The 144,179-nt window shown below is 42.4% G+C and overlaps 2 protein-coding genes and 1 non-coding gene across 8 annotated transcripts in view; 1 reads left to right on the forward strand and 2 right to left on the reverse strand.

The window, feature by feature from the left end:
• Positions 1 to 22,027: 22,027 nt before the first annotated feature.
• On the forward strand, positions 22,028 to 106,090 carry LOC114899129 (phosphatidylinositol 3-kinase regulatory subunit gamma). 2 transcript variants are annotated; one of them, XM_029229580.1, is made up of 10 exons: positions 22,028 to 22,812; positions 68,452 to 68,560; positions 70,707 to 70,805; positions 78,793 to 78,973; positions 79,365 to 79,490; positions 87,367 to 87,509; positions 90,042 to 90,218; positions 95,363 to 95,437; positions 95,875 to 96,045; positions 102,461 to 106,090. In XM_029229580.1, the coding sequence occupies exons 1-10, from the start codon at positions 22,707 to 22,709 to the stop codon at positions 102,657 to 102,659; spliced, it is 1,386 nt and encodes a 461-aa protein (XP_029085413.1). In that variant the 5' UTR covers positions 22,028 to 22,706; the 3' UTR covers positions 102,660 to 106,090. The 2 variants fall into 2 exon arrangements, with proteins under 2 accessions (XP_029085413.1, XP_029085414.1); XM_029229581.1 differs by lacking the exon at positions 22,028 to 22,812 and adding an exon at positions 52,269 to 52,323.
• Positions 56,931 to 57,003, reverse strand: TRNAG-CCC. Its single transcript has one exon. It is a non-coding gene; the product is annotated as a tRNA-Gly (tRNA).
• A 4,452-nt stretch (positions 106,091 to 110,542) lies between the features above and the next one.
• Positions 110,543 to 144,179, reverse strand: part of MAST2 (microtubule associated serine/threonine kinase 2) — a 192,540-nt gene continuing 158,903 nt past the window's right edge. Inside the window, exons 6-29 of one of the 5 annotated variants that reach the window (XM_029229653.1) lie at positions 142,368 to 142,443; positions 137,162 to 137,240; positions 134,650 to 134,804; positions 132,668 to 132,743; positions 129,962 to 130,171; positions 125,557 to 125,658; positions 123,144 to 123,276; positions 122,247 to 122,308; positions 121,894 to 121,979; positions 121,249 to 121,457; positions 120,129 to 120,267; positions 118,116 to 118,248; positions 117,194 to 117,359; positions 116,521 to 116,622; positions 116,139 to 116,261; positions 115,859 to 115,968; positions 115,347 to 115,501; positions 114,860 to 115,143; positions 114,557 to 114,754; positions 113,691 to 113,917; positions 113,356 to 113,478; positions 112,767 to 112,903; positions 112,437 to 112,627; positions 110,543 to 112,129 (exon numbers count right to left, since the gene is read on the reverse strand). In XM_029229653.1, coding sequence (XP_029085486.1) covers positions 110,601 to 112,129; positions 112,437 to 112,627; positions 112,767 to 112,903; positions 113,356 to 113,478; positions 113,691 to 113,917; positions 114,557 to 114,754; positions 114,860 to 115,143; positions 115,347 to 115,501; positions 115,859 to 115,968; positions 116,139 to 116,261; positions 116,521 to 116,622; positions 117,194 to 117,359; positions 118,116 to 118,248; positions 120,129 to 120,267; positions 121,249 to 121,457; positions 121,894 to 121,979; positions 122,247 to 122,308; positions 123,144 to 123,276; positions 125,557 to 125,658; positions 129,962 to 130,171; positions 132,668 to 132,743; positions 134,650 to 134,804; positions 137,162 to 137,240; positions 142,368 to 142,443 — 4,805 coding nt within the window. In that variant the 3' untranslated portion in view covers positions 110,543 to 110,600. Of the gene's footprint in view, positions 112,130 to 112,436; positions 112,631 to 112,766; positions 112,904 to 113,355; positions 113,479 to 113,690; positions 113,918 to 114,556; positions 114,755 to 114,859; positions 115,144 to 115,346; positions 115,574 to 115,858; positions 115,969 to 116,138; positions 116,262 to 116,520; positions 116,623 to 117,193; positions 117,360 to 118,115; positions 118,249 to 120,128; positions 120,268 to 121,248; positions 121,458 to 121,893; positions 121,980 to 122,246; positions 122,309 to 123,143; positions 123,277 to 125,556; positions 125,659 to 129,961; positions 130,172 to 132,667; positions 132,744 to 132,858; positions 133,481 to 134,649; positions 134,805 to 137,161; positions 137,241 to 142,367; positions 142,444 to 144,179 lie in introns of those variants that run through there. The other 4 variants (XM_029229652.1, XM_029229651.1, XM_029229650.1 and 1 more) reach the window with 4 other exon arrangements.

A 144,179-nucleotide genomic window follows, 5' to 3' on the forward strand; every position in this document is an offset into this window, starting at 1 on the left:
TTTCTGCTGCAGTTGGTCCATCAGCCACTAATAATTAAGAGCACCTACTATATGCTGCACACTTGGTTACAGGATTTTCTTAAGATGCCTACTGTCCCATGGGGGATAGGACACGGGTTCAATCCTTGGTGGGGGAACTAAGATCCTGCATGCCTTGAGGGGCAGCCAAAATAAAATAAAATTCACCTTAAAATTTTTATGTAAGTAAAGTACACTATTTTTTGTGTACATTTCTATGGGTTTAGATTTAACTATAAAGAGCTGGTTAGGAAATATTTTAGGCTTTGTGGACAGTCTGTCATAAATACTCAGCTCTGCCTTTGGAGCACCAGAACATCTACAGATAATACATAATGTACAGAGGGTGCATTTGTACATTAATAGCCATCATAAAAAGCAGGCCCGGGGCTTCCCTGGTGGCGCAGTGGTTGAGAGTCCGCCTTCCGATGCAGGAGATACGGGTTCGTGCCCCGTTCCGGGAAGATCCCACATGCCGCGGAGCGGCTGGGCCCGTGAGCCATGGCCGCTGAACCTGCGCGTCCGGAGCCTGTGCTCCGCAACGGGAGAGGCCACAACAGTGAGAGGCCCATGTACCGCAAAAAAAAAAAAAAAAACCAGGCCCAAGAGAATAACTAGCAAAGTGCTCTGGGAGTTCAAAGGTAAGCTCCCTGGAGAGGGAGCATTTAGGCTGATTTTGAGGAAAGACTTTTCAGGAATGGAGATGGGGTGGAGAGGCCATTCCATGAGGAAAAAAAAAAAGGTGTGAGAATGGGCAAAGAGACTGGCATGCTCAAGTCTCAGGTGGGGGAGGGGAAATTGCCTGATATGGGACAAGCATAATGTGTTGGAAGTGGGGACAAGATTTTGAAGGGACTTGATTGTCGAGTTGCGGATTTTGGACTTACTCTGTAAATTGTAGAGAGCCATCAAATACTTTTAGGGAATGATATAGTCACAATTGTGTTTTTGAATGATCTGTCTGGCTGCAGAGGAGGAGGGCTGAGGGTCAGCAGGGACAAAGCGGGTGATGGGAATACCAAACGAGGAGGCTGTAACAACTGCACTCATGAGTACCGATGAGGCCTTTGGAATGGAGAGGAAGGATGATAGAAATTCAGGGTGAGACAAGATGCTCTAACTCCTCTCTTAGGGTCATCAGGGAACATATAGGAATTGCCCAGATATGACTACAATGAAACTGTGCTCTCAACTCTTCTGAAATTGTGCTTTGGGAGATTGAGGTCAACTATTTTCAGTCCCACTCCACGGAAATACCTTTCAGGAAAGGGAGATGGACAGGAGTAACATGTGTCTGCCCTGGGAACCTTCCTGTTTTGGCATTTGAAAACTGCACGAAACTTCAGCAGCTTGGGGGTACTCTAGCCATCACTCTGTCCTGTAGGGATCAACTTTCTGAACAGGGATTTCTCCTGGCTCCCAGAGCGGCTTGAACTGAGAGATGGAGAATTGAGTTTTGGCCCTGGAAATGTCAGGTATAAAGCTCTGTAATCTTGGAGCAAATAATGCTGTGATTTCCACATCATCTTTTCAAAGGCTGTTTTGACTTTCTAAATGGTCTATCTAGCTGAAGAAAGAAATCAAAGATAACTAAAATTTGATAATTTGGGGAAACCCAGATCTGCCATGCTGCCAGTTCCTCTAAAAGAAGAAAGCCAATCCAGTCCCTGAGCTTCAGGATTTATGATACTAGTTGGCTGAATCCATAGCATCAATATTAGGAGACTGGGGAGGCTGTGTCCTTGAACATGAATGACCACTCAGCCACCCCCTGTGGAGCTTTCCCATTGACGGGCAGCAAGGAGTCCTGTGGGCTGACTTTGGGGTGGAGGGAATTGAGGGAGGGGGCCCAACAGATGATTATCATAATAGCCCAGCTGAGCATTTCTTAAGTTTTTTTTTTTTATTTTTATTTAAAAAAATTTTTTTTGCGGTATGCGGGCCCCTCACTGTTGCGGAGCACAGGCTCCGGACGCGCAGGCTCAGCGGCCAAGCTCACGGGTCTAGCCGCTCTGCGGCATGTGGGATCTTCCCGGACCGGGGCACGAACCCGTGTCCCCTGCATCGGCAGGCGGACTCTCAACCACTGCGCCACCAGGGAAGCCCCCAGCTGAGCATTTTTAAGCTTCAAGCATTTTTACCCACATTAGCTAATTAACTGACAGCTTGTCCAAGTAGAAATGAGGGATGGTAGGAGACAGGGAGCTCGTGCCTGATCACGCTTTCAGGGTCTGGAGGGGACTGATAACATGACTGCAGTAATAGGGCCAGGGCGTTTGAGTGTTTGGACAGGGACTAATGGACAGGAGCTAATTGACAGGCTCTTGGGCCCATGCGAGTGATGGTCAGCTGGTTTATCCGGGACAGTGTGCTAAAGGCCCCATTCAGTCCAGGGGCAGTCACAGTCAGAGAAACCCAGTCAGACCCTGTTACTGATCTGATGACAAGCATATTAGCTGCTTCACCACAGATGACTGCTCTGGAGAACTGTCTCTGTGTCCAGGAGACTGAATGAAATTCTTCGCGGTCAGAGATGTCGCGTATGATTTTTTAAATAGGAAACTTTCACATCAGAGCCCAGCAGTGATAGTTCCTATTATTTACTATTTATTTTCTATAAGGAAAACCAGAAAAGACAAGCACATTTACAGAAATGAGTGTGTTTTAGCACAGCTTATGGTAATTCAGTGTAGACATCTATAATTTCACATTTTAAAATTCACCTTAGGGGCTTCCCTGGTGGTTCAGTGGTTAAGACTCTGTGCTTCCACTGCAGGGGACATGGGTTTGATCCTTGGTGAGGGAACTAAGATCCTGCATGCCTTGAGGGGCGGCCAAAATAAAATAAAATAAAATTCACCTTAACATTTTTATGTAAGTAAAATATACTGTTTTTTGTGTACATTTCTATGGGTTTAGACTTAACTGTAAAGAGCTGCATAGGAAATATTTTAGGCTTTGTGGACATACAGTCTGTCATAAATACTCAACTCTGCCTTGGGAGCACCAGAACATCTACAGATAATACATAAATGAATGAGCATGACTTTATTTATGAACACTGAAATTTGATTTATGTAATTTTCATGAAATATTCTTTTTCTTTTGATGTTTTTCTGCAATCGTGAAAAAAATCTAAAGAAAAATCTTAGCTTGTGGGCAATACAAAGATAGGTGATGAGCTGAATTTGGCCCTTGGGCTGTAGTTTTCTGACCTCTGGTTCAGACCAGGATTTCTCAACCTTGGCAATATTGACATTTCAGGGCAGATAATTCTTTGCTGTGGATACTGTCCTGCTGCACTGTAAAATGTTTAGCAGCATCCTTGGTCTCTACCCACTAGATGCCAATGGCACCCCCTCCTCTACGTTGTGACAACCAAAAATGTCTCCAGACATTGTCTAATATCCTCTAGGGAGCAGAATCGCCTCCTGTTGAGCACCACTGGTTTAGACAAATGCATACAGTCAGTTCACTACCACAACCATCAAGAGACAGAATAGTTCTATTATCCTAAAAAAGTCCCTCATACTGCACCTCTGTAGTCAACACCCCACTCCATCCCAATCCCTGGCAGTCACTGTTTTCTGTTTCTATAATTTTGTCTTTTCCGGAATAATACACACATAGAATCACAAGGCATGAGTTTGACTTCTTTTGCTTAGCATAATGCATTTGAGATTCATTCATGTTGTTGAGTGTATCAGTAATTCATTCCTTCTTATTGCTGAGTAATATTCAAATTTATGGACATATCATAGTTTATCTGTTCACCAGTTAAAAGATATTTGTGTTGTTTCCAGTTTTTTGTGATTATGGATGAAATTGCTTTGAACATTTGTGTGCAGGTTTTTGTCTGAATGTAAATCTTCATTTTTCTGGGACTTCCCTGGTGGTCCAGTGGGTAAGACTCCGGGCTCCCAATACAGGGGGCCTGGGTTCGATCCCTGGTCGAGGAATTAGATCCCGCACACATGCCGCAACTAAGAAGTCTGATGCCACAACTAAAGATCATGCATGCCACAACGAAGATCCTGTGTGCCACAACTAAGACCCAGTGCAGCCAAAGTAAAATAAATAAATACTTTTTAAAAAACCTTCAATTTTCTTAGGTAAATACCTAGGAGTGGAATTTAGGGATCATATGGTAATTGTATGTTTAATTTTATAATAAACTGCCAAATTGTTTTCCAAAGTGGCCGTACGATTTTAAATTCCCACCAGCTATGTATGAGCATTCCATTTGTTCCACATTCTCACTAGCACTTGGTATTGTCAGGGTATGTTTTTTTAAGCCATTCTAATAGGTGCATAGTGGTGTTTCATTGTGGTTTTAATTTGCATTTCCCTACTGATTAGTGGTGTTAAGCACATTTTAATGTGCTATCTGTATATCTTTGTTGCTGAAGTGTTCATATCTCTTGCCCATTTTTTATTAGGTGATTTGTTACTAAGTTCTTTGTATATTCTGGATACAAGTCCTTTGTTGGCTCTGTGATTTGCAAATATTTTCTCTCAGTCTGTACCTTTCTTTTATTCTCTTAACAGGATCTTTTGCAAGCAGATGTTTTTAATTTTGAGGAAGTCCAGTTTATCAATTTTTTTCTTTTATGGATTGCTCTGTTATGTCATATCTAAGAAATCTTTGCCTAACCCAAGCTCACAAAGATTTTTTCCTGTGTTTTCTTTTAGAAGTTTTATAGTTTTAGATTTTACATTTAGGTCTATGATCCATTTTGAATTAATTTTTGTATAAGATGTGAGGTATGTTGTGTGTTTTTGTTTTTGTTTTTTTTTTTGCATGTTGGGTATCTAATTGTTTCAGCACTATTTGTTGAAAAGACTATCCTTTCTCCATTGAACTGCCTTTGCACTTTTGTCAAAAGTCAGCTGAGGATATATGTGTGGGACTGTTTCTGGGCTCTCTGTTCTGTTCCATTGATCTATGTGTCTACCTTTTTGCTAACATCACACTGTTCAATCTCACATTTTAAATAAAATTCCTAAAGGTGAATTCTTTTGAAACAGTTATGTGTCTAATGAGTGTTCTGTCATGTTGAACACATTCAGAATTGTGAAATATTTAAAACCCAAAGCTAATATTTTGGTGAAAATCTTGGATGAAAGTTGGAGGGTGACAGAGTTGACAACTCAGATAGTGTGAAGGTGCTGAAAGAACACTGAAACATCTGTGGTTTTGGGCAAATCCCATAGCCCAATTAAAGCCCCTGGGAGTCATCTGACACAAGCTGAAAGAGTAGTATGGTGGCAAGATGACCAGCCATTGAAGAACTTATTCTTGAGGACTCAAGAGGCCCTGGAGAGAGTCTCCGAAATAGCTGACATGGGGTTAATTCCTACAAATAGGGAAGTGTGTGTTCATGCTAGAATAACTTAGGTATAAAAGGTTATTAAATAATATAATCTCATTTGGCAGTTGGAGGCAAATGAGGCTGAGGATATGTGGGTTATATTTTGGAGGGGGTTCTACCTGGAATTTTTATGAATCTTATTGAAGTCTATATCTGTACCAAAAGTTTATATCTGTACCATGAACTCACCACTACTTCTAGAAATAAAGCCAATAAATGTTTAGGATAATGGCCAAGAAAACATTAGAAAATTTGTGCATGGTGGTAGGTTTAGACTTCCAGAAATCTCTATGACTTGTGGGATTCAAAATAACTATGGAAAACCTGAAATTGAACAGGTGTGCAAACTTCTGTTAGGTCCCTGGGCCCAGCAAGGTCTTCAGGAGAGGAGAGAACAACACAGTCTTACTCAAGTTTCTAAAGATGTTAACTAGTCTGCAGTCCCAGGGAGATACCAGGGAACAGAGTTTCAGTGTTGGATATGGTTAGAAGTTCTCCTACATGAAAATAGATCGTTTCAACTGCCACCAGAATCATTGGCCTAGTTACTGGGGACAGGGGGAAGGAAAGGCCTTCCAGTTAGAGATTTATGAGATCCAAAGTTGAGAGTATTTGGGGGGAAGGCCACCCCTGGTATGAGGAAAGTGTGCTTTTGGTTGGGCATTCTACTGAGATACTACAAGTGGATACCAGTAGTGGAGAAGTGAGAGCAGAGCCTCTGAGTCTCACAAAGGGAGTTTTCAAGGCTATCAAGGTCTCAGCTTCAGTTGCCTGAGTGCCAAATACTCTGACCACTTTAGCAGTTGGGAGGATTTATAACATAGGGTTGTTCAGATATTTTTCTCTGCTCTATTGGAGGGTGTGAGAAAAGATGCCTACTTTATTTTTTAAAGATGCCTACTTCTTGTTTGTTTGTTTTAAATTTGTATTGGAGTATAGTTGCTTTACAATGTTGTGTTAGTTTCTGCTGTACAGCAAAGTGAATCAGTTATACATATACATATATCCCCTCTTTTTTAGATTTTCTTCCCATTTAGGTCACCACAGAGCACTGAGCAGAGGTCCCTGTGCTCTACAGTAGGTTTTCATTAGTTATCTATTTTATACATAGGAGTGTATATATGTCAATCCCAAACTCCCAGTTAATCCCATCCCCCCACCCCCCTTGGTATCCATAAGTTTGTTCTCTACATCTGTGTCTCTATTTCTGCTTTGCAAATAAATTCATATGTACTATTTTTCTAGATTCTACATACAAGCAATGTTATACAATATCTGTTTTTCTCCTTCTGACTGACTTCACTCTGTATGACAGACTCTAGGTCTATCCATGTCTCTGCAAATGGCACTATTTTGTTCCCTTTTATGGCTGAGTAATGTTCCATTGTATATATGTACCACATCTTCTTTATCCATTTCTCTATCGATGGACATTTAGGTTGCTTCCATGTCCTGGCTATTATAAATCATGCTACAATGAACATTGGGGTGCATGTATCTTTTTGAATTATGGTTTTCTCTGGGTATATGGCCAGGAGTGGGAGTGCTGGGTCATATGGTAGTTCTATTTTTAGTTTTTTGAGGAACTTCCATACTGTTCTCCATAGTGGCTGTACCAATTTACATTCTCACCAACAGTGTAGGAGGGTTCCCTTTTCTCCACATCCTTTCCAGCATTTATTGTTTGTAGATTTTTTTTTTTTTTGGCTGCATTGGGTCTTTCTCTAGTTGTGGTGAGCGGGGTCTACTCTTCACTGCAGTGCGCAGGCTTCTCATTGAAGTGGCTTCTCTTGTTGAGGAGCACGGGCTCTAGGCACGCAGGCTTAAGTAGTTGTGGCACACGGGCTTAGCTGCTCCGCAGCATGTGGGATCTTCCCAGACCAGGGATCGAACCTGTGTCCCCTGCACTGGCAGGTGGATTCTTGACCACTACGCCACCAGGGAAGTCCCTGTTTGTAGATTTTTTGATGATGGCCATTCTGACCCGTGTGAGGTGATACCTCATTGTAGTTTTGATTCGCATTTCTCTAATAATTAGTGATGTTGAAAAGATGCCTACTTTTGAATTGGGCCTGGAGACACACTTATAGGAGGCAGAGGAAACAGGAGCCAAAGTTCTAAACAGTGTGAATCAAGTCCCCTGTGTAACAGGCAAGGACTAGGGCTATCCTAAATTAAGGCTTTGGGGAAAATTTCAGCTGCCAGACCCATAGTAGTCTTTTAGGTTCTTCCAATTATTGAAATTAACACAGGAAAAGGAGGAAGGGAGGCAGCTCAAGTCATGGAATGAAGGAAACTCCATCAATTTAGGTGATTGTAGATATGCAGCAAGGACTCCAATGACTACTATACAGAAGGACTTCACAGTACAGATGAGAGCCCTAATGGCCTTCTAGGTTTGGGGAAAGAGCTATGATGGTGGACACTTCAGAGCCCCTAAAAGGCAAAACACTGGAGGGGTGAGACACTATAGCATTCCTAAGGTTGAAGAGCATCAGGGAAAGGGAGTGGAGATGGGCCTGGAGTTTGAGCTGTCTTCAACCCTCACAAGAGGATCCTCTGCTAGTGAAGAGCCCATTTTTGTCTTGTGGAGGGAAAAATACTAGGAAGAGGAGCAGCCAAGAAAAGCACCAAGTACTAAGCACAGCTTGATGGTGAATTCACAAGTAGCAAGCACGCAAGCCATTCCCCATGATGAAAATAGAATGGGTGTGGGCTTCCCTTGTGGTACAGTGGTTAAGAATCCGCCTGCCAATGCAGGGGACACGGGTTCGACCCCTGGTCTGGGAAGATCCTACATGCCGCGGAGAAACTAAGTCCATGCGCCACAACTACTGAGCCTGCGTGCCACAACTACTGAGCCCATGTGCCTAGAGCCTGTGCTCCACAACAACAGAAGCCACCACAATGAGAAGTCTGTGCACTCACTGCAACTAGAGAATGCCTGAATGCAGCAACGAAGACCCAATGCAGCCAAAAATAAAACAAATAAAATAACTCATTAAAATCTATTTAAAAAAAAAAAGAATGGGTCAGATGTGGTTTTGTTTTAGTACTGATTGTGAAGCTTGAGTTTCCTGCAGGACTTGTGGAGATGATGGAAGGAGTGAAAAATCTGTGGTTATATGTTGGACCCTGGAAGTGCTCAAGGAAGGTAGGTGCCTCATAGGGATCAAGTCCAGACTCTTTAAAGTGTCTACCGAAAGCTTGCAGTGGTGTTCAACCCGCATGCAGGAATGGAAGCCACAGCAAAATCAAAAGGAAGAGCCCCAAATTCCCATCCTCCCTTTTTCCATTCTGGGTCCTCTATGTTAAGCTTTAATTTGGGGGATTCCTAAAATTCAAAAGGAGGAAATAGAAGGTGTCATGGAAGGCCCAAACCAAGAATAGTTTTCTCTCTTTAAGAATGGACTGTGACTGGGCTTAGGGGAAGTAGCATAAGCTTGAAGTTGGAAACCCAGACTCTTTAGAAAATAGTGCAGGAAGTCTATATTGTCTGAAAGGGATGATCTTTTAGATCACCTTAAAGACCTACTGATTAACTGCATCACCTCTGGGTTCCATATCCCACAGATTCCCTTTTGTGATAGTGAAGAGAAAAAAATCAAGTAAATTCTGGGTTTGTCTGCATTTCCTGGCTCTGAATAGACAGTCTGAAATAGTCCAGCATACTGTGTTCCTTATACGGTGGCTTAGCCACTTCCTATGGAGTCAGTTGTTTCCAGAATTGGATGTCAGAGCAAGTATTATAAAATCCCTATGACTGCAGAGGCCGTTAACAGGGTAGATTTTATCTGTCTTGTGTAGGTCTACCAATATGAAGGGATTGGGGTTTCAGGAACCCCCGTTACTGTTCAGAGGTTACTGGAGAAAGTGATTGGCCATTTGAATTTATCTGGAAGTGTTTATTTATGCATTTATATGTAATATTTATATATTCACTATTTATATATATATACACATATATTCATGTTCTCCAAAACCTTGGAAAAGCATGAAGAATGGCTCTTCAAGAGTAGTGAACATGGGGACTTCCCTGGTGGTCCAGTGGTTGGGAGTCCACCTTCCAATGCAGGAGATGCAGGTTTGATCCCTGGTCAGGGAACTAGGATCTCACATGCTGCAGGGCAACTGGGCCCACGTGCCACAACTACTGAGCTCGGGCACTCTAGAGCCCGAGCACCACAACTAGAGAGAAGCCCGCGCGCCTCAATGAAAGATTCTGCATGCCACAACAAAGATCCCGTGTGCCGCAAATAAGACCCAACACAGCCAAAAAAAAAAAGAGTAGTAAACATTTTTTTTTTTGGTCTGCCCAGATTTTCTTTGAGAAACTGCTCTCCCCAATTCTCAATCCATGTATGGTGGGTGCAGCTGACCCCATACTCTGCTTCCAGGAGTGCCACATGACCTAGAACTGTCCAATTAGAACATTCCATCTAACTAGGCTCAGTGATTGGTTCAGGGGTGAGCATGTGATCCAAGGTAGGCCAATGAAACTCAACCCTCAGAATTTTTCTGTAACTATATGGAGAAACGCACTTTGCAAGATGGAGTTGCTAAGCATGTGGAATGTAGGCCTAGGGCTGCTGGAAGCTTTCCTTGTCACCATTTGGGGGAACATCAGAGGGAAGGAGAACTGAGAATGAATCTAGTTCCTGCTAGCATTATTTGAGCACCTCTACTTAGGTATATTTATTTGGATTAAGCTAGTTTTCTGTCATTTACATCCGAAAAAGTCATACTAATACAATAGTGATACTAGACCACTTGGGAGACTTTACAACTCAAGTAATTTTGCTTGATCTCAGTAAAAGAGGATGACATGTAATGTCACACGGGGGTAAGAACAGGTCACAAGAAGATCTCTATTAACAACTAGCTCTGCCCCATCAACTATGAAAAACTAGAAATATTCATAATGTTTATGAAAAGCTCTTCCAAGATTGCAGAATTCACCTGTATTCTAACGTGGCATTATCAGGACAGACCCAGCTCACCAATTCATAAGTCAGCTTAAAATCCAGAAGGAAATCAAATCCCTCACTCCCTTATGAGAGTTCAAGGCCTTGGTAAGTTTGCTGAGCTCCTTAGCTCAGGATTGTCCTAACAATTGCTGACCCACGCTGATGTCAGTTTTGAGGGCATCTAAGTAAGTATTATGTTAAAAAAATGAAGAAGAGAGAAGGTTTATAATTTTTTTTATCAAGTCTGTCTGAGAGTGAGGTGCAACACTATTTAAAAAATAGAGTTCCTGGATCAAAAGTGGGAAATCACAGGTAAATTCCGAGAGAGAGAGCGGATGTGTCAGGTGCTAGACTATATCTCATTTGCCCATGTGTTTCCCAGTGCTAAGTTGGCTTCTTCTGGTACCTGACTATTATCGATCTGTAAGCATGCTGGTGGTTTTTCTTCACTGTCTATACTCACAGGCCACTGAGAATCAGGCTTTGACACAGGCCTTGGATACCGTGATCACAGTGGCATTTGACTGTGTGGTCCAGGGCAGACCATTACTATCTTCAATGTGAGTGTAGAGTTGGAGAGAGGAATGATAGGCAGAACCCAAGCCGAGTGTGTGTGGGGGTTCTCTCCAAAGAAAATACTCAAAACTTCCCAAGGAATAGGACCAGAGCATCCTCCAATAGAGATGGCTTCTAGACCTGATTAATAGCATAGTGCCGAACATTTGACATTTTTGGCCGCCTGGCATCTGAACGCCCTTCCGTTTTGGAGGACTCCCAAATCAGGTGGGAGGCGGGGTCCATAAACTCTGATATGATGTTGAGTATGGTGCCAAAAGATGCAAGAAAGAAATAAAATGCTATTTTAGGATGTGGGGCTGCCCATTAAGCTCAAAATAGCTAATTGGAGGTATAACATAGCCTGAGAGTGGGAGAGGACAGTCACAGTGCTTGACCAAAATAACTTACCACTGATGGGGGAACCCTCCTTTTTTCTGGCCCACTTGGTAGGCATTAGGGTTCATGAGGAAACCCTCCCCCAGGCACTACTAGAGGCCCCATAGGGAACAGAGAGAGAAAATTGGACAGTGGTTGAGAGGGTAAAGACATCAGTCTTATTTAGGATTCTTGGGTTGCAAATAAAAGAATCTAGTTGGAGCCTACTTAAATAAACAAAGAATTCATATAAGCAGCCCCTGTTAGATCTGAGAAAGAGGGGCCCAGGACAGGGTCTAGAGGGTCCCGAGCCCACCTCTCCTCATAGGATGAGAAATCAGTAGAGCCAAGGGAACTTAGCGACCCAGAGGCTTCGGTTCCTTCTTCTAGACCATGCTTTTGGAGTTCTTCACCCAAATGGCCCCAAGCCTGTTTCCAGGACTGCACTGGGCCTTTTCCCTGGATCTGTTCTCCTAAGGACAGACAACATTGTCAATGCCAGTGCCTTTAGACCCAAGGGGTGGTCAAGCGACCGCTATTTGTAGCGGAATGGATGGAACGGGCTTGGACATGTGCACAAGGATCCCCTTCACAGTTCAGGATGAAGCCAGGGGTGAAAAGAGATGGGAGTCAGAATTCTAAGAATCCATGAATTCTAGATTTGAACCTAGTCTTCCAGGTTTACATGAAGGTATATTTGGCAAGATAGGAGGATTGAATATATTTTACTTAATGGTTTGTTCCTTTGATTTATAACTTTTAAGTATTTTGACATACGGTATGTGTGCTTCTATTTATATTATCATCCTGGGCTCTGCAAATGTTAGAGGTGGGCCTGACCTTAGAACAGGGACAAAGCTGGGCATTAGGAGACTATAGACTGAAGAAATTGACTACTGGGGGACTTCTCTGGCAGTTCAGTGGTTAAGACTCTGCACTTCCACTGCAGGGGGCACAAGTTCGATCCCTGGTCAGGGAACTAAGATCCTGTATACCATGCTGAGTGGCCAAAAAAAAAAGAAGTTGACTACTGCTTAGGTCCTTTCCATTCTTCATCCCTGCTCCTTTCAGAGCATTTTCTTCATCCTTCTTTGGCTTTCTGAACACTGGCCAGCTCCAGAGATTCCATGCTACACGTCCAAACCCCTGGAGAGACCAGTTCTTGTGCTGGCTACTGTTTGCAAATATTTGACAGAAAATGTAACTCAGTCTGTGTCCCATCAACTATGGCCAGCAGCAAGGTCATGTACAAACTGAGGAGAGAAATGTCATGGTGAACTGGCCAGAGGTATCAAAAGGTGTCTACTACAATGGGGCAACTGACCAACCAGTCTGGGTCATCAATCCACTCACACCCTCAAGCCTTAACCCATAAACAGTATTCTCGGGGCTAGTTAATCCACCCAGTGAGGTCCCAGAAGTGAGTGCATCACCTAGAAAAGCAGAGGAGGAAAATACTACCAATAAAGAGAAAGATTCTCAACCAGAAAAGCTGTAATCTCATTTTGCAGTGAGCCATTTTTTAGGTTGGGGATGTGCTGGTTACCTAATACCACCAAGTGTTGCCTTTCCTACCTCTTAAACATTTCTCAAATCTACCCAGGACTCTCCATCTTTTGCCTACATTGTTTTAACAATGTTTTGTCTTCAGTTTGTCCCTTCAGTTCACTCTGCAATATGTAATGATTCTCAAATACAGACCTGCCCTCATTGCTCTGAGCAAAAAGAATGCATTCCTGGGAATTCCCCGGCGGTCCAGTGGTTAGTACTCTGCGCTTTCACTGCTGAGGGCCCAGGTTCAATCCCTGGTCGGGGAACTAAGATCCTGCAAGCCGAGCGGTGCGGCCAAAAAAAAAAAAAAAGAGAATGCATTCCTTATCTTGGTTTACAAGGCTCTTCGCCCTGCAGCTTCATCCCTCACCATCCTCTACATCCTTTATGGCACTATTTCCAGTGCTCCCAAGAGACACATGCTCTCCTCTGGGCATCTGCACATGCTCTTTTCCTTGTGGGCCTGTATTCCCATCTGGCCCTGTCACCCAACTAGAAAAGGAACCAGCTTAGATATGATGATTTTGAGGTGTTTTGGGGCTATCTAGTAGGCATTTGGGTAGACAGGAGAAGGGATGCTTTAGGAGGTTGATGAGGGTGCTACCAGAGGTCAGAATGGGTGATCGGCTTTCAGTTGGAGGAAAGGCATGCTGCCTCAGAGGGAGGAAAGGAAGCAAGGATGGTAGAAGTTTATAGGCTCTGGAGGGGATGTAAGCAGGGGGGCCATTATGCCTGATGGTCTCTGTGAAGTAAAAGGCCAGGTTATATTTACTGATCTGAGGGTGGGGTGTAGTCATTTGAGATAAGTGGTGAAGGTTTGGAACGTCGGAGAGAGCACATTGAGGATTAAGTAAAAGGAAGCCCAATTATGACCAGAGACCAGCCCAGAGCGAACTTGGTAAACTTGGTTTTTCTTTCTCTAAGCCCCAGCTGCCTGAGTGTAAAAGCAGAAGCAGGACTCTTGTTTTGGTCTCGGATTTGGCTTCAGCAGGGTGACTTTTTTGGAAGGACACAGGGGAGACAAAGTTGAAGGTATTGTGAGAAAATTGTTAAAAAGATACACCTTGGGTTAGGCCTGAGGTTCCAATACTGGGGCTAGTCTGTAACAACGTTTCATCAGTTTGAACACTATATTTAAAGTGACTTAAGGTCATTTCTTGGGAAGGATGATCCTTTAGTTTGAAGTTATATTCTTTCTATATCTTTTTTCTTTCTTTCTTTCTATGTCTTGATATTAAAATGTCTTTAATTATCAAATTATCAGGCAATGTATTAGTTTTGTAGGGCTAGCATAATGAACTACCACAAACTGGGTGAATTAAAACAACAAAAATTTATTCTCTCACAATTTTGGAGGTTAGACGTCTGAGATCAAGTTGTTGGCAGGACTGATTCTTTCTAAAGACTCCAAAGGAGAATCTGTTCTATGCCTCTCCTCTAGCTTTTTGTGGTTGTAGGCAATTCTTGGTGTTCCTTGGCTTGGACATGCATTACTCCAATTTCTGCGTCTGCTTCACATTGCCTTCCCCTCTGTCTGTGTCTCAAATCCCCTCTGCCTTTTTCCATAGGGACACCTGCCTTTGGATCTAGGACTCACCCTAAATCCAGGATGATCTCATTTTAAGATCTTTATAACTGCAAAGACCCTTTTTCCAAATAAGATCACATTCAGAGCTTCTGAAGGGTTAGGACTTAGACAGATCTTTTTGGGGGACCACTATTTACTACAGTGGTATGAGATGGTAATCATTTTCCTCCAATGCCTATGCTTGGCAAAAAAAAAAAAAAGGTCAGGGAGGGTTGGAGAGAGTTATCTGTCTGAGTTGAGATTTCAGAGAAGGAGCAATTCATGGGTATAATATTGCCTGGTTCTTGTTTGCAGGGTCCTGGGAAAACTCAGGAGAAACACCAACCACAAGGCCCTATATCAGGGTAGGATACAGAACTATATTCCTCCATTGCCCTGAAAAAGAAGGCAAGGGACACATTTGAGCTGTGGTTAGGGAACACAGCCAGAAGTCAGTGCTGCAAGAACAGAATCAGTGAGGAGTGTGACATTAAGATAACAGTCGAGGAGATGAGAAAGAGGCTAAGGAACAGTAGAGCTATTGGAGAAGAAGATGGAGAGGGTAAACAGAGGCTGTCTTGCCCCCTGATCTTTTGGTCTCAAGAGAGTTAGCCAGTTTAAAAGCACAAGGGCTGTGGGGGAGGGATAAATTGGGTGTTTGGGATTAACAGATACACACTACTGTATATAAAATAGGTAAACAACAAGGACCTACTGTATGGCACAGGGGACTATACTCAATATCCTGTAATAACCTATGGTAGAAAAGAATCTGAAAAAGAATGTATAACTGAATCACTTTGCAGTACAGCTGAAACATTGTAAATCAACTATACTTCAATTTAAAAAAAAAAAAAGCACAAAGGTCAGTGAAACTCTTATTGCTTGTTCACGTGAGTCTCCCTTACTAGATGATGGGCTCAACAAGGACAGAAATGGCATCTTACTGAGTACTCAGCATAAACTGTAGATCGTGAAAGGGGTTCAGTTGAACCGAAAGAGCTTGTCATTTTGGATTGTTCTTCCCTTCCACCTTTAACATTTAATAAATCTACTTTAGGTGCAATTATCATATTACATTTTTGATATATGTGATGACCAGTTAAATTTTTTTTGTTCACTATATGAAAATATATTGCTTTAGAACTCCCAGTTCCTTATGCTAGGAGTACCTAAGGTGTTTTACTTCTACTATCAGGACCTTAGGTGCCTTTACTTAGCCCTAACATTGCATAATTTAGAATTTCACATATTGGTACTGAGAGGGAAGCAACAGGATCCTGGATGAAGTTTGGGGAATAATAGTGATCTTTGCAGAGCGTTTCCTTTACAAGAAGCGTGAGATGAGCAGAACACAAGGTAGTCTCTACCTTTGAATTAAAAAAAAAGTCACTGTGGGTGTATCACTTTTTTCAATCAAATTCTCAGATCTGAAGATCAAGCCTTTTACATTCCATGCCTGTAGTTTTCTTACTCAAATGGTGATCTTTAAGCCCTAGAGGTTGGATCATTTTCCCAGATTTCAAGGATGCCCATGCAGAGGTGTCTGGGGAGGCTGCAAGAGGCTCGCCCTCTCTCCCTCCCTCCCTCCCTTCCTTCCTTCTTTCCTTCCCTCCTTCCCTCCTTCCCTGCACCCTGCAGGATCTTAGTTCCCCCACCAGGGATCGAACCCCGTGCCCCCTGTAGTGGAAGCGCAGGGAGTCTTAACCGCTGGACCACCAGGGAAGTCCCGACTTTTCTTTTAATGCATAGATTTTATAGAATATTTCTAAAGGATGTTTGTGATTTTATTATTCATAGAAGCAATGAAAAATGCTATTAGTTTTTTTTTTTAAACCAAAATTGTCCAATATGGGAACTGGACTGATTTTGCCCTCTACAATGAAACATATAAGACAGTTTTTAGATTTGAGACCCTGGAATTACAGGGAGATTATTGTACATTCCAGAAAGCAGGCATGAACTACAAATTGTTCCAAACTATTGAAATAATGACCACAGGAAGTAAGCGTACTTTAAAGCTCTATATGGTGTTACATTTCAGAAATGAGCTGGCCTGGAAAATGAAACCAGCTTCTCTTCTCACTGCTGAGTTTTTCTGAATTTTCTACAAGCTGCTTGGAATTTTGCTAACAATTCACAGCTGATAAAATAAAAGGGTAGTGGAACTGAGTGTCTGCGGTGAAGACCCTAGAGGCACCCAGCAGGAGAGAAATGTCACTGTCTGCCCCTCGCACTTCTGTAACCAAAAACTGTACAGTTAAAAATTTTTCTTTTTGTCCTTTTAAATAAATGGGAATCAGCTGAGGAACTACAGAAAGGATTATCAGGGTAACCTGAACTTAGACTGCCCCAGAACTTTCTTGGAGAGTCATTTCTTCTTGTGACTTTTGTTTATTCACTCAAAGAATATTCATCGGCTACCCACTGTGCACCAGGCCTGATGCTGGGCACTGATGGTCTGAGGACATGCTTTCCACCCATGAAGAGCTCCAAGAGCAGGAGGGGACAGTTAGACCTGGAAACAGACACTTTGAACACGGTGTGCTAAGGGCTGTACAGAGGCCAGTGCAGGGGGCTGGGTGAGCACAATCTTCGAAATAGGATGCACATAAGTGAGAGTTTGCAAGTTTCTAGTGGAGGGTATTGGCGTGGAGGAGAAATTTTCTGAGAAATGCAGTACTTCAGTATAACTAGTTCTTAGGAGTGACAGGAAGAAATGTGTGAGAAAAGACTGGAGAGGGAGGCAAGGGTTAGACCATCAAAGCCTTGAATGCCAGGCTAAGAGACTGAAACCTTATCCTGAGGGCAAATGGGATTACCGTGCAGTTTCTGCAAGGGAGTGACATGCCCAGATTTTTTATTTAGAGCCATCACTCTAACTTTGTAGAGTATGAACTGGAAGAAACAAGGCAGGGAGATTATGAGGAGGCTGTTGCAGCCTGATTAAAGATAATGAAAGACTCTGGTGATCTGATCTTTGGGTCAGATTTCAGTGAAACTTTTTCAGGCTTGGAGCTAATCATATGGATTGGACAAACTGAGAAGTAAAGAGACCACATGTTTAAAGCAGGTGCATATAAGTTTGGGGCCGGCCAAATATCACCTCCTCAAGGAAGCCTTTACTCAGCTGCACCATGGGCAGAGATCATTACTGTTTTGGGGGTTCATATAGCACTCTGTCAGTTTCTCTATTATAGCATACTTCTATAAATACAGGCATATAATTGGACTCCTTCTCTATGGACTCTGGACTCAATGTTAGGCACTTTGTCATATTCATTTTTGTATCCCCAGTGTTTGGAAGCATCAATAAACATTTGCTAAGTGAATGAAGGGGTGGGAAGCTGTGTGGTGTAGTGGGAAAGACATCAGGACCTGGGGCTGTAATGCTGGCTGTGCTACTGAGTGGCTGCGTGACTTTGAACAAGTCTCCTCACTGCTCTGGGTCTCAATTTCCTCATCTGTAAAAGGAGAATAAAAATACAAACGTCCTCAGGGTTATGGAGATTAAATGAGGTAGCAGAGCTCACCAGCTGCCCTGTTTGTGCCCTGCCCTTGTGAAACAGCCTGGACTATTGTTCCTGTCATTTGGATCTCATTTGTTCCCTCTCTCTCTCCCGGTGAGAGCTGAGTTGAAAGCTGTTGCCTTGATGGAGGGGAAGTTTGCATGACATACCATCCAGGTGGCCCTTGTGTTGCTAAAAGGGCAGACACCAAAAAGAGGGGAACATGTTAGGCTAGAGAGAGAGAGACCTGCTTTTTTGGTCATCTCCAAAGCTGAAGGAGGACCCAAAGTGGGGAGAAGATCTATATCATCTGCTGAAGGGTCTGAGGAAGCCCTCAAACAGAGCCCTATAAGCCCAGGAATTTAGCAGCATCTGGAGAAATGCCACTCCTATGAAAACTGCTCATTCATCTCATGTCATAATTTCTCAGTGCCTTGGGCTGATAGGATTAACCCTACCATGGTTTTCCAAGTTTCAAGAAAGATGTAGAGGAGAAATAAAAAATTACAAATGCCAAATAAAAGGGGTATCATTCGGAAAAAATGGAAAACCAAGATGTTAGACACTGGTATCTCAAGAGATGACTATCCATCCCCAGGGGAGATGTCTTTCTAGAAGATCTACTAGCATTGCTTTTTTTACATTGTAAAGGCAAACTTTTCCATAAAAACTTGATATACCTCCAATTTATAAGGCATGTGGCTGGGGAGGTCCTAAAATCTGCAACTGATAATTTGTAGAGTTTTCTTGGAATCCCATTTATTAAATGGGATTATTTATGATATAACTCATATTAAATGAGTTTATTTAGCTGCACGGACTTGGCCTTATCACAAGACAAGTGGCGAAGGGAAGATAATGAGAAAGGAAAAAAAGAGGGGGATTGAGTCCAGTGATCCTCCCCAAAGCCTAAAGCCAGTTCTGTGTTAAAGCCAGTGACCTTAAAAAAATAATAAAAGTATGTTTCCATTTTGCAAGGCTTTAAAAAAAATATCTTGTGCTCAGATGGCACCTTTAATCACGAAGAACTTTTGGCTGAGTTCCAGGCTGATTCTGCTGGCACAGAGAGGTCTGAGATCATACCCTATATTCAGTGCACAGAAGAAATATTTCACCCATCTCTGAAATAAAGAGGGGGAAACGGAGCATATTTGAACTGTTTCATAGCAAGACAAGAGCAGGGTGAAAAGTGAAGGACACTCTGTCTGTTTGGAGTTACAGAAAGGTACTATTAATTCTAAGTACTTAAGTGGCATTTTTTTTCATTCTCAGAGTGTTTCACAATAAACTAAGTAGCTTGCATAAATCTGAAGGTAATCTCCAATTTCACAGATATATAAATGAAGGCAGATTTTGTGATTTACCTAAGACTACTTTAAATTTTAAAAAGGCAGGAGGCAAAGGGGAAAAAACAACTCCCAAAGTAGCAGGTTGTGACCCAGGAGTTTGAGCTCTTACAGCTGAATTTACTCCACACCCAGGCCAAATATAATTCTCCAGGATGGAAATGATCCAGGGCACCAGAGCTAACATTGTCTACCTTTGCCAAAGAGCCTGAGGCGGTTTGGTGACAAGTAGTCAGAACCTCACTTCTATTTCTCAACTGAAAGAAAGTAAAGCCAACATCATATGACAGGCACTTCCCACCATGGCAGGGCACTGGTTCAAGCCCATCTGAAGGAAGTGTGCTTCCCCTTGATTCATCGTTGCCTCTTGCATCACTGTTATTCTTTGGAGGCCTCCTTTATTTGTTGGACAGTTGGGTCATATGATTTTAGGTGGCAAGGTTGAATCACACAGCTTTACTCAATGTGTCAGTATTGAGCACACATTATATACTGTGCTGTTTCTTCACTACATTTCCCAAAGCCTTAGCTATGGGGAAGGCCTGGGTGATTGCTCTGTGCATTGGAAATTGAATCCCCGCCACTAAATCATGAGAAGTGGTCCAGGCAAAAGCTGCTATGGAAATCTGAAAGCTATTATCTTTTCCACACTTCCTCTCTTCACCTTCATTTTGTTTGGGAATGCACAGGGACACCCGTGAACAAAAATAAACCAACCTGCCCTTGACTGATTGTTCTGCTTTTTGAGTTATCAAATGTGAGTACTTCTGGCTCCCAGATACAGTGAAGTAAAGAGCCTGCTGGGAAACCAGCCACAAATTAGGGTTGATCTTCCAGTATCTTCTACCTGGAGGAATGGTTCAGGACATTCAAATTAATGTGACCTGTCCCAGGTTGATTTGGCTCCAGAATCACATTTGGATTTCAGAAATGTAAGCAAGCAAGCATATAAGAATACTGGTATGTTTTCTCAGCTCAACCCTGTCCATTCATTCTTCCTGGCTCTTTTTAACCCATGACTTTATACGCAGTCCATACACATTTTGACTGCTCCCAGGAACTGTCTCAACTCAGAGCACCTTTAAGGAAGGCAGAACCACTTTAGGAGGTTGAGGATGAAACGTGGCAACTTTTCCACAGGCATGTCAATACAGCAGAGCCACTCATGGTAGGAGGTTTTGCTAGGGCTTTAATCAGGTTGTCAACCCAAACACAATGGGCTTCGTTACTCCTGTGTAAAGAGGAAAGAGAGCAGTTTTTGGCCTCCCCAGACTGTATTGCAGGGTATGTAGAATGGCAATTCCAGGCACAAGCTTCACGAGACACAAATCTGCTTTTGGCTATTGCGTGTCCCCCCAGCAAGTGAATTAGCAGTTTCTGAAATGCGTGGAAATATTCAGCATTTTAAGAATGGGTGTAGGGATTGGGTGTATGTGGAAAGGCATCTGTCGGGGACACAGAATAGAGCCCTTTTGGCGAGGGATTCCAACACCTGTGATTTATCTCAAAAATCACACACGCGCTGTAATTGCAAGGCATTTTTTTTCGGCTTGAGCACTAGAGCCGAGGGGCCTGCTGTGGCGCTCCACCATTTATTTCAGGTGTGGGCAGTTCCCTCTGGGTTCAAAAATCCTGGGGTGGAAAGCGCAGGGTAACCGCGAAATACCTGCTTAAGAAATGCCTCACTGCTCAAGGGGAGAAGTCGCGGCTGGGCTCAGGTAGCGGCCGCGGACGGCTGCACGGGGCCCATGGGAACAACCTCTCACTTAGCAGCACGGTCCTGCAAGTGGGTTTGTGGACCTTTGCTTTATTTGACAACTTATCATGGGGGGTGGGGCGGACTGTCTCAGCTCGGATAAGAGGTCCGTGGGGAGGGACTCTAACCGGGGACCTCCTAAGGACCAGAAGAGCGCGCGTCCCGCCAAGTGACAGCACGCGCCCTCTCTGTCCGCTCCCCTCCCCCGCGGCCAGTCTCCGGGCAGAGGTGTCTCACGCCAGCCCGTCCTCCCCCTCTCCTACTCGTCCGGGCGGACCGAGCCTCAGCGGGAGCCCCGCCTGTCTCCGGGCAGCTTGGGCCCCTGAGCGCTCGCCGAGCCTGTCAGTAACCGCCGTTTGCGCTTTCTTTCTTTCTTCTTTTTTTTTTCCTCCTCTTTTCTTTCCCCCTTCTGCCTTTGTCCCGCTTAGTAACTGAGCTGCGACCAATCGCCGCCTCACCGGCCGGCGCCGGCTGGCTCCTGATTGGCTCGCTTGGGGCGCGCAGCCGTCTCCCGCTCCTCAGCTGGAGCAAGGCAGACAAAAGACGCAGGCTCCGGGCTCCGGCAACCAGGCTCAGCCAATCACCAGCCACTTCATCCTCTCATTTCCCCCCCCCCTCTCGCCTCTCCCTCCCTGCGCGGCTCGCGTGCTCCCGGCACTGACTCCTGGCGAGTGGCCAGCGCCCGGGCCCTACCATTCTGATTGAGGCTGCGGGGAGAAAGGATGGAGGGTTAAGGAGCCGAGGCCTAGGGAGCGGTGGGGAGAGTTGATAGCCGAGGCGGAGGACAGCTTCTTAAAGAGTCTCTCAGGCACCTGACAGAAGCCCCAACACTTCGAGGCGGAATAGAGTGGAAGGGGCAGTAGCGATGCTGGCCATCCCCCCTGCTCGGCGCGGTTAGGTGGCGCCTCAGCGGGAGAGCGTGGGGGCGGGGGAGGGTGTCCCCCCTCCGCGCCGTTAAAATGAAACTCTAGTGGCTTGAGTCAGGGCAGAGCGTGAGGGGAGCCGGCGCTGGCGAGCTTGCATGCAGCCGGGCGGGAGCGCACGGCCAAGCAGAGATAACTGGACACTCGGACGGGCCCCCAACCCCAGGCTGCAGCAGCTTCGGTTCCGAGCCCGACCGGAACGGAGCCCGAGTCCTGGCCCCTGAGGGGATTTCTCCCCGCAGACCAGTGGGACCCCGAAACTTGAACGCAATACCCAACCTCCTTTTTATGCCTTCCTTTGTCACTTACCCACCTTTCTCCCAGCGCGTTCTTTTTCCCCCCCTCTCTATTCTCCCTCTCTCGAAGGACACAAAAGTGGCTTCCGCGGAAAGATTTGAAGGCGGTGGGAGCTTTTCTCTTTGGAGAACGACTGTGTAGGAGGGATTTGGGGGAAGCCGTTTTTTAACACTTCTGCCCTCCGCCCCCCAAGCCTTTCTGTACCCCTTCGAGGAGAAGAGCCCGTAGATTGAACGTTCGGGGGGCATTTTGCTGGCTGCCAAAGCAGGAGAGGGGAAGAGGACCCCGTCCTTGTCCTGGTAGTTGGCTGGACTTGTACCGGCCGTTGCTTGTACCGGCCGTTGGAAACCCCGAAGTACATTTCCGAGTGGGACTTTTACAGATATATATTTTTAGATTTTTAAATAGCAGATAAAAAAAATATATGCTTTCTATATATTTCCTGACGACCTGCCCCTGACAGCGCGATGTACAATACGGTGTGGAGTATGGACCGCGATGACGCAGACTGGAGGGAGGTGATGATGCCCTATTCGACAGAACTGATATTTTATATTGAAATGGATCCTCCAGGTACTTGGGAGAAAAAAGAGAGAATCTTGTGATGGGTCTGATTTGTGTTTAACAAAACCTTGGTGATGTTTTCAGGGCAGAAGTATTCTTGGGTGAACTAGGTTCGGGATGAGGGGCAGATTTGCAGTTAGAGCTGCAGTAAAACTGCTTCTGGTTTACACGTTTAAAGTTTTCAGTTAGGACCCCGATCCTATTGTCCTGTGAGAGTGGGGGTGGGGGCTGGGGTGGGGGATGGGAGGAGAGACCCGTTTCTTTTACTTCTTTGCCTTTGCTTGTCGTTCGGTTTTTTGTCGTACCCTTCACCACCGCCACCCCCCTTTTTTTTTCTTTTTCAATTAAAGATTCTTCTACCTGCAAAGGATGCTTTATATCTCAGTCTTGAAGTCAGTCTTTCCCTTTGGGGAAATTCTTTAAAGCTTGTCATTTCGTACGTTTGTCTTCTTTGGTTCGCTGTGTTTTACGTTCGTTAACTTCTGAAACTGGGTTACCTATGTGATGATTCGTTTTAAGACCCCCTTTTTCTCTCACGGAAACCGAATGCCGGTTAGTGATTTTCAGGGATTGGGCGTTTTTATTCAGTCAAGGCCTTAGTCTGAGCTTTTTCTTTTCAGAATATAGTCACTCAGATCTACGTGCCCTATTTTATTACTCTTTAATTTATGGTGATTTAACTTCATTTATGGGATAGAATTTAACGTAACTTCAATTCTTAGCGTAAAAAAAGGAGAAACCTTTTTTGTGTGAATATATGTGATGTGTACATATATGAGATAGGTTTGAGTATACATAATGTAAAGTATACATACACTGTATTTTTACTTTAGAGCTTTGTCTGAGATCCTTACAGACATTTTGTGTATCTGGTAGGAAAGGAAAAGGAAGGAAAAATGGAAAAGTTGGGTAATTTTTTTTTCTTTAAAGTCTACCCCATTTTATGATTATTAGCTGTCAGATTTTCAAACCCTGTTTGCAGTTATAGACAGCGCTTTATGTAATGATTTTTGAATAAGTAGAGGGCCTTTGTGACTATTTTTGTTGAGGATGAATTCGTTATGTCTTTAAAAAATGTGTTATAGCTAAGCCTATAGAATAAATTGTGTGTCATTGGGGAATCTCAGTTATCATCAGACTGTGTGTTTTTGGAAGCCTTTGAAAGGATTTGAGCCCATGAAAGTGTAATGAAGTATAACTGTCTTATAGGATGTATGTAGAAATTATTTCCTGCGTCCTTGTGAACAGTGAATTATCCTCTTTGTGGTTTTTTTTGAGAGATAGAGTGTTAAATGATGTTACATTAAAAACTAGTACTAATATTGAATCAACCTTTTTCACTCTTAATGATCACTTAGAATTTTTTCTTTTCCCTTCATTTTGGAGCCTTCTTTATTTGCTTTTATAATTGTGACTGCAATCCAGATGCAGCTTTTTTTGTATTTTGCAAAGTTTGTGAGATTTGCCACCCATCTATTGTGTGTATTTCCCCCTTTGTTTCCCCCTAATGGTAAAGCATCATTTCTATTAGATGCATTTATCATTCACATAAATGGAAATTTAGTACATCATTGGTTCCTCTCCTGTAAAAAGTAAGGTTAATAATTCTAGATTTCTGTTACTATAAGAATTATATATTCGAACTGCCTTAGAATCATACTGTATCACATAGTATCTTGCCTTGTAGACATACAAAGGGAATTTGTTAGGCGGAGAGGTGAGTGGGGAGGAGGGGAGAAAATGAAGAAGGCACTAATATTTGAAAAATATGGGCCTGGTAGAAGTGTAGACCGAGTTGAGTTGAGTTGTCCAGAAATGATTTTAAGAAAAGTGAACTATTATAATTATGTAGTAGTGTGGGTCTTACAAGATTGTATAGAAAATTCTGATCCAAACTTTTTGTATTCCATGGAAATAAACTTTTGAGTTTAAAATGTTCATCGTTAAAAGAAATTTTGCATACTGTGATTCTAGTCAGAATTTTGAAAATATGGTTATGCTGCTCTTTATTACCCATTTTATAGTCTTAATGTAGAATACAGTTAGTTATTCCTAACAGCTTTTTAAAAAGGAAGCACACTTGAGTATGCTGAAGTATTGCCTATGAAGTGAAGTAAAAGTGTAATGTAAATAATGTGAACAACCTTGTTTTGTGTGGTAAATTAAGTTTCGAAACATTTAAAACTAAGTTGATTTTTAGTGAAGAGGTTGCAGCATGTCTTGTATCTGCCTTTTTCCTAGTTCCTGTCCCAGATCAAGCTCTTATTTCCTGCCTGGACTGGTGTGATAGTGCACTGACTGTTCTCCCCGTTTCTACTCTGTCCAATCCACAGTATTATTAAAATATCATCTGATGATTTACCTTCCAATGGTAAATCTTCCGATGACTTTAAAAACCGCCCAATGGCTTCCCTTTGCCTACTGAAAAAAAGCCCTTTCTTGCTTATCCTGTCATGTAAGTCCCTTTATTTTTGCTTCCAGCCTAATATTCCAGTCTTTTCTCCTCCTGGAGTCCATCACAAGTTCTGTGGAAGCTATTTTATACTTGCTGTTCCTTACTGTGTGTGCTTTCCTCTTCCTCGGATGCCTTTCACTTTGGGTTGGAATCTTATATATGTTAAGGGCCCTGGTGAGATGCCTTCTATGCCAGAATGTATGTTCCATGATCCCTTCTGTTAGGAGACATCCTTCCCTCCCTCTTCTAGCACTTCTCAGATAGAACTTCTTCCATTCTGTCTAGAGTAGCTTCTGCATTTATTTATGTATACTTCCCCCTTTGGAATTATCTTCCCACCAGCTTATGAGCTTCTTAGCTTGCTCAAGGTCTTGCAAGTAGTAGACAATTTAATAAATATGTGAATTAATGAATACCTAAGGAGCATCATTTCTTTCTAGCCTTTAAGTGCTTTTCTACTTAAGGTCTTTGGTCACCTCATTTCTTGGCTATTGCAATAGCCTAGGGTTAAGTAACTTTCAAATTAAACAGTTGTTGACTTAGGTTCCTTAACTATAATATTAATATTACAGTTTTCAAAGTATGGCTTTCATTTTAATTTTAGACTGAAGCATAAATGTGAAGTTTTTATCTGTTATTGCTTCCAGCAGCCTCAAAAACTAGTATTGAAAGGTGTTTCCCTCCAGCCTGTATTTTCAAAAACTACCATTACCATGCATCCTGAAGGTTTCTAATAACTGCACGGATTGCTACATCTATTACAATTTATTGACAACGTAAGGATTGGATCCAGATGGGACTTTGATGTCTTAATGTTTATGTATTTCCCAGAAATACTGGGAAATACTGAACTGTTTAGATGAAACAAAACTTTTTATTTTGGAGATGTTAAGATTATGGTACAGAGAATTGCTTTTAAGCATCTCAGTTAGTCCTGTTGTGATTTGGGAATCAGGATTATTCCATAACAGAACAGTTGCTGGATAGGCCTCTCAGAGAGCCCTGTTTTTGGTATAGGAGCTATTGGAGGATTACCAGTACATAACTGATCATAAACTCATGCCCAGAGCTTATAGATAGTGGTCTATTAGCTTGCACTTTAGTTTTGACATTGTTATTGTATTTATTTTGAGGAGATGTAATAAATGATTTATTTTTTAAACTAATGGATACAATTCTTTTTAAGATTGTCTGTAGACTTTTTTGTTCTTATCAAGACAAATTTCTGAAATAATCTGTACGGCAGCAACATCTCCTCAGTGGTCACTAGAAAATTAAAAATTTAATTGTTTGGCAAAACATAAATACAGGAAGGTCTAGAAAAGTGGTTCTCATTTTTTTTTTTTTTAATCTCAGTACCCTATTTTTTTTTTTTTTTTTTCCGGTATGCGGACCTCTCACTGTTGTGGCCTCTCCCACTGCGGAGCACAGGCTCCGGCCGCGCAGACTCAGCGGCCATGGCTCACGGGCCCAGCCGCTCCGCGGTATGTGGGATCTTCCCGGACCGGGGCACGAACCCGTGTCCCCTGCATCGGCAGGCGTACTCTCAACCACTGCGCCACCAGGGAAGCCCTCAGTACCCCTTTTATACTCTTAAAAATTATTGAGGATCCCAAAGAGTTTCTGTTTAAGTGGGTTGTATCTATTGAAATTTACTATATTAGAATAAAACTGAGAAGTTAAAAATATTTAATTCATTTAGAAATAATAAAGCATTACATGTTAACATAACTTTAAAATGAGAAAATAGCTATATTTCCCAAAAAACAAACAAAAAAAATGGGAAGAGTGGCATCATTTTATGTTTTTGCAAATAACTTTAATGTCTGGCTTAAATGGAAGACATGTAAATTCCTAAGTCTGCTCCTCTATTCAGTCTGTTGAGATACCACAGGACATAGCCTCTGGAAAACTCCACTACACAGTTGTGAATGAATGAGAGTACAGAAGGCAAGTAATGTCTTAGTGACATTCTGAAAGTATTTTTGATCTGTTGGACCCTCTGAAAAGGTCTTGGGGACTCTCATTGGTCTCTGGACTACACTTTGAGAAGTACTGGTTTAGTAGTTACTTGACTACATAGTTTGATGGCCAACCCAGTAAAGTATCTTCTGACTTTTTTGAAGCCAAATGAAAAGGTTGTTTCAGGAAACTTTCTTGCTTTGGCATACTTGGTATTTTCATCCTGGTAAAATTTAGATTAAGTAACATTCTGGTGGAGAACTAGCATACTGGCCCTGTGGTTGAAGGAAATATCTGCTGAGAAGCAACACTGAAGAAATAGGTCACCTGCCACCATGTGGTCCTTACTATTAGCAGACTGAGCATTCTGCTTCTGTGTAATTTTTCTTTATAACTCTGAACATTTGATGGATTCATCTTATGTAAAATGCTTCTCCTATGTGTAGTAAGGTATTTCTTTTATGAGCTACATGTCACTTTTTAATGATGCTGTAGTATGGGACAAATGTTAATATCATCAAATGATGTAAAAAGCCATGCCAACTTTTCCTGCATGTTCTTATTGAAAAAGATTAGCCATTGCTTTCATTTAATATATTATAGTTTATAGTATATCCAACTATGTTTCATTAGAAATATGGTAAGTCTTCATTTTATAATGCTTTTAAAATTTATTCTCATTTTTTATATTTATCTTAGAATGTAGAAAAGATTGGACATGTTTATGGTCACCATATTTAACAAAGTAGATAGAAAAATAATTACAGATATGTCTGTGTGATATGATATAATTTTTATTGATATTAAAGGGGGATGTAGCCTGAATGTAGTAGGAAGAACACAGGCTTTGGAAACAGATGGTATGGGTCCCATACCTAGCTTTGCTTCTTACTCTGCCCAAGGTTACGTGCCTAACCTCTGTGAGCATCCATTTTCTCTTTTGTAAAATTGAACTAATACGTAACTTTCACAGTTGTTCTGGGAATTAGAAGTACTATGTCATAATCTAGCACAGTGTTTGGCACATGTTATATACTCAGTTCATTGTAGCTTATATTTTAAAGCATATTTTTGTTTAAAGATAATATTTAATTATCTTAACTCTACTGCTTTGGACACTCTTGCAGTCAAAACCTCTTGAGCTATCTTGCCCCATTCTTGTCTCATCCTTGACATTTAAACTGGGGCCGTTTTGTTTTTGGAAGAATTCTCTAGGGTCTTTTCTAGTTATAACATCTCATGAGTCTATGGAAATACGACTCAAGTCATCCTTTCTTTTTAGTTTCTATTGCCCTTGTTCCTCATCACCTAGCATTTGAAATGGTTTGTAATACGGTAATTGTTGCCAACATTTGTTGAGTAGTTATTACAGAACAAGCACTATGTAAATGCTTTCATATGTAGTATTTCCTTTAGCCATACCACAACCTTATAGAATAAGCACTATTAGTATCCCACTTTACAGACAGGAAACTGAGGCATAAATGTGTTTAGTAAATTATTCAGTGCCTCACAGCCAGCAAGTAGCAGAGCAGGTCTGTCTGCCTGACTCTAATGCCCAAGTTCTTAATCAGTGCCTCCTAAGTGATTGCTTTTTTTCTAATTTTTTTCCCCTCCCCCATAAATTCATCCTGAATTCTTCAGCCAGGTTAATCCTACAGAAATGTTATTTTCATCGTCTTACTGCTCTATTTAGAAAAAATCAGCAGCTCTCCATTTCCTTTAAGCAGAGGCTATATTCTTAAACTTGGCTTACATAGTCTTTAGTAATATGATACCAATTTACATTTCCAGCTTAATTACTAATCCTCTATTCTCATTTCTCATCTTGCCCAATTCCTTGCTTATCCCCTCAATATACCTTGCTTATCCCCTCAATATACCTTGCTTATTTCCACCTCCAGCCTTTTGGTTATGCCGCTTCTTGTGTTAGATTATGCCCATCCCACCCCATCTTCAAATCAGGATCCTTTGCAAGTCCTTCTTCCTTTTTTTCTTCCTCTGAAAATTCTAGCACTGAACCCCTTAATTATCTAGGGCTAAGGTCTGTTATTTTGACACAAAATCATGTTATATTATGGCATTAATTATTTTGTGAATATAATTTATCTCCCCAACAAGGTAAGCTGCTTGAGGTCAAGCTGTCATATTTCTTTTGTATCTATTTTTTTTCTCTAAATACCCAGTGTCCAAATATTTTGTTAAATCTTAGACCTGTGGACCCAACCAGCTTCATTTGTGACTTGTTTCAAAATATTGATATTATTTATTATCAACATGTGACCTTTAAACTTATAAAGGTAATTTATTCTAACAAAAGAAATAATGAAAAATTCCAATACTTAATGTTATCAGCAAAATTTTATGGTTTCATGTAAAAGTCACATTTGAAATTTGGAACAATTAAAGTGAGTAGTAAGTTTCTGAAAGTTTGTTAGGCTAGTTTTAACACAGTATTGGGTTAAATGTAGATTTAATTTACTTAATGTGTTACTATCCCAATTAAATTTAGATTGTGTAGGACCTGACTTGGGATAGCAAGGTAAGGTCAAGCATAGAGCCTTATAAATCAGTTTGCAAATTGTTTGCCCATATATGGTATATTTTTTGTTTCTTGTGTATTATTTGTAAGTTCATATAAAGTAAGAGGGTTATCTAATTTTTTTAATAAAAGAGTCAGTAGGCTAGGTCCAGCCTGCCAGATCATACCATTTTGCATGTCCCACGTCAATATAAAAACTGCCCTGTGCCCTGTGAATATGAGCCAACACAAAGCCAAAGTCAACACCATGATGTCATACCATCCGCCATTATCCAGCCTTGGATTTCCTGTCTGATGTTCTGTTTGTGGACCAGATTAGTTGTCTACCCGTGTGTAAGGGTATAGGGCAACAAATCCAGAGCATGTAGCTTTGTAATCTTAAATACTTATTGTTATAGTTTCTTTTTTTTTTTTTGGCTATGCCACGTGGCTTGCAGGATTTTAGTTCCCCGACCAGGGATTGAACCCGGGCCATGGCAGTGAAAGCGCCGAGTACTAATCACTGGACCACCAGGGAATTCCCTAGTTTCTTTTTTTTAAAACTTAAGAAAAAATAAATTCAATCATGAGTCAAAATTTAAAATTTGTGTATAAATTGTTTTGGAGAAGGCCTTATTGAAATGATTGTGCTAGAAGAATACTGCTTTAGAGTTCGTTCTTTCACATGTATCCTTTTTAACTTTCTAACTCTACAGCTGAGTCACTCAGTATGGTATAATTCCTGTTGAACTTCTAATATGCATTTGTAGAATTAGCTACAAACCTTTTTTTAAAGATAGTTTAAGATAAATTTTATTTTTCTTATTAAAAGCACTACAAAAATACTACATAGTCATTGTGGAAAAGATAAAAAATACAGATAAGTAAAAAGAAGAAAGTAGGAGCTCCCGATCCTACCACACAGAATAACCACTGTGATCACCTTTAGATATATTCTTTCACGTGTGTATTTCTCATTTCAAATTCAACTGAGACAGTACTGTAAATATCTGCTTTTTAAGGTATTTATACAAACTTTTACATTTGAGAATAGTTTTAGATTTACAGAAAAGTTGCACAGAGAATTCCCATATACCTTTCACCCAGTTAAATACCTGCTTTTTAAAAAAAATTTATTTAATTTATTTTTATTTTTGACTGTATTGGGTCTTCATTGCTGCGCACGGGCTTTCTCTAGTTGCGGTGAGCTGGGGCTTCTCTTCGTTGCGGTACAAGGGCTTCTCATTGTGGTGACCTCTCCTGTTGCAGAGCATGGGCTCTAGGCGCGTGGGCTTCAGTAGCTGTGGTGCATGGGCTCAGTGGTTGTGGCTCATGGACTCTAGAGCGCAGGCCAGTAGTGTGGCACACGGGCTTAGTTGCTCTGCGGCATGTGGGATCTTCCCGGGCCAGGGATTGAACCTGTGTCCCCTGCATTGGCAGGTGGGTGCTTCACCACTGCACCACCCGGGAAGCCCAACACCTGCTTTTTTTTCATTTAATTTGTCATGAACACTTTCCCATGACAATAACTATTCATGTCAATATCATTTTAAATAATAGGATTGTATTCAATTGTAGGGATATAGCATATTTATTGAACTAATTCTATTTAACCACAAACTTTTTTTTCTGAGGTTAGTCCTGGGATATGTTTCATAAAAAAGTATGTAGTTAGTATGTTTTCAGCTGTAAGCAGCAGAACCTAATTCAACATGGCTTAAGAAATAAGAAATTTTATCTTCTCATAGAATAGCTTCAGCATTGGTTGATTACAGAAATTCAACAATGTCAGTAAAAACCCATATTCTTTCCATTGCTCAGTTCTGCTGCTCTCCATGGGATAGGCTTACAGGCATCACATCCATACACACAACTTCTAAAAGAAGGAAGATGTCTCTTCCTGTGCCTCTGTTTACAGAGAGAGGAAACTTTCTCCAAAAGCCTCTAGCAGGCTTCTTTCAGACCTTTTTTGGCCAGAATTGGGTAGTATGTCCATTCCTCAACCCATCAGGAATGGTTCAATAGTGATTACTATCAAACTAACTGAGTTTGCGCCTGAATCTGGAGTGGTGTTGACTTCCCCTGAGGCATTATACTGGGGAAGGATTCTATTAGGAAGGAAGAAGGAGGGGATGAATTCTAGGTAGGCAAACAACAGTGGCCAATCTGGAAAGTAATTTGGAGAACCATAGCTCTTTCAAAGTTCTCGTCTCTGTGTTTGGAAATGAAAAGAATTAGCGAGTTAATGTGTTTTTCTTTTTCAAAACTAAAATCTAATTAGTATAGTGATGTATTATGAAACCCATTTTCATTTTATAAATTGGAATTCACAGGGTCACATAGTACTGAGAGTTAAATATAAGACAGGCCTTTTCCTATCTTACCAGTTGCTTTCTAGAAGATGAGGAAGCTAACTTCTCTGGTTAACAGTTTCCTTACTTGAGTCATGTAGGTGTTGGAATAGAGTATATTAGTATATTAAGTAAATGAGTGTGAAGAGAGAATTTTGTAAAACTGTAAACTCCAAATTTCAAAGTTTAGTAAATTAAGTAAGTTTGGTATATGAAGCCTTGGACTTGTAGAATGATTTATGATTTGAATGACTGATGTTAAAAATTAGGACACTTAAAGTAACCCATAGATCAACCCATACATTTCAATTAAAATGTATTAACTAGTTAGAAATTTAGAGGCAATATAGTGGGGCTGTTAAGAGAGAGGGTTCTGGAGTCAGATTGCCTGAGTTCAGATTGTGCCTCTGCCACTTCGTAGCATATGTCATTGAGCAATTTACTTATGTTTTCTGTGTTTTGGTTTCCTCACCTAAAAAATGGGGATGATGATGGTCCCTACTTCAGTAGGATTGTTGTGAGAATTAACAACTGTAAAGCAGCTAACATGCCCAGACCATATTAAGCATCCAAAAATGTTTTTGTTCATGTGTATTGATTAATTCATGTTTTTCAACAAATATTTGATTGCCAGATAGTGTTCTAGGTATAGCAGTGAACAGAACAGCAAAGCTCCCTGTATTCATGGAGTATACATTTTTTTTTTTTTGGAGTATACGTTTTTAAGGGAGGGGAGAGAGCAAAGAATAAACAAATTCATAAGTGAAATACATAGTGATGGTGATAAATGATATGGAGAAAAAGCAGAGAACAAAAAGAGAGTGCTGGGTGGGGGACCTGCTATTTTAAATAATAGGACAGGGAGGGCCTGACCTAAAGGAAATGAGGGGGCTAGCCAGGTAGATATATGGGAGCTGAGAGGGCGGGGGAGTGTGCCTGGTAGAGGGGATACCATATGACTTACTCTGAGGCAGGAGCGTGTGTGTCATGTATTCAGGGATCGTCTACGAGGCTAGTGTGGTTGGAGTGGAATGAGGGGAAAGTAGTAAGATTTAAAGACAAGTAATGGTGTGGATGGTGGGGAAGACCATGTAGGACATTGTAAGAACTTTGGCTTTTAAAACTTGACTGAGGAATATAGCCAATATTTTATAGCTATAAATGGAATATAACCTTTAAAAATTGTGAATCACTATTCTGTACACCTGTAACTTGTACATCAACTTATACTTCAATAAAAAAAAACTTAACTGTGATGAGAAGCCATCCAAGGTATTGAACAGTGATGTATTATGATTCCTGGCTTAAAAGGATGATTCTGGCTGTTGGTGGAAGTGGAGAAACTGGTTAGGAAGCTACTGCAATAAACAAGCTGAGGGATGGTGGTGGCTTGGATAAGGGTGGACGCTGAGGAGATGGTGAAAGTAGTTGGATTCTGAATATTATGACCAGTTATGTAGCTTGTCATTTCTAAACTGACTTAATTATTTTCTAATTTCTTAGCTTTAAGTATGCTTTAGTAGTGAAAAGATTTAGCTTTTAAAATTATGTCAAAACTATATATTTTGGATGGATTTTTCTCTTTTTTGAAGTGTTATAATTTCTAATCTCTGCCATCTGAGTGCAAAGCAGCATAATATGTGGCCTTAGTTATTTGATGAAGGCTTACTCATAAGTTGCTTTGATAAACATTACTGTATAAATCTAGACTGTACTATAATTTACTTTCAAAAGTAACTTTGAAAAGAAAATTATCTTAAAGTTCTAAGTTTCTATGGTGGGCTTTGAAGGGGAGAAGAAATTAAAGAGAAGGAAGCCATGCCATATATGTGTCATTTTACTTTATGTGGTAAAGTTGTTAGTGTTTTAGAATAATTAAACTATATTTATGTGTTTTTGCTTATTAGTGGAATGCTTAAGTGCTTGAGTATAGACATTGCTTTGAAATAGGGAAGTGTTGCTCAGTGTTTAGGAGCTCTGAACTCGGGCTGCTTGGATTTCCAGCTCTAGCCCTGTCTACTTCTGGTTTGTGACCCTGGACAGTTTCCTAATCTATATAGCAGGGAGAAGAATATTAACCCCATTGTAGGGTTGTTGTGAGAATTACATGAATCAGTACATGTTAGACACCTAGAGCAGGTATCTGTTGTTGTTATTATTTTTATTATTAAGCTGGGATGCTTTGTGACATATCTCCTCTGTTCCATTCAGATGAAGCACCAGCCTAACATTTAAATTGAATTGAAAAGTAATTTAAATCTTTATTCCAGCTTCTCAAAAATGCCAAAGGGGATTACATTCATACCATATTGCATTACCACTTAAAATCTGATTTCTCCATTTTTTTTAAGAGTATCTTTTTAAAAATAATTAATTAATTAATTTTGTCTGCACTGGGTCTTCATCGTGGCACATGGGCTTCTCTAGTTGCAGCACATGGGCTTCTCTAGTTGTGGTGCGCAGGCTCAGTAGTTGCAGCGCGTGGGCTTCTCTAGGTGTAATGCACGGGCTCTCTAGTTGCAGCATATGGACTTTGCTAGTTGCAGCATGTGGGTTCTAGAGTGCATGGGCCCAGTAGTTGTGGCGTGTGGGCTCTCTAGTTGCGGTGCATGGGCTCAGTAGTTGTGGCACATGGGCTTAGTTGTGGTATGTGGGATCCTAGTTCCCCAACCAGGGATCGAACCCAGGCCCCCTGCATTGGGAGCTTGGAGCCTCAACCACTGGACCACCAGGGAAGTCCCTGATTTCTCTATTTTTGATCAGTATCTTTGCACGGTTAATCCCAAACTTCCTTCTCTCTTTTAAAACTTGACAAACTCTATAGCAACTTGAACAGTCTCATTGTTTTTGTTTCTTTCCTCCCTTTCTCAAACTTATTAGTTTCTCTTCCAGGAGTACCTGTTTCCCTTTCAGCTCTCTCCTTTGCCTATTTCATTACTCTGATCTGTATAATAAGGGCCAGGAACCAAGGGAGTAAAGAAAAGAAGCTATGAATACTCATATAGCAACATATTTCATTTTGTCACACTTCTCTGCCATAGAGGGTATAACATGTTTGACTTTTAGAAAGAAGTTTGCTTAAGACAATCAGGTAGTTCAGACCTGTTTTAGGATGTTAGCTCAGGACTTGGGAGTTTAGTCTTTTTCCTAGTAGTCATGAACTATGTAAGAGAAATTATCACTTCTGTCTGACTGAGATTGATGTGGGCCTCTCTTTTGATTCCTAGGGATCAAAAATGGGCATTTAGAGTAGAGTTGCCAGATAAAATACATTCAGTATGTCCCGTGCAATATTTGGGACATATTTATACTAGAAAGTTATTCATTGTTTATCTGGAATTCAAATTTAACTGGGTGTCTTGTGTTTTTATTTGCTAAATTTGCCAAGCCTAATTTAGAGAGAGGCTAGACAGTTGAATAGACACTATTTCCTAGTACATTCTCCCCATGGAGATAGGTGTGTAGGGATAGACATGTAACTTGTTGTAATGGATATCAGGATTTTTTAGTTTCAGTAGCAAAAAGTCCAACTCAAATTGGTGTAAGCAAAGAGAATTTATGGGTTTGTGTAGTTGAAAAGTTGAAAGGGGATGAGGGAATAAACAGGGTTGTACTGTATCGCACAGGGAACTATATCCAATCTCCTGGGATAAACCATAATGGAAAAGAATATAAAAAAAGAATGTATATATGTGTATAACTGAGTCACTTTGCTGTACAGCAGAAATTAGCACAACATTGTAAATCAACTATACTTCAGTTAAAAAAAAAAAAAAAGGGAATGGGGGTCCCTGGCTGGGTTTGATTAAGACTGTCAGGCTTTGGCCCTGTTTTTCTGCATTTCTCTTGGCTCTCCCCTATATCAGTTTTTTTCTCAGGCTGGCTTCCCTGGTAGTACAAGATGATTGCCTGTGGCTCCTGGGACTACATGTTTCCTCAATTCTGGGTGGGAAAAAAGGATGCTTCCCACAAATATAACACAGAAATCCTGAGTTTGTCACTATTTAGACTATTCCTGTGTCTCAAAGGATCACTGTCTTAAAATCTGGATTCCTTGAACTATTAATTGTAGCTTTCTCTGTCTGGTAAACTTGAGAGTGCATCAGAACCACCTGGAGGACTTGTAAAAACACAGATTGCTAGGCCTTACCCCCAGAGTTTCTGATTCAGTAGGTTTGGGTTCTAAAAATTTGTATTTGTAACAAGTTTCCAGATGTTACTGATTTGGCTGGTCTGCAGACCACACTTTGAGAACTACTGCTGTGTGTAATCAGGGCCTACTCCTGGAGCTGGGGAAGGGGTCAGTCCCACATAAACTCCTTACCAGTGTGGGGAAGGAACAAGACAGGTTTTGAGGAGTTAATTACAATGTCTACTAAAGAGAGGACTGCTGGCTGTTTTTTGCCTGTCCAGCTTCCTTTCCCTCTTTTTTTTTCTTGTTTTTCCTTCCCTCTTATTTGGGTAACAGCTTCCTGATTTTTGTCTTGGAACCATTCCTCCCCTATTTGCAATCAGTGTGGCTTAGGTAGAATTGATCTAAGCCATTGGCTTTAAGGGTGGGCACATGACCCAGGCCTGGCCAATAAGATCACTGCATTTGCCTGGCCAGGGGGATTAGCCTAGGAGTTAACAGGGCAGTGATCTTTGTAATATAGTCAATGCACATTACTATACGTTACTATTTACTGTCCTGACTAGTGATATAAAGATGGCATCATCCTTGTCCTTAAGGAGCTCAGACTGTAATTAAGGAGTACCCACATGTAAACAAATGCATGTAGTACTTCTCTTTATAACTTCCTCCCTTTCTCATGTGTATCATCTAACATACATTTCCATTGTATACTGTATTACCCACTTTATAATCCTTAACCACAGTTATAATTAGTTGTTTAGCATCTTTAGTCCTTATTAGATTATCAGTTCCATCAGGATAAGGGCTGAGTCCTTAATTAACTGCTGGGTTTCCAGTACTTAGCACTGTCTCTGGCACATAGAGGTACTCAGTAAATACTGATTGAATGAATGTTTTAAGTATAGTAATAGAAAAATGTATAAAAAGAAGAGGGAATGATTGGTTTACTGGTGGGGTAGTAGAGCGATAGCAGCCTGAGTAAATGCACACAACTTGGTGTATTTGGGAACTGTAACTAATTCAGTTTTGTTGAAACAAGTGTGAGGTAGGAAGTGGTGGTAAATGAACCTGGAGAGATAGGTGAGGGCCAATTGATGAAAGGCCCTGAATGCTACACTTAGAGGCTGGATTTTTTCCTATGGGCAGTTGGGGAGCCACTGACTGATTGGTTTCAAGTAGGGAAAAGAATATATTGGCTGCAAAGTGAAAAACAGATTGGAGGAAAGCCAGATTGAAGAAAGTAAACTCTCTAGGAGGCTATTTCAGTACAGATGAAAGATGTTATGAAAGCCTAAGGTAAATGGAAAAAAAAAAAAAAGAACAATATGGAGGTTGGGGGGAGACCCTGTGCATAAGAACTCATGTGGACTCATGGAGATTTTTACTATAATTTAATTTTGTTTTAGCAACAGAGACTGCCTTAGCCAATCTTAACTACTGACACATAGTTCTACATACATACCCACTTTATATTTGTAACTAGAGATTATGTTTCTGTTTTATCTTCTAATCATTTAAAAAAAATAAGTGGAAATTACCTGCCCCCCACCCCCCCAAAAAAAAACCCCTAAAGTAAGGTAGTAGCAGAGAGAATGAATACGAGTGTTATTTAAAAAGTAGAATTGATGGGACTTAGAGACTATTTTGAGAAAAATCAAAGACTCTAGAATGATTTTTAGTTTTCTGGCTTGGGAGATGGTGGTACCATAAACTAAGAGACACAATTTAAAGAGGAAGGACAGCTTTGGATCATATGGAGAGAAGTGTAAATGTGTATTTTATTCTAGGTACTCTTCTAATGGCTGGGAATATAACAATGAACAAAACAAAGTGCTTGTTTATGCAGGAGGAGATACGACAGTAAACAAATTAAGAAGTAAATACATAGTTATGTTAGGTGAAGACAAAGGCTATAGAGGAAAAACAACTACTGGCTTAGGAATTCCCTCGTGGTCCAGTGGTTGTAACTACACACTGTCACTGTGGAGGGCTCGGGTTCAATCCCTGGTCGGGGAACTAAAATCCCACAAGCCATGTGACACATCCAAAAAAAAAGGAAAAAACAAAACAAAAAAAAGCTACTGGCTCAGGGAGATGGAAGTCAGAGAAGGAATTACTGTTTTATTTTGGGTAATCAGAGAAGGCCTCACTGATATGGTGATTTAACCTTATTGTGACATAAAATACATATTAATAAGTATATAAAACATAAATGTACAGTTTACTGACTTCATATAAAGTGAACAACCTTGTAACCACCACTTAGATAAGGATGTTGAAGATAGCTTCCCGGAAGCCAAAAGCATGCCCCTTTCCAATTAATATCCCCCTTCTCTTCTTCCCACCAGAGGTAACCATTGACTTGACATTTTTTTTTTTTTTTTTTTTTTGGTCTGCACTGCGTGGCTTGCGAGATTTTATTTCCCTGACCAGGGATCGAACCCAGGCCCCTGGCAGTGAGAACACCAAGTCCTAACCACTGGACCTCCAGGGGAGTTCCCTGTTCTTAAATGATATATTTTAGTTTTGCCTTTCTTTTGAGTTTCAGATATCTGGAATTATACCATATGTATTCTCTTGTGGTTTTTGTTCAGAATTGTCATCTATATTGTTTTGACCTAGCTGTAGTTTCTTCTTTTTTTATTATATGGTATTTCATTGTGTATCACAGTTTATTCCTACTGTTGATAGATATTTGGGCAGTTTCTATTTTGTCTGTTATGGACAGTGCTGCTATGAACATTTTTGCACACATGCCTTGTTTTACATCAATGCATTTTTGTAGGATATATCTAGGATTCAGAATTCTGGTTTATAGAATATGTGTATCTCAGCCCTTCTAGAGAATGCCGAACTATTTCCTTTTGTAACAGTATATGTTACTCTAACCCTCGGTATTGTCAGACATTTACATTTTTGTAAATCTCATAAGTGTGTAGTGGTATCTCATTGTGGTTTAAATTCATTTGCATTTTCCTTATTCCTAATGAGGTTGGTAATCTTTTCGTATGTAGGCCATTTGGTTATCTTCTTATAAAATGCCTTTTCATGTCTTTTGCCTGTTTTTCTGTTGGATTGTCTATTTTTAAAAATATTTACTTATTTATTTGGTTGCACTGGGTCTTAGTTGCAGCAGGTGGGCTCCTTAGTTGTGACTGTAGGGCTTCTTAGTTGTGGCATGCATGTGGGATCTAGTTCCCTGACCAGGGATTGAACCCGGGCCCCCTGCATCGGGAGCATGGGGTCTTATCCACTGCGTCACCAGGGAAGTCCCCTATTTTTTCTTTTTCTTAGATTTGTAGGAATTATAGGTATGGGTGTCAGTCCTTGTTTATTATTGTACATGTATTGCAGATATTTTCTCTTAAGGTGACATTCTGAGCAGAGACCTAAAGGAAATGAATGAGTGAGCCATGGGGTTAGCTGAATGAAGAGTATTACAGGTAGAGTGAGCAACAATAACATACAAAGACCTTGAGGCAGGAGTATTTTTGAAATGTAGGAGCAGCAAAGGATGCTTACCTGAGGTTGGAAGAGAGAGGGGTAGGAGGATCTCAGAAAAAAAATGAAGCAAAATGAAAAGAAAAAAAAAAAATCATGGGGCTTCCCTGGTGGCACAGTGGTTAAGAATCCACCTGCCAATGCAAGGGACACAGGTTCAAGCCCTGACCCGGGAAGATCCCACATGCCGCAGAGCAACTAAGCCCATGCACTACAACTACTGAGCCTGAGCTCTAGAGCCCGCGATCCACAACTACTGAGCCCACAAGCCACAACTACTGAATCCCATGTGTCTAGAGCCCGTGCTCCGCAACAAGAGAAGCCACTGCAGTGAGAAGCCTGTGCACCACAACGAAGAGTAGCCCCCGCTCGCCGCAACTAGAGAAACCCCGTGCAGCAACAAAGACCCAACACAGCCAAAATAAATAAATTAATTAATTAAAACAAAAAACCAAAAAAACCCCCCAAAACTCATGGAGTGTTCCTAGTAAAAATGTAGACTATAAAATCCACTCCTTGCTATTACTACAAATATGTAAAAATGGAGTATGGTGAAGGAAGAGAACTAGAATACGATAGAATGAAAAGAATAATTTAATGATGGGATTGTGGATAATTTTTGTCCTAGATTTGTTATTATATATCAAAAACAATGTTAAAAGTACATTTAAAAAGAGAAAAGATTTGCAAGTGGATACTACAGTTAAGTTAAAAAAATTAGTCTTCAGAAAGATAATCTCGGAGCTGCCTCTTACTCTCAGGCATTAATACATAGAAACTCTGTATTAGTTTCCTGTTGCTACCATAACCAGTTACCATAAACTTAGTGGCTTAAAATATTATTATCTTGCAGTTCCGGAAATCAAAAGTTCTAAAATCAAGGTGTTGGCAGGCTGTATTCCTTTTGGAGGCACTAGAGAAGGATTCATTTTCTTGCTTTTTCCACCTTCTAGAAGCTGCCTGCATTCCTTGACTCCTGGCCCCTTACTCTATTTCAAAGCCAGTAGCATTGCATCTTCAAAACTCTCTCTCTCTCTGACCTCTGCTTCTGTTGTCATATCGCCTTCTCTGACTGATATTCTTGCCTTCCTCTTATGAGGATGTTTGTGATTTCTTTAGCTCGCTTGGATAATCCAAGATGATCTTCCCATCGCAATATTCTTAACAGAATCACATCTACAAAGTCCCTTTTGCCATGTAATGTAACATATTCACAGGTTCCAGGAACGTTCTAGGGATGTCTACATCCTTGGAGGGCTGTTATTCTATCTACTGCAGACTCTAAATTTGAGAATAAAAATTTCACTTAATCCTGTTTCTTAGGGTTTGATGAATGAGGAATTAGAAGTTTAGATAAAAGAGAGAGGGCCCTCATTAGCAGAGAAGGAGCTTGGTGAATGTCTTATCTTAATTTTGAGTATTCTACAACATCTGCCATAGAGGGATAGTTTAGAGTTAGCCTTACGCATGATGTGAGGAGTACCTGAAAGATTGCTAGGAACTTTTAAGTCACATTTCATGTAGTTGATGCCTTGAGAGAAAGAGGATTGTGCTTTGTTAGAAGACTGGTTTGAATTTGGTCTGCTTAACAACTGTGTGACATTGAACGGTCTTCATCTGTGAAATGGGAGTAGTCGTACTTAATTCACAAAGAATTTTATAAGAATTATAATATATATATACAAACATACACATATAATGAAATAATACTTAGCTTGGTATCTGGCATATAGCAGGTACTCACTTTTCTTGAAGGTCAGTGCTTTTGTGATATACTGATAGGGAAATATTAGAGAGGTTAAGGTGAGCGGCTTGTGCTGGAAGCTTTGCTAGAGGCAGCTGCACATCTCAGTTGCTAGAAGCTGCCTGACTCTAGCGTGTGCTTGGCTCTAAGGTCAGGATGGGTAAACTTTTGAGACAAGAGAAACAGTGGGTTCATATTTGTAGCAAGTGTCACTGATCATGATTCTTTTTTTATGGCTCATTTTACCTTTTTCTTTTTTTTTTTTTCATTTTACCTTTTTCTATGGGAAATTTCAAAAATGTTTTTCTGTCTTCAGGCTGACCTTTTTTTCTTTTTCTGCCTGCAATAAAAGTCTACTGCTGTTTTTTCGGCATAATTATTCTTGGATCTTCTCTTTTTCTCTATGGTAAGCCTAAATGCTGATCATCTCATACATTAATTCAACAAATATTTATCAAGTGCCTTCTGTCAGTGAGACACTCAGCACTGGAGACACGAAGATAAATAAGAAAAGGTGTGTCCTGAAGGAGCTCCAGTTTCAGTACAAAGACAGGTAAATAGCTATACGATAATGGATAAGCTTTATATTAGAATGTTAGCAAAGCTCTATGGAATCAAAGAGGAGATAGTGCTTACCTAGGCCTAAAAATGTGAGGGAAGGTTTCATGGATACAACTATGTATGACCTGAGTCTTAAAAAAGTAAGTGGAGGGCTTCCCTGGTGGCGCAGTGGTTGAGGGTCCGCCTGCCGATACAGGGCGCGCGGGTTCGTGCCCCGGTCTGGGAAGATCCCGCATGCTGCGGAGCGGCTGGGCCCGTGAGCCATGGCCGCTGGGCCTGCGTGTCCGTAGCCTGTGCTCCGCAACGGGAGAGGCCGCAGCGGTGAGAGGCCTATGTACCTCAAAAATAAATAAATAAATAAATAAAAATAAATAAAAAAGTAAGTGGAAGGAGAGTGTGGTGAAAGAGAAGGAGAGAGAAAGGAAGAGGGAGAGAGAAGAAGGAGAAGAAGAGCGGGGAGGAGGAGAGAGAGAGAGAGGGAGAAAGAAAAAGAGAGGAATGGGCATTCTTTGCGGTACAGGGAACCATATGTACAAAAGCATGAGAGGGTGTTGTATGTTTGGATGAACTGTGGGTGTTTGGGTGTGGCTAGGGTGAAAGGTGCCTGTGGGAAAATAATAAGAAAATGAGCTTAGAAAAGTAAGCAGGGGGCTTCCCTGGTGGCGCAGTGGTTGAGAGTACGCCTGCCGATGCGGGGGACGTGGGTTCGTGCCCCGGTCTGGGAGGATCCCCACGTGCCGCGGAGCGGCTGGGCCCGTGAGCCATGGCCGCTGAGCCTGCGTGTCCGGAGCCTGTGCTCCGCAGCGGGAGAGGCCGCAGCAGTGAGAGGCCCGTGTACCGCAAAAAAAAAAAAAAAAAAAAGGAGGAAAGTAAGCAGGGCCAGGCCCTGAAGGGCCTTATATTCCACACTGAAGAATTTGGACTTTATCTTACAGGTAGTACAGAACTCCTGAAGCATAGTATGCTAAAGCAATATGATTAGATTCAAGGCTCAAAAGTAGCAGGGCAGGTAGGAAAAGAAGATTGGTCTCTGGGAAGCTCAGGGGCAGATTTTCAAGAAGGACAAAATGGCTTACAGGGACTTCCCTGGTGGCGCAGTGGTTGAGAATCCGCCTGTCAGTGCAGGGGATACGGGTTCAAGTCCTGCTCCGGGAAGATCCCACATGCTGCAGAGCAACTAAGCCCCTGCGCCACAACTACTAAGCCTGTGCTCTAGAGCCCACGAGCCACAACTACCGAGCCTGCGTGCCACAACTACCGAAGCCTGCGCCCCTAGAGCCTGTGCTCTGCAACAAGAGAAGCCACCGCAATGAGAAGTCCGCGCACCGCTACGAGGAGTAGCCCCCACTTGCCGCAACTAGAGAAAGCCCGCGCACAGCAATGAAGACCCAACGCAGCCAAAAATAAATAAATAAAATTTAGAAATGGCTTACATTGTAAAACCTGAAGTGATTTTGTGAAATAAAGATAGAAAAGTTTCTGCTGGACCTTGTTATTGAGAAGAAATCAAATTACAGTAAGTTGAAGAGTGGATGAGAGGTGAGAGTATAGACTATAAATATATAGACCACTCTTAGAAAACTTGCTGTGAAGGAAAAGTGAGAGGTAACAAAAGAGAGACATAGACCTGAGAAACAGAATTTTTTTTTTTTAAAGACAGAAAAATTGAACAACTTATATTTTGGTGGAGATAATAAAGCAGAGATAAGGTTGAATATATGGGTGGGGGGTGTGATTTGATGGAACAGGAAAGTGATGTGTTTGGAGGTGAGAGGAATTATTATCCCAGGGAAGGAGGAAAGATACCTTTGTCTAACACTTAGAAGGGAGGAGATGGATTTGAAGAACAATGTAGGTTGGAAAATTGGGTGAGGTCAGACTTCTTTTTTCTGGTAGAGGGCAATTGTGAAAGAGGTGTGTAGAGTGATTGCTGTGTGGGATGGAAAGGGCCACTGATATATAAATGAATTACTAATAAGATAGTTAATGTCAGTGAAGATTAGAGACTTGCAAATTTGCAGTGGCACAAATTCCATGCTTGTTGTGCTTTTCTTCAGCAGCACTCAGCACTTGTGGTATGGAAACAGGAAGCAGGTGGTTGGATAATTCCCCATGATTGAGAGATGTACTGGGCTGGTGTGGCAAAAGAACAACAAGGAGCTGGGTAGATATATCAATAAGAGAGTGGTTGATGCTCAACACTGAGGGCATAGTTAAGTGAATTATGACACATTCATATAAAAAACTCTTGCAGCTATTAAAATTTATGTTTATAAAATGCTTATTTTATAGTATTAAGGTAATAAGAGTGCTGTATGTTGTACAAAGGTTTAGTAATGATCAACTGTAATACTCTAGGGGTTGTCTTAGGCTTAATGATGAATAAATACTCTCAAAACCAAAAGAGTATTGGTTGTCCCTGTTCACACACAGACAATCATTCGACAGGGATTATTATGTCTACTTTACAGGTGAAGAAAATGAGATTTAGCAAAGGTGACTATTCAGAGTCATAGATTTGATAAATGGCAGAGTAATAACTATTATAGTACTTATTGGGTAGTTAAGCATTGTTCTACTTAAGTAGTCTTATTTAATATTTTCCTCACATATTGCTCTAATTTTCATTTCTCAGTTAAAGAAACAGACTCAGCAGAGAGTAATAATATGAGCAATAGATAACTATAAAAATGTGATACCAACAAGTGCTTTTAGAAATTCAAGAGAAGGGGGGGATTGTGGGCTAGAGTGGAAGGAAGGACTTTGGAAATGATGGTGTTTGAACTTGGACTATGAAGGATAGGTAGGATAGTATTTTTTTTTGCAGTGGGTCTCTTTGATTTACATTTTCCACGTTAAAAAAAGGTTCTCTATAATAGTCTACTATATCATGTTTCTGGAGCCTTTTGCTCAGCTAAAAAAAAATATTATTCTTGCTTATTTTTAATGAAGAGACCAAGGCTATCTATAGATGTCATAAGGGACTCAACATAATATCCAGATCTTGAGTGCATCACATTTGAGACTCCTTTGGAAGGAATGGAAGAAATAATGGCTTCCAATCAGCTTTGCTAGTTGATTCATGAATTCCTTGGTAGGCCTTCTAGAATAGGTTTCAAATATAAATCAATCTATTTATCTGTATATTGATCTTAAGTTATTTTTCTCTTTACACAGTCATTTATATTTGGGTATTATTTTTACTATGGTTAACAGAAGAAAACACTTCATTTGAAACAACAATGAAAAGGCCACTGAAAATTAGTTCTTTCATGCTGAATTGAAACGGGCAAAAATAAGGACTCTTTAAGGATAGTAGTTTAAATTTCCTTTTTCCCCAGTCTTGGCACTTTCCTCTGTGGTTTTAGTGGAAGAAACATTTGAATGTAGAATATTTTACCTTAAGGAATCTTCAAGAACATATCAGAAGGAATTTAGGAAGTATGATCTCACATTACTCATAAAGTAGGGTTTGCTCTGTGTGGATTTGTTATTTATCAGGTTTTATGTTTGGAGATGTCTATAATTGCCATCTGTAAATTTCTACAAGAAGTAGTCACCATTGTAATCTGTCTCATTTGTAGATCAAGTCCGTATGTAATAGATTATGGCTTCAAATGAGTACTTGATACTTTTTAATAGGGCTCATCTGGTAACTACAAAAAGTAAGGATAAAACAGACAATTTAATGAGCTGTGAAAACGTAGCTTCAATAGGGAAAGCACAGTTTAAAAACAACTAAGAATGACTTACCAATACTGACTTGAGAAGAAATTAAAAATCTTTATATAGTCTTTTAACCATAAAAGAAATTGAATTAGTGATTAAAAAAATCTACCTACCAAAACGATTCCAGGTTCATATAGTTTTAAAAATCATGATTAAAAAAAAAATTTACCAGCTTAACCCTTTTTAAATGTGTAATTCAGTAGAGTTAAACATACTCACATTGTTATAGAACATATCTCCAGAACATTTTCATCTTGCAAATCTGAAATGCTGTACCAGTTAAACAACTCCCTTTTCCTCCTCCCCTTAGCACCCGGTGACCGCCATTCTACTTTGTGTTTCTATGAATTTGACTACTTTAGATACCTCATATAAGAAAAATCATATAGTCTCTGTATTTTTGTGACTGCTTATTTCACTTCATGTAATATCCTTAAGATTCATCTATATTGTAGCCTGTGACAGGTTTTCCTTCCTTTTTAAGGCTGAGTAATATTCCACTGTATGTATATGCCACATTTTGTTTATCCATTCATCTGTCAGGGGACATCTGGGTTGTTTTCACTGGTGGCTACTGTGAATAATGCTGCTGTGGACATAGGTATCCAGTGTCTCTTTGAGACCCTGCTTTCAATTCTTTTGGATATATGAGTATATATCCAAATTGGGATTGTTGGATCAAATGGTATTTCTTTTTTTTATTTTAATTTTTTTTGGCCGCATTGTGTGTCATGCAGGATCTTAGTTCCCTAACCAGGGATCGAACCCGTGCCCCCTGCAGTGGAAGCACAGAATCTTAACCACTGGACTGCCAGGGAAGTCCCTCAAATGATATTTCTATTTTTAATTTTTTTTCATAAATTTATTTATTTTATTATTTATTTATTTATTCATTTTGGCTGCGTTGGGTCTTTTGTTGCTGTGCACGGGCTTTCTGTAGTTGCGGTGAGTGGGGGCTACTCTTTGTTGCAGTGCGTGGGCTTCTCATTGCGATGTCTTCTCTTGTTGTGGAGCACGGGCTCTAGGCATGCGGGCTTCAGTAGTTGTGGCATGCGGGCTCAGTAGTTGTGGCTCACGGGCTCTAGAGCACAGGCTCAGTAGTTGCGCAAGGGCTTAGTTGCTCCGCCACATGTGGGATCTTCCCAGACCAGGGCTTGAACCCGTGTCCCCTGCATTGGCAGGTGGATTCTTAACTACTGCGCCACCAGGGAAGCGCTATTTTTAATTTTTTGAGGTACCTCCATACTGTTTTCCATAGTGGTTGGACCATTTTACATTCCCCCAACAGTGCACTGGGGTTCCAAAATTGTGGTACTGGGTTGAAGGTAAACCTTGAACTGAAACACATTATTCTTTCTGTGATTGGTCTCTATGTGTATGTATTTTTATACCTTCTTTGTTATGAGGTTACAAAACGTCTATTGAAAAGGTCTGATAAAAGTCTGTTTTAAATTGGAATTTTTTTTTTTTTTTTTTTGGCGGTACGGGGCCTCTCACCGCTGCGGCCTCTCACCGCTGCGGCCTCCCCCGTCGCAGAGCACAGACTCCGGACGCACAGGCCCAGCGGCCACGGCCCACGGGCCCAGCCGCTCCGCGGCACGCGGGACCCTCCCGGACCGGGTCACGAACCCGCGTCCCCTGCACCGGCAGGCAGACCTCCAACCACTGCGTCACCAGGGAAGCCCCTAAACTGGAATTTTAAAAGTACCTTGGTTTGCCTTCTTTCTCTCTTTTATATTGAGATATAATTCACATGCTGTTATATTCATCCTTTTAAAACATACAATTCAGTGGTTTTTAGTATATTCATAAAGTTGTGCAGCCATCTAATTCCAGAACATTAAAAAATGTTGTAAACCTTGTAGCTGTTAGCAGTCACTCCCCATTCTGCTTACCCCAGCCCATGGCAACAACTAACCTACTCCCATCTCTATGGATTTGCCTGGTTAGGACATTTCATGTAAATGGAATGATACAGTTTATGGCCTTTTGTGTTTGGCTTCTTTCACATAGCAAAATGTTTTCAAGGTTCATCTATTTATAGCATCTATCAGTATTTCTTCTTATGGCTGAATAATATTCCACTTTATGTATATACTACATTTGTTTATCCATTCATCAGTTGATAAATATTTGGGTTGTTTCTACTTTTCAGCTATTATGAAGAATGCTGCTATGAACATTCACGTGCAGAATTTTCAATTTTCAATTCTCATGGGTATATACCTTGGAGTGGAATTGCTGGGTCATATGATACCTTTATATTAAACTTTTTGAGAAACTGCCAAACTGTTTCCCACAGTGGCTGCTGCATGATTTTACATCCTTGCCAGCAGTGTATGAGGGTTCCACTTTTTCTACGTTCTCATCAACACTTGTTATCTGTCATTTTTATTATAGGCATCCTAGCAGATGTGAAGTAGTATCTCATTATGGTTTTGATTTGTATTTCCTTAATGACTAATGAAGTTGAGCATTTTTCATGTGCTTATTGGACATTTGTATACTTTCTTTGCTGAAATGTCTATTCAATATTTTATTCTCTTCAGGGGCTATTGTAAGTAGAATTGTTTTCTTAATTTCATTTTTGATTGTGAATTGCTAGTGTATAGGAATTCAGTTGACTTTTTTTTAAACAAAGGTTTATTAGCTAAATCGTTAATAGTGGGTTTTTTGGGGATATGATTATAGAGGCTTACAAGTTTTTTTTTTTCTTTCTTTTTTGGCCGTACCATGCGGCATGTGGGATCTTAGTTCCCCGATGAGAGATCGAACCTGCTCCTTCTGCAGTGGAAGCACGGAGTCTTAACCACTGGACCACCAGGGAGGTCCCTCAATAGATTTTCTTAAAGAAATAAGTTTATTTATTTATGGCTGCATTAGGTCTTTGTTGCTACACACGGGCTTTCTCTAGTTGCGGCTAGTGGGGGCTACTCTTTATTGCGGTGTGTGGGCTTCTCATTGCGGTGGCTTCTCGTTGCAGAGCGTGGGCTCTAGGCACATGGGCTTCAGTAGTTGTGGCACGCGGGCTCAGTAGTTGTGGCTCGTGGGCTCTAGAACGCAGGCTCAGTAGTTGTGGCACATGGGCTTAGTTGCTCCGCGGCATGTGGGATTTTCCCGGACCAGGGCTCGAACCTGTGTCCCTGCATTGGCAGGCGGATTCCTAACCACTGCGCCACCAGGGAAGTCCCCTCAATTGATTTTTGTATGTTGATCTTGTGTCCTGCAATCTTGCTGAGCTTGTTTGTTAGCTCTAATAGTGTTTTTTTTTGGTGTGTGTATTTCTTGTAATTTTCTGTATGCAAATAGACATAGTTTTACTTCTTCCTTTCCAATCTGGATGCCTTTTATATATTTTATTTCCCTAATTGCTCTGGTGAGAACCTCCAGTAGTATTACATAGAAATGGCAAGATAAAACATCCTTGTATTGTTCCTGATTTAGGGGAAAGCATTCAGTCTTTCACCATTAAGTATCATGTTAGCTGTGCGTTTTTTCATAGATGCCCTTTATCAGGTTGAGGAAAATCCCGTCTACTCCTAGTTTGTTGAGTGTTTTTATCTTGAAAGGGTGTTTGATATTGTCAAATGCTTTTTCTGCATCTACTGTGATGACCAAACCTTTATTCTTATTCTGTTAATATGGTGTATTACATTGATTGATTTTTGTTTGTTGAACCAACCTTGCATTCCTGGAACTAATCTCACTTGGTCATGGTATATAATCCTTTTTATGTGTTGCTGGATTTGGTTTGCTAGTATTTAGTAGAGGATTTTTGATTCTGTGTTCCTAAGGGATATTGTGTCTATAGTTTTCTTCTCTTGTGTTGTCTTTTTCTGGTATTGGTATCAGAGTTATACTGGCATCATACAATGAGTTGGAAGGAGTTCCCTCCTCTGTTTTGCTAATCCCTCTCTCCCCCTAAAGTCTAATCCTAGTTTTCTTCAGTTCCGTTGTTCACTTTAAAAAATATTAATGCTATTTTTTTGGTTCTGGTTGTTCTTTTTATGAACACCTAGAAATATAGTCTTCATAATTGCATTTAGCTTACCAGTTGGGAATATGACTCATGGTACACAGCAAACTTTAAATGAAATCTGCCTAAGATACTGTCTCTTTTGGATAGCCAAATATAAGGACAGGAGGAACTATTTAGACGTAATGAAACATTTTATAGATAAGAAGACGAGAGTTTAAGAGGATTGTTCAAAGTTACATTGCTGGATTATGGCCAAGTCTGGAGATTTTATTTTAGACCAGTAGTTTTCTGTGTGTTTGTGAGCAATACTAAGGAACAGTATTCTATTTATTTGAATGAAATATGTCTAAAACTTATCATATTGTAATCATCGTATTTTCCGGTTGGAGAAGTCTTTGAAAATATAATGAATTCATTGCTATCAGGAAGATGATATTATTATTATTAGAATCTTCAAAACAGTTAACTAACTGAAGAAACTGTTGTTTACCTAAATTATATCATGTGAGTGGACAAAAAAAGGCAGTGTCAAAATAAATTGAGGGACTTCCCTGGTGGTCCAGTGGTAAAGCATCTGCCTTCCAATGCAGGGGACGTGGGTTCGATCCCTGGTCAGGGAACTAAGATCCCACATGCCACGGGGCAACTAAGCCCACACACCACAACTGTTGAGCTCGCGCCACAACTAGAGCCCGCGTGCCGCAAACTACGTAGCCCACGTGCTCTGGAGCCCGCGCTACAACTAGAGGGAGAAAACCCACACGCCACAACTAGAGAGAAGCCCGCACGCCGCAATGAAAGATCCTGCATGCCACAACTAAGACCCAAAGCAGCCTAAAATAAATAAATAAATAAATAAATCTTAAAAAAAAAATTGAAATCAGAAGGAACTCTGTCTCTAGCTTGGGGAAAGGCACAAAGGGAGGGGAAATCACATTACTATTTCAATCTAAGTGTTTTAACCTTGAATTATTAATTAAATGTTACTTCTATCAATTGTTAAAATCATTTTTTTAGTTGTGAGACAGTCTTTTAGAAACATATATTTTCAAAGAAAAAATCAGCAATATAATTTTAAGAAAATAACATATATGTTTCTAAAGATAAGATCATAGCTTCAGTTTTGCTGAGCCAAGAAGCTCAACTAAAAATACCTGCTGGAAATTGCAGTTTTCTGTCTCAATGTCAGTAACATACAAACCAAATTCTGTGTTGTGACTGGCTTATGTACTGTTTTCATTCGGAGATTAGTTTTGCCAGCAACATCTGATTTGGAATTGGGATTTAGCTCACAAAGCAGGTTGGTTATTGGGACATAGGAAAGGGTCAGTGTTACTAATGAGCATACTACAGAGAAATAATTTCAGTGGAGAAAAATAGCATTTGTCCATACGTGAGCAAAATTGTTCTGTAATTCATTGTTGTATGCCAAATAGTCTGTGAAGTCTGGATTTGAATGTGGCAGCTCACTGGTGCTGGGGGCGAAATTTTGTTTTAATCATTATCCTTGAAAAAGAGGTTGGTTAAAGGTGTCAGTTGTTTTTCTTTTAGAAGGATGAAATGTTGTTTTTGTTTCTTTCTCTCCTCATGTTCCCATAATTTTATTTTTAGGTTTTCAAAAAGCTGAAGATTTAATTTAAGTAAAAGTTTTCCTTCCCTCTGAATATAGTTGTTTTTTTCCTCTGGATAGCCTGATCAACCAGTCGTTCTTTTCTAAGCATTTTTCTATATCTAAGATTATATCAACATCCAGAGTAGTTCTAATTCTTTTTAAAAAATTTCTCTAAAATGAAATAGGTTCATGAGTTTAGAACTGTATTTTAATAGAATTATTTCGTTTTATAACTTTTGTGTTTAAAACCTTGTATAATTTTAGATTATTCACAAATATATGTACTGGGAATTTTTCTCTTGTTCCCTGATTCCTTAGCAGTGGTTAGTAACAGCTAGTTTGATGTTTCTAGAAATTCAGAGTACTTTTTTAATAAAATGGTCATTTAAAGTACCATGGATAACACTTTCTATTCAGGTAGTCAGAATTTATCATCTGATGAAATATTTCAGGTTTGTTATGTGTACTTGATAACATCATTTGCCTTTGACTACACTTAACAGGATAATTTCTTTATTTACTTAGTACTTAAACACAGTACCCTCAGTACCATACAGCAAAGGTTTATATGAATGAAACACTTTTCTTAAACAGAATTTTTATGTCAAGGATATTTGTAGAAGATAAGATTTACTATTTAGAGGGTAAATATTAAGAATTTAAAAAAATGTAAGAGGTTGATACAGAAAGATTTTAAGAGAGCATTGCAAATTCCTTTTTTACTTTTAGTTGATTGATCAGAACCAGTATCTAAATATAGCTTAAATGAATTAACTGTAAAGAGTAAACATGAATTAGTAGTTTATTTTTTCTTTTTCTTTATGAAAATAAAAACAATTTCTTTTTTTTTTTTTTTTTTTTTTTGCGGTACACGGGCCTCTCACTGTTGTGGCCTCTCTCCCGTTGCGGAGCACAGGTTCCGGACGCGCAGGCTCAGAGGCCATGGCTTATGGGCCCAGTTGCTTCCACGGTATGTGGGATCTTCCCGGACCGGGGCACGAACCCGTGTCCCCTGCATCGGCAGGCGGACTCTCAACCACTGCGCCACCAGGGAAGCCCTAAACACAATTTCTGATCTACTAGTTTGCCATCTCTAGTTATACTAAACTACCAGTAACAGCTGACTAAGCCAGAGGTGCTAAGGACTTTTTCCGTAGTACAGAGATGACTGCTTTTATGTTTGCCTTTTGGTTCTGCATATGTTACTTAGGTCTGGTTTAGTGATTACTGAAATATCCTGTGAATGCCTAATAAATATTTTTGGTGCCCACTATATCACCTTTGAGGGAGAAAAAACCTTTTTCTCTACCCTCATAGGTTTAGTTACTGGGGATTGCTAATTAAATTGACAAATGCCGGATTAACAAAAGAAAAGGTTTACTCCTCATATATACACAGGAATGTCACAGAAAAGAAGTGAAAACCCAAAGAGGCAGTTAGGCTTGAGAGCTTGTATGCCATATTTTTTAAATTTTCTTTTCTTTTAAATTGGACTATAATTGATATATAACATTATATTAGTTTCAGGTGTACAACATAATGATTTGATATATGTATATATTGTGAAGTGATCACAAGTCTAGTTAACATCTATCATTACATATAGTTACAATTTTTTTTCTCATGATGGGAACTTTTAAGATATATTCTCTTAGCAACTTTCAACTATACAATATAGTATTATTAACTATGGTCACCATGCTGTACATGATATCCCTAGGACTTATTAATTTTATAACTGGAAATTTGTATCTTTTTGCCACCTTTACCTATTTCACCCATCTCTCATCCCTTTCCTCTGGCAATCACCAATCTGTTCTCTCTATGAGTTCTGTTTTTTTCATTCTTTTTCTTTTTTTTTCAGATTCTATGTATAAGTGAGATCATACAGTATTTGTCTTTCTCTGTCTTATTTCACTTAGCATAACGCCCTCAAGGTCCATCCATGTTGTCACAAATGGCAGGATTATCTTCTTTTTATGACTGAATAATATTCCATTGTATATATTTTTTTCTTTTTTTTTTTTTTTGGCCGAGCCACGTGGCTTGCCAGGATATTAGTTTTCTGACCAGGGATTGAACCTGGGCCACAGCAGTGAAAGCCTGAAAGCACCGAGTCCTAACCACTGGACCTCCAGGGACTTCCCTCCATTGTATATATTTTCTTTATCCATTCATCCATCAGTGGACACTTAGGTTGTTTTCCATATGTTGGCTACTGTAAATAATGGTGCAATGAACATGGGGGTGCATATATCTTTTTGAGTTAGTGTTTTCATTTTTTTGGGATAAATACCCAGAAGTGGAGTTGCTGGTTCATACATTAATTCTATTTTTAATTTTTTGAGGAACATTCATACTGTTTTCCATAGTTGCTGTACCAATTTACATTCCCACTGACAATACACAAGGGTTTTCTTTTCTTCACATCCTTGCCAACAGTTGTTATTTCTTGTCCTTTTAAAATTTTTAAATTTTTGACTGCGTTGGGTATTTGTTGCTGCGTGTGGGCTTTCCCTAGTTGTGGCGAGCGGGGTCTACTCCTCGTTGTGTTGTACGGGCTTCTCATTGTGGTGGCTTCTTGTGTGGAGCACGGGCTCTAGGTGTGCAGGCTTCAGTAGCTGTGGCACACGGGCTCAGTAGTTGTGGTGCATGGGCTGTAGAGTGAAGGCTCAGTAGTTGTGATGCACGGGCTTAGTTACTCTGAGACATGTGGTATCTTCCCGGACCAGGGCTCAAACCCATGTCCCCTGAATTGGCAGGCGGATTCTTAACCACTGCACCACCAGGGAAGCCCCTCTTGTCTTTTTTTTTTCTTTCTTTCTTTCCTTTGCGGTACGTGGGCCTCTTACTTTTGTGGCCTCTCCCATTGCGGAGCACAGGCTCCGGACGTGCAGGCTCAGCGGCCATGGCTCACAGGCCCAGCCACTCCGCGGCATGTGGGATCTTCCCGGACCGGGGCATGAACCCGTGTCCCCTGCATCGGCAGGCGGACTCTCGACCACTGCGCCACCAGGGAAGCCTCCCTCTTGTCTTTGATAATAGCCATTGTAACAGATGTGACATGATATCTCGTAGTTTTGATTTGGATTTTCCTGATAATTAGTGATGTTGAGCACCTTTTCATGTAACAGTTGGCCATCGGGATGTCTTTTTGGAAAAATGGATATTCAGATCCTCTGCCCATTTTTTTAAATTAATTTATTTTTGGGCCACATTGGGTCTTCATTGCTGTGCACGGGCTTCTCATTGCAGTGGCTTCTCTTGTCACAGAGCATGGGCCCTAGGTGCGCAGGCTTCAGTAGTTGTAGCACACGGGCTCAGTAGTTGCAGCACGTGGGCCTTAGAGCACGCAGGCTTCAGTAGTTGTGGCGCCCGGGCTTAGTTGCTCCGCAGCATGTGGGATCTTCCCGGACCAGGGCTCGAACCCGTGTCCCCTGCATTGGCAGGCGGATTCTTAACCACTGTCCCACCAGGGAAGTCCCCTCTGCCCATTTTTTATCAGATGTTTTTCTATTGAGTTGCATAAGTTTTAAAATATATTTTATTTATTTTTTATTTTTAAAATTATTTATTTATTTATTTGGCTGTCCTGGGTCTTAGTTGCGGCACACGGGATCTTTGTTGCCGTGTGTGGGATCTTCATTGCAGCATGAGGGATCTTTAGTTGTGGCACACGGGATCTTTAGTTGTGACATGCAGGATCTAGTTCTCTGACCGGGGGTTGAACCTGGGCCCCCTGCATTGGGAGCGTAGAGTCTTAACCACTGGACCACCAGGGAAGTCCCTAATATATTTTAGGTATTACTGTCTCATCATATATATGATTTGCAAATATTTTCTCCCATTCTGTAGGTTGCTTTTTCATTTTGTTGATGGCTTCCTTTGCTGTACAGAAGCTTTTTAGTTTGATGTAGTCCCACTTGTTGATTTTTGCTTTTGTTGCCTTTGGTTTTGGTGTCAAATCCAGGAAACCATCACCAAGACTAATGTCAAGGAGCTTACCTTCTGTTTTCTTCTAGGAATTTTATGGTTTCAGCTGTTATATTTGAGTGTTTAATCCATTTTGAGTTGATTTTTGTGTATGGTGTAAGATGGTGGTCCAGTTTCACTCTTTTGCATGTGGCTGTCCAGTTTTCTCTGCACCATTTATTGAAGAGGCTGCCCTTTCCCTTTTGTATATCCTTGGCTCTTTTGACATAAATTAATTAATCTTGTGTGTGGGTTTATTTCTGGGCTATTTCATTCCATTGACGCATGTGTCTGTTTTTATGCTAAATACCATACTGTTTTGATTGCTTTAGCTTTGTAATATAGTTTGTGTTCAGGAAGTTTGAAGCCTCCTGCTTTGTTATTCCTTCTCAAGATTGCTTTGACTCTTTGGGGTCTTTTGTAGTTCCGTGCCAGTTTTAGGATTGTTTCTTCTATTTCTGTGAAAAATGCCATTGGAATTTGGATAGGGATTGCATTGAATCTGTAGGTTGCTTTGGGTTGTGTGAACATTTTAACAGTTTTCTTCCAATCCATGAGTGTGGAATATCTTTCCATTTAGTTGTGTCTTCTTCAGTTTTTTTCATCAGTGCCTTATAGTTTTCAGTGTAGAGATCTTTTACCTCCTTGGTTAAATTTATTCTTAGGTATTTTATTCTTTTTGATCCAGTTGTAAATGGGATTGTTTTCTTAATTTCTCTTTCTTATGGCTCATTATTAGTATAGAAATGCAATTGGTTTTTATATATTGATTTTGTATCTTACAGCTATACTGAGTTTGTTTATTAGTTCTAACAGTTTTTTTGGTGGAGTCCTTAGGGTTTTCTATATGTAATATATTGTCATCTGCAAATAGAGACAATTTTACTTCTTCCTGTCCAATTTGGATGCCTTTTCTTTTTTTTTTTTCTTTTTTTTCTTTTTGCCTAATTGCCCTGGCTAGGACTTTCAAAACTGTTTTGAATAAAAGTGGTGAATAAAAGTTGTCTTGTTGGGCTTCCCTGGTGGCACAGTGGTTAAGAACCCGCCTGCCAATGCAGGGGACATGGGTTCGAGCCCTGGTCCTGGAAGATCCCACATGCCGCAGAGCAACTAAGCCCACATGCCACAACTACTGAGCCTGCACTCTAGAGCCCGTGAGCCACAACTACTGAGCCTGCATGCCACAACTACTGAAGCCTGTGTGCCTAGAGCCTGTGCCCCACAACAAGAGAAGCCACCACAATGAGGAGACCGCACACCGCAACGAAGAGTAGCCCCTGCTCGCCGCAACTAGAGAAAGCCCGCGCACAGCACAAGACCCAATGCAACCATAAATAAATAAGTCTTGTTCCTTAAAAAAGCTTTCAGCTTTTTATTATTGTATATGATGTTAGCTGTGGGCTTATCATATATGGTCTTTATTGTGTTGAGGTATGTTCCCTTTGTACCCACATTTTTTAAAAAAAACGTATTTATTTATTTGGCTGCCTCAGGTCTTAGTTGTGGCATGTGGGATCTTCGTTGTGGCATGTGGGATCTTTAGTTGTGGCATTCAGGATTTTTAGTTGCGGCATTGAACATTTAGTTGCAGCATGTGGGATCTAGTTCCCTGACCAGGGATCAAACCTGGGGCCCCTGCATTGGGAGTGCAGAGTCTTAGCCACTGGACCATCAGGGAAGTCCCCCCTCTGTACCCACCTTGTTGAGAGTTTTTATCATTAATAGATGTTCAGCTTTTTTTTTTTTTTTTTTGCGGTATGCAGGCCTCTCACTGCTGTGGCCTCTCCTGTTGTGGAGCACAGGCTCCAGATGTGCAGGCTCAGCAACCATGGCTCACAGGCCCAGCCTCTCTGCAGCATGTGGGATCCTCCCGGACCGGGACACGAACCCGTGTCCCCTGCATCGGCAGGCGGACTCTCAACCACTGTGCCACCAGGGAAGCCCAGATGTTCAGTTTTGTCAAATGCTTTTTCTGCATCTATTGAGATGATCATATAACTTTTATCCTTCATTTTGTTCATGTGGTATATCACAACATGGTGCTTTATGGATGTTGAACCATCCTTGCATTCCTGGAATAAATCCCACTTGATCATGATGTATGATCCTGTTAATGTATTGTTGAATTCAGTTGGCTAATATTTTGGTGATGATTTTTGCATCTATGTTCATTGGAGATATTGGCCTTCCTCTTCTATTATTTGTAAGAGTTTGAGAAGGATTGGTATTCATTCTTTTTAAAATGTTTGGTGGAACTCACTAGTGGAGCCATCTGGCCCTGGACTTCTGTTTGTTGGGGTGATTTTTGTTACTGATTCAATCTCCTTGCTAGTAACTGGTCTGTTCATGTTTTCTGTTTCTTCATGATTCAGTCTTAGTAGGTTGTATGTTTCTAGGAATGTTTCCATATCTTCTGGGTTGTCCAGTTTTTTGACATGTAATTATTCATAGTAGTCTCTTATGATCCTTTGTATTTCTGTGGTATCAGTGCTAATGTCTTCCCTTTCATTTCTGATTTTATTTGAGTCCTCTCTCTTTTTTTCTTGGTAAGTCTAGCTAAATATTTGTCTATTTTCAAAATCTTTTTGAAAAACCAGTGAGAGCTTGTATACCATTTTAAGAAAGTGTGATAAATTGTGGAGAAGTGACTAGACAAAGTTAAAAGGATTTGGGATTCTAGGGGTAGTAAATTGTGGGAAGGTAAATATATGGGGAAATTAATGGAAGATAAGGGTCATTTTAGTAAGGTTTGTTTATGCAGACTCCAGTTGGTGCTGTCTCCTGTGATAAAAGTCATTTCTGGTGATTGACTCATTCTCATCTTCCTGGTATGGGAGAGGGAGATGTCTTTGCAAATAGAAATATATGCCCTGCCTTTAGACAGAAAAGGGGAGGGCAGAGAGTTCCTCTTGTGTCTTCTGTTTCTTAATTGCCTTCAGCTCAAAATAATCCTCATGCCAAAGTGGCATACTTTGGGGTGGTATATTCTTTTTTTTTGGCGGTACGCAGGCCTCTCACTGTTGTGGCCTCTCCCGTTGCGGAGCACAGGCTCCAGACGCACAGGCTCAGCGGCCATGGCTCACAGGCCTAGCCGCTCCACGGCATGTGGGATCTTCCTGGACCGGGGCATGAACCTGTGTCCCCTGCATCGGCAGGCGGACTCTCAACCACTGCGCCACCAGGGAAGCCCAATTTTAACCATTTTAAGTGTGTAATTCAGTGGCATTAAGTAAATTCATAATGTTGTGCAACCAGTACCAATATGAATTTTCAGAATTTTTCATCATCGCTAACAGAAACTTAGTACCTATTAGACAATAATTCCTCCGTTCGCCCCACCCCACAGTTCCTGGTAACCTCTATTCTACTTTCTGTCTCTATTAATTTGCCTATTCTGGGTACTTCATATAAGTTGAGATAAATATACAGTATTTATCCTTTTGTCTGGCTTATTTCAATTAGCATTATGCATTCAGGATTTATTCATGTTGTAACCTGTATCAGAATTTCATTCTTTTTTAAGACTGAATAATATTCCTTTATATGTGTATACCACATTTTATTTGTCTGTTCTTCTATTGATGGACACTGGTTTGTTTCTGCCTTTGGCTATTGTGAATAATGCTGCTATGAACACTGGTGTACAAGTATCTGTTTGAGTCATTGCTTTTAATTCTTTTAGTATATACCTACAAGTGGAATTGCTGGATAATCTAGTAATTTTATGTTTAACTTTTTAAGGAACCACCAAATTGTTTTCACAGCATCTGTACCATTTTTACATTCCCAGCACCAATGCACCAGGGTTCCAATTTCTTCAGATGTTTGCCATCATTTGCTATTTTCTGTTATTTTGATAATAGCCATCCTAATGGGTATGAAGTGATAACTCATTGTGGTTTTAATTTGCAATTCTCTAATAACTAATAATAATCTTTTCATGTGCTTATTAGCCTTTCGTATATCTGCTTTGGAGCAATAATATTCGAGTCCTTTGCCCATTTTTTAAATTCAGTTGTTTGTTTTTGGTTGATTTGTTCTTTATGTGTTCTGGTTATTAAACCCTTGTAGATATATGATTTGCAAATACTTCCTCCCATTCTGTGAGTTGTCTTTTTCACTTTTTTGATGGTGTCCTTTGATGCACAAAGGTTAAAAAAATTTTTTTTAACTTTATTTTTGGGCCACACCTTGCAGCATGCGGAATCTAGTTCCCTAACCAGGGATCGAAGCTGTGCCCCCTGCAGTGGGAGCGTGGACTCCTAACCACTGGACTGCCTGGGAGGTCCCTAAAAGTTTTAAATTTTGATGAATTCCAGTTTATTTTTTCCCTTTTGCCTGTGTTTTTGGTGTCAAATCCAAGAAATTATTACCAAATCTAATGTTGTGAAGATTTCCCTATATATTTTCTTCTAAGATATTTATAGTTTTGGCTCTTACATTTAGAACTTTATCCAGTTTGTATTAATTTTTTTTTTTATAACATGAGGTAGGAGTTTAACTGCATTATTTTGCATATGAATATACAGTTTCCCCAGCCCCATATGTTGTAAAGACTTTCCCAAAGATGGTCTTTGGACTCTTGTCCTAAATCAGTTTACCATATACATATGAGGGTTTATTTCTGATTTGTCAGTTCTGTTCCATTAGTCTGTGTGTCTGTCCTTCTGCCAGTATCATCCTGTTTTGATTACTGTAGCTTTATAGTAAGTTTTAAAACTGGTAAGTGTGAATCTTCTAACCTTGTTGTTCTTTTTCAAGATTATTTTGGTTATTCAGGGTCCCTTTTAATTCCATATGAATTTCATAGCTTTTTCTAGTCCTACAAAAAGCCTATGGCAATTTTGATAGGGATTACATTGGATCTATAGATTGCTTTTGTCCATCTGTGAACCTAAGATGTGTTTCCACTTATTTATGGAATTGTTTTCTTAATTTTCTTTCAGATTGTTCGTTGCTGGTTTATAGAAATATAACTGACTTTTATGTGTTGACCTTGGACCACTACAACTTTGCCAAACTTATTTATTAGCTCTAGTAGTTTTTTTTTTAATTAATTTATTTTTGGCTGTGTTGGGTCTTTGTTGCTGTACACGGGCTTTCTCTAGTTGTGGCAAGCGGAGGCTATTCTTCATTGCAGTGTGTGGGTTTCTCATTGCGGTGGCTTCTCGTTGAGGAGTATGGGCTCTAGGTGCATGGGCTTCAGTAGTTGTGGCATGTGGGCTCAGTAGTTGTGGCTCGTGGGCTCTAGAGCACAGGCTCAGTAGTTGTAGTGCATAGGCTTAGCTGCTCTGCAGCATATGGGATCTTCCCAGACCAGGGCTTGAACCCATGTCTCCTGCATTGGCAGGCAGATTCTTAGCCACTGTGCCACCAGGGAAGCCCAGTACATTTAACTTTGATACAATACTTTAATATTCTATTTGTACATTATTTGTAGATTATGACCAAAGAAATAATTTTTTTACAGCATTGTAGCCCCTGAACACTTTCTTTAATTAAAAAAATCAAAGTGAATTTTTGAAAATTTTTTTTAAAAAGTCAGAAAACACAACAAATTAAAATGAAAAATTATTCATAAGCATTTTTGGTGTTTTTTTTAAACATACATAAATAAAGCATGCATATATAGGTAAAGTGCTCTCCTGTGTTGCTCCCAACATTCCTGTTGTATACACTATTAGCAGTTTGTGTATTCTTCCAGATGTTTTTATGCATGTATACACATACACACAAACATATATGTGTATATGTTTGTTCTTATGTCTACATATTAAAAACTGGATTTGAAACATCTTTATGTATGGCTAATATTTTAAAACTTGTAATATAATTTTTCAAAATGGGAAGAGAAGTACTGTTCATTGTCTACTAGATAGAAACAAAAGTGCTAGGTATTTTATGAATACTTATGTAGGAAGGTATTGGGTTGGCCAAAAGTTCTTTTGGGTTTTCCGTAAGACCTTATGGAAAAACCTGAACAAATTTTTTGGCCAGCCCAATATTTGCTCAGGTGCATTTAATTTATCACTCAGCACTGCAGTGCTTACTCAGTGCAAGAATCACTTTGTCAAGGGGTTGAAAGGTAATTAATGTACCCTAATTAGCTTCTCCCTTTATGTGTTCCACTTGACCTACTTAAAATGTATGTGATTTGTAATTTTTCCCTTTATTTATAATATCATAATCTGGAAGTGACATATAGATAAAAATACGCTTATCTCCATGTAATAAGAAGGTTATGTAAGGTAAATTTTTACTTACTTTCGTCCAGTAAATTCTATAATTTACATGGGAGGGAGATCAACTGCTAGAGAAAGCAAAACATTTAGTTTGAAGACTCATGTTAGTTTAGTTGAACTAAATTTGAACATACTCATGATTTTAAGAATGATGAATTATCTTGAAGTTTATCCTTTTGGATTATAAAGTTCATAAGTATAAAGACTGTGTCTGTCTAGTTCATTGCTGTATTCCCAGCTTTTAGAACATAAAAGGTATTCAATAAATACTTGTTTAATTAGATGAGAATGTAGAAATAGACCAGTATTTCATTCATTCTTAATTGTGTTCTTTTAGCAACTTTATGTAGGAACAGCTTTATAATCATTTCATTCTTCTTATATTTCTGCAGATGAGAAAAGCAAGTTTTAAGGAGGCTATGGGAGCCCTCTGTAATACATGTGACGTGGTCATTATCTGTTTGGTGGTGGTGGAGCTATCAGTAAACTGTCATTATCCATAAATAGCAGATTCCCCAAGCTGCTGGTCAACTCAGTTCAGTATAGAGCTCCCCCAGAGAAGGAATATAGACAGCAGCAAGTCTCTGTGGCTCCTTTTGGTGATTAGGTTGTAACCTACCTGCTGATTCAAGGAGGCGAATTGGTTCTTGTTGGGCCCTCCTGGTCATGGCATTCAGTTCAGTAAGGACTAGGTTTGAGAAGCCCAGTGTTTGAACTTGAAGTTTTCCCAGGAGGGGATCAGTTGTTCCTTTTGCTGGGTTTTCATTGCACCTTACTTTACTTTTATTATAGTTATTTACCTCATTCTGCTGAGAATTATGGTTAGGTGTTTCTAAGTGTCATTCCCTCTAGATTTGTTCTTTTGAGTGCCTTGTCTTTGTACCTTTCATAGTGATAGCAAAGTGCTTTTGTATAGCACACGTTTAAACTGTTAATCCTTATACGTAGAAGAATTTTAAATTCTACAAAATTATAGTTCCAACTGTTGCTACTTTTATAAGCCACATCCTTTTCAAAGAAGATAAGTATAAATAAGTAGCCAGTTCGAAAAAAAAAAAGTATGGATTATAGCAAGCTCTCCCCCATCTAGTGATTTCAGAAGCCTGATTTTTTTAAAAAAAACAGCTTTATTGAGATATAATTCATATACCATACAATTTATCCAATTAAAAAGTATATGATTCAGTAGTGTTTAATATATTCACAGAGTTGTGCAGCCATCACCACAAGCAATTTTGGAACATTTTCATTACCCCCCAAAGAAACCTGCATACATAACTGCATACATTAACTGTCATTCCCTTTTCCCCTTCAACTCAACCATTATTCTACTTTGTCTTCTATAGATTTTCATGTTCTGGACAATGGAATCATATAATATGTGGTCTTTCATGACTGTTTTTTCACTTAGTCTAATGTTTTCATGGTTTATCCATGTTACAGCATGTTTTATTCCTTTTTACTGCCTTTTAATTTATAATTAAATATTAAATATATTTAATTATATGTATATGTATTCACACACACACTACATTTTATTTATTCATTTGGGTTGTTTCTACTTTTTGGCTATTATAAATAATACAGCTATGAACATTTATATACAAGTTTTTGTATGGTTGTATGTTTCATTTCTCTTGAAATATACAGCTAGGATTGAAATTGCTGGGTTATATGGTAACTGTATGTTTAACCTTTTGAGGAACTACTAGACTGTTTTTCCAACCAGTTGCATCATTTTACATTTTCATCAGCAGTGTATGAAAGTTCCAATTTCTCTACATCCTCACCAACACTTGTTATTATCTGTCTCTTTGATTATAGTCATCCTAGTGGGTATGAATTGGTATCTCATTGCAGTTTGATTTTCATTTCTGTGATGCCTAATGATATTGAATATCTTTTCATGTGCTTGTGGGCCATTTGTGTATCTTCTTTGGAGAGATATCTATTCAGATCCTTTGCCCATTTTTAATTTTAGTCACTTTTTTTTCTGTTAAGTTGCAAGGTTCTTTATGTGTTCTAGATACAATGTTTTGTCAGATATATCATTTGGCTCTTAACATTTAGGTCTTTGATCCATTTTGAGTTAATTTTTGCATATATGGTGTGAGATAGGGGACCAACTGCATTCTTACATTCACATTGTTCCCCTTTCCCCACAGTATTATCTATAACTTTTTTGTTAATTAAAAAAGAAGTTTTTTTGAAACAATCTAAAACTTAAAGTTGCAAGTATGATACAAAGAACTTGATTTCTTGAACCATTCAGAGTAGGTTGCTGACATGATAGTCCATGATGACCATGTTTGTGTGTATTTCCCACCAATAAGAACATTCTCCAACGTAACCACAATACAACTATCAAAATCAGAAAATTAACATTGATGCATTACTACCATCTCATCCTCAGATCCCATTCAGGTGTTGCCATTGTCCCAGTAATGTCTTTTATAACAAAAGGAGCCAGTCCAGACTCACACATTGTATTTAATTGTCATGATTCTCTAGTCTTCTTCAATCTGGAACAGTCCCTCAGTCTTTCTTGACTTTCATGACCTTAACATTTTTGAAGATTCCAAGCCAGTTTTGTTTTTCTTTTTTTAGAGGGAATCTTTTTTTTTTAAAATAAATTTATTTATTTTATTTATTTTTGGCTGTGTTGGGTCTTCGTTGCTGCGTGTGGGCTTTCTCTAGTTGCGGCTAGCGGGGGCTACTCTTCGTTGAGGTGCGTGGGCTTCTCATTGCGGTGGCTTCTCTTGTTGTGGAGCACAGGCTCTAGGTGTGTGGTGCACAGGCTTAGTTGCTCCGTGGCATGTGGGATCTTCCTGGACCAGGGCTCGAACCATGTCCCCTGCATTGGCAGGCGGATTCTTAACCACTGCACCACCAGGGAAGCACCAAGCCAGTTATTTTGTAGAATGTCTTTCAGTTGTGGTTTGTCTGATGATTTGTCTGTGGTTTGTCTGATTTCCTCATGATTAGATTCAGCTTATGCATATATGGCAGGTATTTGGCAGAAGTGATGTTGTGTCCATGATGCATCCTGTTGGGGGCCCATGATCTCACCATTACTGTTGGTAGTAACCTTGGTTAAGGTATATTTGTCAGGTTTCTCCACTATTATATTAGTCTTTTTCAATACTTTTGTGATTAATAAGCATTTGTGGGAAGGCCTTTGAAATTATGTCTTCCTCATTAATCTTTCAATTTTTTCATTTATTTATTTATATCTGTGTGGACACATAGATTCCTATTTTGTTTAATGGCTTATATTCCCTTACTATTGTTATTTGTATTGATGCTCCAGTTATCCCAGATTTGGTAGTGGGAGCCCCTTCAAGCTGGCTTCTTTGTTCTTTTGTCATGGCCCCTCATTCTTTGAGTACTTGGTTACTTTTTAGCACAACATAATGTTCCAGGTACATTTGGTACTTGCTCTGCCCAACCTCAGCCATTTCTCCAAAGAGCCCTGGTTCCTTTTAGTAGAGAATGGCATTAGAAACCAAGATCTGGGTGCTAGGTGTGCATATTAGGATTTTGCTGATCCCAGGACCTCTCAGGGGACAGAGCTAGGGAATAGTTGTATTTTCTATAAGTACAGACATTTATATCTATCTATCTGTCTATCTGTTGAATTCCATGAGTTCACATCAATAGCTGCAATTGTAGTCCAAACCAGGGGTTTCATTCTATTTTTCTACCTTTCCATATCTGTAACTTCCTTTTTAGACTGTGAGAACCCCAGCTCCTATTATCTATAATAGTTCTACTTATTTGATCCATTTCTCTGTATTACCCAGTCTTTCATAGTTATTGCTACATTCTGTCTACCCACTCCCATCCCCTGCCCAATTAGAAATTCTTTGCATCCTAATCTGGCTTTGCCCCACTGTGTTGGGATGCCCACCTCCTAGGACTGTGTCCTTGTTAGCTTGGTCTCCAACACTCTGTGCCACCCGGCACCCAGGCCACTGCCCTTCTTCTTCACTCACCTTCAACACCCCACGCCAAGTTGCCCTCTTGAGGATTCCCTCCTCACCCTGCTGGAGCTCTGAGATCCTTGTTGTGCAGCTGCCCTCAAACATGGACATAGTCCTCCCTCACCTGCTTTGGGCTCTGACACCAGCTCTTGGCCATCATGATCAGCTCTCCCTTAATGGCTTTTGGACTGAATTGTTTGTGAAGGGGCTTCATGTTGTCTTTTGAGAGAGAAGTTTTTTGGACATCTGTTTAGAATTAAAAGTTTATTTTTTTTCTAATTTAGAACTATTTTATTTGAAGAGATTTTCTTCGGTAGTTCTAAACACGAAACGAATGCTGTTTGACTGCTTCAGAGGCATCATTGTATTTAAATGCATCATGTGATATATTTACATTTTAAGCCACGCTTGAAATTGAAGACTCAATACAAGCTTTTTAAAAAATTATTTATTTATTTATTTATTTATTTTTGGCTACATTGGGTCTTCGTTCCTGCGCGTGGGCTTTCTCTAGTTGCAGCGAGCAGGGGCTACTCTTCATTGCAGTGCGCGGGTTTCTCATTGTGGTGGCTTCTCTTGTTGCGGAGCACAGGCTCTAGGTGTGCAGGCTTCAGTAGTTGTGGTGCATGGGCTTAGTTGCTCCACGGCATGTGGGATCTTCCCGGACCAGGGCTCAAACCCGTGTCCCCTGCATTGGCAGGCGGATTCTTAACCACTGCGCCACCAGGGAAGTCCCAATACAACCTTTTTATTATTTTTAAAATTACTTAATTTATTATGTGTGTGTGTACAAATACACATTTTTTTAGCCTTTATTTTTTTTGAATTTAATTTAATTTATTTTTTTATATAGCAGGTTCTTATTAGTTATCCATTTTATACATATTAGTGTGTATATGTCAATCCTGATCTCCCAATTCACCACACCACCACCACCCCGCCACTTTCCCCCCTTGGTGTCCATACGTTTGTTCTCTACATCTGTGTCTCTATTTCTGCCCTGCAAACCGGTTCATCTGTACCATTTTTCTAGGTTCCACGTATATGCGTTAATATACGATATTTGTTTTTCTCTTTCTGACTCACTTCACTCTGTATGGCAGTCTCTAGATCCCTCCATGTCTCTACAAATGACCCAATTTCGTTCCTTTTTATGGCCAGTACAACCTTTTTAACAAAGGAAGTATTAGTTATAACAAAACATAACTATTCATTCTACAGATTATCATTTTTCCTAATATGACCACTAAATATAGAGCCCCTATTAAGGTTTTTTTTTTTAGAAAAAATGACACAGTAATGCAAATTACATTTCCCTTCTCTTTACTAGTAATAAACTATGACATCCATTTGACAAAGCACTTCCCAACCCTACCAAAGTCATTTCTGCAACCTTTGCAACTCAAAATTGACCACCTTTTACACTTAATCTGTCTCCTGTAAGGAATGGATGTAAATGGTTATGTCAAGTGCAGAAGTCAGCCTGTGTCAGTTGGTGTGTATTTTATATTGTGTTCTTAAGTTAACACCAGAAAATGAAAAATAAGTACTCTTATGTGAATGAAACATACCCTTTGATAGTTATCACAAAGGCAGAATCAACTGATTTTTAGTCAGGACTAGTGTCTCAATGTCCATTTCTTTATTAATGCTTTTTATGGAAATGTGTTAAAGGCATAGGTATAAACGCACATGTGAACAGCTTACTTCTCTCCCAATAACCACTTGCCTGGCCTTGCTCCTCCTTTTCATTGGATCAAGCTACTGAGCCCTCAGCTACAGAGGCTGTGGTGCCTAGTCAGTATTTTTAAATAAAGCAGATCTCATATCATCCTTTTCTGAAAAATGAAGTACAGAGAAGACTATGGAAAGTAGTGAGAAGGAGCATACTGTGAAAAACAAAAAACCAAAACCATAGGATGTGATGTTCAAATTTAGAGAAGAGCTGGTTCATGATAACTGTCAATAAATCATAAAGTAGGGGGCAGATTGGGCCAGGACTGGAGAGGCTGGAAGGCCAGGGAGCCTCAGTGTGCCTGACAAAAGTGAGCATGCTCCAGATGGACAGTCTAATTACGACCATCATGGCAAACATTTTCACAAAGCTGTAAACTCTTCAAGGCCAGGGACGGTGGCTTACTCAAGTCTGTATCCCCACTTCTTAGTACTTTCTTGCACATGATAGACATTTAATACGTATTTCTGGGAACCAGGGAGCTGAGCTGAATCAGCTCACTGCTTTCGAAGCCATTTTGTGTGGTGTCTATTCATGCAATTCATTCACTCCTCTGCCTAAGGCAGGGATGACAAACAGACTTTATCTCACTCTGATGGACTGGTAATGGATGCCTGGAAGCATGAATGCCACAGATTTTGAGGGGACTTCCTTGGCAGTCCAGTGGTTAAGACTCCACGCTTCCACTGCAGGCGCACGGTTTCAATCACTGGTTGGGTAAACTAAGATCCCCGCAGGCCGCGCGGTGGGGCAAAAAAAAAACTGCATAAAGAAAAAATGATGTGGATTTTGAGACCAATTCCTGGCATGGAGGAAAGGAGTGCCGCTCATTCACAATGCCACCTTGAAAGAATGGTGGCACAGACATTCTCTTTTCCCCACCCCTGGTCTAGGAGAAGGGAATCCAACGAAAAGCTAGTACTTTATAAGAAGGAAGTAAACGCAAATAGCTCGAATATTTCATTTTTTCAGGCAATTATTGGTAGAGTTCTAAAAGGACTCTTTTTTGGCTAATGTTTAACATTTAACATAAAATAACTCTTAATTTGATTTATAATTATTTGAATCTTAATGTACATTGGTTAATGAGCTGTGTTTGACTGAGGAAATTAGAAAACAAATAATAATTTACATCTACAAAATAATAATATTCATTTCTCTTCTAGCTCTTCCACCAAAGCCACCTAAGCCAATGACTTCAGCCATTACAAATGGAATGAAGGACGGTTCTGTTTCTCTTCAGGATGCAGAATGGTACTGGGGGGATATTTCAAGGTAACTAGAAGGGTACTATAATTGAATGAAGTTTAAAAAAATAATTTTGAGATTATGAGTTAAAATAAAACATTTTTAATGCCCCACAAGTTGTCATTTAAAGATTACCATTTAAAAAATTGTTTAGGAGAACCTTTCAAATTTTCTAAACGCTTTTCTTCCCACAAAAAAAGTGACAAGAAAATCTTTCAATTATGGCTGTGATTATTACTTTTAATACTGTATTGAGTATAGACTTCTGAATAAATGAAACCTATACATTTAGGATAGGTGCATGTGTTTTAGGATAAAAGATATTTATCTGTACTTAATTTTCCTTACTTTTCTGTTTCTAAGGCAATGGTTCCACAATCTTTGCATGCACAAGAATCATGGGGTAGGGTCCAGGAATCTGCATTTATAACCTCCCCAGGTGATTTTTATGCACCCTTCACACACCTCCTTTTGAGAAACAGGACTCTAGTATAGATTTGCTTTTTGGGTAAAATGTGGTTTTGGGAAGCTTTGAACTTACAGAAGGAAAAAATATATATGTATATATATTTTAAAATTTGAACATTGTATTTTCTTGTTTTTAAAAAGTCCTATCCATTTCTGCCAAGTCAGATTCCAGGTTGCTTCTATATTGCTCAATATGCTTGTCCTTCTCTTTCTCTTGTCTGTTCTCTCCCATTACAAAGTAGCACTCATTTCTTTTTTTTTCCTTATCATTTTAACCGTCTTTAAATATACAGTTCAGTGGCATAAAGTACATTCACATTATTGTTCAACCATCACCACCATCCATCTCTGGAACTCTCATCTTCCCAAAGTGAAGCTCTGTACCAATTAAACACTAACTCCCCTTTCCTCCTGTTCTCCCCAGCCCCTGGCAAGCACCATCCTGCCTTCTCTTTCTATGAATTTGACTATTCTAGGTACCTCATATAAGTGGAACCATATAACATTTGTCCTTTTGTGTTTGGCTTATTTCACTTAGCATAATGTCTTCAAGGTTCATCCATGTTGCAGCGTGTGTCAGAATTTCCTTTTTAAGGCTGAATACTATTCCATTATATGTACATACCACATTTTTATTTATTCATTCATCTGGACATTTGGGTTTGGTGAATATTCGGATTGTTTACAGCTTTGGGCTATTGTGAATAATGTTGCTGTGAACATTGGTGTATCAATGTTTGTTCAAGTTTCTGCTTTCAGTTCTTTGGGTGTATACCCAGAAGTGGAATTTCTGGGTCATATGGTAATTCCTTATTTAATTTTTTTTTTTTTTTTTGTTGTTGTTGTTGTACGCGGGCCTCTCACTGTTGTGGCCTCTCGCGCTGCGGAGCACAGGCTCCGGACGCACAGGCTCAGCGGCCATGGCTCACGGGCTCAGCCGCTCCGCGGCATGTGGGATCTTCCCGGACTGGGGCACGAACCCATGTCCCCTGCATCGGCAGGCAGACTCTCAACCACTGTGCCACCAGGGAAGCCCCTCCTTATTTAATTTTTTAAGGAAGACTTAATATATTTCATATTCAAATTGATCAGAAAATTTAAATTTTAGCAGTGTACAATAAAAGGATCTGTTATATTTAAATACTACTTAATTTATATTTTAAGACCATGTGGTTCTATAATTCAAGTTTCTTTTATGCTCTGCCATTTTCTTTGAGTCTTCTAGTGTTGTTCCTTAAAGGCCTAAACCAGCTCTGCAGAAGGAATTTGTTATCAGTATAAATTCAAATTGGAGAATATTATATTAAAGGCTGTGAACTAAGTAAATTATCCCCACTCTGATCTGACCCAGCTGCCGCTGTTGCTTAAACTTAATCTTCTTTCTAAACAGCTGTTGTTTTTTCCTGAAACTCTACAAGTTCATACCTGCCTAAGGAAGCCCTAAAGGCTTAATGGAAACACTATTCCCTACAGACAGTTGAAACCTGGAAGAGTTTAAAAATCAAATACCCTTCCTTAGATTGCATAACACCAAAAATCAAAACAGAAAGAAATATCTACGGGGAGGAACTAAATGACCTCTGGCAGCCCCCATGATTCTATAACCTTAGACGTACCTACCTCCCAACTAGTCTTAGTGATAATATGTGAAAAGAACAACCAACACTTACATTTTTTTCATTTTTCCTATAATTCTGTTCTTCAGGGAGGAGGTAAATGACAAATTACGGGACATGCCAGACGGTACCTTCTTGGTCAGAGATGCCTCAACAAAAATGCAGGGAGATTACACTTTGACTCTGCGGTGAGTATTTTTCAGCATTTTGGCTAGGGTTCTACTAGGATTATTTATTTCTGGGTATACAAAGATTCCCGTATTTTATTTAAATCTTTACATACAAATTTTTTCATATTTTTATTTAATTTAGATACATAATTTTTAGTTTGGCTAACCGTCCTTTTTCTACACATTTAAATATTTAAATGTAATATTAAAAAGGCAACAGTTTTTATTTTTATGTAGCAATAAGACAAAAAGGCTTTAAAATTCCTAAATGTAATAAGTAAGAAATATACTGTTGACCTTATGAGTGAAGGAGAGGTCATGGGCACAGCCTAAGGTTATTAATGATGTGCTGGGAATCCACCCCTCCAATAACAGACTTCAGAGAGTAAAACTCAACATAGTTTAGGCTGATGAGGATATGTAGAAGATAAAGCAATTCTCAGCCTATATCATGCCATCCATGTGGGCGTATTAGAATCTCATAACGTGGATGTATCATTCTTTATATTTACAAAGATGGGATATATATATATTTATAAAAAAACTTTATATATATATATATATATTTTTTTTTTTTTTTTTTTTTTGCGGTACGCGGGCCTCTCACCGTCGTGGCCTCTCCCACTGCGGAGCACAGGCTCTGGATGCGCAGGCTCAGCGGCCATGGCTCATGGGCCCAGCCGCCCCGCGGCATGCGGGATCCTCCCGGACCGGGACACGAACCCGCGTCCCCTGCATCGGCAGGCGGACTCTCAACTACTGCGCCACCAGGGAAGCCCTACAGATATATTTTTAATTAATTAATTTTTGGCTGTGTTGGATCTTTGTTGCTGTGCACGGACTTTCTCTAGTTGTGGTGAGTGGGGGCTACTCTTCGTTGCGGTGCGCAGGCTTCTCGTTGCGGTGGCTTCTCTTGTTATGGAGCATGGGCTCTAGGCACACGGGCTTTAGTAGTTGTGGCTCGCGGCCTCTAGAGCGCAGTCTTAGTAGTTGTGATGCATGGGCTTTGTTGCTCTGTGGCATGTGGGATCTTCCCGGACCAGGGCTCGAGCCTGTGTCTCCTGCATTGGCAGGCAGATTCTTAACCACTGTGCCACCAGGGAAGCCCAGATGGGATATATATTTAAATAGGCTGGGAATACTGTATTAGATATTTCCACATTCAGTTTTAACAATTAACATAGCCTAAAGGCAATAAAGTCTTGTGATTTTTTTTTAAAGGAATATCTAAAGAAAAGAATAATGATAACAATAGTGACAATAACAACTTCCTTGTACTAAGCATTTTACATTCAATATCTATTTATTTATCAAAACAACCTTATGAGGTAGGTATTATTAATATTTCCATTTTATAGATGAAGTAACTGAAGCTTAACTTTGTTAAGAAACTTGTCCTAAAGACGCTTAGCTTATAAGTGGCAGAGGATGAGTTCAAATCCAGACTTATCTATCTCTTTGTTGCCTTTCCAGCCTAGTATCTTTAGGAAAAATAATCCCATATTTTATGCTAGAAATTTGGGGTTTATATCAGTTTCTAGTAAAGACATTAATACCTTAGGACTTCAGTTGTGCTGAGGAATAATTAGTGTTCTACAGTGATTCATTCAGCTTAATTTTTTCCCATTCCAGTCAGGCTTGTCTCTACTACTCTACACGGACAGCTAAACCAATGGCCACTTCTCTCTTACCTTACCTGACCTCTTAGCAGCATTAGTCACAGACACTTCTTCTTAGAAACAGTTTATTGTCTTGGCTGTTGTGACATCACCCTCTCCTAATTTCCTTCCTAACTCCTTTGCTCAATATCCCAGGGCTCAGAATTGGGCCTCCTTTTCTCCATTCTCCCAAGGTGAGCTTGTCCTCTCCCATGGCTTTAATATACAGCTTCGTGGTGATGATTCATAAACCTTATCTCCAGCTCTGACCTCCTGAATTCCAGATGCATATATCCAGTTGCTACTTAGATAACTAGAGGACATACTAATTTTAATATAATCAAAGCAGAATTCTTGATTTCTAATGCATCTCCTCTACCCAGACTGTTTCTCTTCTAGTCTTTCCTTTTTTCAGAAGCAGAACCACGATCTCTACAGTTACTAGAACCACAAATCTTTTTTTTTCCTCCCTTTCCCTCAGCCTCACATCCAATCCATCATTAAACGAGCCCTGCCAACTCTACCTCCAAATCTACATCCATAATCTCTTCACACTTCTCTACCATCCAAATCTAAGCCACCATCTTCTTGCTTATATTTCATAGTTACCTCCTAACAGATTTGGATATGTAGAAAGTTGGGAGAGAAGATTTGCAGGATTAGGTAACAATAGGAACAAAGATATGAAGGTGAGGAACTATAGAGTCCTGTTCTGTGAGATGCAATCCCATTTGGCTAGAGGGTAACATTTGAAAAGAGGAAAAAGCAGTAGGGGATAGAAGGTTGGAAAAGGGTCATGTTGAAGAGGGCTTTGAATTCTAAAATTTGGAGTTTGTGTTTATTATCATAGGGAGGAGGGGGAACCATTTCATTTTTTAAAAAAATTTATTTATTTTTGGCTGCGTTGGGTCTTCGTTGTTGCACGTGGGCTTTCTCCAGCTGCAGCCAGCAGGGCCGTTCTTAGCTGCGGTGAGCAGGCTTCTCATTACAGTGGCTTCTCTTTGTTGCGGAGCATGGGCTCTAGGCACGTGGGCTTCAGTAGGTGTGGCTTGCGGGCTCTACAGCACAGGGTCAGTAGTTGTGGCACACGGGCTTAGATGCTTCGCAGCATGTGGGATCTTCCCAGACCAGGGCTTGAAACCCTGTCCCCTGCATCGGCAGGTGGGTTCTTAACCACTGTGCCACCAGGGAAGTCCCCCATTTCATTTTTTAAATAGGGAAGTTATATGATCAGACCATATTTGACTAGAAAAAAATAAAAGAGGATAGAGACTAGTAAAGAGTTAAAAGGCTATTAGTAATTGAGAGGGAATGATCATCCAGAATTAGATTTATTCTTTAATCATTTAATATTATTGAGTGCCCACATTGTTCTAGGAAAAGGAAATGATGGACAAGTCAGACATGGTCTCTTGTCTATAGTGTTTATATTTGGGAAGGGGTATTAGTGGGGGAGAGGGAGACAAAATAAACACATAAAAAAGAAATGAGGGAGTTCCCTGGCAGTCCAGTGGTTAGGACTTGGCATGGCCCTGGGTTCAATCCCTGGTTGGGGAACTAAGATCCCGCAAGCTGCGAGGTACAGCCAAAAAAGAAATGAGACTGAATCACTTTGTTGTACACCTGAAACTAACACAATATTGTAAATCAACTTAGTTCAATAAAAAAAAAAAGAAAAGATAATTTCACAGTGTATGAAGTGCTATATAGGGAATACATAAGGTTATCTGATAACAGAATATGAGGAAAGGGAATTTCACATGGTTTTCATGAGGGCCTCTCTGAGGATATGACTTTGGAAAACTGAAGGATTAGAAAGAGCCAGCCAGAAAAGTGTTCCAGGGAGAGGGAACAGAAAATGCAAAGACACTGATTTTGGAAAGATTTGGTGGATCCAATGAATGCAGAGACTGCTGTGCCTGGCTTCCAGTGTGAACCACAGAGTGGTAGGAGATGAAGTTGAAAGTGGGGAAGAGCCCAATGCAGAGAGCCTGATGAGCCATGGTAGGGAATTTGAACTTTATTTCTAAGTGCAAAAAAAATTAATAAAAGGTTTTAAGCAGGAAAATGACATGATTGAAAGATTAAATGAACTATTACGTAGGATGGTGGCTCTAGGAATGGAGTTGAGGAACCAAAGTAAGAGGCAATGTGGAGCTAAGAGCTAAAAGAATTTGATAATAGAAAAGGTATGAGGTTGAGGAGGAGTTAAAAGTGACTGGTTTGACCCCTGCGGGGCTTAGAATGAATGTGCCATTTATAGAAATAGGAGAGCCAGGAGCAGTTGATTTTTAGCTGCTTCAGAACTTCCAGGTTAAAAAATATCTAGAATATGGCTAGAAATTTAGGTTTAATGCTTAGGAGAGAGTATAGGGCCAGAAAAAGATTCAGGTACCATCTATATAGAATAATTGGAATTTTAAAGAAAGAGTTTATTTTGGAAAAAATGGGTAGAGGCTGAAGGCAAATTTTTTAAGGGAATAACTGTGTTTAGCAGCAGGATGGAGGCAGAGAAAGAGCAGTCTAAGAGGTTGAGAGAAAAGAGTAATGTCCTAGAGGTCATGGGAGTATGAAATATTAAGAAGGAATTGGGGATGGAGGGAAGGAAGGGAGTAGGGAAATTTCAGTCACTGCAAAGAATCTGAGCCTGGGATAGAGGAAGTGAGCAGAGTCTGAATTTGGTGACCCTCAAATGAGAGGAATGAGAGTGAAGTCAGACTGCAGAGAGTAGGTGATGAGAAAGTAGTGGTTTTTCAATTCAGTAACCGTTTTAAAAATCAGCAAATAGTATTTATTATAGAAAATCTGGATAGTTAACAAATCTTTAGGAATCTGATATATGCCAGGCATTGGGCCAGGTGCTAGGATATAAGAAGGAATAGCATGATTCTTCTGTTCAAGAAGATTACAGTGAGGGAGAGGCATAATTAAAAATCCACCACCACAATTCCTTCATGTCTTTACTTCCCTCCTTCTCTGTTTAGGGTCCATGGTCCACTATTAAAGTTACCCTTGTGAATATATCCTCTCTGCAAACTTGCTCCTCTCTCCCTTCATAGTAGTCGTCTAACTATATTCCAACACTTGTTAAATTCAACTCTCCATCTATTTTTTGCTTATACCTGGGCAGCTGAATGTGGAGAAAAATACATCATGCTGATTGGTCTCACATTAACTTTGTGACTGCTAATCTTAAGTGGGCATTTAGTACTGCCCAGCTAAATTTGCATTTCCGCAATCCATTTGCTCTCTCACTTTTCCTAGATGATAATTTCACATATACTTTTTTTTCTCTTCAGATCAACAACCCACCTCCTTCCCTTTTAACAAGCTGCTTCCTGTTTCTCTGAGGACATGGAAGCAGTTAGAAGCCATAATTCCATCATGCTTCTGTTGCTATAGCTGTCAACACGAATGTAAATACTCTGCCTTTTTCCTGTTCCATTCATGTCCTTGTCCAAGATCCTGTTGTGGACTGGATCCCATCCCATCCCTCTAACCTACTCAAGGACATCACCCTAGGAATTATCTTGTCCTTTCTTTTGTATCAACAGTTTTTGTCTCTCTACTGAGCCGTTCCCATCAGTATATAAATATGCTATACTGTCTCTCACTTAGGAATAGTAAATAAAGAATACTCCCTTGACTCTTTCTCTTTCCAGCTATTTCCTTATTTCTCTGCTCCCATTTACAGCAGTATTCCTCAAGACAGTTCTCTATAGGCATTTCTTCTATCTCTTCTTTCATTCTCTTTAATCCATTCCAGTCAGGCTTCCATCCTTACCATTCCACTGAAACCATTTTGTCAAGATCACTTAGTGATTCTCTACTTTGCCAAGCCCCAAGATCATTTACCCAGTTGATTATTTCCTCTTTGTTGAAATGCTTTTTTTTTAAATTGCTTTTTTTGGATACCATTTACTTATTAATTCCCCTCTCTTGGTTTCCTTTGTCATCTCCCTGACCACTAAACATTGGTGTACCCCAGGACTTAGACCTTGGACCTTTCCTCTTATTCAACTATGTTCATCTTCAAATAACATCTATAGGCTGACAATTCCTGATTTTATACATCTAGCCCAGAACTTTCTCCTGAACTTTAGATTCTTCACATAGGCTGCAGGATCCTCTGCTCTTGGATGTTCACTAGGCATCTCAAATGTAACACGTCTGAAACAAAAATGTTTTTTCCTCTTTAAACATGTTCTTTTATATATCCTTCTTCACTCCAATAAATGACAATTCCGTTCTGGCTACTTAAGATAAAAACCTTGAAATCATCTTTACCTTGTCTCTTTCTCTCATATCCATATCCAGGCCACAGCATATCCTGTCAGCTCTCTCTTCAACATATATTCAGAATCCCACCATTTCTCAGTGTCTCCACTGCTACTACCCTTGTCCAGGACACCATCATGTCTTGCCTAGATTATCTTTCCACTCTACCCCTTCCCACTTTGAATGGTCTCACCTCAACCTAGCAGCTAGAATGAGCCTTTTAAAACACGAAATAGATATCATTCTGCTCAGACCCTCTTGTGTTTCCCTGTCTTACTCAGCAAAATCCAAAGCCATTACGATGACCCATAGGCTATTAAATGATCTAAGCTCGTTTTATATCTTTTACTTTGTCTCCCACTACTCTCCTTTTTGCTCATTCAGCCCCAGCATCACTGGCCTCATTGCTGTGCCTGGAATATGCCAAGCTTGCTTCTACCTCAGGGGCTTTGCACTTGCCGTTCCCTCTGTCTGGAAAACTTCTCCCCCAGATATCTGCTGTGCTAGCTCCCTCAATTCATTTAGGACTCTGCTAAATGTCGCCTGAACAGAGTGGTTTTCCTTGTTTAGCATGTATAAAATAGCAATCTCTCCACCCCCAGAATGATCTCTTCCCTTTACTCTGCTTTATTTTTTTTCCAAAGGACTTAATACCAGTTGATATATCTAGTTGTATATTTTATATGTTCTATCTTAATGAAAAATTCTTTATCCTCTTTATAAATATGGAGATACATTCCTCATGCTGCTAAACTGGAAGTTCTGTGAGAGCGTGTACTATATCTGGCCTGCTTATCATTATGTCCACTGTGCCTCATACAGTTCCTGGCACATAGTAGATGTTCAATAAGTTTTTTTTTGAATGAATGAGTGCTTTTTAGCTTTTCTCTAGCAGAAAGACCAGCTTGCATTTATTGTGGGTGTATGTGTGGGTATATACACCTATAGAAACTGCATATGATTAGGTGGTCCTTCTAATGTACATTTTACAGGAATAGTTCTTCATCCATCTAAACACTGACCTTCTGAGCATTAAATTTAAATCAGTCCATAGATTCAAACCAATTGTGTTTGACCTTTCACAAATCCCAGTGGTTCATTTATCATGTGTAATGGCATGGCATAAAGAGATACAGAAGCATATTTTTTCCCCATTAAGTCTGCATTCTGCTATAAGAACAGCTGAATGGGAATGGTGCAGTATTTTGCTATGATATAATGAATACATCTGCTCTGGTTTTAGATTATACCTTATGGGACTTGTAAAACATTGCCATTTTAAGCTTTGGTTATAAATTATCTTTTAAGGGACCATTGGATATGACTCAGTAAGCAAAAGTGGTCTAAACTATTCAAGCATCAGATTACATCCATCTAATATAAATGACTCTTCAAAAGCTGTACTTTGTAAAACAGTTGAATGACAGTTGAATCATTTACATATTGCGATAGCCTAAATAAATAGTCATTTCCAAGAATTATAAGCAAATATAAAAGAAAAAATAATGTAAGGTGCTAGATTAATTACTCAGTTATAAATCATTCAAGGAGCTTAATTATGTTTGTGCATTAACAATAAAACCTTGAGTGCTGTGTTGGTGTATGTGTGACAAATGGTTATCATCCCCCTTCATGTAGAGATTGCTTCTGCTTCCCTCCACAGACACACAACCACGTATCTTTAGATCCCAAAGAGATTGTCCCTGTTCTTCCTGATATAGAATTTAAATTTAAAAATTCATTCAGAAAATAAACAAAAGGTACAATTTACTTGTGTTTTGATTTTTTTAGTGATTATTTTTGCTAAATTTGTTGATACTGGAAGCTGTGTAAGTATGCTGACCTTTAGTAACCAAGATATTTTATAGACAAAAGAAATAGTTGTAAAAAAATATGATATTATGTATACTTCTACACACATAACATGTGCCTTTTTACCCATTCCAGTTTCATTAACATAGTAAAAACTTGTTTATAATGTAATACCAAGCTTTCATATCTCCATGTGAAAGTAGTACTTCAATAGAATTTTTTGGGAAAAAAATCTACAGTTGTTGTCTTGTTCACAGGAAGGGAGGCAATAATAAGCTAATAAAGATCTATCATCGAGATGGTAAATATGGCTTTTCTGATCCTCTGACATTTAATTCTGTGGTGGAGCTCATTAGCCACTATCATCATGAATCTCTTGCTCAGTACAATCCCAAACTTGATGTGAAGCTGATGTACCCAGTGTCCAGATACCAACAGGTATGATTACACAATTTTTTTTTGGCTGTGCTGTGGAGCATGCAAGATCTTAGTTCCCCCACCAGGGATCGAACCTGTGCCCCCTTCAGTGGAAGTGTGGAGTCTTAACCACTGGACTGCCAGCGAAGTCCCATGATTACACAAGCTCTTGATAGCTAATTGGCAAGTCATTATTTAACAACATCATTTGATTCTGACTTACCAGGCTTATCAGTTAGAAAAAAGAAGAAATTTAGACGTTTAAAATTTCATACTTAAGATTTAAGATATTTTTAGAACTTATTTTGTGGCTACTACTCCTTAATAGCTTGTTGTATGTGTTTATTAACTTTATATAAAAATAATTCTGTTTATGTTTCCTATTCTTTATTTCTTTTGTTTACCTGTATAGGATCAGTTGGTAAAAGAAGATAACATTGATGCAGTAGGTAAAAAACTGCAAGAGTATCACTCTCAGTATCAGGAAAAGAGTAAAGAGTATGACAGGCTATATGAAGAATATACCAGAACATCCCAGGTTAGTATATTTTTGTTGTTTAGGCCAATAAGTATGCAATAAGTATTATAGTTATATCGGATTTTCTATAATTTTATAATTTTCTATAATTCACCTGACAATCTTTAGCTGTCTTAATACCTTTTTTTAATTTAAAAAGTTTTTAAATTTATTTTTTATTGATGTATAGTTGATTTACATATATAAATTCTTATATATATTTATATATAAAAATTATTTTTCAGATTCTTTTCCATTATAGGTTATTACAAGATATTGAATATAGTTCCCTGTGCTACACAGTAGGACCTTGTTGTTTAAGCTGTCTTAATATCTTTTTGTTTTTAGTTGAAGTATCCTTGATTTACAATGTTGTGTTAGTTTCTGGTGTATAGCAAAGTGATTCAGTTATACATATGTATACGTATTCTTTTTCATATTAATATCCTTTAATATCAAATAAACTGGTTTGAATAATACCAACTTATTATTGAATAAGTTTTCAATAGGGTATAAACACTGTGCTCCTATACATCTTTATTCCTCCCCCTTTATATTGTTACTACCACTGATTACATTTTTATACATTGCCAGTTAGCATAGATTTATAATTATTGTTTTATGCATTTGTCCTTTAAATCATATAGGCTTTTATATTTACTTATCCAGTTACCTTTACCAGTATTCTTTATTTCTTCATGTAGCTTTTTTTTTTTTTTTTTTAATATTTATTTGGCTGCACCAGGTCTTAGTTGCAGCACGCGGGATCTTCGTTGCCTCATGTGGGATCTTAGTTGCAGCACATGGGATCTAGTTCCCTGACCAGGGATTAAACCCGGGCTCCCTGCACTGGGAACTCGGAGTCTTAGCCACTGGACCATCAGGGAAGTCCCTCTTCATGTAGCTTTGAGTTACTGTCTAGTGTCCTTTCATTTCACCCTGAAGGAGTCTCTTGAGCATTTCTTGTAGGGCAGGTCTAGTGGTAACAAACTCCTTCAACTTTTGTTTATCTGGGCATATCTTAATTTCTCCTCCTTCATTCTTGAAGGACAGTACTGCTGGTTATAGAATTTTTGGTTGATGTTTTTTTTTTTCTTTCAGGGCTTTAAATATGCCTACCCACTGCCTTCTGGCCTCTATGTTTCAGATGAGAAATCAGCTATTAATCTTATTGGGGGTCATTTGTATATGCCAGGTTGCTTCTCTCTTGCTGCTTTCAAAATTCTCTCTTTGTGTTTTGACAATTTGACTATAATGTGAAATACTTGTTTTTTTTAATATGTCTATAGTTTATAATTGTTAACTGTGAAGGATATTCCAGTATTACTGTGCTTCATGGTACCTTGTTTTGACCCTAGAATTAATGTTCTTGATTTCTCAGCCCCAAAGCCCTTGATCTTATTTCTAAGCTAGTGTCTGTGGTGGGCAGTGTAAAGGTAGAGACTGCACCAGGAACCTCAGGACTGGAGGAGTTTATTAGGGAATATTGGCCTGTGAGGATTATAGATTAGGTATGAGATATAGTGCTGACTGGGGAAAGGTGTGGGATTACAGTGGCCAGAACTGCCGTAATGGTCCATTTTTCTATGTGAGATGTTTGCTTTCATTTTATTTTCAGGTTTTCTTTTATTAGTTAATTAGTTATTCAGAATGATTTTAATAACTTTTTTTTCCCTTTTCTGATACTTGTGTCTGTGGTGTGCCTGTGTGTGTATGCTTTTTTTTACACTGCAAATTTCAGCTTTTCTGTATTCCTTTACCTCTTCTAGGTGCATTATCTGTGATGAGGCTAGTGTTTGAGTTAGAATGGGGAAAAAGTTACTGAGGAATCAACATATGTGGTCAACATTAGGGGATGGTGAAATTATCATACATATAATAGAAGGTTATACAGCTATTAGAATAGTTTTCAGAAATTATTTTAAAACTTCTTGATTTTTAAAAAGTGAAAAAGTTATGTAAATATGTATGTTAAATTCAATATAAATGTTGCTGAATTCTATGAATTATATCACACAACGTAAAAGTCCCCATTCCCCAGAGGCAACTGCTGTTATTAAGTGCTTCTTAGGAATTCCTGATGACCTGAGAAATGCTAATGATGTAGTTTCAGGTAAAGGAGACAGCATTTAGAATTGTGTGTACATGATTTCAGCTGTGGGTGTACCTACTCGCCTGAAGGGAGAAGACTTTATAAAAATATTCTGGCATGTTTTGGGGATAGAATTAGAGAGATTTGGGGAAAATACAGTTAAAATAGAAAGAAGGAAATAATAAAAAAATAATATGCATGTATTATTCTGTAACAAAAATGGCATTTCTTCTTTTTAAAACAAAATGAACACTACCAAACGTAAAATAGATAGCTAGTGGGAAGCAGCCGCATAGCACAGGGAGATCAGCTCGGTGCTTTGTGACCACCTAGAGGGGTGAGATAGGGAGGGTGGGAGGGAGGGAGATGCAAGAGGGAAGAGATATGGGGACATATGTATATGTATAACTGATTCACTTTGTTATAAAGCAGAAACTAACACACCATTGTAAAGCAGTTATACTCCAATAAAGATGTTAAAAAAAAACAAAAAAATGAAATGAAATTATTCTATAACCATCAAAAAGAATAAGGCAGTCTACATTTACTGATTTTTAGTGGTTTCTAAGACATATTAAGTAAAAAAAAAAAGTGAGGTACAGAAAAATATATGTGGTAGAGAGAAGCCTGTGCGCTGCAACGGAAGATCCCACATGCTGCAATGAAGATTCCGCTGGCAGCTAAGACCCGATACAGCCAAATAAATAAATAATTTTAAAAAAGAAAAATATATGTGGTATACTGTCATTTATGGTTAAAAAAAGAATTTGGAAGGTGTTATATATTTATATGTACTCAGAATATCTCTGGTCAAAAACTGACATACTCTCTGGGGAAGGTAATTAAGGCAGTGAGGGTGCAGGAGTAGGGAACTTAATCTTTACTATTCTTTTGTATTGTTTGAGTTATTTTTTTTCTCTGTGCCTGTATTACCTTTTTAAAAAATATAAAATGAACTGAATTGGAATTTAGGAGATTTATTTTCTAATCCTGGTTATGTTAAAAACTAGTGATGTCCCATGAGAGACATCACTTGTCCATGCTTCAAGTGCCCATCTATAAGATGCAGATACTGGCAACTACAGCTATATTTGAGTGTGAATGTGTGTTTGTGAGAGAGAGAGAGAGAGAGAGAGAGAGAGAGAGAATCAGGTATAAAAGGTTAGCACAACCATCCAAAACCATTTATTGAATACCTAGTCTAGGTATGAAACTATATTTGACTCTAGAAATACAGAGGGAGAGATGAGGCCCTATTTTGTAAAAGTGCAAAGTGCTCTGACAATGTTTGTTAAATATAATGTGCATTAGTCAAAATAGCATACTTTAATCCCTTTCCTCTGCATCAAATAAAACTATGATGGGTTACTATAATTGTGTGTGTATATTTATTTAAAGGGCAACGTATAACACTATGTTTAATCTCACAAAAACATTGAGTAAAAGATTCAAAAGAATATATATATAATATGAGTGTATTCTATAAGGTACAAAACCAAGCAAATGTTAACTTTTTAATTTTGGCTGTGAGCATAAAGTGGTAAAACCATAAAGAATAACAAGGAAATGATCATCATAAAGGGCAGGATAATGTTATCACCAAGGCAGGGAAGGTAGAGTGGGAAAAGGCAGGGAGTTGTGATCCAGAAAGCATACACAGGGAATTTCTGGGGTGCTGGTAGTGGATGTTCATTTTATAATAACTTGTTAAGCTGTGTATTTTTTATGTACTTTACTGTTATATCTCGTGCTAAAAAATGATAAACATTAAAAGCCCATGGCTGTATGCAAAAACAATGTGAATATTTCTATGGATCAGAGGTGGAAGAGAAACCCATAATAAATAATCATAAATGGAACTTTTGGATCTGGAAATAAGCAGAGACAGCTGAGAGCTTGACCTCCGTGGTAGTTCCTTCTCAGTCTTCTTTGCTGATTTCTCCTCTTTGACCATTGTTCTGTTCTCCTTTCTGGATAGTCATTCACTCTCTGGTGTGATCTCAAAGAGTCTCATGGCCTTTACATACCACCTATATGTCAGTAACTCCCAAAATCCTATCTCTGGTTCTTCTGCCTTCTTTTAACTCTAGACTCATATATTCAACTGGCTATTCAACAGCCCCACTTGGATGTTTAAGTAGATATCTCAAGCTTAACATATCCAAAATTGAACTCTGATATTCCACGTCAAGGCTGTTCTACCCTTTGCTTTCCCCATCTCAGTTGAGAATTATAATATTCTTCTTACTCAGGTCAAACGCCCTGAAGTCTCTCTCTTTTACATGTCGCGTCCAGTCCATCAGGCATTCCTGTTGACTTTACCTTTAGAATATACCCAGAATCCTACTCCTTCTCACCACATCCATTGCTAATACCTTGATCTAAGCCACTGTCAGTCATTTATCACAGAAACCTCCGAACTGGTCTTCTTGCCCTTATCTATACTCCCCTTGCCCTGGTCAGTTCTCAACATAGCAGCTAGGTGATACTTGTAAAACATAGGTAAGATCATAGCACTCCTTTGTTTGAGACCCACCTCTGGTTCCACGTTTTACATAGAGTGAAAGCCAGTGTTCTCTCTACAATGCCAGTATGATCTGTGTCCCTCTTTCTCTCTGACCTCATTTCTTATAAGTCTCTTCCCCACTATACTCCAGCCACACTAGCCTCCTTGTGGCTCCGCGAATATACTAGACCTGCTGCCTATCTTTGAGTCTTTGCACCAGCCATTTCCTTGCCTGAAACACTTTCCCCCAAGATAGGCACCTGGCCAACCACCTCACCTCCTTCAAGGCTTTGCTCAAATGTTGTCATCTCAGCGAGGCTCACTTGACAACTTTATTCGAAATTCCAGCTCACATTTCACTTCTCCTTTCCCACTCTACTTTTCTTTTTCCGTAATACTTCTTACCTTCTAAAAAACTATGTGATTTATTTACTTGTTCTATTATTTATTGTCTGTATAACCCCCTAAACTATAAGCTCCAGGAGGGCAGAAATCTTTAAGTTTGTTTACTTACATATCCCAAATGCTTCAAATAATGCCTGGCATATAGTTAGTGTTCAATTATTTGTTGAATGAATTTATGCAAGATAATGAACCAAAGCACTCCACCCTTGTCAAGGGTGTGAAGTCAGACTCATGGTATGGACTGGAATCTTGGGGAGGGCTAACCCTCCTGTGAATGGAGACAAGAAAAAATGGCCACTATTGCATATGGCTTTGGTTTGTGTAGAGCTGCATTTCTGCTTTCTTGTCACGACTGGAGAAAGCAGAGAAAGCTCCACGTGCTGCACACATGCCCAGTAATATGGGGGCTTTAACAGCAGAATATGAGTTCTGAGCAGCTAAGAGACTGGGTTCTGGAATTGGAATCCCTGGTTGGGGAGCTGGGAATGGGGGTGGATGGAAGCAACCAAAAAAGCCACGAGGTCAAAGCTAGAAGAGGGCTAATTCCTCCGTGTGAGAATTGACAGCAAGACCTGAGATGGGGCTGAGCGGAGAAGAGCCTTGGAGGCTTAATGCTTTGGGAGGTAGAGGAAGAGAGGGTGGGATCCAAAGGGATCCAGTGATTAGCAGTTTAGGAGATGTGCTGGGACAATGAGTGTTAAAGGGAGATTAAAGAATTGACCTCTGTTTGTGTCATAGTGTTTCTAAGTGTTATAGACCTTCCCTGTTTTTTTCTGTGAAATCTTAGATACAATCTAGATTGCTTTAATGTAATCGAATTCTTCCCAGAGAATGGGAAGAGATGGTGTATCCTGAATCAGAGTTGGCACAGGGTGAGAATAGGCTGTATGTGGGGATATTTGGCATCCGGATTACATATAATTAGGAGGCAAAGTGATAGGATTTAGCGATAGTTTGGGATTAGAGACAGGAATTCAGCAATGAGATCATTGGTGACCTTGGAAAGAGCAGTCTCTGTGGAATGATGAGTACAGAAGCCAGAATAGGGCGAGTTGCAGTATGAATGAGAGATGAGGAAAGAGAGAGAACCCATATAAACAACTTTTTTAAGAAGCTTAACTGTGACTGGAAGAGAAATTAAGGTTAAGGAACTTTTTTTTTTCAAAGTGGTGTTACTAGAACTTGTGTGTATGCCGATGAGAAGGAACCTTAAACTGGGGGAGTGAATGCTGTAAGAGGGGCTAGTTGATGTGATGAGATGAAGTGCCTGAGAAAGGAAAAGGAGGTGAGACCCAGAGCACATGTAGGTAAAAGAGAAGAGAAGGAGAGCAGGTATAAATAAAGGTAGGGTTACAGTTTCGGTGGTAGGTATAATGGCGTTGTTTGTGGGGGAGCTGCTGCTTTGGCAGCAGCACCAAATACTTACTTTTTCCTTTGCTGCCCTACCTACCAACACACACTACAGTGTCAGTAAAGTCAAATTTTTGGTGTTTCCTTTGAAGATACAGGGCCAGAACTTTTAATAGGTAATTTCTAACCTTGCAAGGGAGCCAAGACTATAATTTGAGAGTTGTAGAATTTGAGAGTTGTAGAATTTATAGCTAGATATTTAGATATGGGCATTACAATAAGTTTACAATACTACTTGAGATATGTATGATATAACCTCAGCTGTGTGAAACATCACAAGGTTCTAGTGTCCCATATCTGCTAATCCCCTTATGTTCAAGCCCTACCGAGCAATTGCTGATCCCTAACATCCACTATTATTTCATGTATATGTCATGCCATGCCTTCTATGTGCAATGCTGAATTTTCTTCTCAGTTAAAACCTAGCTCAGATGTTGCCTCGTCCATGAAGTCTCTGTAAAGCAGTAAGTAACTTTATTGCCCCACTTTATTGCCTCTATCATGACATGAAACAAAACCTTATAAAAGTTCAGAAATCTATTTTGCCTGTATATTCTGAATCCTGGAGGGCAGGCCCCATGTTTTATGAATCTCTTTAACACCAGGTGGTACTTTCTAAACAGTGGATTCTCAATAATCATTTGTTGAAATTAATCAGTGCTAAATAGTTGAATTATCCCATAAGCACCAAAACTTTTAAAATTGTAAACATTCAGGATTGCAATCTTTCTAGACCTTTACACATATTTCTTGATTTTCTAAAGTAAATTGAACAAAATTTAACCCTCTTTGAAGACTTTAGGAGAATCATGATTCAGAAGCTAAAGTGTACAAATATATTCAGAGCTCATTGGAATGCGGAGGACCACTTACCCTATGTGGTGAACAATGTGAACGGCTTAGCCTCCTGGGCTTCTGTTAGCCTCCTGGGCTTCTGTTTTGTGGAGTTTTTAGTTTTTCATATTATTCCCCATCTCGTTTTAGCAGCTATTCTTCCCCTTTGCATTTTCTGCTTCTAATTAGATTAATCTACTAATGAATCTGTTTAGAAAACGCCATGCTTTAGAAATGAAAGTAAGTATAAGTAGACTCTATAGGGCTCTTCTGGAAATAAGGCTTTGCATGTTGGTGCATGAACTCCTCTGCTCTGTCTCTTCACTCGTTCAGCACCTTTTGGGGGTCAGCACTACATTAGTTACAAAGGCAGAACTTTATCCTTGTCTTCAAGATGTTCAGGGTTAATCTCTCTTAGCAACTCAGAGGCCTTTCTGTGTTTCTCAGCTATATTTCAGGTAATAGTTATTTTTCTTTTATTTTAGGGTTTGAATGATGTATTTTATATACAAGTAATATGGGTAGAAGGGTTTGTTTTGGTCCCCTTAATTTGATATTATATGGAATTGTAACAAGAATTGTAAGATTTGTTTTAAGCCTAAGGTCACAAAAAATACAAAGATAATGAAGTGTGTTTTCTTTTTTTATAGGAAATACAGATGAAGAGGACTGCAATTGAAGCTTTTAATGAAACAATTAAAATATTTGAAGAGCAGTGTCATACACAAGAACAACATAGCAAAGAATATATTGAGCGATTTCGGAAAGAGGGGAATGAAAAGGAAATTGAACGGTAAATCTACCTAATACTTACAAGTGCATCAGTGACCCGAGACTTCTTTTCTTCTCCAATAATCTCTGACATGTTTGCTTTTACGCCCTCAAACTTGACAGTCCTGCCATATGGAATTACTTGCTGTTCCCACTAATGGCACCAAGCTGAACCTTGTCTCTTCTGCGTTCTTTCTCCGTCCTCCAAAATTGTTGACCCCGGCTCATCCTTTAGGACTCGGTTTAGATACAACTTACTGGAAAATTTTCCCTGATTCCCTAGACTGGTTTATGGGCTTTTTATCCCTGCCCCTGTAGCGTCTATCCTGATCCCTAGTGTAACATTTACTGAAAGTCACACTCACTAAATTTTGAGCTTGTTGAGAGTAAGGGTGGTAGCTTATTTTCCCTGATAGCTCCAGCAGGTTTTATGGTGCCTGAGAGTACATAGTGGTGCCCATGGAATATTTGTTGAACTGAAAACCAACGGCAGCAGTCTGACAATTAGTTGAAGGCAGAGCAAGACCATTGGCAGGAAGACCAGCCTGCATGTTGCAGGTGACTGATTGCGTCTTTGTGGTCATCAGGTTAAAAGACGGTGAAGGCCTGAACCAGAGCAATGGCACGAAAGGAGGGGTAGTTAATAGAAATGCTGAGGACTTGGTGCCTGACCAGATCTGGCAGGTGTGGGAGAAGCCAAAGATAATTCCTAGATTTCTGATATTAGTGACTAAGGGATGTGTAATTCACCAAAATGGGAAGTACATCAGGGGAGTTCAGGGTTGGAACCAATGAGTTTTGAAGTTCCTGTGAAAACCCAAATGGAGTTGTCTGAGAGGCTGGTTATCTGGATTTGGAACTCACAGTACAGAAAGCATTTGGGAGGCCAAGGTGTTGTAGGTGATGGTAGCTGCTAAGGATGAGATTACACAGAGAGTGAGAAGCATAAGTATTGGATCTGGCAACTAAAAGAATACTGGGAAACTTTATCAAAGCAAATTTAGTGGAGTATTAGAAAATGAGCCAAATAACATGGGGTTGAGGAGTGAAAAAGTGGATCATAAAGAAAAATGAGTCACATGCAAGGGAAAAGCAAAATTATTTCTCATATTAGCACCAAAGTGTTAGTGAACTTCTGTGTGCCTAAGAATAGTATTAAGTGCTGTGAGGCAGTATAGCTTAATGAATAAAACTGTGGGCTTAAATGCTATATTAACCATTTACTAGCTGTGTGACCTTGAGTGAGTTACTTAACTCTCTGAGCCTGTTTCTTCCTCCATAAAACTGTGGATAAAACCTTGTTGAAATGCTATGAGGACTAAGTGATACACACACACACATTTATGGTAGAGAAAGGTAGGGGTGTGTGTGTGTGTGTGTGTATCTTGACATATGGTATCAGTAAGTGACAGTTATTACTAATAATGAAGAAATAGAAAAGAACTTGTAGTTTAGCTGCAAAGGGAGTTAAAGTATCATGATGCTGTTTTAATAGTAATATAAAACTACATATTATTGAGTGACAGGTGAGTAATGTGGACAGTTGTTGCCTTAGGATTCAGAGCACAGCGAAACTTTGTGTGCTGGAAAAGCTTAGGGCCGTCATCTACTGAGTGCTTACCAAGATGTCCCAGGCACAGTTTAGTCCTTTTACATGTATTACCACAATTAATTCACACAGTAACCCAGCTTTACTTGTTCAGTCATGGCTGGATCCAGGGCCCAAACAAGTTCATCAGGATTCCCCTCATGCTGTGTCTTTTGGCTCAGTTTTTCTCTGTGTTGGCTTCATCCTCACGCAGGCTTTCCCTACGAGGTAGCAATATTAGCTGCTGGGAGTCCTAGAATCACATGTTCACAACTTAGTCCCAGTGGAAAGAGAGAATCTCTGTTTACAATATTTCTAGTAAGAGTCCTAGATTTGACTCTCATTGGGTCAGTTTGGGTATTATTCCCATTTCTGAAAAAGTCATTGTGGCCTGAGGCAGGGATAGGATGGAATGGAACACTCTTTTTTTTTCTTTTTTAATTAATTAATTAATTTATTTTTGGCTGCATTGGGTCTTCATTGCTGCGCATGGGCTTTCTCTAGTTTGGGTGAGCAGGGTCTACTCTTCATTGTGGTGTGCGGGCTTCTCATTGCCGTGGCTCCTCTTGTTGAGCACAGGCTCTAGGGCGCGCAGGCTTCAGTAGTTGTGGCATGCAGGATTCCGTAGTTGTGGCACATAGGCTTAGTTGCTCCAGGGCATGTGGGATCTTCCTGGACCAGGGCTCAAACCCATGTCCTCTGCATTGGCAGGCGGATTCTTAATCACTGCGCCACCAGGAATGGAACACTCTTATTGGCCAGGCTGGGTGGTATGGATGTTCACCTGTGAATCTGAGATGGGGGCAGGGAACATGAGGGTGCTGTTCCCAGAAGAGTAGGAATGGATATGTGCTAGGCAAAAACAGCAGATGTCCACCACACTTCAGGTGTTAGGACTGTGTTCATACTGTAGAAAGCTCCTGCTTGGTTAATGTTTTAGCCTTAATATGTCAAATATTTTCACAGAATTATGATGAACTATGACAAATTAAAATCACGTCTGGGTGAGATTCATGATAGCAAAATGCGTCTAGAGCAGGATTTGAAGAAACAAGCTTTGGACAACCGGGAAATAGATAAAAAAATGAACAGTATCAAACCTGACCTGATCCAGCTGCGCAAGATCCGAGATCAGCACCTTGTGTGAGTATTCTGGGACTATGTGGGAGGGATCCACCACCACCTGATTCCTACTGTGCTAGAGACCTTAGAGGTAGAAGAAGAGATTTGTCATTGAGAACTGGCCAGTGAGATTGTAAGAATTTAGGAAAGCAGTCCTGTTAGTAGTCGCGGTATCAGAGTCTACCTGAAGTCAAGCGTGTGGGGCCAGTCAGAAGGTAAGACTGTAATCCATACAAATGAGCAAAATGGTTGAGTTTTAAAGGTACAGATTCCTTAATGTGTGCCTAAAACACAAAACCCAGAATCTTCGGCTACATAGAAGAACCACAGAAACAGAAATTACCCCTCAAAGGCAAGGGCACTAATAGTGGGGGCCTACAAAGAAGTATACAGAATAGTCCGTTAAAGGGTTTTTATATTTAAGAAATAAGATTCTATATTTAAGTAATAGAAATATTACTGTTGATAGCAGGTATGAAAAATGGCACACCTGAGGAGTGATGGAAAACTGTGATTTAGCTAGATATAGGGATATTATCTAAATATAGATTGAAAGATATATTATCAGAACAAGATGTGTGGATTAAGAGTTTTAGGCCAGATGACTGCTTCATAGAAGGAGAAAATCCATGAGAAAGGAAAATATATTAGGTTTAGTTCTAGGTAATAATAGACTGTTATGTAATATGTTTATGGGTGACTTTCATGCATGTAACATACTCAGTTCAAACTCATGCATGTAACACACTCAGTTCAAACTCTTGGCAGGAGGAGACAGAGTAAAGACCTCTGAGGGTTTCTTTGTGTCAGAAAGAGGGAGGGGATAAAATACAAGCTTAGAGGTTGGAACACTGGCTGTTGAGTTTCAGTAGAGGAAAATTTAAGGTGATTGTTTTGGGAGCAAACAATTATAACTACACTATACTGAGTAATTTTTAGTAGCACTCCTCTCTAGAGATCTTTCAGTTTGCTATTGTGGCCAAAAAAAGTCAAGGAAGTACACATAGCATACAGAAGAGCTTTGGAAGCAAGGCAGGGAGGTGCCCTTGTGTAAAAGCAGGATGTGTCTGCTCTTGGAATGCTTATATGGTTTGGGTCATATAATGAAGCTGAAGAAAGTCCCAAGAAGGCTGTGCCATGGACCAAAGGAATGAATGGAAGCACTTCTTTGCCCTGGAAAGTGATGAGATATTAAGAAACCTACCATTCCTAGGTGCATGACTAAGGGTGGCAAACTAGACCTTGAAAGTTCCTTTAACAAGTTATGTAAGCTAAATATAAGAGAATTTAGCTCTATATTTAGAATTTATCATGGATGATAAGCCATGACCTGCTTGTATCCTGCTAGGATATTTAGGGAGACACAGAAAACCATTGCCTCTTTTGGAAGTGTTGCTTCCACTGTCCCATAGTCCATGCTTTGATGTTTCTAACAAAGACAATACTAGGATTGGTAGGCTTGATCTGCTCTAATGCTGAAATTGTACAGTCAGTCCTGAAAGAGACTGGTTGTATTGCTGCATGATACTGAATATGATCTCTCTTTGGTCCTGTGTTGAAGTTGGAATAGGTTGGAATTCTGCAGCACCCAACGAGAGACTGTCATTAGTTTATCAGGTCCCTTTTGCGTGTGGACATTTCCCTGACTTCCCGCTGTATAGCCCATAAGGATTTTTTGAGATTTTCTGCTGAGATTCCAATGTACTGTTTCTAGAATATTCTTGAATGCCTAAATGCAGAATTTCATTTCTTAAATATAGAATAAAATAGTTCTTAAATATAAAATCCTTTATTTATTTTTACTTTATTTTTAGTTTTTGGCCATGCCATGTGGCTTGCGGGATCTTAGTTCTCCAGTCAGGCCCCACGGCAGTGAGAGCTCGAGTCCTAACCACAGGACCACCAGGGAATTCCCTAAAAGCCTTTAAAATTCCTTTTCAAAAAAAGGAGTTCATTTGCAATTCTTTTTCATCAGGAGCTAGTTTTCATGATTACCATTTACTTTTCTTGGTATTCATAAACCTGAATGCAAAATAAAGAATAATTTGCCATAACACAACTTAGTCTTCCTGACTAATAAACTATGACTTATTGCCACCCTAAAGTAGGCTCTGTGTAGTGTGTCAGTCCATCCACAGCTACGCCCAAAGTAACATTATTATCAGTGATTGGATCGTCATTAGCAGCTGATCATATTTTAAAAAGCTGGGATAAGTACCTGATCAGATAGATGATAAAATATCAGGCTCCAGAAAGATCTCAGGAGACTGAAACTATGATCCAAATTGAATATCATAGAACTTAATTTGAATAAATGTCATCTTACACATAGCTCCAAAAAGTCAACTTCCTGAAAGTAAAATTGGAGAGGCAAGATGGGGCAGCTGTGTGCATGAGGAATTCTGAAGGATATTATTACTGTGTCAGTAATTGTTCGGTAAAGGTACACATTGTGACTACAAAAGTTAGTTTAATCTTACATTAAAATGTATCCTAAATAAGCCATTAAAAGTCCCATTCTTTTATGCTGGGTAAACACTCCTTGAGTACAGGAAGCCATCTCTTTATCTGAGGATAATAGGTCCTGGAAAAAAAAGTCCACTTAAAGTTAATCCATTTCAAAAAAAACACCGCTAATCCATTTCGAAGGGTGTGCTGGAATTTTCCATCTACCCTCTCAGTTTCTACTCTTCATCTTTCTCTACCCTGCTCTGTGCCTAAGAAAACGGATCTATTTGCCCTCTGGCTTCTAATTAGTTTTGGCCATTTGGAGGCACTGGCAGGAGATGAGAGGGCAGGAGGAGAGTGAAGTAAGAATATTTATTTTCTGGCTTCCTCTCTGTGTGATCACAGTGAGTTGGCTCATTCTCTACCAAAGGTGTCACTCTCCATACGATACTCTCTGGGTTCAAGTCACTGCTGTCTCCAACTGATTCTTCAGTTCTAGGAGAGGTTATGTCTTCCCACTACTGCTAGCCCCAGGGAGTTTCTCTAAAACATCTCAAGACCTTTGTAAATAGTAAACTCTCCTCAACTACCAGTTTGACTGTGCCTTCTGCTTCTAGCCAAGGCCCTAACTGATACAAATTAGGCGAAATGTCATAGTATGAAATGTCATAGTACACAGTAAACAAAATGATAGTTTGATGAGGGATTTTATGTTGAAGATAAAATTGAACATAAAGAAAATAAGTTCATCCTATGTGAACTGAATTTATGTTGTAACTTCAACTTCATATCTTTTTTAGAATAAACAAAGAAAAAAACCACACAGTTAGTGACAGAATGAGAATTGGATGTTAGGTCTTTGATGCTTTGTTCAGGTTTTTCCCCTAGAATGTACTGTTTTATATGTGGCATTACTCAATAACAGTAAGTTAAATATGAATTAACATGCTAAATTTACTTGAGCTTTTTAAAAATCATTTTTAGAAGCTAGTCAGTTCCTGGCATTGTTATTAGATGTTTAAGGAGTCAGAACTATATAGTAGTATTTGAAATGGACTTTTGGGAGATTAGAAAAGTTGCCTGTGTCAGAAGGCAGAGACCATCATAGATGGAGCGTGAACCAAAATATTCTTCTCTTTCGCCTGGATTTTCCTGGGTGTCTTAACATTCCTTGTGGCAGAAAGGGAAGCTCAGTTTACAGAGGTTGGTGGTTTACAAGAAAATGGGGACTCAAGAGAAAATGTGGTGCAGTTTGTTCATTTTAAGCCTTTTACCCAGTGTGCTTGTCTCTTTATTTAATAAAGGAAAGATCAGTTCTTCAAGGATAGAAAACTTTGGATGTTAAGAGTGCTTAGAGGAGGGTATCTGGATATTTTGCTAAGAGAAGTGATAGTGTAGGATGGGGTTTGTTACTAAATAAATTCTATCAAGATCATATGTTAGTTGTTTTCCAGTTTCACTAAGCATACAAAATGAAATCCAGGTTAACTGAAGAACATGTCTTATTGAGAAAGGCTGTGTAATCTGTCTTAAAATAACTTTAAAATTAGGTGCGATGCCAAGTTATCTAGTGTACTTGGGGTCAGAGGGAGATACAAGATGACCTTGGAGTTGACCCTGAAGACTTTGTTAAAAGTGGCCCATCTACAGATATTTACTGACTATTTATTGAATATCTACCATGTGCTGGCACTGTTTTCAGCATTTGGAATAGCCATGAGCAGGACAGATCCCTTTCTTTAAAGCAGCTTACATTTTAGCTGGGGAGACAGACATAACCAAGTGAAAATAATGAATTTCAGGGAGTTCCCTGGTGGTCCAGTGGTTAGGACTCAGCGCTTTCACTACTGTGGCCCGGGTTCAATCCCTGGTTGGGGATTAAGATCCCACAAGCCGTGCAGCGTGGCCAAAAAAACAAAAAAAAGACCCATTAAAAAAATGAATTGCAGGCAAGTACTATGAAGATGATAAAATAAAGAAAAGTGTAGAGTGACTGGTGGACTGCCTTAGTTGGGACAATTTAGGGTAGTCTTCCCTGAGATGTTTATGATGACACCTGAATGATCAGGGGCCTGGTTGGAGGATGGTGATGAATGAAAGAGTTTTTATACTCCACTGAAGTTTCAGGCTATCGTCCATCTCAGTGGAATGAGATGAAATGGTTTATTTCATTTTACGTCTAAAATGTTGGTATATTTTGAAATACTGTGATTTACCTGGTGACGAAGTAGATTTGTATTAATTACTCAGATTGCCACCCGGAATTTCTTGTGGCTTGCTAAGGTGCAAAAATAGACCTTGAAATTCTGTTTTAGAATTTAACTCAATGTAGTAGGCCAGTGAGGGATTGCATACTCTGGTTTAGTGGAGATTGCAAATGTGACACCATGCTTACCTAACTAATGATTTCAGAAACAAGTGTCCCATTGTGTTTGAGTGCAAGTATATGTGTGCTTGTGGTTATATAACCTGCTAGAAAAGGAAAGTGAAAAGTGAGAGAGGTGCCTAATTTCAAGTAGCTTTCTGTGTTTCTGCCTTTTTGCAAAAAGTTGAAGGAAAAGTAATGGAGAAACAAGTTTAGGGAAATCTCTGGCCATTCTTAGTAGGACTGGGGAAAATAAGTTCCTGGACCCTGGAAGTTTGGTTGGCTTGGACGTGTCTCCTTTGTCCAGGCAGAGTTTGCATAGACACTGACACTGGTGTCTTCCCTCTGGCAGGTGGCTCAATCACAAAGGAGTAAGACAGAAGCGCCTAAATGCCTGGCTGGGAATCAAGAATGAGGATGCTGCTGAGTAAGTTCTCTCTGTACCTTTCTGTCAGAGGGCTTTGTTTCCAGGATAAGACATGGGACTTCTTAATACATACTGAGTGCTGGTTCTCTTTGTTACTTGAGGACATTTGAATCAAGAACTTTGCACCTCTTTAAATTGAATTGCCTCAAGAATACCCTATAGGCACTTGAGTTCAAAGACCTGATGAACCATATGAAACCTGGATGCTTAAGCATTGCTCATTCAGACTTCATGTGTCAGGTTATTGGATGAAACGTGTGAATTCTGTGCTTTCTGCATAATAGCAAATAATAAAGCTGTTAAAAAAAATCCAACTAATTGCAATTCCACTTTGTCATTTTGTGGTTTAAGATTTAGAAGAGAGTGTTATTCGTGAATTTGCTTTTAGATATAAGTAAACTGATCGTTAGAATAATATTTTAACATTTAATTTTTAGGACCTATTTTATCAATGAGGAAGATGAAAACCTGCCCCATTATGATGAGAAAACCTGGTTTGTTGAGGATATCAATCGAGTACAAGCAGAGGACTTGCTTTATGGGAAACCTGATGGTGCATTCTTAATTCGTGAGAGTAGCAAGAAAGGATGTTATGCTTGCTCTGTGGTGTAAGTCTTCTCTGGGGGTATAACCTTTTGAAAACTTCCTCATTGATTAATAGAAAATCAACCCCTCCTAAAGTTCAGATCAAATTAGTTGAAGTACAATAAAATGAGGAACCATGGCTTAGACCATTAATATTAGTACAAAGAAAACAGTTAGTTGCTTTAAGAGAAATACCATCTGAAATTATTTCGGGGATTTTAATTTAAATGGTAAGCAGACTAGGCCCTGCATTGTTGCTATTGGTCTTTAGGTATCTATGAAAAGTAATTTGAGATTTTCAATTGAAAAGATCACTTAATTCTTTAGTAGTCTCCTGCTTGCCTAACTTGGCCTTCATTGTCATATTAAGGAAGGCTTGATTAAACAACTGTTTTTACTTCAGAAGAAAAACTATCTAAAATTTGTACTTAAATAGTATTCTGTTGAGGTTGTGATAGAAAATGTTGGATGTGTTCTGTAAGATGATCTTATGACTTTGTTTGGAAAAGCCTATTTTCCTTTTAATGGAAAGTGAAGTTCTGGGGACAATTAATCATGCCTCAGTGAGATTTTGCCAAAGTGTTGTATATATATTCCTTAAAAAGGCAACTGTTTTCATTGACAAAGACCATACCTAGAGTGGAGGTACAGTATGATGGTCATGAGAGCAAGCTTTGGGGCCAGATATACAGGATTCAGATCCTGACTCTACCACTTACTAGATATGTGACCTAGGGTAAGTTACTTAAACTTTCTTTGCCTAGTTTCCTTATTTGTAAAATAAGGATAATAATAATATCTACTTAAGGGTTTTTAAAGTATTACTCGAGTTAATATATGTGATTTAATATACTTTGATCAGTGCTGGAACATACTAAATAAATGTTATCTACTAATATTATTATGATAATGATGCTGCTGATGGACATGCCAGAAGGCAAAGATGACAAAATGATTTTGCCCTCAAAGAGGACAAAGTGATGACGATAGACAAAAGACACTCATATTAACAGAATGCTTAGTGCTTTACATGATCATCTTGTCCTTAGTGGTCTGTCTCTGTCATGCAGTCAGAGTTTGAATCCAACTTTACCTGGTTTCAAAGCCCGTATTTTTCTTTTGCACCACACTTTCTTCATTTCACAGTTAAATATCCAAGATAAATAAAATCACTGTGACATAGGTATCACTAGTAGGCTGTGTGCATGAAGAACTAATTCTGACGGAGAAAGAGGGTTGGGAGATTTTGTGGAAGAGGTGGCGTTTGAACTGGACTTTGAAAGGATATTGAATAGTGGGACATCTATGGGCAAAAAGTAAGGCAGGAATTGGATTAGTATTATCCAAAGATAGAGCTACTTGAAACATTTCATTTCTCTCTGACCTGGGCTCAGATACTCAAGTTTATTTGAGTGGAAATGGCAGGAGAAGATGGCTCTTGCAGGATCTGAGATCTTTTAAGAACAATAAAAAGAAGGAAGCCAATAAGCCCAGTGCATTAGTAGTCCCTCACTCTTATCTAGGTCGTTGGGTGGCAGCCTGTGGGTTAAAGACTTGGCTGGTGGAAAATGCTCCTCAGCAGCTCAGCTAATTCCTGGGAGACCAAGGAGCAGCTTGACTATCTTGGGGAGCTGTATTCTTTTTCTCCTTCTCCTTCCTTTAGCCACAGACTTAATCAGACTCAAGTCCACAGCAGTGTGGATTTCCGTTGCCTATGAAAACCAACTGCAGTAATATATCATATTGGGGTTCACTTTTGGAGAGATTGGAAGCAAAAGAGTCTGGCATCACAGACTTCCACTTGTTTGTTAGCCACTCCAGCTACAGAAAGCCTGCTTACAGTGGTTTCTCAGTTTACTCAGGACATTTGCTGAAGTTAGGGATGTGAATAAGTTCAGTTTTTAAGGAGACTCATAGCAAAATTAAAATGATCATGTAGTAGGAAGTCAAGGCATAAAACTTACTTGTTTTTCCATTTTAATTTCTGTAAATGACATTATAAAGAAGCCTAAGAAGAAATTGCTTAACTCTACAGCCTTCTCAGGCTAGAGCCAACAATATATGTGTTTCACTAGGTTAAGGAGTTAGGTAGTGAGCACTTGTGATCCTTATTGTTATTGCCATTTGGGGTAAGAAATTTGATTAGGGATAGAACAATTAGATCAACAAGGAAACAGAAGACTTGAACAACACTATAAAACAACTAGACCTAACAGCCATCTCTAGAACACTCCATCTAACAACAGCAGAATACACATTCTTCTCAAGTGCACATGAAACATTATACAGGCTAGACTCTAGGTTAGGCCACAAGTCTCAATAAATAGGGTTGAAATCATACAAAATATGTTGTCTATACCACAATGGAAAGAAATTAGAAAGTAAAAATAAGGAAATTTGGGAAATTCACAAATGTGGACAATAAATAACACACTCCTAAATAATCAGTAGATCAAAAAAGGAAAACAAGGGAAATTAGAAAATACTTCGAGTTAAAAAGAGAAACACAAAATTCAAAACTTATGGAATGCAGCTAAAGCAGTGCTAAGAGGGAAATTTATAACTGTAAGCATTTATATTAAAAAAGCTCTCAAATCAATAACCTACCCTTCTTTCACCTTAAGAAACTAAAAAAAGAAGAACAAACTAAACCCAAGCAAGCAAAAGGAAGGGAATAATAAAGATTAGAACTGAATTAAATAAAATAGAGAATAGAAAACAATTGAGGAGGGCTTCCCTGGTGGCACAGTGGTTAAGAATCCGCCTGCCAATGCAGGGGACATGGGTTCAAGCCCTGGTCTGGGAAGATCCCACGTGCTGCAGAGCAACTAAGCCCGTGCGCCACAACTACTGAGGCTGCGCTCTAGAGCCCATGACCCACAACTGCTGAAGCCCGCACGCCTAGAACCCATGCTCCGCAACAAGAGAAGCCACCGCAATGAGAAGCCACCGCAATGAGAAGCCGACGCACCACAACGAAGAGTAGCCCCCGCTCACCGCAACCAGAGAAAGCCTGCGCACAGCAACAAAGACCCAACACAGACAAAAATAAATAAATAAAATAAATAAAATTTTTTTAAAAAAGGAAACAATTGAGGAAATCAGTGAAACCAGAAATTGGGATGAACAAATAGTTAAAGTCTTGCACACACACACAAACACACACGGGAGAGAGAGAAGACACAAATTACTAAAATCAGGATGAAAGAGGGGACGCTACTTGTAGTCCTTACAGAAATAAAAAAAAAAAAAGATGGAATACTATGAATAATTATATGCTAACAAATTAAACAACCTAGATGGACAAATTTCTGGAAGCACACAAACTACCAAAAATGACTTAAGAGGAAGTAGAAATTCTGAATAGAACTATAACAAGTAAAGAAATTGGCTTCACTGGTGAATTCTACCAAATATTGTAAAAGGAATTAACACAAGTCCTTCACAAACTCTTCCAAAAAATAGGAGAGAACACTTCCTAATTCATTTTATGAAGGCATATTCCTTATGAATATAGACATAAAAATCTTTAACAAAACACTAGCAAAGCAACTCCAGCAGCATATAAAAAGGATTATAAACCATGACTAAGTAGAATTCATCTTAGGAATGCCAAGAGGTTCAACATTAAAAAATCAATGTAATAAACCATATTAATAGAATTAAGGACAAAAATCAACTGACAATAATCTACTGATTATTTCAGTAGACTCAGAAAAAGCGTTTGACACTCTTACATGTTAAAAAACACTGAATAAACTAGGAACAGGAGGGCACTTCCTCAGCCTGAAAAAGGGTATGAAAAACCCACAGCTAATATCGTACTTAGTGGTAAAAGACTGAATGCTTAAGATCAGGAAGAAGACAAGGATGTCTGCTCTCACCACTTCTAACCATTGTACAGAAGGTTCTAGCTAGGGCATTTAGGCAAGGAAAAGAAATAAAAGGTATCCAGATTGGAAAAGAAGAAGTAAACTATTAGAGCTAGTAAATGAGTTCAGCAAGGTTGCAGGTTAAAACATTAGGATACCAAAAATCAGTTGTTTCTATATACTAGCAGTGAACAATCTGAAAATGAAATGAAGACATTCTATTTATAATGGCATAAAAATGCTAAAATGCCTAGGCTTAAAAAAATGCAAAAGCTATACAGTGAAAACTATGAAACATCATTGAAAGAACTTAAAGAAAACCTAAATAAGCGGAAAAACATCCATGTTCATGGATGGCAGTGCTTCCCAAATTGATCTATGTGTTCAGTGTAATCCCTATAAACAGTACCAGCTGGCCTTTTACAGAAATGTCAAGACGATCTTAAAATTCATATGAGAATGCAAGGGATCCAGAACAGCTAAAATAACCTGGAAGAATAGAAAAGAGTTGAAGTACACCTCCCAATTTGACAACTTACAACAAAGCTGTAGTAATCAAAATTGTGAGGTACTAACATAAGATTAAACATGTAGATCAATGAATAGAAATGAGAGCCAGGAAATAAACCCTTACAATTATGGTCAGTTGGTTTTCAACAAGTGTCTCAAGACCATTCAAAGGGGAAAAAATAGTCATTTCAACACATGGTGCTGGGACAACTGGTGAGCCACATGCAGAAGAATGAGGTTGGACCCCTACCTCACACCATATACAAAAATTAACTCAAAGTGTATCTTAGGGACTTCCCTGGTGGTCCAGTGGTTAAGAATCCACCTTCCAATGCAGGGGACGTGGGTTCGATCCCTGGTTGGGGAACTAAGATCCCACATGCAACAGGGCAACTAAGCCCGTGCACCACAGCTAGAGTCTGCGTGCTGCAATTAGAGAGAAGCCCATGCACTGCAACGAAAAGATCCCGTGTGCTGCAACTAAGTCCCGACCAGCCAAAAATAAATAAATAAATATTTTTTTTAAAAAACCAAAATGTATCATAGAACTAAATGTAAGAGCTAAAAGATAAAACACTTAGGAGAAAAGATTAGGTATAAATCTTTGTGACTCTGGATTAGGCAGTGGTCTCTTACACATCAAAAACACAGACGACAAAAGAAAAAGATAAATTGGACTTCACCGTAATTAAAGACTTTGTGCATCAAAGGACACTATCAAGAAAGTAAAAAAGACAACCCACAGAATGGAAGGAAATATTTGCAAATCATATATCTAAGCAACTAGTGTCTAATATATAAAGAACTCTTAACAATAAAAAGACAAGTGCCTCAATTAAAAATGGGCAAAGGATTCAAGTAGACACTTCTTTAAAGAAGATATATAAATGGTCAATAAGCATATGAAAAGATGCTCAATGTCATTAGTCATTAGGGAACTGTAAATCAAAACCACCATGAGATACTACAAGGATGACGGTAATCAAAGAGATGGACAATAACAAGTGTTGACAGGGATGTGGAGAAATTAGAACCCTCATACACTGCTGGCAGGAATTTAAAATGGTGCAACCACTTCAGAAAACAGTTTGGCAGTTTCTCAAGTTTAACTTTCTTTTTGGCAGGGTTGGGGGGTGCCATGCCACGCAGCTTGTGGGATCTTAGTTCGCCGACCAGGGATTGAACCCAGGGCCACGGTGGTGAAAGCACTGAGTCCTAACCACTGGACCTCTGGGGAATTCCCAAGAAGTTTAACTTATGACTCAACAGTTCCCCTCATAGGTATATATCCAAGAGAACTGAAAACCCATGTCCATACAAAAACTTGTACATGACTATTCACTATAGCCAAAAAGTGTTAACAATCCAGGTGTCCCATCAATTGATGAATGGACAACCAAATTGTGGCATATCCATACAATAGAATATTACTCAGCCATGAGGAGAAATGAAGTATCAATACCTGCTACCACAGAGAAGAACTTTGAAAATGGTGTATTAAGTGAGCGTAGCCAGACCAAAAAGACTGAGTGATACTGTATGATTCCATTTATATGAAATGTCCAGAATAGGTAAATCCATAGTGACAGTAGGTTAGTGGTTGCCTGGGTCTAGGGGGAGGGAGGAATACAGAGTGACTACTAATGGATACATGGTTTCTTTTTAGGGTGATGAAAATATTCTGGAGTGAGATAGTGGTGATTGTTGCACAACCTTATGAATATTCTAAAAACCACTGATTTGCACACTTAATTTTTTTTTTGGTTTGTTTTGCCCCCTGCAGTGCATTCTTGCCTAATGGAGGTCCAGAGCTGAGTGATTAAATGCAGCCATCCATTTTAGCTACCAGGTCTTGGGAAGTGAAGGGTATCTCTGTGACAAGTCTGTAGGGGTGGGGGGACACATGGGTGTGATATCATACAAGCTTTGATTGACAAAAAGCTTCTACTTCTCCTTTGCAGAACAACTGCTCTCAGACTTCTGTTCATTTAGGGTCCCTTTATCTGTTGCTATCTGCCTTAATTCCCTGTGGTGTTTGTGTGTTGTATCGTTGCAGTGCTGATGGGGAAGTGAAGCACTGCGTGATCTACAGCACTGCTCGGGGCTATGGCTTTGCAGAGCCCTACAACCTGTACAGCTCACTGAAGGAGCTGGTGCTCCATTACCAGCAGACATCCCTCGTCCAGCACAATGACTCCCTCAACGTCAGGCTTGCCTACCCTGTCCACGCACAGATGCCCTCGCTCTGCAGATAAAGAGGGAGTGGGAAGAGCGGTGGCTCTCTAGCGATTTTTATACAGTTTTTATTAGACTATGAGGGCATTCTTTCTACGTAGACTGCTTGTTTTGCACAAGAAGTGATTCTGTGAATGTGAAGTGGAGAGGCCGAGCAGCAGCCGGCCAGAATGGGGGCATACAGGGCCTGGGGTTCTCTGTGACTCACCGCTGCACTGACATAGGAAGCTGGGAGCAGATGCTGTATTTTGGAAAGTCCGTTTCATTGGGGTTTTTCTTTAGCCAGGCACCCTCAACAGAACCCATTAGGCCTGATGGGGGTGAGGGTTATATCTGGAAGCCTCTGAGGAGTCCATGTCCTCTTCTGAGAGGCCATGTTGCTCTGAGAGTGTAGTGGGGCATGGCCCTTCTTTCTTCCTCCCAACAAGGCGGTGGTTTTGGTTCGGTGGTAGAATGGCATTTGGTGAAAAAGACAACCAAAGGAAAATGGGGAGGCTTGGGATTTCATTTAAAGAATCTTAATCCATGGGTAAAAAACTTTCAACCGAAGGTACTTAACCAACATCGTTTAGGCGTCAGCATCTCAGTAGCTCCTCCCTTTAAAGAAGCATTATGTTTAGAAACCAAATTGATCCCAGCAAAACGATTGTTGCCAGACTAAGGTCTGATGGAAGAAGGCGGCACTAGTATCTGAATGCACACTTCTGTACCAAAACTTGAAAGTAAAACTAGAGACTTTGTTAGTTTTAGCAAACACTAAAATTGGTCAGTGTAACTCCTTTTGCCCTGCCCTTGTTTCTCTGAGGTGAGGAATAGTGTTCTTTTCGTGGGCTGGTGAGCTTTGAATCATAAAATGAAGTTGGTACTTGTGTGGTGTTTTCTTAGCCTAAAGAATGATCCGTTGTTTGAAACCTTTGTAACTTGTGTGTATGAGTAAAGAAAAGGTGCAATCCAGTGCTTTTAGATGGCTTGATATACCAAATAATGATGTAGAACAACATTCTTATATGTGCTTCCCCAAGTTTAAATGCCCAGCAGAAATAGTCAACATGGTTTAATTTCCTGTCATCTCCTGTCGTTTGCTGGGTAGGGCCCAGGGGAACCATAGGTGGCTAAGGCTGTAGCTGGAAGGGAGCCAGACTGCGGTCAGGGACTTCAGTAAATCACAGGCCCAAGGGCTCTGGTTTCCAGGGCGAGGGTCATACCACATTACCCATGTGCTTCCATACAGTGGTTTCTGAAACTTTTGCAAGGAGAGGAAGGGATGGCTTGGAGTTTAGACTGTTAGCCGAAGCCATCTGGAAGCTTTTTTCTTTGCCTTCTTTGTGATCCTGCCATTAAGATGATGTGCACAGACTGTCCTCATGCTCCAGTGGCCCTGATTTTAGGCCAGGAATCTTCTGCTTCATGTGATTTAAGCCTTCCAGCTGAGTGAAGCTGGGCAAATGGAGCTGGAGGCAGCCTCTACTCCTACCTCCATTATGCCCCACCCTCCTCAGTCAACACTCGTTTGACAAATAGAGTCCAGCTGCCTCTGAGCCAATCCTAGAGCCATAATAGGCTCGAATGAGTCAGCTGTTTGAGCCCAAAGCTGTGCAGTCAGGCATCCTGGCTGAGCTACAGAAGTCAATATCTGAGTCTTGGTGAATAAATAAGGTTTACACCTAGGGAAACTCTAGCTTTGGGGAATGAAAGAAACAAATTTTGCTTTCCCTGAGCACCTATCTTGGTGACAGGATCTAGAATGGACCATGACATAGAAATAGATTAAAAATTTGGGGGAGAACCTCCAGAGTTACTGACAGTGAAGATAGAAAGAAAAGGGGCATATCTTTGGCTTTTCCTTGGTTATGTTGCAGTTTCAGGATTGGGTGAGGCAGACAGATGAAACCCCCTCCAGTGTCACTGTTCTGACCTAAGCCCTTAACTAGTTGATAGCCAGCTGAAATCCCTTCCCCATATTGCCAGATTGTTGAACCTGCTTAAACAGCTAGATGCTCAAGATTGGGTGCAAGCAATCCCTTCTTTCTGGTACTAAAATTTAGTGTGTCCTGGATATCTCTTAAAATAAACGAAAAGGAGAATGAGGATGAACCATGTGTTGCTCCTTATCAGGCAGCATTAAGGGTGTGCAGGGAGAGCGCAAGCGCCATCTACCATTTACACTTGGGCTGGCTTGTGGAGAAGGGCTACTCATTTTTAAGTCATACATTCCTTCACTTTTTTCTTTCCTGTTTTTCATTACTGAATTTGTTGCTTTGTGGGAACTAAGACCTAGGGATCATTTGAGAAGTTGGAAAGTATCTTTTCTGAGTAGTTGCCATGTGATTTGCTTGATCTTGACCAGTGGAAATGGCATAGGGACCAGTCTGCTAACCACTCAGAGGGGTAGTATGCAGCTCTTTTACTCCATGGTCTTGGCAGCAGGTCTTGGCCTCCTTCCTCAGAACCTAGCTGTGTGTGTTATCCCATGATCTGGGCCCTGGGATTCTCTCTCCGCATCTTAACTGCAGCCTCAGTGAGGCAGAGGGTAAAGAGACAGACCAAGACCAGAGGGGCTCATTGTTTTCCTGGCTAGAGAAGCTGGCCACCAACACGGAAGCAGCTTGGGGCTGGCTGGACACTGGTCAGAGGCCTATCTTTTCCAGGTCGAGCTTTCATCACAGAACAATGCTGTCTCCATCTGGCCATAGATGCTAACTAAGCCTTGGCCATGCCTCAGGCCTGTATAGGCTAGTGGTGTCCTTACCACTGATTTGGTCAAGGTTGAGGACTTCTGATTACCGCCCCTACCCTGTCTCCAGGCCTCGATGGACTCCCCGCTTATTTTGGACCCTCAAGTGCTTTGCAGAAGCTCTGAGAGCCAATGTGGTGTCTTCCACCGGTCTCCTCTTGCAGCAAGGAACCAGCCTCATGGGTCCTCTTGGGCCAAGAATTGCATCTGGGCAATTACTGGTTTTTCAAGTTGGTCTCTTGCCAGTTAAGACTCCTTAGTAGATCTGTTTGAGGCTTCAATGGCCTCAAAGCAGAGGGTCCAGATGGGGGCCTGGCTGGGTCCTCTGCTGTCACCTGCTCAGCCTTGCTCTAACTCCAGCCACTTGTGACAGACAACCTTGTTTCCTTACAAACTCCAGCATGTGACTTTGGTGCCCTGTTGTTACTCGTGAAAAACCTATTCTTCTGTTGTCTTTGGTGTAGTCAAAAAAATTCATGTAGTTACGTAAAAATATCGGATTTACAAGGAAGCCAACTGTATGTCTTGTGTTGGGACAATTCATAATGTAGTTCCTAGACCACTTTTGCAAATTGTTCTTGTCACCAGGTGTGTTCAGACATTGCTGTGCAGTTGTGGGGGAGGGTGGGGGGAAGGTGAGGGGAGATACTTTTTGGTCTTTTTGTTTTTTACCTTCCCCAAGTGGGGACAGTCTGGCCAACTTGCTCCAGTAATACAATAAAGACATTGCAATAAAGCACCTTTTTGTTCTCATGCTATGGGGGGGGGGGGGCTGGGGGGGGGGGGGGCGGGCAAAAGGAAGAGGACTGGGGTATTGAAAAACCCCGAAGCTCCCAAACCTTCTCCGCCGTGGCACCAAAAAATCAAGATCAGTCCTGGGGTTGAATTGGGGTTACCAGAGGCTCTCTTCTTCCCCTGAAGAGGAGGTCAAGCCTGTCAGGCATGATGCCAGAATCCTGTCCACCAACACAGCACACAGGGAGACTCAGAAACTAACCCTGATAAAGTTAAACGTGAGAGCCCTTTTGTCCTCACCCCATTCTTATTAGAAAGGCCACTTAATTGATTCTTAATACCTGTCTCTGCCCAGCAGTGTGTGTGCATGCTCTTTTGTGGGGGCAGGGGTGTGGGCTGTCTTAGTCTGCCTGTCCTCTTGTTGCCCCCGGCCATCACCCTCTTTGTTGAGGTTCCTACATGTTGGGAACATAATCAGCAAACATGTGACCAGCACTGTGGGCAAAGGGCACCGCAGTTCTCATCCTTGTCACTCAGGCCCCACTCACCTGTGTACTGAATTACAAATCAGACTGAAGGGCAATAATCTATTGTTCTAAATGACCTTGCCAACGTCCTTCCTCCCCACTGCACTTAGCTACATAGCACCCTCAAGGCCAGTGCTAGGAACCACGGATGATTTCCCCTAATTCCGAGACTTTTTCCCACTCTCAGCATGGGATGCTCAAACTCCTATCTATCTCCAGCCCAGTCCTCTCTTCTGAACTCCACCTGCTGGCTGGATACCTCAAATGGGGCCTTGGGTGTCCCACAGGACTGCAAACTTTTTGTCTACTTAATGAGTAAACATATGCTTGGCTATGAATTCCCTTACCTTCCTACCACCAAACCTATAACTGGTCTGCACCCACATAACTCCTCTCCCTCTCACCTGTCAAATTACAAAAGGTAGCCTTCCTCCAACTATAAGCTAGTCTCTCCACGTGTATTTTGGATCCTATTTTCTCCCATCTTCTCAGGAATCTCCTGTGAGTTCTCTGTTGTTTCCTCTCAACTGGATGATCCATTTAAACGTGGTTGGCTGTCTCTCACTCCACTTGCCCAGTCTCTACTCAATCCTTTATCTCTTCAGAGCCTAACCTTTTTAAAAAGACATCTAAGTTTGTCTTTATTTCTTCACCTCCTCAAGCTTTTCAGTACGGGTCCCACCACTACCTGAAATTGCTCTCCTTGATGTCTTAAGTAACCAGCATTGTGACTACTCTGTGAAAAACTCTGCCATTGACTCCATGATCATCTCGTTTTCCTCCTGCATCTCTGACTGTTCCTTTTAATTCTCCTGGACTCTAAGTCTCCTGGGCTTCTCTGGCCACCTCACTTATGCCTTCTTCCCTGGCAGTTTTATCCACATCCATGAATTCACCTACCATCTCTAGGCCAATTATACCCATCGTTGTTTCTCCTGCCCAGACCTATGTTGCGAGTACCTCACATGCAACATACTGAATGCAGGGTCACCACGTAGCCCTGGTTCTTTCATTATTTCATATTTCAGTGAATGGAAATACATAATTCATCTGGTTATATAGGTCAGGAATGTAGTCATCATCTTTGATACCTTTGCTTTGTGTCTACATAAAACCCACCACCAACCCATTATCAATTTTACTTTCTAAATAGCAAAGATACCCAACTTTTCTCTCCAACTTCACTGTTTCACTATCTCTAACAATACTGGAAGGCCTCCCTTTTATCATTCTTGCCCCCTCAAATTCATTTTCATTATAGCAACCAGAGTCATCGTTTCAAAATAGAAATCTGGGGAATTCCCTGGTGGTCCAGTGGTTAGGACTCGGACTTGCGCTGCCAGGGCCCAGGTTCAATCCTTGGTCGGGGAACTAAAAACAACAAAAAAAACTAAACTCAAAACAAAACAAACAAACACCAAAAAGGGCCTTCCCCGTGGCACAGTGGTTAAGAATCTGCCTGCCAATGCAGGGGACATGGGTTCGATCCCTGGTCCGGGAAGATTCCACACGCCACGGAGCAACTACGCCCATGCGCCACAACTACTGAGCCTGCGCTCTACAACCCGCGAGCCACAACTACTGAGCCCATGTGCTACAACTACTGAAGCCACGTGCCTAGAGCCCATGCTCCGCAACAAGAGAAGCCACAGCGATAAGGAGCCTGTGCACCACAATGAAGAGTAGGCTGCTCGCCGCAACTAGAGAAAGCCCACACAGCAACAAAGACCCAACACAGCCAAAAAATTAAAAACAAAAAAACACCCAAATCTGAACTTGCGTAAAACCATTAAATAATTTTCAAATGCTCTTATGGTAAATCACAAAATTCTTAAAATCATCTGGCTTCTCCGTTCAGGACTTCATCCTGAAGTCTTCATCCCCGACTTCAGTTACTCTTCATTTGGCTCCCTCCACTCAGCTAACCCCAATGGCTTGGACCTTTTCCTTTTTCCTTCTGCACATGTCCTCTGTACAATCCCTATCTTCTCCTATGGCTTTAATTACCACCTATTGGCTGATGGCTGCCAGATCTATGCGTCCAGCTCCCTACACTTTCCCTCCTTCTGGGGACACCTCCTCATTGTTGCCATCCTAGTTTAGACCACCACAAGGGGTCACTACATCATTTTCTCTCTGGTCGGCTTACTCCACTTGAGCCTCTCTACACTGCGGCCAGTGATCTTCCTAAAACCTAAATCTGATTATACCACTCCCAGAATTACCTTCCAGAAGCTCCTCACTCCTCAGGCTAATCTGGCAGTGTTTCTCAAGGGGAGCACCACTGGCACTTGGGGCAGCTGCCCTAAGCATTACAGGATGCTTAGCATCTCTGTGCCTATTCTTCGCAAACCCCTTCCTTCCCATTTCCAACCCCCCAGGGGGGCAGTTCCTCCCTCCCAGGAACTGCTGCAAGATGTGCCCGCACCTCTCCCTTTACCTATGGTATGGTGCTTCTAGCCAGATCCTGACCTACATGGGGGGCTGCCCCAGGCAACTAGTTACCTGTGTTCCCAGTGTCCCGGAAAGGCTGTCCAAGGATCTGCCATCAGTGAATGACTGAAGGAAGGAGGAAGGGAGGTTCAAGAGGGGCCTGGAAGGCTCAGGGGCCAGACATCTGCCAGCACAGGCAGGGTGCGCCCTCTGGCGGCCACAGCCTTCCCGACGCAGGGTGACGAGGAGCTGCAGGATGCATGTCGCGACCAGCCAGTACCCAGAGGCATTTTCCTGTCTCTAGGCCTCTTGATGCCTCTCCTTCTGACCTAGGCACTGGATTACAGAACAGTCAGTGCAAGACAGCAGTTTGGCGAGTCCTGCATCACCATGGAGGCCCTCTACCACAGCCCTACCTCCTGTCCCTGGGATACCATCTCCCGACTCCTCCAACAATGGTCCCACAGCTGTCCTCCCCCTTCCTTCCACACCACCCACCCACTCACCAACTGCAGTCCTACCTACTGGGGGCTGCTCACGTCAGCAATGTCCATATCCAGTGCTACGGCCTACCTGAGAACAGCCCAAGAAGGGCTGACTGGCTACAGACATTAAGGGTTTATGACTAAATACGGAAGGCAGTTTCTCTATTTCACCTGGCCGCTCAGCATTTTACAAAGTAAGCTCTCCTTCCATTTAAAATCTCTTTACTTTTGGATTTTATGACTCTTCCTTGATGTCTTCTTTCTTTGCCTTAAATGCTAGTGTATTACTACTGATACATTGATGGCTCTCAGATTTCTAACTTCAGTCTAGATTTCCCTACTGAGTTCCAGGCCTATGCACCCAAACTTCTGGATGTCCCACAAGTACCTCAAATTAAATATATCCCAAGTTCAACTCTTCACCTCCCTCTACCTCTTTTTCTCATTTACTAAGAGCACTCCAAATTAGGAGATAAATGTGGGTTCTAGAGTCAAGAGAGTCTAGATTCTAATCCTAGCCCTGCCCAGAGCTGTATGATCTTGCTCACGTTAATGTCTGAAAACCTGAGTTCCCTTCTCTATATAGCAGGAATATTACTTGCTACATGGCCTTCTCTGGTTCCCCATCTCCTACAGAAAGTCTAAACTCCTAGAAGACTCTTAGGTATGGCCCTTGCCTAACTCACTAGGACCCATTTCCAGTTTGAATTACTTTCAGCTCTTTGAGTATGCCAGGTGTATGCCAAGTGCCGTACTCTTTGTCTGGACATTCTTTCTCACACTAATCCCCACTCTTCTAACCTAGCAAACTACTACCTATCATCTGTCCTCCAGGTTTGAGCCCAGATGCCCTAGTCTCCGGGAAGCCTAGCTGGCTTAGGCACCCTCCCACAGCAGTGTCTCATTCATCACTGCATTCTCAGCAGCAACACAGGACCTTAAGTTACGTTTGTATTGACTGAAGGAAAGAAGAAAGCCAAAGACATAAAGATAGTTTCCAAGAGCGTGTATTACACAGGACTGAGTGCAAGAAATGGCAAACAACCTCTATGTTTGCTTTAAAAGCTCATCGGGTGCCAATGCCAAGTCCTGATGCTTCTGAGGGCCCCCTGGGTCTCGGCCCTTCTGGAGCAGGCTGGGCCCAGGCTCCTGGGTGAGAGGGCAGCTTTTGCATGGAATGTCCTGCCTCCTGTCACCTGAGGCATCAGGCACTTTGGTGATACCCGGGGCTGGCTCCTCTTCCTCTCTTTGTGTACACTCAGGCTCCCATAGCCAGCTCTGGCTGGGAACCTCACAAGGTAGATGGGCCAGCCCAGGGGCACTGGGTGGCCATGACTTCCCCTCCTGTCTGGGAGACAAGTTTGCAGGGTGGACTGGAGTTGTAGTTTCCAAATCCTGGGAGCTGGCCAGCCCATCTTGCATTGTTGCCTTTCTGGTTGGGGATGCCCTGTCAGGGTCTTCAGCAATGAATTTCCAGGACCACAGGCCCAGCTCTCCGGAGGTGGAGGCAGTGGAGCAACTGGCGGGGATGAGTCCTGAAGAGCTCGGACAAAGTGCTGTCAGTGCCTGGGTGTGGGGGCGCTGGGCCTTCCAGCAGCCTTCAGGGGGGATGGGGTCTGTGGGTCCAGCCCTACCCAGGTTGGGAGCTGATGATGAGGAGCTGGCAGCCTCTTCAAAGGCTTGTAGGATCCCAAGCCTCTTCTGGGGGACACTAGGGCCTTCCGTTCTGGGAGATCCCAGTGTGACCCCTGTCAATAGGCCTGGGACCACTGGGCCCTGGCTCCTGGGATCCCTGGGCAAGAAGGCGTCCTCTTCCTCACCCTCTCCTGCTCCTGCTCCTGTGAGGAGTGGATCCTGGCCCACTTCTGGGTTAGGTACCAAGCTTGGCTCCTGTACACCTTGGCTGTTCTCAGGCCCCTCATCAGTGTCATCTTCTGAAGAGTCAACCTCCCGGATGGCTTCCTGCTTCTGCAGCGACTCTCGCCGTTCAGCCCGGTCCTGGCGGAGGGTTCCTAGGGCCCGTGAGGGAGCAGCCTGCAGCACCCCTTTCCCTGGCAGCGCCCCCTTACCAGACAGCACACTCCTGGTCCCAACTACCTCCAGAGGGCTGACTTCCCTGGGTGGCAATTCCTTCTTTAGCTCAGGGTAGGGCAGGTCAAGACTATGTTTTCGAGAAGTGGCTAGCTTCTTCTCGGAAGCAGCAAGTGCAGCCGCCAGTTTCTCAGCTGACTGCACCCTCTTAAGTAGTGGCGAGCGGGGTGACTCCGCACTCCTGGGCCGTGAGAGTTGCCGGCCTAGGGGAGGCGACACGTGAAGCTTGGTAGGGAAGGCCTGGGCTCCGTGGCCAGACAGGGGTGATGGGGAACGCTGGGGTGAAGCTGCTGGTGGCGGAGAAGGGGTGTGGGCCAGTGGTGACAGTGGGATGCTGCCTGCTGACTTGCGCCGTGGAGAGCGGTACTGGCGTTGGAGCTTGGGCGCCAAACCGTGGAGGGAGCTGGGCCGTGTGTGCCCAGAGCCGGCTGGAGAACTGGGCACGCTGGAGCTGGGGGAGCTGCTCTGTGATGAATTTCCCCCCACTTTACACAGACAGACAAACAGAGACACACACACACAAAGGCAGAGCAGTTAGCTCTTGGAAGTGACTGAGGGGCAAAACAGGGCTTAGGCCTGGAATGTCCCAGGATCAAGGTTACTCCACCAGTGAACCAGAGCCCAGGCTACAGAAATGAAGTCACCCTCCACCTCTGTCACCTCCTCCCCAAGACTGCCAGATCTTAAGGGGGTGGGTTGGATGAGAGCTTCAGACTGGGATGAGTGGGAAGCACAGAGGGCCCAGGACTCTGCTACCTCCCAGGGGCTGTCTCGGCAACCAGCCCTTCATACCTGAATGCACAGCTTCAGGGGTCACCCTGTAGCCCTGAGTGGGAGATCGGGGAGAAAGGCTGTGGCTGTGTGTGGGAGAGCCTGGCCCACTCTCCCCTGATGACAAAGAGCGGTTAAGGGAAGAAAGGCTGCGGCTGGTGTGGAGTAGGGATGCCTGCTTCGTGATCTTCCGGAACAGGGAGCTCCTTTTTCTGCTGCAGAGACAGGGGTCAGAGGCTGTCTGAGTTGGTGCCCAGGGAACAGCACACACTGGGCCAAGGGCCAGGGTCCCCAGCACACACTAGCACCTAGGTGGCTGAGAGCAGATCCCCTGGGCTAAGTCTGGCTCACCTTTCTTGCCCATCCTTGCCCCGGCTCCGCTTGCTCCTTCGGGCCATCTTGGCCTTGTAGCTGTCCTTCCGAGCTGGCCCCACTTTAATGGATGTGTTCTCCAGGGGAGTTGTTGAAATAGACACCTTGTTTCCACTCTGGGGATCAGAGCATGAGCCTAGGCTAAGGCCGTGGCTGTGTTCCTGCCCCTGCCCCTGCCCCTCCCGCCGGGTACGGCTGTCCCACAGCTTGAGCTTCTGCCCTTGCATCACCATGTCTGAGCCAGGGACCACCTTCCTTCTTCACAGATTAGGAAATGGCTCCACTGGAGCCCGAGTGGTTTGGGGTTGGGAAGATAGAGAAGAGGCTCACATGCCCTGTCCTCCAGTCCTACCCACAGCTCAGCAGGATCCCTGCCTCGGTCAATGAGGGTGTCGCCTTCCAGTGAAAACCCTTTGCTACGTCCACACCCAAGTTCCGTGTGTATGTGCATCTGTCCTCAGTGTCAGGTATGTGTGCACCCAACTCTCCCACTCCCCCATGGCCAGTCACAGACTCATAAGGCTGGACTCATTCAGGGACCGCAGCAGGCGGCACACCCAGCACTGACCTTCAGGATCAGCTCCACCACCTCTGTATGCACCAGCCCGTGCACAGGCTCCCCGTTGACGTGTGTGATGAGGTCCCCCTGACGGAGCCCCGCCTCACTGGCTGGACCTCCGTCCTCCACGTGCTGTCCCGGGGAGAGAACAGTCCTCAGCCTGGAGCCTGAGCATGAAGGGTGGGGCCTAGCTCTGCTCATCGAGCTGTGACCCCTACCCCCCACTCTTTGACCCCTGAGGGTAATGTGGGCGTGGACAGAAGCAGGGACAGACAGGCCCGAGTAAGGGGAAGGAAGAAGAGTGATGAAGTTGGGAGACAACAGGTCTGGATGGTCAGACATACCCACACCATGTGGTGCACAGTGTAGACGTCTGAGTCACCCATGTAGACACGGATGGCCCGCAGGGTGAAGCCATACTTCTTGCCGGCTCGGTGGATGATGATGGGGGGCCTTAAGCTGCTGAGAGCTGGCAGGAAGTCCCTGCTTGGAGAAGAGTCCCTGGATGATGGGTTGGATGACTGGGAATGCGGGGACATGGGGCTGGCCAGTGGAGAGCAGGTGTGGTGCTCTGAAGAAGGAGAAGCCGGGACTTAGTGCGTCCATGCTCAAGCCCAGCCCCCGTCTGGGCTGTTGATCCCACACAGCTCTAGTCACAGAGCCTGCCCCCAGCCAGGTATGTCTTCCCCGCAACCTCCGAGCAGCAAAGCGCCTTCGTGTGCCCAGACCCTCACAGACCCCAGGAGGTGACGGGCTCGCATTTACTGAGTGCTTACTTATATGCATTAGGGACCATAGAAGCTCTTCATACATACTTGAACGTCACAATTACCCTATGAGTTACCATCATTAATATCCACATTTTTTGATGAGGAACTTGAGGCTCAGAGGGATTAAGCACCTTCTTCAAGATCAAGAGCCCTTCAGTGATGCAACCAGGATCTGAATGAGCCTCTGCCTCAGAGCCTGCGCTCATTACACGGTGCTATCTGCCTTCTGGAACACGCACACACACCCCCAGACCAACGCACACCTCCAGAGACCCCTGCCCTCTTAACAAAGGGGCCACAGTGACACACAGCCTCTCGGATCCCTGCTCCTTGACACACAGAACACAGACACACCTGCTGTGTGCACACCCCAGCCACAGGCCCACAGAGGTTCCAAGGCCCTTCCTATGAGTTTTATCTTCACTCCCCGGGGGCCTCACCCGCAGGAATGAGGAGGGACAGGGCTGTGGCTGAGGCGGACTTGATCACTTTGTTGATGGGGCGAGCAGTGCGCTTGTCTATAGAGTCCCCAGAGAGCAGCCGGTGGCGGGCCCTGCGCACCGCCAGGTCGCTGATGGCCTTGGCTGTGGCTCCCTCAGCCAGCTGTGGGGTCCCGCGGCCTCCTCGAGTCTCCATGGCTGTGGACCAAGTGACCAGTGAGACCTGCAGTGCAGCGGAGCCTCCCCTCCTGGCCCCCTGCAGCATCCCCAGCCTAGGCCCTCTGGCCACCCGCTGGGCCACACCTGGACTGGAAGCGCTGCTCTGGCCAAGAGGCTCCTCATCCAGCTTCAGCCGCCGTTCCGCTGGCCGTTCAGGGGAAGGCCCGGATACCCCCTCTCCAGACAGGGGTGTCAGAAGCCAAGCACCCTCCTGCTGCTGCCTCCTAGGGGGGCCGCCAGCCTCCTCAGTGCCCTCAGGGAAGCGAGGCACGTCCAGGAGGCCTGAGCAGTGGCGGCGCACTGTGAGGGGAGGGCTGGAGTCGCTCTCCGTGTGGGATGACTCAGACACTGACAGCCGCTTCCGTAATCTGTGAGACACAAGGCCTAGGGTGAGGTGGCCCCGGCGGCCTCCCTCCTCCAGCCCAGGCTTCCTCTGGGGCTCATGTCACAGAACCTCTCTCCAGGAGCCATCCTCTCGAAGGCCCCTCACCACACCACATGCCTCCCAACCATCCGTGACCACCAGCGGATGGCTGTGCCGCCCACCCCTGGGCGAGCTCTGGGTGCTCACATCTCAGGGGAGCCTATCACCCAGCTCCGCTCTCGGCCCCTCAGCCCCGCCAGGCTGTCCGAGCGGTCCTCCTTCTCCTCGCTCAGGCTGCGCTTGGTGGGGGGCGGCATCCGGCGCTCCTCGAGCAGCGAGAGCCTCTCCATGCTGCTGTACACCTGTGGGCACAGGAGACCTGCCGGGACGCCCAACGACCACACCTCCCAAGGAGCGAAAAGGATCCTCAGCGCCTGAAGCCCAGGAATTCGAGCCAGTTCTCCTCTTCCCTCCCCCATATATACCAGATGAGTATTCGAGGAAACAGCTATTCCACTGGTCTGACCTGGCCGCACCCTGGCATCTCATACGTCAGGGCCCTGAGTAGATCTAGAGGCATCTGTCACATGCAGGCCCAGACCTTGCCCGCTCTTTTCCCAGAGATAGCCCATCCCCCTCCTCCCCAGGCGTGCCCCAGGGATGTCCCTCAATAGGTCCTCTTCTCCCAGTTCTCCAGTCTGGGCCCCCCACAGTCGCACCTTGCTGAACCTTGGAGAGCAGGAAGAGAACTGGCGAATCTCAAGGTAGCCATCCTCACTCGCTTCCTCCTCGTCCTCTGAGTCTACGTGGCGGTATCGCTCTGAGCGGGCTGCGTACAGAACAGTGCCTTTCAGAGGCCAGGGTGGTGGCCTCCTTCAACCCTGTCAGACCTCAGGAGGGCCTGGAGAAGCTGCTCCTGATACCAAGTTCACGGTGCACAGGTGTTTCTGGGCACACAGGTGGGATCCCTGCTCCTCCCCGTCCCACCAGTGGCCTTACTGTCAAAGTAGCTGGTATCATCCTCTGACTCCAGCTGAGGAATAAATTCAGCCTTCTGACGAAGAAGTCCTGTCCAGTCCAGACCAATAAAGAACGGGTGCTGCTTCACCTCATAGGCACTGCCTGTGGACAGGGATGGCGTGGGCAAGGGGCTGGGGTGAGCTGTGTGGAGTCCAGGTCAGCACGTCCAGTGAGAACCTAGGCCTCGAAAGGCTGGGCCTGGAGGCCTCAGCTCCAGCACCTTCCTCTTCCGCCCACAGGGAGCAGGGCAGAGGTTCAGGATCCAGGGGCACCGCCCACACCTGAAGCCTGAACCTCCCAGTTATATGGAATCAGCCCTACTCCTCCAAGTGCTGAGAAAGGTTAGTGGGGCCTGTCCCACCTGTACCCAGTCTCTCCAGAGGGTTCTGGTGGAGCAGTTTTGAGGTGAGATCCTGGGCGTCCGGTGGCAGCGCATCATCCCCCTCAGGCCACACAATCTCATCTGAAGAGTCATTGGGTGTGAAAAGAAAGGAGTGGGTTAGAGAAGTCTCAGAAGTCGTGGGCAGAGTGGGGAGATGGAGAAGAGGGTCCTGTGATAGGATACGTGTGGGGAGGCATAAAGGGCCCAGCCCAGAGCCCTGAAAGTCTTGCCTGGGACCCACTTCCTTTAAGTTGTACAGGTTCCTGTCCTTCTAGGGGAGCCTCCCACATCCTAGACCATGGCTTGCTCTTTGGTCCAGGGTGGCCACTGCAAAGCAGTGGTCTGATCTCCAGCTCACCCTGCCTTTACACTCCAGACACATGTACACTCACACACACACAGAACTCACACTCACGGGGTATGCACAGACACAACACAGGTACACCCATGCACTCATGTGGGACCAGGCACACAATCAGAACAAGCGCTAGGTGACACACAGAGTCTGCATGTGCACCTATCTGAGGCAAGCATACCAAACACACACACATGAACACAGAACAAGAACTCGTAAGCCTCGCAGATGCATGCGTAAGTCATATCTGTGGATCCAGATTCTGTCCCCTTGGTGGGCCAGGGGGATGGTACCTACCACTGATCACTTGCCCAAAGAGCTCCTCTGGAGTGTCTCCGAAGAAGGGGACGCAGCCCACCAGGAACTCATACAGGATTATGCCCATGGCCCACCAGTCCACTGGTTTCCCATAGCCCTGACGCAGGATCACCTCAGGGGCAATGTATTCCGGGGTCCCGCATACCTGGGCACAAAGAAGCCAGGCTGGCTCAGCATCCAGAGACAGTGCATTGGCATGGCGGCTGGAGGGGTTGGGGTGCTCCCACTTCTGGAGCAGCAAGTCTCTGAATGAAGACTCAGCTCACTCTGGTTAATGAGCAGGAGCAATAGGAGCCCCAGCGTACCAGGGGTGGAGCTGTTGGTGGGGTGAGTTTATGTATTTTCCTAATTAACCGAAACATCTAGTTCTAGCCTGGAACCACCACTCCTTTTTGGCATGTGGTACCCACAACTGGTCTCTGCCCTCCAGCCTCCAAAGAACAGACACTACAGTCATATGGCTCCTACAGGGACTTGTGAACAGTCACAACCTGTAATGTCAAATCAGGAAACGCCCCATGGCTACTCTCAGGATGCAGCCCAGTGGAAACTTGGAGCTGTGTTCCAAGGACACAGGCGCCAGGAGAGCTCTGCTCTTTACTGAGGCTGGAAGTCTCAGGACTGACCTCTTATCAGGCTCTGAGAGTGCCAATGCTTATGTGACCTATCTTCTTCAAACCCCGAGGCGGAAGACGATTTTGGATTTTGTACCCGTGTGATTCTCATGGGCCACCTTATTTTCCAAATGTGCTGCCTATCTCAATGGCTCCCTGGAACCAAAAGGTGGAAAAGACAGGAGCTCTCAGTCTTAACATCTAGCTGCAAGGTAAGCATGTGGCCTCCAGTCCTTACTCTGAGGCCTGGATTCAACCCCCAAGGCCTCAACCATCCTTCTTATTACCTGCTTGTCCAGGAACTCCCGAGTATCCTTTTCAATGTGGCCCTCGTACAAGTTTGTGGTCAGACTCATGAGGCCGATTTTAGAAAGGCCAAAGTCAGTGAGCTTGATGTGCCCCATGGATGTGATCAGCAGGCTGGGAAACCAGAGAAACAAAAGTTTGAAGTTACTCCCTGGTCTTCCAAGATTGCTGGTTTTAGTACATGCCCAATTTTCCCGCTCAGGCGTCTACTGTGGGACATAAGCAGGGTAGCTTCATCAGGGAGACAGGCAGCTGTGAAAGAATAAATAGCTCTGGTTGTGTGAGCACTGTAGTCTGCACAAGCAACTAGCCTGCCTTCTGCCCATTCCCCCGGTTCACTTTTGTTTACTGCCCTCAGCCGTATTCTACGCTGAGGGCAAGTATCAGCCAGCTGAGAAACAGACTTTCTTCCACCAGCGATCAGCCTCTTCCTAAGGCTCCAGCCATTCCCAGTCTCCTCTCCTGACCTAAGTGGCTCACAATACCCCGAGTCAGGGAGAGGGCAAAGGGGCACAATGATCTCGTTCCACATCCACGGCTAGTTTTAGGAGGGCTGGCTGGGAGGAACTAGAAGTAAGATCTCACAGAGAACTGTCTCTTCCTCTTCACGTACTCTGCCTGAGCCATTCTGTGCCAAAGGCTTCACCCTACTACCCCTTTATTCCCAAATCTGTATCTGTGGCCCTGACTTTTTTTTTTTTTTTTGGCCCTGACTTCTTTCATGAGCTCCATGCCTAAAAACTGCCCAGATGTCCTACAGGCACATGAACTCAACCTGTCCAAAACAAGGTCATGCCTCCTAACCGGTCCTCTTCTCAGTGAAAAGCAGTAGTTTCTGTTACCTACTGAGCTCTGTGATAAGTGCTTTAGCAATTATTTATCAAAATATTCTGGCTCATGAAAGGTCTTACAGAGTAACTAACACAACAAAGGTAGGTATTATTATCCCCAAGAGGAGGAACACAAGGCTCAGAGAGGTTTAATTAACAGACCCGGAGTTCAGAGAGTTAACGAGCTCTATGAACTTAGGTCTGTCTAATGTCAAAGCTGCTTTCCACTACAGAGGCTTACCACCACCAGCACCAAGGTGGAAATCTGGAAGATATCCCAGACTCCTGCTCTCTCACCCCAGCCTTATCATTTCCTTTCCACTTCCCAACACTATCCCTCTCTTCTCCATCCTGACTCTGTTCCAGTGCAGGCACTGTTCTTTTGGGCCTAGACTACTGCCATGGTCTCATCACCTCTTTCCATGGGCAGTGATCTTCCTAAACCTAAATCAGAGTCTGAGTGTGACGCTCTGTCACCCTGTGGTTAACAGGCCCTTCAGAGACTCTCTAGGACCCTTTAAAATTAAACCCAAACTTAACAAAAGGCCCCTTGATGATCCAATCCCTGCCCCTCTCTCTAGCTTCCTCTCTTACTACTCTGACCAACTAACAATCTCACCTTCAGCCATACTGTACTCTTTGTAGTTCCTGAATGGGACCCGTCCCCACACCTGTGCGTGCCATTGCAAATCCCGCTCCCCAGCTTGAGAAACCTCCTCCCACCTTCGCCCACCTGACTAATACCTTCTAAGAAGCAGCCTATACAAAGATATTTCTGCCACCCACACTAGATTTAAGCTCTACAGGCCAGGGACTTAGAATACAGTGCTTGGCACACAGTAGGTGTCAGTAAATGTCAGGACACTTGCTTAGCCATCTACTACATGTGTGGATTCTTTTGTTCCTGCTTGGTTTCTTGAGTGGAGCTCCTCAGTGATTCTTTGATGTCACCAAAGCCTTACGGTGCCCCTGCCAGACCTTGCTGGCAATGTTCTTTGCATTTGGGGTAGTCAGGGGCTAGAGTACCAAGCCTGGATGGTCACCCACATGAGCAGTGTTTCCTAGCAGCCATTTGGGATAGATTCAAACATGCTGTGTCTGCGTTCATTTATCTAGAGACCCAAGAGGGACACCCTAAACAAGGGACTTGGAGAGTGGGCATACTTGTCAGGCTTGAGGTCACGGTGCACGATGCCATAGTTGTGTAAGTACTCCAGGGCTAGCACAGTTTCCGCAAAGTACAGGCGCACCATATCCACAGGCAGGGCCCCGATGTTCTTCAGCAGAGTGGCACAGTCTCCTCCTGCAACAAGCCCAGGCCACCATGAAGGATGGGTCCAGTGCCCTGCTCTAGATGGTCTCAGAGGCCCCAGAGTAGATAGTGTCACAGAATACCCTGGTGCCAGAGACTGTGATTCTAACCCCTCTGCTGCTGGCATGGGTGGGAGAGTGTGGAGGGGAGCAGGAGGTAAGACGAGCCGGCCAGTGGCTGTCAAGGCCATTGTTCAGGACAAAGAGGGAAGGAACCCAGGCCTCTAGGCCTGTAAGCTGACTCGTTGGGACAGGACTAAGTTATTTTAGGATGAGACTTCAGCATTTGTCCATTTATTTCCTTCCTGTTGGCTCTCCTTTAGTTTTTGAGTAAAGTAACACTGTAAACTCCCAGCACCTACCCAAAGAATGAAAAGCGGAGTTTTGTTCAGCTTCAACTTCAAGACTTAGGCAAAATATCTTTGGAAGCTGTACGCAGCCCTGACGAAGGGAGAGGGAAGGCCACTGGCAAAGCGGCTGCCCCCCTCCAGAGCTGTGCCCCATGATGCTCTCCTACACCATCCCCAGAGCATTTTGTGGGGTCCTAAGGGGCATCCCCTTCAAAAACCATCCACAAGGGCAGTGGCTTTCCTCTCCTCTGAGGGCCCAGATGCAATCCTCCCAGCATCCGACCCTGGGCTTTGGTGGCTCTGCTACCCGCTTTGTTCCTGCCAGGTGCCAGCAGGTCTGCCAGGCTGTGCAGGCTTTGTAGTTGTGGGGCTGATACATCCTGTCCTGACATGGGCAGCCTCATGGCAGCTACTGCTCCAGAAGCCTCTCCCTGGGAGGGGCACGACACCTTGTGCCCACCATGGCCAAATGGTCTCTGAGATCCTAAGGCAGAAACCAAGGCCAAAGAGAGGTTGGGAAGCTGGGCCCTGAAACTTCACGCCTACACGAGCTGTTGGTCCCTGCTCAGGGCTGTCTCAGATTATGCCGTGGCCCCCAAGCCAGGCCACCTTTTCCCCAGTACCTTCAACATACTCCATCACCATGCACAGGTGGCGCTTGGTCTCAAAGGAGCAGAACATGCTGACCACAAAGGGGTTCTCAGCAAAAGTCAGTATGTCACGCTCCACAAAGGCCTGCTGGATCTGGTTCCGTAGGATCAGGTTCTGCTTGTTGATCTTCTTCACGGCAAAGCGCTGCCGGGTGGACTTGTGCCGCACCAGGAATACGGCCCTGGAAACAAAGCCCATCCGTACCCCACGGCCCTCAGCCCCTGAGCTGTGCTCTCCTCCACTGCGAGCTTGGGTGGTATCAATGCACAGAACAAAGGAGCAGGGGGTGCTTATCAATGAGAAGGATCTGAGCACCTGCCCAGGGAGCTCTTCAATTTCCTGATATACCAAGTCCTGAGGACACAGCTCAAGCCCTCCTCAGAGCTCAGTGAGAGGAGAAGTGCCACCAAGAGGAGAGGGAATCTTTCCTGGGAAAGGAACCATACTCAGATATCAGAGGAAACTGGGCTCTTGCCTCTCCTGGAGGCTTCGGGGAGGGACAGGTCCATCCTGAGGCATCTGGTGCTCAGAGGATTAGGCATCATTCACTTCCGGAAGGAAGAGCCCCAGGGCTGACTTAGCTCCAGTCCCGGCCACACCCTGACCCCCGCCTTTACCCATAGGCGCCATTGCTGATGAGCTTAATGGTTTCGAAGTCCTCTTCAGAGGGTGTCTTTTTAGATGTCAGAGATGCCCCACGGCCCTGGAAGACATGGGAAAAGGCAGGAGCCAGGAATGCTTCTCAGAGCTCACATCTGGGGGGAAGCTGTGGCCCCAGCATCTGCTCAGCTCTTAGCCCTGCCGTGGCCTCCTGCCCATTCTTCCCCAGGAACTGAATGACCTCTCAGACAGCGTAAGCCATCACCCACTCCGCCATCCCTCCTTCAGACAGTCTCTTAGAGAGAATTCACAGCCCTTTGCTTCACAGGGCCCCGGGGCCAGGATTGAGGCAGGAGCTCAGGGTCTTTACCTCGACTGAATCATCTGTCTCTGGAGTGTCAGGACTGTCATAGCTGCTCAACTGGGCCATTTCTAGAAACAAAGCAAGGACACAAGAGAAAAGTGTGCGTGGCAATGTCAAGACATCTCAGCAGTCCATTCACATCACACGACAGATGCATGTAGGGAAGGCATTAATGCTTCCTGCATCAGGCTGGGAGGCGGTCCTGTGGCTCTATCCTTAGTGCAGTCACAGCTTTTAGACTTGTTTGTCAAATAATATTGCCACCCCTATTTCTAGAAGTCCAGTGCCATTCAAAAGGCCTGGCAAATTCTACAAAGCTTCCCTCAAACTTGGGACAGTGCCTGAAAACAGGGCCCAAAGCTGGGCTGTCTGATAGCTGGCCCCCATCCTGCTGGTCAAGACTCTGCTTTGCCAGATGAGGCTGGGAAGCAGGGAAGGCAGGAGTGGGATGACTAGAGACTAGGGATTTGGAAGCCCATGGTTCAGGAGGGGCTCAGTGTGAAGGCCCAGAGCATGGCATTACCTTCTGAAGCCCTGAGCTGGGACCACCCCAAAGACACAGGAGGACTTGCGAGGTGGCAGCAGGAGAGGCAAGCATGCAGAGGAGGTGACCATTTTTGAAAATGTGATTGTGGCCCTCTGTGGTGACCTTTTGATCTTAGGCTCTAAATCCAACGCAGGTGGGCCCAAGGCAATCCAGCTTGGGTTATATAAGGCAGATGTGGACAATCCTGAAGGAGGGGCTGTTTTATGACAGAGAACACAGAGCTTTTCCTAGAGCCCTCGGGCCTCTGATGCTGTGTTGTGTCCCTGTCCAACTAAGCTTCTTCTCCAAGTGGCTTCCCTGCTGTTAGAGCTTGTAGGCTGTGTGGCCTCTTTGCAGCCACCAGGCCGCATGCTCACCCTCTAGGGGATCCCGTGTGAGGCCCAGTTGGCTAACGATGTAGCGGGGAATGTCACATTTAATCCCTTGTCCCTCTTTGGCGTGGCCCTCAGCTGCTTCTAACAGGTGGTAGAACTCTTCAGGGTCAAACTCCTGTACCGGGGAGAGAGGTAGTCAGTGGTGAGGGCTACAAAAGCAGGCTGCTGCTCTCTTTGGTTTTACGGCATATACCCAGAGTAGGATGACAAGAAGACTTCCTCTTTGTGATGGACACCCCTACCCCTGAATCCCAAGAAACATCATGATTCAGGAACCAATGGGGACAAAGCTGTCTTACAGGTCACCTCCAGATTGGATATCCTAAGCGTTTGCTGTCTTTACAGCAATAAGAACCAGAGCATTTGGTTTCCGGAGAGCTCTGCCTATTCGCCTGGTCCAAAGCCTTGTGCCAGCCGGACACGGCACTGTCAGGTGTGTTCCCACACCCAGTGAAGAGGGGCAGTCCTGGCACACCTTCAATCACACTTCACAGCCCTGGCGGTGCACACACATGCCTTCAGACATCTACTGAGCAAACCCCTGTGTGCTGGGGGCTGGAGAGCCTTGTGGACACAGCACAGAAGTCCTTGTCTGCCTGGAGCACATAATAATGAGGGCCCCATTGACTGAGTGCCTACTAAGTGCCAGTATGGGCTAAACCTTTCACAGAGGAGACACCTCTGTGTTGGTGAGGAAATCAAGGCTCACAGAGATGCACAGACTTGACCATGACCACAGAGGTAGGAAGAAAGAGAAAATCAGCACGCAAACCCAGGCCTAACTCCAAGCCCCTGTTTAACCACGGACTTCATGTCCTTGAGGGAGAGGCCTCTGTTCACCACGACCCCAGCCTCCACTGCTTTCTTTACCTCTGGTCTCACGGGTTTGGAGAACTCTACCACTACCTATGTGGGTACAATCTAACCCAGACTGGAAGTCCTTTTACCTTCTTCTTCATCCTCAGTCCCTGTCTAGTCAGAATGTCTACTTCAGAAACCCGCCTCTACCCAACTCTTCTGCTCTGTCCTCCCACCACTGTCCTAGTTCTGGGCGCTCCTCTCCGTCACATGAACGGCTTTAAGTGCCTCTGCAAGGCTGTCCCTGGCTCATCCTGCCTTCCCTTCCAACTCACTATCCATGTTGCAGCCAGCGTTATCTTCCTTGTGAGTAAATCTGATGGAGTATTACTCAGAAGTAAATAGGAACCAATTACTGATACATGCAATAACATGTATGAATCTCAAAAACTTATGCTGAGTGAAAGAAGTCAGAACATAATATATGATTTAATTTATATGAAACTGTACAAAAGGCAAACTTATCCATAGTGAAAGAGCAGATAAGTGGTTGCCTGGAGTGGGAGGTAAGGTGGGCAGGGGAAAGGGACTGATTGCAAAGGAGCACAAGGGAATTTTCTAAGACGGGAGAAATGTTTTCCATCTTAACTGTGGCAGTGATTAGACAGGTGTATATTTGTTAAAACTCATTGAACTGTATACTCAAATGGGATATATTTGATTGTATGTAAATTATACCTCTATAAAATTAGTTTAAAAAAGTAAATCTGACAATGTCATATTCTTACCTAAACTTTCTGATGGCTCCAAGTAGCCTTAAGGATAAATGCAAACTCCGGAGCCAAGAACCCAACACTCTCCATGGTCCTGTCGTGGCCTACCTCCCAGTTTATCCCTCACCAACACTTCAGACACACCCTGTACTCCATCAAATGCCTTTTCTGATGGCTCTCCCCTGGCAAACTCATAATTATCCTGCAAGTAGCTGACTAAGCTTCACATTCCCCAGGGAGCCTTCACTGAATGTCCATCTCTGTTCATCCCGAGGAGGACTAGAGCACTTCCTTCCCCATGTCCCCGTTGCACCTTGTACTTCCCTTGGTTGCAAACTTCTTCCAGTATCATAATTATTATTTGCATGTCTCCACGCCTCATACCTAAGGCACTAAAAGACGAAATCTAACTCTACTGCAGAGGAGGCATTGCAGGATCAGGGACTCTGCTTTACTTACGCCTGTATCTCCAGTGTCTAGAATGACGCAGGTACTCAGTAGTGTCACTGAATGATCAAATGAAGGGTGGACTCAACTTGTGCAAACGAAACTGGCCTGTGCTCCTCACCCCCAGGGTCCCCATTGACCTGGGGCCTGCTCAGTGTGGGTTGGGCAGACGAGCACCCCTCCCTGCCACACTTCTCAGGAGCATCCACTTTTCCTCACAGGGACTTGCTTGCGTGTCATATTTAAACAAGGATTTCAGCAGCAGAAATGGCAGTGGGTACCCCCACAGTTCTGCTGTTAGCAGAATACTTCCCCTACAGCCCCCGTTCCCTCCCCTCCAGCCACCCACCCCACCAACCTCCCGAGAGCCCACTCACCAGGCATTCCAGGAGACGAGCAGGGCGGGCAATGACAATCATCAGCTTTTTCACCAGCTGCATCACAAAAGCCACTTCTGAACTCTCTGAGCGCTCATGAGCCTGTAGAGAAGACAAAGGATACTTAAGCAATCCACCGGCCCAACATGGCTGAGTGAAGCAGGACTGGGCTGGGCAGAGCCTACTCTGGGGAGAAGCACTTTGTAGTACAGAGAGTGCTGGCAAAGTAAAGACCTTAGAGAGGGCCAGTGGGCCGTGATGAGGGGGGACAGGCTGCTCACCAGGAACCACATGAGCTGCGGAACACTACGTGACGCCGAGGAATGTCACAAAGACACGCAGCTTTACCTGCTGCTCCATCCAGCAGGCTTCACTTACCCTCCAGACCCCAGCTCAAGGGGTAACTCCCAATGGAGCCTTCACTGATGCTCACTTTCCACCACAGACAGACTGTGAGGAATAGAAAGACCTCTCAAAGCAGGAGAGTGATGTGACCAGAAGGGATTTTAGAGAGATCTCTTTGGCTGTAGTGTGGATGGTGCACTAAGGAGGGCAAGCCTAAAAGCAGGGAAACCCACCAGCAGGTTACTGCAACAGTGCAGACGAAAAAGGCATAATAAGCCAAGGCAGTAAGAATGGAGGGAAATGGACAGACTGGGCCATCTCAGAGCAGCCCTGAGGGGTGGAAAAGGCAGGAACAGATGGGAAGTACAATGACAATTTTAGGGAAATTCCATTGAACCCATAAATGAAATAGACAGTATAAAAAAATACACAGTTTAGGTGAGGATAGGTAGAGAACATATTCCCTTTGGTTTTAAAGAGAAAGCAGGTAGGTGGAAAAGTTCTGCTTTGGACTTGGAAAGTTTGAGGTACCTATACTAGATACTTTCGTAGGCATTGGCTCAGCCCCAGAGACTCTCTCTTCTTGGAAACTGCTCTGACTCCTGGAGCCACATTTGTATGGTGTGGCTGCACTTTCCCTCCCACCTCCGATAGCTGACCAGAGTGGACTACTTTCCTAGGAACTTACTTTTTTTTATTTTTAAAAAATTTTTGGCCGTACCATGCAGCATGCAAGATCTTTGTTCCCTGACCAGGGATTGAACCCATGCCCCCTGCACTGGGAGCACGGAGTCTTAACCACTGGACTACCAGTGAAGTCCCCCCAACCCCGCTTTTTCTTTTACATTTTTTTTCCCCCTAGCAACTTAAAAATGGGTGGAACGACAACCATTAATATCAGCATGACAGAACTGTATAATTCGCTCTTGGGTGAAAAGGATGACCATACCTACCAAAGAGAGAGAAACAGAGCTGAGAGAAGGAAGACGAATGGTTCCTGGGCTTTCCACAGGCTCTCGTTTCTGGTTCTGGTCCCTTCTTAAGGCCTGGTTGCATTCTTGTCTTCAATTCTCTAAGACACCCTTTCAATCTTTATAATTAGTTTCCCTTTCCTGCATAAACTGCTCTGAGTTGGTTCTCTACCACTTGCAACGAAGGATACTAGCCGATGTGGAAAGTACAGTGGAGGAGTCCAATCAGCAGCTGGGGCCACTGAGCCGGAGCTCAGAAGAACAGTGGGGAGCAAAGGCCCTTTAGCAGACGGATGACAACTGAAGACACAGGAGCTGACAGGGCCGATCAGAGAGTGAAGAAAGGAGAATGAGGAGCACGGATGCTCAGGAAGGTGCCCCTCGAAACACCAGCATTTAAGAAAACTTGTGAAGGGGCAGCAAGACCACAAGACTGGAGAGAACAGTGTCATGACAACTGGGCGGGAGAAAAGATCAAAGAGAGGTATTCACTGTGGAAACCTCTGTAGACAGGTGAAGGAAGGTGAGGACTGAGAGAGGTCACAGCATTTGGCAACCGGCCAGTTAGTTCTTTGGTGACTTTTGCCTGAAATGTTTCAGTGGAATAATGGGAAGGGAAAGTAGAAGGCAAGAGACTGAACAGTGAACAGGTTGTAAGGAAAGAAATACAAGCAAATGAAGACCATTAAAAAAAACTGGTTATGCAATGAAAAGAGAGGCTGGGCACTTGATGAAATCTTGTTCATTCTTTTAACACGCAGCTCAAATATCAACTTTGTGAAGCCTCATCTAAGTCCCCTGCCCACACACACAGACACACACACACACACACACACAGACACACACACACGAAGAACAAGAAGTAACGGCTCCTTTTTCTATGTTTTCCTAGCTGTTTGCTCACAGCACATGGTACTAGCATGTTGTTTTATAATTAACTGTCTGTCTCTACAGGTACATTGTAGGGCCTTGTGAGTAGAGAGGCTGTGTCGCCTAGCACAGGTGCCTCTTATATAGCAGATGTCAATGCTTATTGACTAAGTATTTGAAAGTGTACGATCTTAGGCTCTGGAATAAGTAACCTGGGTTTGGGTGCTAGCTCTGCTACTCAGAAATGAGTTACCTTGGGCTAACTTGGCCCTTTTAAGGTTTGGTTTCCTCATCTGCATATTTAGAGAATAATAATAATACCTTCCTTACAATGTTGTTATGAAGATTAAATTAGACAATGTAGTGCCTAGCAAATTCATCTACCAGGGTTTCCCTGCAGACATCCTTCACTCTAGTCATGCCAAACTACTTTACCTGCAATTCCTGAAATGAACCAAGTTCCTCCACACCTCTGAAAGGTTGTTTATACTGCTTTCTAGATCCAGTGAACTCCTACCTACTCATCGAGACTCAGCTTTTCCTGAACTCTCCATGCAGAGTCAGCACATCCTCCTCTGTGCTCAGAACTGATCTCTGTTTAGTGCTCATCAATCACACCTACTATAATAAACAAAAGTGAGATAATTCATATAGAGCACTCAGTGTGGTGTCTGGCATACAGTATACTTCAATAAATGACAGCTATTATTTTTACTGTAATACATATTGATGGGTCTGTAAACCCCAGTCAACAGCAAATTCCTTGAGCCAGAGCCGGCACTGAACTTCTTCTCTGCATTCCCAGGGCCTAGCAAATGAGAGAACATATGAATGCACTGGCTCCATGTTCAGTGCTCTTCCCACTGCCAGGGGCAACGCATCTGGGAAATGCCTGAAGGTTTTGGGCAAAGCTCTGACTTGAGCATTTCAGAAGATCCATCTTAGATGTACAAGCAACCCTGGAAGTCACTCTAGTTGATTTATCTGATGCCTCAATCCCTGATTCCTACGTATTGTTGGAGAACTGTTAGAAAGTTATTCTTGAACAGAAACAAACAGCCGCCAGTGATGTTTCACGGGACTTCAGCTTTTTAAACTCATGTTTCTGCAATGTTTAAATTTAAGTATTACTTTTGAAATCAGAAAAAGACATTTTTGTAGAAGGAAGAACTTTTTCATCTATTAAATCAAAACCTTTCTCACCGTAACTCTTGTCCACTGGGCTAGTATGCCTTTTAGGGGACAGAGAAGCTGCCACATATTACATATGATAAAACTCCCATTATTTGACAGCAATAATCGTGACCATCTTTAGTCATCCTTTCTCTAGATTCAACTGTTTCCTAAATTAAAAAAACAAACAACTTCTTGCTCCTAATTTCTGGACTAACACACCGGAGTCGTTTGAGCCCATTAGCCTGGGCTGTCAGCTCAGCTGGTCCTACAAAAGCATGAAGGCACATGTCTGGAGGTAACAGGGGTCTGGACTGGGAAATATTCTAGTGACATGAAGAGCCCCGAGGAGACAGCACATCTCCTCTCCCCTAAGCTGTACTAATGGTGTGATATGGGCAACTGTAGTCTGAGTGGGAAGGCGTCCGATCACCCTATCGGAGAGGCAGAGGGGAAAGCGAAGAGCGGAGCACGAAGCAGCGAGAAGAACTCAACGGTCTCTGGATTACTTTGCCCAGAGACTTTTTACACTGGGGAGGATCAGGTCTCTAAACACATCAGTCCCCACTGGAGAACTTCTGCTACACAAACAGAATATCAGCAAACGGATAAACCCATAGTGCAGTCCTCGGGTCTGTTTTTCCTCGACTGAGGAGAAGCAGTCTCAAGGTTCTCCTTACACCAGTATGTCTACCAAAAGAGAGCCCACTACTGCCACTAGGGCCTCTTTTTGGCTCTGGGTTACAAATCTCCTAGGCAAATATTTATGAACACTACCAACGTTGGAGCCTCGGGAAGAGTAATTGGTATTAGAAAAGGAAAGGAATCACAGCACTGAGTTCTGACACCGAACAGGCTTCTCGGAGAAATGCAGGGGACTGAGGAGGAACCAAAGCCCAGCAGCAGCAGCACATGTGGGGTGGGTCCCGCATACCAGCAGGGAGGTGGCAAGCAGGCTGGGCACACCATGACTGCCTTCATCTTAGCTTGGGACTAAAACCCACTACTATACGGATTCACCAGAGTCGCAGAACAAGGACACTCACATCTTGCAGAAGCTTCTCTAAACTCTCTTGAAGCTCATAGAAGTAGTGTGAGGTAATGAGGCCACTCCGAGATTTATCCAGGCAGTCTCGGGCCATCTCTATCACCTGATGATGAATAAAGCTCAAGGTTCCGTCTGCCAAGGGCAACACGTTGTCTGGAGTGTTGGAGGAAATGAACTCTGCTAGATGCTCTTCCATTTGTGCGGTGGCCTGCAAATCAAAGCAGGACAAGTGACTCTTTCCTTCTGATCCAGCTCGGCCGGAGCTAAGCCTGAAAGGCCTGGTCAGAGCCTAAGGATGGGCTCTGTGATCCTGGTTTCCTGATGTTGCGTTTGGGGAACCTGATGACTGGAGACGTGAAAGGTCACCTTCAAGTCAAGTCAAAACATTACAGTCAAGGCCCTCTCTCACCTGGCCTTGTCCACCTCCCCACTCCTTGAACAGCACATTCTCTTGCTCTAAGGACACTGAGGTTCTGTTGTTCCTTTATCATGCTATCTCATACCTCTGTCCATTTATGCTGTTCCCTGTGTGTAGCTTTTTCACCTGCCAAGCCTGCCTGGCAAACTCCTACTACTCCTTCTAATCTCAGTTCAAGCATCATCTTTCCTCTGGGAAGTCTTTGATTCCTCCAGGAAAACTAGGGTTTCCTTTCCTCTGTGCTTCCACTGGACCTCCCAACTCTATAAACTTGGTGTGTGGACACTCCTGGTTTCTAAATCTTTCTCCAGACTGGGAACTTCTTCAAGTCAGTGGGAATTTGATTTATCTCAGGATCCTCTTACTTGAACTTAGGACCCAACTGAGCTAAGCAGATGTTCAGAGAGTGTTTATTGAAGGTGTGAACCTGCCTGCTCACGGACCTGGATCCCCAGCAGAGCAGCATGAGGTCTGGCTCAGAAGCCTCTTGGGGACCTAACTGCACAGGAATGTCAAAACGACAAATGTACATCAGCTAACAAGTTCCTAGCTGCCTATCTAGGGCTTGGCTTTCTTTCCTTTGCCACCAGGTGGTGATTTCTGATTTTCAGTGTGTGTTTAAGTGGGTGTTTGTATATGTATATATATGTGTGTGTATATATATATACACACACACACACACAAACACACACACACATATTTATGGTGTAGTGGTGTGGTAGGGGGAGAGGAGGGGAGGTGAAAGAGAAGAGGGAATGGAAGGAATCTTAACATGCTTTTTCTAACATGAGTTCATCTTACATACAAACGTGCAATGCTAGGATAACAATACAACACCTAATACACAAGGAGGAAGAGGAGGAGGAAACACGCGAGGTGCATTTCTAAACACTATACACACCCAAACTTTTTTATGAAGAAGCAAGGCACAACTGAATGATTTCCTAGCTGTTCATTCTACCCCTCTTCCTTGCTCTTACTCTCCAGTGCCCATTTGAAGGCTAGAAAGTGCAGACCACAGGGCAGCAAAGAAATAACAGCTAACACTTACTGAGCGCTAACTATGTCCTGGGCACAGTTAGAAAAGCTTAATGTTCACTAATCTTCACAAACTCCCTATGAGATAGATACTCTTATTATCTCAGATTACAGATGAGGCAAATGAAGCTCAGAGAAGTTAAATAATCTGCCCAGGGTCATGAGGCTAATAAATGGTAGAAGCCTACTTGAACCCAGTCGGCCTGGTTCCAGAGTCTGAGCTCCTCCTCACTGCTCTGCTTCACTGTGAATGTCAAGAGGGAAAGCACAAGGGCTTCGCACTTTTTCCCTAAGCCACCCGTGTGTGCCCAGGAGACTACTCGAGGCTCGAAAAAGGACACTCTCAGAGGAGCAGGGAACCACACATCGCAGACCCTAGATACAGATGAACAGGTAGAGCCGGGGGTCTGGATGGAGGATGAAGAAAGAGGCTTGAAGACCCCATTCTCGCTGTTGTCATGGAGAGGGAGCCTCCGTCAGGCCCTGATCCTCTCTCGGACAGAACTGGCTGTGTTCTACAGGAACAGGGCCTATCATTAGAAAGCCAGGTCAGAGTGTTTAGGCATGTGGTGTTCAAAAGAAATGCAAATGGAAAACAAGGCCCTCGTTCCACATACAAGGAGGTTTACAGTCAAACTGCAGTTGTGAAGACCATTTCTCAACCATCTCAGGACAGTAACCTACCTTCCTCCCTCAGCATTTCCCTGCTTGAAAACACAAGTCCAAATGTGAATAGCAACTCTGAGCTGTCTCCCACCTTACTGCTCTCTCTGGCCAACTTCCTGCCAGAGGAAATTTCCAGCGTAGCTCTGTTTGTGCTTGGTAATGGGAGTGCTGCTTTAGAAAACTGCATTAAGTGAAGGTGCTCTCAGAGGGCAAATCTCCTTCTGGGGGACCCCGACTCATGGATCCTGATGTGCACGGTCAGAAACAAGGTCTCTGCTCTTTCCTTCCCACTAATATACAGTGGGATATGTTTTCGACATTTCCCTCTGGATACCCATTTCTCTGGGGAGTGGAGAAATAGAGGCTCTGCAAGTACGATCCCCAAACTCAAAGTCCTCTGCTGCCTTCCTCTTCTCCAGCAGCCTGAAAGCCCTCATGCTTGTGTCCTCCTCCTCCTGGCGCCTCCCTGATCTCCTTCCAGATTGCCTCTGGCGACTCCCCCACCCCCAGTCTTCCCACTGGGGCTGGCTGGAGGTGGCATCCTCAGAGGCGTTACCAGTCTCCTTTAAGCTGGATCCTTACCTTGGGGAATCTTTCCTTGTACACATGATTCATCATTATTATTTCACTGTCAAAGGAAACTGGTGACCGTCCAGGACTAAATAAGAAGGAAACAACTGTGTTACTTTAGTGCCAGGGAACCTTCAAGGAGAACGATGCCCATTCCCAGAGCCCGTGCCCACCCACTCTCTGCAGCACCCACACACTCCCACCTTAAGGAGTGCTGAGTTCCAGAGCCTTTCTTATTCCTGGAGCTGCCAGCACTGTTCAGCTCAAAAGTGTGCCATCTGGAGCTAGACTACCTTCCTGTAAGAGGCCTGGCCTTCACAAAGACTTCTGCCAGGGCCTGAAAAGGCCTAGACAGGAGGAGACCACTCTTGAGGCCACTGGTGGTTCTTCTAGGATCACTTCCTCCAGAACAGGACTCTCTGGGTCTTCTTTGCTTTGGCCAGTGGGGTTGGGCATACCCCAGCATGTTCTAGGAATCAAATCAAATCAAACCACCACCAAAACAACCAAAGGAAGACAGTGTATACCTGTATCTTTTCTAAACAAGCTGCATCCAATGGGGCTAACTTAGCTCTCACCTTGAGGATGAATGAGGCCAGTCCAGCCAGCCCGTAGTGAATTATAAACCTGGGTCATCTAAATCTTCCCCTTTGGCCCATGTGTGATTACATCCTCTTAAAGGATTCAGAGTTTGAGCCATACAACTGAATGGCTATTTGGGTCCTGCCCAGTTTGGTGCCCGACATGTGATCCCAGCTGAGCTATGTTCAGAACCGTTCTTTTCTGCCTTTCCTCCCTACAGTAGGCCATGGTCTGCCTGCTACATTAATGCACATTACCCAGCTTTTTAAGAGTAATCCTCAGGGATTTCCCAGAGGTACTGTAGTCCTCTCAGTCTCAAATGGCCTAAAAGGTGCCCGTCTCTGTGTGGAGTGTGAAGAGCACCAAGATTCAGACGTTCCTCTGTATGAGACAAAGAAACACACTGGGCTCCACACTTCACACTCCCTCATTTGTATGTCTGACCCTTTGCACTGCGGTCCCAGTCATTATTCTCACCAATCTGAACTTGAACCAGTCTTTGTGGTCTGGCTCAGCTCACTGGCACTTGCAGTGCCAACATGACCTGAGGGGATTCTTTCTGGAAGGCACTGCTCCTCTGGGCCTCCACCCTGAACATGTGAACCAACTTCTTATTTCCCAGGGACCCTGGAAATCTGAGCTCGATCACTTAAAGCCATGATCATTTTATTCTCCACCCTCTCCCTTAACCTGGAATTCTGGCACAGATTTACCCCCTAATGCCAAAGAGAAGAGCTGATTTAATCTATGGAATACACAGATAAATCAGCTGTTAAGGTTTGTTTGGTTTGATGAGCCCAGGTGATTCAGGGAAATGAGACAGATTTAGATGGGCATTTAGTTCTGCTTCTGCAATGGGCTTCTTCCCCGAGTCAGCCACAAGTGTCCTCAGAAGGAACTTTTTTAATTGGCCTAGTTTATATATGCTGGGCCTCTGGGTTCTGCGGCCAGGTAACCATCAGAATGGATGATACTATTACTCTCCTTTTACTGAATGGAGTCCAAAGTACATTTCTACTGCCAACTACTTTCAAAGGGAAAAAGAGGGACCCCTTGACAGCATCTTCAGGCACCTCTTGTGATGGTGAGTTGAGCTGTACCCAATACCAAAGGGCTTGAGCTTCATGGCACTTGACTCATTGAGCTGTGCCTATGTGCTAGGCCAGGGGTTGGCAAACTACGGCCCGCAGACCAAATCTGGCCCGCTGGCTGCTTTTATAAATAAAGTTTACATAATGTCTGTGGATGATTCTGCACAGCAGCAGAGTAAGTAGCTGCCAGAGACGATATGGCCTACAAAGTGTGAATTATTTACTACCTTGCCCTTTATGGAATAAGTTTGTTGACTCCTAGGCTGTGCAGACAAGCTGAACTCCATGGGCACCAGGGCAGTGGGTGGAGAGCACCCTCACCTGAGGCTGCGGGAGCGGGGCCGCAGGGCCGGGGACTGCCGTCCTTCTTCATCGGGTACACTCTCTGTGCTGAAATGCTTCGTCAGAAAGTGCAGCTCATCGGCTGTAGGCTGGAAGGGCAACTGGTGCAGCTTTTCCTGCGAGGAGCATGATGACTAGAGGGGACAACATTTTTAAAAAGCATTAAAGACATGTCTAAGGCAGTCTAGAAGTGGAGAAGGACTGAAAGTGGTCAGTGGCTCCCCAGTCAACGTAAACCTGAAGTCAGCCCACAGCCAGCATGCTTTCCCTTGCTCCCTTGAGTCTCCACTGTGCGTGATCCCGTTCATCTCTATCCTTCAGAGCTCTCAGTTCTGATGAAGCCATGATACTATTGTCCTTCATGAGCCTTGCAGGGGGCCAGACCCAGACATTCATGAGGTGTGACAGCTCCCCAACTACCTAGGGAGCCTCTTTAGGTGGCAAAAAGCAGATTCTTCCACGTGGACCCTTTGCCCTCAGTGAAGCTTCTGGCTAGTTAGAATGGCAAGTAATTAATAAATCATGCTTCCTGGCTTATTAGGAAATGTTCTAGGTATGCCCAGCCTACAAATGACATCCCCATAAGTTTTGCCTTCTACAACACCTTGGGAGAGCCCCAGGATGGCTCAGCAATGTTTCCTTTAGGCTGTTACCCAGAGGGCAACTGGCTTCGCTGCAGCTGTGAAGGCTTTGCCCAGGCTCTAGGGACACCAATAGGCAAGAAAATCCAGCAGGGAAGAAAATTATTTTTAGATCTAGAACCCAAAGATTAGACTTGACCTGAAAACAATTAAGAATTCTAAACATGGCCCAACGATTGAGATTCCAGAATCACAAGAGACAATTTGAGGGAGTGAGCTGTGCTATTACAGGCATCCCACCAATGCAGCCATTCCCGTGGCGGCCCTGGTCGGCACCTGGATCAGTGAACTCCTGCCCTTACCTGACAAGACTGGCTACAGCAGCAGCAAATCTAACACTATTGGCTCAATTTCTGTTCACCAACTGATGAAGGATCTGGGGTTAAATGTCTAAATTCACTTACACTCAAAGCTGCAGTACCACACCAAGAAAACCGTTGCCACACGTAAGCCTTAATACCAAGTGAGAAATCAAAAATTTTTTTGACTTACAGTGCACACTTCTCTCATGGAATCCTATAACACATAAAGTTGTAAACAGCTAGTGGGAGGTTTTCATGAGGCTCTGTCTTGGTCACATTTTTATAAATGATTTGGATAGAAGTTGCAAAAAGTATTCTCACCCAACTGCAACTAACACGAAGCAAAATTGGTATTTTAAGGTATTCCAATAAAATAAGCTGGATCAATGGGTTGAGTCTATTAAAACTTATTGAACAGGAATATATATATAATAAATACATGACTCTCACTGTGGGTCTCAAAAATCACCTGTTTGAGTAAAGGATTATGGGGAAGGGATATTTACTAGGGAAAGATCTGAAACTAAACAGCTGCCAAAAGACCAGTGAGATCTTTGGATTAATTTAAGAGTAAAATCTAGGACTTTCCTGGTGGTCCAGTGGTTAAGACTCCGTGCTTTCACTGCAGGGGGCACGGGTTTGATCCCAGGTTGGGGAACTAAGATCCCACATGCAGCACAGAGCGGCCAAAAAAATAATAATAAAAATTTTTTAAAAAGAGTAATATCTAGGTCAAGGGAGGAAATGATAACTTCTTTTACCTGCTTGGGATTTATGAATACAAACTGAGCTGAGAAGACCTGAAGAATGGTGGAAGACGTGGAGAAACGGGTCATCCAGTCTGTGGCCTACAAAGCCTAAAATATGCGCCCTTTACAGAACGTGTCTGCCAACTTGTCATCCTGGCTTCAATTAAATGTTGCTCAATGAGGAAGACTCATTTTAGGGTCAATTGTGCATGGTGGCAGTTAGGACATTTGTTGTGTTTTAGGCTAAAATCTTCTCTAAAAGAGACATAACTAGAAGTTTTAGAGACAGGCCCAATATATTTTTTTTTTTGCTGATATACAATCAAACTTGAATATCAAATCACATTCATCCTTCCCTTCTTTTTTGAAAGGAAAAGGTGAAAAAGTTGGAGGAGGGTCTACCAGGCCTTTGTGACATGGTGGGGGGTGGTGTTATTTGCTCTTGGTTGCAGTTCTACAAATAAAATAGGGGAGCAAGGGAACCGTGCTTAGGAGTGCCTGTGCCTGGCCTCACGGGCAAAGCAAAAGTCCATCCTCAAGCCCTCTTCTGACTCCACTAGGAATAACTGACGCTCAGAAACATGCTGGTTAATTCTTTCCAAAGGCATTTAATGGATCTGACTATGGCTGTTAAAGGCCACCAGACCTCTGTCCCTCTCAGCCTCATCCCAAGCAACCTTTTTGAGTTGGGCTTTGGAGAAAAAGTTGAGAACCACTTTGCAACACTGTAGGGAGCAATACCTGTAGGGAAGTATTTCCTCAGGGTGAAGGAGGTACGGCCACAGATTTGGCTACTTACTGAGACAGTGGAGCTAGGAGTGTTGGTTCCATAGCCTGAAGAAGGCAAAGAGGCCAAAGACCAGCGCCGTCCATCAGTCCTATGTAAGAAAAGAATGTTAGGCAGTTTCTACCGAACCCCACCCTGAGCCCAGGACCTGCCTGTCTTTCCATCAGGTGTTTTGGGGCAGTTGATTCATTGGTAGGCTCTTTCTTGTCTCAAGACAGTACTGCTCAGTCCAGCACACGCTTTCATATCTCTTTCCTACATGGGGCCTATTGTTGTGTGTTTTCCACTGCAAAGACAGACATCTCTGACTATAAAGGAGTCCATAACTTTAAATAAGAATATCTGTTATGCAATACTATGGTTTTGGAATAAAAGTCTTTACACTCTCAACTTATTCACTTTTAGCAGTGACAGAGAAGCAATGACAGAGGACTGCAGCTAAAGGCATCATCACAAGGAGAGAACTACCACTGAAATGCTAGTTCCTTTTTTGAAGGCTCCATGAGAAGGGTCCTTTGGTGTTCCCCAGGCCACTGGGTTGATAACCAGGAAGAAGCGAAACTACCACCTGGGTCTGAGTATGAATCAATAGATTGCAAACAGTCAAAGGCTACCCAGGACCCATTAGGACTCATAAGTCCAACCTTTGAGAATGTTTGCCAAAGAGTGACAGCAACCTTATGAAAGAAGAGTGAAGTGGCATAGCTTGGCCATATATGAGACTTTGGGGCAGGCTTCCAGCTGCTCTTTAGAGGATGTGCTCTGAAGCTCTCATCACAGAGAACCACAGTTATCTGCTTTGCTTTAGAGAAGAAAGATCAAGCAAGTATCTGGTTTGAAGCTTTTATAACATGGACAAGTGATTCTTTCCTGGACTACAGATGTGTTGTAACACAAATGTTCTTTCTTGTGGAGCTTAGGGGTACAGTCTGGTTGAAGTTATAGAAAAACTTCTTTGATGTGACCCACAGAACCTAAGAACGTTAGCAGTGGAGGACCTTTAGAAGTTAAGTTCAATACTCTCAACCTTCAGAGAAAACATTAAGACCCAGAGATCTGGATGAATTGTTCCAGGCTCCACAGTTAAAGGTGGGTGCAGGGAGGCACGGAGAGGAAGAAAGAAAAAAAGGAATCAATCTTGCCAGGGCTTCTCTTTTGGAAGCACTCCTCTCCACCCCCACCAATACCAGGCAGCTTTTCCTACTATGTTCTGTAAGGGGACAGCCGGGGGTTCCATGCCACATGCACATGACTCAAACTTCATGCCACCCAGGCAGCCGGTCCTGCTGGAACCTAGTCTCTGAGGCAAAGAAATGTCCAGGAGGCTGCTCAAACATGATATTCTCTCTGATCTCTCTTTTGGGTCCTGAGAGCTCTACACAAGGAAGCAAGTCAATTCCAGGAAAACAGAGCTCAGCAAAGATGGGACTAGTCTAACTCAGGGAGGCATTTCCCAAACCCTTGTCAGACACACTTCTCCACAGGTGATTTTTCTTCCTTCATAAGGAAATGGGAACCAACTGCATGGCAGCCATTTTTCTGTAAACTGAAGAGCAGGGACCACCAGAGTCAGAAATGCCACTACAGGATGCCTCCATTTCCTCTGCCTGGTCATCCCACTGGGTGACTGAGGAAAGTTGTGGGAATGAGGGAGACGTGTTCCTATGCTCAGAAGCTTGGAGGTAAATATTTAGCAAATCCTGCCTTCTAAACATATGAGCACGGAGCCTTGGTTCCAGCAGGTAGAGGGGGCTCCGTTAGGGCCTCTTTGATAGAAATGAAAGGCCAAATGTTCATACCCACAGTCAGAGAAGACTCATCACAGCCAGTTCTCACCAAGCATGAAACCACAAACCATACTGTCTGGCCATGCATAGCAGTTTCCCAGCCCCTCTCCCCATCACATCCGCTATTACCTGTCTGCTCTGTGGCCATGGCTGTAGTGAAAAGACATACATTAAAATGAGAATCAAAGGGAACCAGAGAGACTGCTCTGTTTGACACCTGACATTTGGTCTAGCTTGGCAGAGACAAACCTTTTGTTTACGAATGTATGTAAGTTAGTAGTGAAATTGGGTCTATCCCTAGAGTTTCATTAAATCTGCCTTTTGTGTGATATTCCAAACTAACGTGATGCTATAAAGCTCATGCCCAACTTCAGTGATAGGAAGCACAATTCCTGAGTACCTTGTTTCGCAGGGTTGAAGTCTTCCTCCCCTCCCCCACCAATACCTAGCTACTTTTCCTACTATGTCTGGTAAGGGGACAGCCCGGGGTTCTGTCTTCCACACATACGACTCAAACTTCAGGCCACCTAGCACAGACCCGTGTAGATCTCAGTGGTAATACCAGGTCCCAAAGCCCCCGGCTGATCCTACTCCTAAAGCCCAAGGAATGATGCAGACACAGGACACCAATGCAACATGCTATTCCCTCTGCATGGACTGGTCTACACACCTGCATCCTCACTCCCAACATGGCAGGCTCCCTCTTACCCTTCAGGTTGGCTTAAAAGTCACTCCTTCCAAGAGGCCTTACATGACCACCCAGTACAGACTCTCCAGCCTCATTCCCTTCCTACTCTTTTAGGCAGCATCATGTTCTTTCCCTTCACGGTGCTTATCACAGGTTATAGCAATATATTTGTTAGCTTGCTTGTTCGTTATTCTTCCCCACCACTCATTCAATCAATAAGCACCGATTGAGTGCTTACTATATACTAGCAGACATATTTTCAACATATTAAGGCATCTCTATTAAAGGTGCTTTGATTCTGGTTGAGAGGAAGCAGAAAACAAATAAGAAACTACAGTCAGCCCTCCTTATCCATGGGTTCTGTATCTGTAGATTCAACCAACAGTGAATCAAAAATATTCAAGGGAAAAAAAATCCAGAAAGTTCCACAAAGCCAAACTTGAATGTGCTCCATGCCAGCAACTATTCACACTGTATTTAAAACTATTTACATATCATTTACATTGTATTAGCTATTATAAGTAATCTAGAGATGATTTAAAGTATACAAGAGGATGTGCATAGGTTATATGCAAATACTATGCCATTTTAGATAAGGGATTTAAACATCTGTAGACTTTGGTATCCACCAGGGTCCTGGAACCAATCCCCTCTGGATACCGAGGGGAGACTGTATCAGGCATTGAAAAGTACTAGTTTGAAAATAAAACTGGATGGTTTGCTAGAGAATGATAAGGGGGCTCCTTTATATTGTATGGTGAGGGAAGACCTCTCTGGGGAGTTGACATTTAAGATGAGAAATGAAAGACAAGAAGGAGTTAACTAAGCGAAGAACTGAGGGAACAGCATTCCCTCAAAGGGAACAACAAGTGCACAGACTCTACTAAGTCTACTAAGTCTCTATAGTGTTAGGGCTCTGTCTGGTTCCCACTATATAACTAAGTACACAGCATGTGCCTGGGCTTACCGGGTACTCAGTAAATATTTATTGAATGAATGGGAAATGACTCAATGCCATTTACAGAGAACGGTCACAGGTCCTACTGTCCCAGCTCAGACCTAATCTGAGGCTAGAGTTCAAACACAATCAAGGCAGGAAGTCTGAGATAAGTTAGACTTTCAGCTGGGCTGGAAAGCAAATGCATCCATCCATTATATACCTATACTGTAAGTGTTCCTATCTGGATCCTTAGTTAACTAACGAAGTTACACAGGGTAGGAGAGGTGAGTCCATGGAACAAACTCTGACAATACTTGCTTTGAATAAGGCAATTGGGTCAGGAGGGGCACCCAAGTCAGCCATCAAACTTTTCCCAACCCGTCCACGACCTCTTCAGCTGCATAGAATCCTGGAGAGGAAGGGGGTGGATTTCTTCTAGGTTGCCATTTTAACAGTGAGTTAATGCTGTTAAATTAGGAATCTGTTCTTTTTCTGTTATCTCTTTTAAAAAAGTAGTCTGAGTACTACTACTACTACTACTCTGATCTCAAGATGTATATATCATTCTCCAACCATTAGAGGCTCCAAATCTGGAGCCATGATTTTTCTGGAGGTCTTAATACCAAAGACTGACTCCAACCAAGAATATTTTTAAAAATAAAAATAAAAAATAAAGTCAAAGAACGTGAACGCTGCCAAGAAAGAACTTTAGAGATGTTCTGAAAAGTAAATAATTTGTGTAAGAAGTCTTGGGGGACTTCCCTGGTGATGCAGTGGTTAAGAATCCGCCTGCCAATGCAGGGGACACAGGTTCGAGCCCTGGTCTGGGAAGATCCCACATGCCGTGGAGCAACTAAGTCCGTGCGCCACAACTACTGAGCCTGCACTCCAGAGCCCACGAACCACAACTACTGAGCCCGCGTGACACAGCTACTGAAGCCTGTGCGCCTAGAGCCCATGCTCCTCAACAAGAGAAGCCACCGCAATGAGAAGCCCACGCACCAGAACGAAGAGTAGCCCCCACTCACCGCAACTAGAGAAAGTCCACATGCAGCAGTGAAGACCCAACACAGCCAAAAATAAACAAATAAATAAATGTATTTAAAAAAAAAAAAAAAAAAGAAGAAGCCTTGGTATATGGATTGACTCATGTCAATAAGCTCATTACTTCTCCAGAGGCCAGGTGATACCCTGGCAATGGGCTGAGCTGTCAGGATTGCTACCATGGGCCAGGGATAAGTTGATATCATTTCCAGAAATAAGTGAAATGTGAGGAATACAAGCACGGCTCTGCAACACACCAAATCTTTCTAAATTCATGGGAGGATAAGTGAAGATCTGTGAGTCTCTTTATCCCCAAGGAGGGAGGCATAAATGGCCTCTTCTAGCTCCCTGGAACTACCTGAGTTAGAGGAATAAGGGTATAACTTTGGGTCCTCCTGGGAGAAGAACCCATTTTCTCATTGATCACTCTAGGACAGCTTTCAGTCAAGAGTATAATGTTTTCGAACATACCCTCAGGAAACCAGGGGCTTGTGCTTAAGATTATAAAATAAATTCACTTCTAATATCTACTTGCCCATTTGAACATTCAAACACAAATACCTACGGTGTTTGGAAAGCAAAGCTCGAACAAGACGTTTATGACCTGGGCGAGGAAAGCAGGAAAGGAATTTTGATGGCTGGTAGACCAAGGTAACACACTTGGAAGGGCAGTGCCTCAAAGGAGGAAGCTGACATTTAACTGACATTCATGCAAATGCCACACATGTTAGTCACAGAGGAGTTTTTCTATCAACTTACCTACGGGCAGGAACAAAGGAAAAGTGAGCAGGTGCATTTGGAGAGAAATTCCGGGGGCTGTCCAAAGGACTGTTACCTGTGGACAAGGAAAGTAAAAGAAATCCTCTGTGAGGTTTGCTTCTGAGGAGGGTTGAGATGATAATAACCTTCAGGGAAGAAATCAGCCCCTAGCATAGGCAATTAGCATTATATGGTTATTTTTCCAGGTCCACCATTAGTTTAGTGATTCTCTCTTTGCAAAAACTAGCAGCCCAGAGGTTTCTCCCTTGTTCCCAAGTTGCCTATAACCATCTATGCTTCTCAGACATCTGTTTTAGATCTAGCATCAACCTGCCCTCCTTGGAACGCCTCAGGTTCCAATCTGCCTATTCAAGTTAACCCAACTTTCCAAAGGCTTGAACTCATTCAGTAGAGATAGCACGGCCAAACGCTCCCACTTCTCAAAGGGCAACGGGACTCCTGGCCTGAAAGTCTCTTGCACATATATCTCTGCACACTGCATCCAAGGGGCTAACCCAGAAATATGTGTGCTTAAGCGAAAATGAAGTTCTCAGGAGAGCAGTGCTCCTTAAACAGTCCATACACAAGGCCCCCAAGTCTGCAAAGCATGCCCAACCCCTTCACAGTGTAGGAATTATCTCTATCCCTTTATTAGTTTTCACATGTTCCTTATAACTTGTAAACTTATAGCTCAGAAGCTTTGAACAAAACTGTGTGCTTACCTTAGCGCGATGACCACAATTCTCAAACCTAAGCCTGCCATACTTCTTTGGTCTAACTTCCAGCTGGGGGCTGGTATTTAGGAGGAACTGTCAACATGTCCCTACCCAAAAATCATGTTGAAGTAAGCACCATACTCTGTGATGTGCTAACCACTCTGCCAGTCCCTGCCCACCTCCCCACTTCTGTGCTCACCTCTATGAACCAACACTGGCTATGAGGAACTGCTATCCAGGGACCTGGTAGTTCACCATGCCCTGGCTTTTTCTTGGGCAGTTTATTTCCTGTATAGGGTATGACTGTTCCAAGGTGCCACGAAGCTGCCCAAGTGTTTCTCATTATCTCCATTCAGCAGGTGTGGATAGCACTTGCCTTTCTGTACTGATCTTGGAAAAACCAGCCTCTCAAACAATGCCCCCCTACCCTATGCAGCACCTCTATATCAATTATATAAAGGCACTCTCTTTAGGAGAACTAGTGAAGAAAAGGCATTTTCAGCTTCCACTCATCCCCTTGACTGGGATCCCCAATGAGGTGTACAACCTTATGTTCTCAACCTAGTACCAGCTCTGGGTTTCCCATGTGTCTAGGGCTATCTCCTACAATCTATCCCACTTCCTGGCTGGCACATGCCACCAGGATGTGAGAAAAGTGATTTGGAAAAACTGTTTCCTTAGGCAGGACTTAAAAAGATCAGGCCTCCTCAGAATTATCAAGGTCTTAAAAAAAAAATCCCTATTCTTTTAAAATAGTGTCATCTCAGAGATTAAAAAGTATCTTCAGTTTGATCCATGACATGTAAAACTAGATGCCCTTTGTTGGTTCCCAAAACCACCCAGCTAGGGCTTCCCTGGTGGCGCAGTGGTTGAGAGTCCGCCTGCCGATGCAGGGGACACAGGTTCGTGCCCCCGTCCGGGAAGATCCCACATGCCGCGGAGCGGCTGGGCCCGTGAGCCACGGCTGCTGGGCCTGTGCGTCCGGAGCCTGTGCTCCGCAACGGGAGAGGCCACAACAGTGAGAGGTCCGCGTACCGCAAAAAAAAACCAAAACAACCACCCATCAAGGAAATCGCCGGACATGAGTATCCTACAA

The sequence above is a fragment of the Monodon monoceros genome, unplaced genomic scaffold (genome assembly GCF_005190385.1).
Source record: "Monodon monoceros isolate NGI ecotype Baffin Bay Population unplaced genomic scaffold, NGI_Narwhal_1 Super_Scaffold_18, whole genome shotgun sequence".
In the NCBI taxonomy this organism is placed as follows: Eukaryota; Metazoa; Chordata; class Mammalia; order Artiodactyla; family Monodontidae; genus Monodon; species Monodon monoceros.

Excerpts from the sequence above, each read along its gene's own strand:
- LOC114899129 (XM_029229580.1), top strand. The coding sequence starts at position 22,707 with ATGTACAATACGGTGTGGAGTATGGACCGCGATGACGCAGACTGGAGG. Across the intron at positions 68,561-70,706 it reads TACTGGGGGGATATTTCAAG|GGAGGAGGTAAATGACAAAT; the intron begins GTAACTAGAAGG and ends TCTGTTCTTCAG. Across the intron at positions 70,806-78,792 it reads GATTACACTTTGACTCTGCG|GAAGGGAGGCAATAATAAGC; the intron begins GTGAGTATTTTT and ends TCTTGTTCACAG.